Raw genomic sequence first — 144,179 nt, forward strand, 5'->3', positions numbered from 1 at the left:
TCATGGGAATGCCATCCAGTACCACAGGCAAGACTGGACGTCCTCCCACATATCTGTCGCACCAGTTCGATGGGCCTGGTGATCTTTTTCCTGGGGGTTGGCCCTCTACCCCAGGTTGTGCCCGTTTAAAGAACAGTACCTTGCCATATGTCCGGGTTGATTGCAGTGGCGGCAGATGGGTCGTCCGTCCTCGCTGTATCGGTCACTGGGTCTTCCTCTGGCCGGTGGGGTCCTCCTTGGTCGACGCCACGGGATGTCCTCCGGTCCGGATGCCAGCTGGATCTTCCCTAGAGTGGAAGCCTGTAAAGACTGCACAGTTCGGGTTAGCGCAGCAACGCTCTTAGCTAGCTCTTGGACCTGATGGTGTAGGTCTGGAGCCGGGTCATTGTCCAAAGCCTGTGCATCAGCTCCCACAGGCCCTGCCGACAAGGGCGCCGCCTCCTGGTGGTAAGTGATAGCAGGGCGCCTGTGGGTCACAACGCCACCCGGTGCCGGTTCTCGGAGCACCCGGATGGCTCTGTCCTTGAACTGTGCAAAGCCCAGATGGGGATCCTGTAAAGCCATTGCCCGCAACTGGGTTCGGTGGGTATTACAATATAGTCCCTCTATAAACTGTTCGGTCAACAGCCTGTCCTCATCTCCCACTCCATCAGGGTCGGTCTGCTTAATGGCCCTCAGGGCCTCTTGTAGGTTTAGTGCATAGTCCCTTATACTCTCATGCGCTCGCTGCTTGCACCCGTAGAATCTAAGCTTAATCTCGGCTGAGGTGCGGGTATCAAAGGTGTCGTTCAGCCGGGTTAGTATCCCTGCGACAGTCTTCCTCCCAGGTGGCCAGGATTTTACTTCCCTTTTGGCTGCCCCGGTTAGTTGGGCCACCAGGATGCTCACTTTTTGCTCTTCTGTGAGGGGGTACACCTGGAAGAGGCTATCCAGCTTCTCTCTAAAGTCATGCAGGGTATGCGACTCCCCTGAGTACTGGGGTAGCCAAGCTGCTCCCGGGATATAGGGCATGGTGAAGGGCATAACTGCAGCAGCGGTAGCGCTGGCGGGGGTTGAGGCAGTGAAGCTCTCCTCCGTATCCGACATCTTCCTCCCCCCTAGTGGACCGTGGCCTACCTTGCGATGATCCTCTTCCGTAGGCCGCGGCTCCGCAGTGGATCGTCAGGGTTGAGGACCTTCCGTCGCGCTCCTGTGACGTCGGCGTCTGCTGGGCTCCTTCCAGGACCTTACGCAACGTCCGGACGTGAGGCGGGGCTTCAGTTCTCGCGCGCTTTCGGAGTCCACGCCCCTCTTCTTCCCGCGCGGCGTCCTCAAGATGGCATCCAATGGCGGGAAAACTCCACGGATGGCGGGAAGAAGGCTGAAGATGGCGCCGGATGGCGGGAATCTTCACCGATGGCGGGAAGAAGGCTGAAGATGGCGCCGGATGGCGGGAAACTTCACCGATGGCGGGAAGAAGGCTGAAGATGGCGCCGGATGGCGGGAATCTTCACCACAGGTAAGTTTGAAAAGTCTCTTTTTCAGGCACGCAGTACCCGGTGGTTGCGGGCACGAAATCCTGCCGACTACGCCAAAAGTTGACGCGCCCCTGGGCCTGTGTCGCGCTGCGTTGCGCACGCGGGAGCTTACCCGGAGCCGGATCAGATGAGGGTAGTAGTCTTGTGGCGGTGACCCGGTCCGTGCCCAGGGAGTCAGACTAAGTGGCGGTAAATTAGCAGTGGATGTTGGATGACTACGCCACCCGTTGAATGCAGCTATGGAGCTGCCGCTGCAGGGCAGACCGCTGAGGCCGGTGGAAGGATGGTGCAGCGTGGATGGTATAACCCCCAACGGGAGGGGTATGGCCTCAGGGCAGCCGACGTGGATGATGGGGGTAGCAGGAACCACTCACAGACGATGCGGTGTAGTTCAGGGTCTTTACTGGTGACAAAGATAGACCCTCCCGGAGTACTTGCTAGCAATCGGGGCCTGGTCAGTCCTTGAGCAGATGGGATCTCCCCTGGCCAGGCGGAGTTGTAGGCCTTCCCAACTAACTGTACTCTTCTGGCTACCTTGCTAGAGGCGGGTAAAAGTAGCCCACGTCCCTGAGTGTACCGTGTGGTGCTCACCTGTATGGCCGGTGACTCGGGGCCTTCTAATGGCTTCCGCTCCACGATGGCGGTGCTGGTCCCACGCGTGAGACCGTGCCTTCGGGTTTCTGGGCCAGAGGACCTGCAATCCCCTGCCGGTCGGTTTCTGCTGCTGGGTAGGAGTTAGTCCCCACAGCCTCGGACTCCGGGTCCGGTAAGAAATCTTCTCAGTCAGGGCGAGCTCTGCAGCTGCCAGCCCCTGACTCGTAGTAGTATTGCTTCTGCTGTCTCTTCCTATGACTGTTTCTCGTCTCTACTCTCCTTGACTGCCTAACCCTGCCTCAGCCCCGGGTTTATATAGGGGAAGTCCTTCCCCTCCCAAGACTGGGCAGGAGGTGTGGCATGCACAGGATCCCTGACCAAAGGACCTCCCACCTGCTCTCAGACATAACATTACATTACTGTGGAAACCAGACCCCTGGGGTGCCACATATGCAGGGACGCGCGCACGCGGCGTTCATTACCTGAACCGCCGCGACACACGTCCCAGTGAAGCAGCTGAAGCTGCGCATCTCCCTTCCCCGGCCGGCGTATGACGTCACCGGAGAAGGAGGACACCGCACGGGAGAGCAGGAAGGTAAGAGGTGTCTGTGTGTGTGTCTGTGTGTATATGAGTGGATGCAGAATGGGATGGGCCCCTGGCTGGACACACAAGGGGGGGCCCGGCTAGACACACAAGGGGGGACCCTGGCTGGACACACAAGGGGGGGCCCGGATGGACACACAAAGGGGGCCTTGCTGGACACACAAGGGGGAGCCCTGGCTGGACACACAAGGGGGAGCCCTGGCTGGACACACAAGGGGAAGCCCTGGCTGGACACACAAGGGGGAGCCCTGACTGGACACACAAGGGGGAGCCCTGACTGGACACACAAGAGGGAACCCTGGCTGGACACACAAGGGGGAGCCCTGGCTGGACACACAAGTGGGAGCCCTGGCTGGACACACAAGGGGGGAGCTGGATGGACACACAAGGGGGAACCCTGGCTGGACCCACAAGGGGGAGCCCTGGCTGGACACACAAGGGGAAGCCCTGACTGGACACACAAGAGGGAACCCTGGCTGGACACACAAGGGGGAACCCTGGCTGGACACACAAGGGGGAACACTGGCTGGACACACAAGGGTGAGAGCCTGGCTGGACACACAAAGGGGAACCCTGGCTGGACACACAAGGGGGGGAGCCTGGCTGGACACATAAGGGGGAGCCTGGCTGGACACATGGGAAAGAGTGGGCAGGATGGCTATATGGTGGGGCAGGCTGGACACATGGAGGCCAGGATGGATATGTGAGGGGGATGGATATATGGGGGGGCCGGATATATGGGGGGCGGGGCAGGCTGGACACATGATGGCCAGGATGGATATGTGGGGGGCAGGCTGGACACATGGGGGGCTAGGATAGATATGTGGAGGGGCAGGCTCGATACACGTGGGCTAGGATAAATATATGGAGGGGCCACGCTGGACATATGGGGGCCAGTATGGATATATGGGGGGGTGTCAGGATGGATATATGCAGGGGGGAAGGGCAGGATGGATATATGAGGGGGCAGGCTGGACACATGGAGGTCAGGATGGATATATGGGGGGCAGGCTGGAAACATGGAGGCCAGGATGGATATATTGTGGGGGGCAGGCTGGACACATGGAGGCCAGGAAGGATATGTAGGGGGGGCATGCTGGACACATGGAGGCCAGGATGGATATATGGGGGGCAGGCTTGACACATGGGGCTTTAGGACAGATATATGGGAGGGGGCAGGCTGGACACATGGAGGCCAGGACAGATATATGGGGGGGCAGGCTGGAAACATGGAGGCCAGGATGGATATGTGGGGGGACAGGCTGGACACATGGAGGCCAGGATGGATATATGGGGGGAACAGGAGGGCCACATGGGGGACTAGGATGGGTATATGGGAGGGGGCAGGCTCGATACACGTGGGCTAGGATAAATATATGGAGGGGTCACACTGGACATATGGGGGCCAGAAGGGATATATGGGGGGTGTCAGGATGGATATATGCAGGGAAGGGGGGGCCAGGATGGATATATGGGGGTGCCAGGCTGAACAAGGGACTTAATTACTGTTCGGGGCCAGATTGAGGAACATACTTTATTAGTTTATGGTGGCCAGTGAGGAACATTATTATTTTAGAGTCCAATTAGAGACATTATTACTTCTGTAATATAATTTACTTTTTAGGAAATTGTTTTCCATGGGATAGGACAAAAGCGGGCTCCTGTTACTGTGCAGGGCGGCACTATATCGCTTTTTTTCTTCAACTGGTGTAGTGTAGAAGTCGGGGGGTGGAGTGGGAATATTCCCTAGAAGAGATCAGTTATTGATAACTGTGTGTTATTTTCTGCAGAGATGATTCCTGGCTGGAAGAAGTGATGGCCGTCTGTGCCAGATGAAGAAGAAAAGCAAAGATGAAGGACTTCACCTAGAGACGTCACTGGTGAGTCAGTGTATTACATGTGACTCGCCCCCTGGGCCGTGGGGCACTCGGATCCGTGCAATAGGGAGACGATGGGGGTAGTAGTGGCGACCCGGTTCCGTGGCTCAGGGTGGTCAGGCCAATGGTAGTCTGCTATGTTCTGCTGATAATGTCCGACTATGCCACCCGTGGATTGCGGTTATTAGGAACCGCCGCTGCATGCAGACCGCTGGGGCTGATGAGGTGTGCAGCTAGGGTAGTGTGACTCTCCACGGGAAGAGTGCGGCCCCAGGGCAGTATAATGGATGTTGGGAGTGATGGTAGTGGGAGTCCCAGTGCTGATAGTGCTGGAGGAGCAAGGAGCACACAGACAACAGGTTGCAGTCCAGGGTCTTTACTAAACAGGTAAACTGACCCACAAACAGTCCCGGCTAGGAGGGGACCTGGATGTCTGAGTGCAACGGGGAAATTGGCCCTGGTCAGGGTGAGGGTGTAGGCCTACCGTGCTTTCTGCGCTCCTTCTGGCTATCTCCTCCTGATAGGGTAACAGCCCACGTTTCCGAGCTTTCCGTGTTTTCTCGCCTGTATGGCCTGCGACGTGGGTTCCTTTCTGCTCCCAGCCTTGTATGGCTTTACTGGTCCCTTCTGTTGTGGCAGGGCCTCCAGGCTTCTTAGGCCAAGGAATATACAGTCCCTTGCGGACTGGTTCTCTGCTGGGAGATGTGGAATCCTTCCAGCCTCAGACACCAAAGTCTGGTAGATTAAGTCTGTTATCTGCCAAGACAGGCTTGCTTCGCCTCTTGTCTCTGGCTTGTGGCTCTCCTCCTGCCACACTTCCTCTTAGGTGCAGTGCAACTGTCTGTCCCTGCTCTGCTGAGACACGTCTCAGTCCTGAGACAGGTCATCTGGGTTCTCTCTAACCCTGCCCCCAGCACCAGCTTTTATAGGGGCAGCCTGCTCCCCCTACTGGCCTGAGACAGGAGGCATTGCATGCTAATGTTCCCCTGACTAGAGAACCTCCCCCCTGCTCTCAGACACAGCTTTAATTACACTTGTGGCATCCAGGCCAGGGTGACACATTCCCCCCTAGTGAAATTTAGTACTCCGGGACTAAACAGTAAACAAAGACAATATGCATAACAATAAAACATTAATAGACAGACGACGCACAAATTGAGTTCTTAAGGTCACAGTGTGGCCTGTGACCGGGTGTCCATATCACCAGCACAACGGGGAGCCTTAACCAGGTGGGGGTCTGTCCTACCCCAAGTCCTTCACAGTCTTAGTTCATTCCTGGGTTAGGCTCTGAACGCAGTCCATACAAGGTCCCGGTTATAAAAAGTCCATAACCTGTGAGTCCTTACGGTAGCTGCAAGAAACTGAAACAGAGTATTACCAAACATGCATGTAACTTTGCAAACAATTCAACATTTGGCAACAGGGTTATTTACAATTTTAGTACACTCTATATTCTCCAGCGAGCGGGTATCTGTCCCTTTGTGCTCCTGGTTGACCTACGTAGCCCACTGTCTGGTAGTGGACTGACTTGGCTTTCCCCACTAGCGTTAGGGGTGCAGCTACCAGCTGGGTGTACAGGTAGGGCAGGCAGCTGTCTGCGAGTCCTTTGGCTTACCGCAGGCATGGCAGGCTCACTGTCAGCAGAGGGTTGACTCTCCTGGGCTGCTGGTACAGGCTCTTCTGCCTCTGGAACTGCTTGCTCCTCTTCACCTTCCGGCTCTGGTGTTGGTTGTTGCTGTGCCGGTTGCAGGAAATGCAGGACAGGTACCACTATGGCATCATTTATGCGAGTCCAGGACTGAGGAAACTCTCCGAGAACGGTGCTGATCATTTCTTCCTTGTCCTCTGCGGGTTCAAGGTCACTCTGATCCTCTTCTGCACTACGGAGTTGCTCGGGGCACCTTTTGAGATGGTCTCTGGAGACGACACTAGTGGTTTCTCCTCCGTCCTTGGTGATTACGCACACCTTTGGGTTGTCGTGGTCAGACTGCAGTACGGTGTAGGGTTCCCTTTCCCACTGGTCGTCCAACTTATGTAGCCTTCTTTTTCGCTTTAGGACTTGCTCACCAGGTTCTAGGGGACTAGCAGGGGCGTGTTGATTGAAGAGTCTTTCTTGCTTCTCTCTCACCTGGGCCAGGCTCTTCTCCACACTCTCCTGTACCTTCTTGTACTGCAGTTGCCTTTCCGTATCCCAGTCCGCATCCGGGGAGGTGTCCTCAGGTATTAGGACTCCCATCTCCAGGTCTACGGGCAGCTTTCCTGGTCTAGCTTGCATCAGGTAAGCCGGGGTGCAGTTTGTAGCATTCACCGGGATATTGTTGTATAGGTCTATCAGGTCCGGCAGTTTTTCTGGCCACAGGCTGCGTTCCTCCAGGGGCAACGTCTTCAGGAGATCAATGACTATATTGTTCATCTTCTCACACATCCCGTTGGTTTGGGGGTGGTAAGGCGTTGTACGAATCTTCTTACAGCCATAGAGGTTGCAGAACTCCTGGAAGATTTCAGCCTCGAACGCTGGACCCTGGTCTGTCAGGACCTGTTCCGGATACCCGTGTGGACGGCAGAAATATTGCTGGAAGGCTCTGGCCGCTGTTTGGGCTGTCAAGTCCTTTACCGGGACCACCACTAGAAAACGGGAATAGTGGTCCACGATTGTCAGGGCATAGATGTATCCTGACCGGCTGGGAGCCAATTTGACATGGTCCAGAGCTACCAGCTCAAGAGGCTGCGTGGTGATGATGGGCCTCAAGGGTGTCTTCTGGCTGGCACGGTCCTTCCTCCTTAGGTGACAAGGGCCACAGTCTCTGCACCATTTTTCTACAGCTCCTCTCATGCCGACCCAAAAGAATCTTCCTCTTAGTAGGAACTCCAGTTTCTTCCAACCGAAGTGTCCCGCTCTGTCATGGTAAGCCCCCAGGACCATAGCTGCATCCCTCCTTGGGACCACGACTTGCCAGGTCAGCTCGTGCGTCCGGTGGTTGACAATCCTTCTGCACAACTTGCCTTCGTAGAGGAACAGCTTGCTCTTCTCCTTCCATAGCTGCTTGGCTTCCTCTGGGGCATCTGGATCTAAGCGGGCGTCTTCCCGGGTCAGCAGATCTTTCACCAGGCGGACTGCAGGGTCACTATCTTGGGTCTCGGCCCAGCTGTGGTGAGGTAGGGGATTCATCATCACAGTTGTTAGATCCTCCTCCTTCACGCGGTGAGAGTGTTGAGCGGCTCCATACCGGTGAAACGCGGGGAGTTCTACCTCCTCCAGCTCTTCTGGGTCTTCGTCACCTTCAGGTAAGTGAGGCATCCTTGATAGGGCGTCCGCGTTGGAGTTGGTTTTGCCTGCCCGGTACTTGATCACGAAGTCATAGTTGGAGAGACGGGCCATCCACCGCTGTTCCAGGGCACCCAGTCTTGCATTGTCCAGGTGTGTCAACGGGTTGTTGTCCGTGTACACGGTGAACTTTGCGGAGGCCAGGTAATGCTTGAAGCGTTCCGTCACGGCCCACACCACCGCCAAGAATTCTAGCTTGAAGGAGCTGTAATTCTCCGGGTTCCTCTCGGTGGGCCTCAGCTTCCGGCTGGCGTATGCGATCACCCGTTCTCTGCCCTGTTGGTTTTGGGACAATACGGCTCCCAGTCCCACATTACTGGCATCTGTGTGGAGAATGAAAGGCTGGCCATAATCAGGGTAGGCCAGGATCTCATCCCCTGTGAGGGCCATCTTTAGCTGGCGGAAGGACTCCTCTTCCGGTTTATCCCACTTGAAGGGCGGCTTTTGCCTCCTGGACTTAGACTGTCCGATCAGGAGGTCCTGCATAGGAGCTGCCATCTTGGTGAACCCGAGGATGAATCTTCGGTAGTAGCCTACCAACCCGAGAAACTGTCTCACCTCTTTGATGTTCGAGGGGCTTGGCCAGCTCTTGATTGCCGTGACCTTGTCAGGGTCGGGGGCCACTCCTTCCGCGCTTACCACGTGCCCTAGGTACTGGACCTTTGGTTTCAGCAGGTGACACTTCGATGGTTTCACCTTCAGGCCATAGCCTGCCAGGGCTTCGAACACCTCGGCCAGGTGCTTCAGATGGTCCTCGTAGGTCTTCGAATAGACGATCACGTCGTCCAGGTAAAGGAGGACCGTCTCGAAGTTTCGGTGCCCTAGACAGCATTCCATCAGCCGCTGGAAGGTCCCTGGTGCGTTGCAGAGCCCGAAAGGCATGCAGTTGAATTCGCTCAGTCCCATCGGGGTGGTGAAGGCGGTCTTCTCCTTGTCAGCCTCTGCCACAGGAACCTGCCAGTACCCGCTAGTAAGGTCCAAAGTAGAAAAGAAGTTAGCTGATTTTAGTGCGGCTAAAGACTCCTCTATTCTAGGCAGCGGATATGCGTCTTTGTGAGTGATACGGTTGATTTGTCTATAGTCGACGCACATTCTCATGGTGCCGTCTTTCTTTTTGACCAGAACCAAGGGGGCTGCCCAGGGGCTACAGCTGTCTCTAATAACCCCAGCTTCTTTCATCTCTCTTAGCATGCCCCTTGCGTTCTGATAATGTGCAGGGGGTACAGGTCTGTGCCTCTCTTTTATCGGTGGGTGGCTCCCTGTGGGGATGTGGTGTTCTATCCCCTTTACTCTGCCGAAGTCTAGCGGGTGCTTACTAAAGACTCTCTCGTACTCCTGTACCACCCGGTAGACTCCTTGTTTTTGGTGCAGGGGAGTGGAGTCAGCACCCACGTGGAGTTTCTGGCACCAGTACTCCTTTTGTTTCTGGGAGCCATTACCCTCCGCCTGAGGAGATGGAGGCAAGGGTTCCACGGCCCTGATAGCTTTGTGTTCGACCACAAACAGCTTGGCGAGTGTAGCGTACCTGGGTAAGTGTACCTCCCTCTCCCCAATGTTGAGGATGCGGACGGGCACCCTCCCATGACGGACATCAACCACCCCCCGGGCTGTCAAAATGGTGGGCCTGCTGTCTGAGTACACGGGTTCTACCATGGCTTGGTAGTCTCTACCTCTCAACCTGATTGCAGTCCGACACCAGATCATCATTTCACTTTTGGGAGGCATGGAAAAGGGGAATGGGTCACTCAGTCTTACGCTACCGATCTCACCACCAGACAGTTCTACCTGCTGCCGTCTCATCAGGGCCTTTATCTCCTTGTTGAGAACTCTCTGTTGGCTGGAACTAGCATTCACCGCCACCTGTTGTAAGATTACAATTACCTCTGAAAGACAATTTTCAATTACATTAATACCCACAGTTATTTTAGGGTGACTTTCACGACGGTCAATGTCCACAATAATCACTCCCTGTGCCGGTAGTTCAACTTTACCAATCTTAATGGTCATCTCCTTGAACCCCATCTGCGGCACGGGTAAGCCATTACTGGCGATGATGCTCAAGTTACCGTCTGGATACCGTGTGATATCAGCATCAGTCCAATACTGCTTAAAAAGTACATAAGGGATAGTGGTTACTTGTGACCCAGTATCCAGCAAGGCGCTCATGGGGATACCGTCCAGCACCACGGGTAAAACCGGGCGCCCCCCAACGTACTTATTACGCCAATTGTAAGGGCCTGGTGATCTTATGCCTGGGGGTTGGCCCTCTGCCCCAGGTTGGACCCGTTTAAATTACAGTACCTGGAAATGTGTCCGGGCTGGTTGCATCGACGGCAAATGGGCTGTCCATCCTCTGCGTAGCGGTCTGTGGGCCTCCCTCGGAACGACGGGATCCTCCTCTGTCGACGCCATGGGACATCCTCCGGACTTGAAGCCAGCTCGATGGGTCTTGACGGGTCCACTTGCAACGCCTGGACGGTCCTGGTCAACGCCGCGACGCTCCTGGTCAGCTCCTGGACTTGTTGATGCAGATCTTTCGACGGGGCTTGGTTCAGGGCCTGTGCATCAGTCTCCACAGAGTCCATAGAGGAGGGCGCTGCCTCCTGGTGGTAAGTGATAGCAGGGCGCCGGGGGTTTATAGCGCCACTGGTTGCAGATTCACGGAGCACCCTTATGGCCCTGTCCTTAAATTGGGCAAAGGTCAGGTCGAGGTTCTGAAAGAACATGAGGCGCAGTTGGGCCCTGTGGGCGCTAGACAGCAGACCTTCTATGAATTGTTCTGTTAGCAGCTTATCCGTTTCCTGCACACTGCCAGGGTCAGTTTGTTGAATAGCCCTCAAGGCTTCCTGCAGATTTAGGGCATAGTCTCTGATGCTGTCCTGTGCCCGCTGCTTACATCCATATAACCTCATTTTAATCTCAGCGGAGGTACGTGTGTCAAAGGTACCCCGCAGCCGGGCCAGAATACCCTTCACAGTCCTTTTCTCCTCAGTGGGCCATGATTTTACCTCCCGCTGGGCTGCGCCAGTTAACTGCCCTGTTAATATGCTGACCTTCTGTTCCACTGTCAGGGGGTAAACGTGGAACAAACTGTATAGCCTTTCCTTGAAGTCAGTTAGGGCATGGGGCTCCCCTGAGTATTTGGGCAGCCAGGCCGCTCCAGGGATGTAGGGCAAGGAAAAGGGCATCACCGCTGCTGCAGTTGCGTTGGTGGTAGTGGGCGCCTCTGTGTCCGTCATCTTCCTCCTCCCCTAGTTACGCGTGGCCTACCTTCCGACGATCCTCTTCTGTAGGCCGCGGCTCCGCTGCTGCTGCTATGGACGAGGACCTGGCGTCGCGTCCTGATGACGTCAGCGTCGCTCTCTCTCCCTTCCAGGACCTTGCGCAGCGTCGGTGCGTGGGGCGGAGCTTCGGATCTCGCGCGGTTTTGACGTCCACGCCCCTCTTCTTCCCGCGCGGCGTCCTGAAGATGGCGTCCGATGGCGGGAAGCAGCTGCGGATGGCGGGAAGGCGGCAGAAGATGGCGGGAAACGGTCCAAGATGGCGTCCGATGGCGGGAATCGGCTCCGGATGGCGGGAAAAGACTCCGGACGGCGGGAAACTTTGCCACAGGTAAGTTACAAAAGTCTTTTTCAGGCACGCAGTACCCGGTGGTTGCGGGCACGAAATCCTGCCGACTACGCCAAAGCTGACTCGCCCCCTGGGCCGTACGGCACTCGGATCCGGGCAATAGGGAGACGATGGGGGTAGTAGTGGCGACCCGGTTCCGTGGCTCAGGGTGGTCAGGCCAATGGTAGTCTGCTATGTTCTGCTGATAATGTCCGACTACGCCACCCATGGATTGCGGTTATTAGGAACCGCCGCTGCATGCAGACCGCTGGGGCTGATGAGGTGTGCAGCTAGGGTAGTGTGACTCTCCACGGGAAGAGTGCGGCCCCAGGGCAGTATAATGGATGTTGGGAGTGATGGTAGTGGGAGTCCCAGTGCTGATAGTGCTGGAGGAGCAAGGAGCACACAGACAACAGGTTGCAGTCTAGGGTCTTTACTAAACAGGTAAACTGACCCACAAACAGTCCCGGCTAGGAGGGGACCTGGATGTCTGAGAGCAACGGGGAAATTGGCCCTGGTCAGGGTGAGGGTGTAGGCCTACCGTGCTTTCTGCGCTCCTTCTGGCTATCTCCTCCTGATAGGGTAACAGCCCACGTTTCCGAGCTTTCCGTGTTTTCTCGCCTGTATGGCCTGCGACATGGGTTCCTTTCTGCTCCCAGCCTTGTATGGCTTTACTGGTCCCTTCTGTTGTGGCAGGGCCTCCAGGCTTCTTAGGCCAAGGAATATACAGTCCCTTGCGGACTGGTTCTCTGCTGGGGGATGTGGAATCCTTCCAGCCTCAGACACCAAACTCTGGTAGATTAAGTCTGTTATCTGCCAAGACAGGCTCTCTTCGCCTCTTGTCTCTGGCTTGTGGCTCTCCTCCTGCCACACTTCCTCTTAGGTGCAGTGCAACTGTCTGTCCCTGCTCTGCTGAGACACGTCTCAGTCCTGAGACAGGTCATCTGGGTTCTCTCTAACCCTGACCTCAGCACCAGCTTTTATAGGGGCAGCCTGCTCCCCCTACTGGCCTGAGACAGGAAGCATTGCATGCTAATGTTCCCCTGACTAGAGAACCTCCCCCCTGCTCTCAGACACAGCTTTAATTACACTTGTGGCATCCAGGCCAGGGTGACACACATGTACACTTACACTACACACGTGGTCAAAACTGTTGGTACCCCTCGTTTAATGAAAGAAAAACCCACAATGGTCACAGAAATAACTTGAGATCTGACAAAAGTAATAATAAATTAAAAATCTATGAAAATGAACAAATGAAAGTCAGACATTGCTTTTCTGCTTCCACAGAATAAAAATAAATAAATAAACTGATGAAACAGGCCTGGACAGAAATGATGGTTCTTCTTAACTTTATATTTTGCTGAACAACCTTTTGAGGCAATCACTGCAATCAAACGACTCCTGTAACTGTCAATGAGACTTCTGCACCTCTCCACAGGTATTTTGGCCACTCCTCATGAGCAAACTGCTCCAGTTGTCTCATGGTTGAAGGTTGCCTTTTCCAGACGGCATGTTTCAGCTCTTTCCAAAGATGCTCAATAGGATTTAGGTCAGGGCTCATAGAAGCCACTTCAGAATAGTCCAATGTTTTCCTCTTAGCCATTGTTGGGTGTTTTTAGCTGTGTGTTTTGGGTCATAATACTGTTGCAAGACCCATGACCTGCGACTGAGACCACGCTTTCTGACACTGGGCAGCACATTTCTCTCTAGAATCCCTTGATAGTCTTGAGATTTCATTGTACCCTGCACAGATTCAAGACACCCTGTGCCAGATGCGGCAGACCAGCCCCAAAACATAAAAGAGACTCCTCCATGTTTCACAGTAGGGACAGTGTTCTTATCTTGATATGCTTCATTTTTCCATCTGTGAACATAGATCTGATGTGCCTTGCCAAAAACTTCCATTTTTGTCTCATCTGTCCATAGGGCATTCTCCTAAAAGCTTTGTGACTTGTGAACATGTAGTTTGGCAAATTCCAGTCTGGCTTTTTTATGATTTTTTTTCAACAATGGTGTACTCCTTGGTCGTCTCCCATGAAGTCCACTTTAGATCAAACAACGACGGATGGTGCGATCTGACACTGATGTTCCTTGAGCTTGAAGTTCACCTTTAATCTCTTTAGAAGTTTTCCTGGGCTCTTTTGTTACCATTCATATTATTCGTCTCTTTGATTTGTTATCAATTTTCCTCCTGCGGCCACGTCCAGGGAGGTTGGCTACAGTCCCATGGATCTTAATTTCTGAATAATATGTGCAACTGTAGTTACAGGAACATCAAGCTGCTTGGAGATGGTCTTATAACCTTTACCTTTAACATGCTTGTCTATAATTTTCTTTCTAATCTCCTGAGACAACTCTTTCCTTTGCTTCCTTTGGTCCATGTTGAGTGTGGTACACACCATGTCACCAAACAGCACAGTGAGTATCTGTAGCCCTATATACAGGCCCACTGACTGATTACAAGATTGTAGACACCTGTGATGCTAATTAGTGGACACAACTTGATGTAACATGTCCCTTTTGTCACATTATTTTCAGGGGTACCATCATTTCTGTCCAGGCCTATTTCAAGAGTTTAATTTTTTTTTAAATTCTGTGGAAGCAGGGTTGAAAAGCAATGTCTGTCTTTCATTTGTTCATTTTCATCGATTTTTAATTTATTATTACTTTTGTCAGATTCAAGTTTTTTCTGTGACCATTGTGGGTTTTTCTTTCATTAAACGAGGGGTACCAACAATTTTGACCACGTGTGTATATAGTATATACAGAGCTCCTGTGTATGTCACTGGTGATCACTGTATTACCTATACACTATATACAGAGCTCCTGTCTATAATGTCACTGGTGATCACTGTGTTACCTGTACACTGACACTATATACAGAGCTCCTGTGTATAATGTTCCTGGTGGTAATAACAGTGTTGTTAGTATTGTGGTTTTGTATTCATGATCAGTATTGTAGTATTTGGTCACCTTGGGGTGGTAATATATGGTCTGGTCATAGTTTGGCCATATTTGTTCCTTGTATGTGGTATTATTCGGTCACTATGTAGTGGTAATATGTGATCTAGTCAAGGTGTGGCGATATTTGTCCCTTTTGTATGTGGTATTATTGGTGTTGATATAGTGGACTGTGTTGTGTATGGCGGTCATTTTATTCTCGCTGATCTTAACTAGGAAAAGATTTTTTTCCATTAGGCCACAGCCCCACCATCAGTATTTGGTCAGTATTTTTCTCAGGAGTGGCTGCCGAAACCAGGAATGGTTGATTAATGCAGAATTTGTGACTTGTTTCTATTATACCTTTTCTCTGATTGTTCATCACCTGTTTTGGCTCCCACTCCTGAGAAAAAATACTGACTGGACACTGACCGAATACTGATAGTAGGGCCGTGGCCTTAGCGATTAAATACTTGGACCAGAGCGGCAGAGATGCACTTACAGGGGTTCTCCGGTGAAAACAAGTAATCACCTCTCCACAGGATCATTGATAATATTGATTGGTGGGGGTCTGACTGCTTGCACACACCGGCAGAATGTGGAGCTTTTCTCCCCATTAGACTGGAGCGGCATGTGAGATGCGACCACTGATCCATTCATTCTCTCAGTGGCTGTGAGCGCTGCTCATTTTTGCAAGTCTCTAAGAGAATGAATAGAGCTGCGGTCAGACGTCCCACCTGCCGCAGCATTTTAAAATAGGGATAAGTGTTCTGTCAGGGATAAAACTTCCCCATTCTTCCGATAGGTGCGTTTTCCAATGTTCGGACACAAATGCTCAATAAGTGATCACCTATCCTGTAGAGCCCATGGATCGTTGATAACTTGTTTTAACTAGTGTTGAGCGAGTATGTTCTGTCCGAGTATGCTCGGGCCGAGCGCCGAGTATTTACAGCTGCTCGGTGATATGGTTGAATCGCTCCCGTGTGCATGATTTGCAACTGTTTGACAGCTTTAACCCCTTAACGACATGTCACGTATTAGTACGCGCATGTCGTTATCCTCCGGTTCAGTGAGGGCTCCGGCGCTGAGCCCGCACTGAACCAAGCACATGTCAGCTGATTATTACAGCTGACATGTGCCCGCAACAGGCGCGGGTGGAATCGCGATCCACCAGCGGCTGTTAACATATTAAATGCCGCTGTCAATCTCCGACAGCGGCATTTAATGCGCGCTTCCTGGAAGCGCGTCACTTACCCCGCCCATCGGCGACCCCGTCACATGATCGCGGGTCGGCGATGTGTGGTCATGACAACCCTGGGTCTGCAGCAGACACCAGTGGTTGTAATGATCCTGTCGCTATGAGCGCCATCTAGTGGTCGGCGCTCATAGGACAGGACCATTTCTGCTGCATACAGGGGAACTGCTGGTCCCCTGTATGTAGCAGAGGCGATCGGACAGTTGCTGCTTCAAGTCTCCTATGGAGACTACAGAAGCAAGCAAAAAGTGAAAAAAAAAAGTTTTAAAAAATATGAAAAAAAATAAAAAAATGTAAAAGTTTAAATCACCCCCTAAAATCATAAAATAAACCCCACATACACATATTTGGCATTGCCGCGTTCAGAATCGCCTGATCTATCAATATAAAAATAGAATTAATGCGATCGGTAAATGGCGTAATGAGCAAAAAATTCTAAACGCCAGAATTACGTTTTTTGGTCACCGTAAAATTGCAATAAAATGCAATAACGGGCGATCAAAACATCGGATCTACCCCAAAATAGCATCTATAAAAACTTCAGCTCGGTTCACAAAAAATAAGCCCTCACCCTGCCCCAGATCCCGAAAAATGGAGACGCTACGGGTCTCGGAAAATGGCACCATTTTTTTTTTTTTTACCAAACTTTGGAATTTTTTTTCATCACTTAAATAAAAAAGAACCTATACATGTTTGGTGTCTACGAACTCGTAATGACCTGGAGAATAATAATGGCAGGTCAGTTTTAGCATTCAGTGAACGTGGTAAAAAAAATAAAAAAAAACCTCAGTGGTATTGCACTTTTTTTGCAATTTCACGGCGCTTGGAATTTTTTTCCCGTTTTCCCGTACACGGCATGGTAAAACTAGTAATGGCGTTAAAAAGTACAACTCGTCCCGCAAAAAATAAGCCCTAACATGGCCATATTGACCAAAAAATAAAAACGCTATGGCTCTGGGAACAAGTGGAGCAAAAAGCGAAAATGCAAAAACGGAAAATGCTCCGCGGCTTAAGGGGTTAATACATGTGAGGAATGTCTATTTCTTACACATTCCTCACATGCAGGGTCGGACTGGGGTGTCTGGGGCCCACAGGGAGAACTGACTCTAGGGGCCCACCTACAGCCATATGCAAATATCTGTTTTCCGCTATCCCTGTTATAGTGGAGCATTGACTGGCGGCTCCTGCACATCTACTGTGCACCACTATAACTGGGATGTGCAATTACGGTAGTTTGCATTAAAGGGCTTCTTTGGTTAAAACAAGTTATCACCGATCCATGGGATCCACAGGATCGGTGATCACTTATTGATCGTTTGGGTCCGAACATTGGAAAAGGCGCCTATCAGAAGAATGGGGAAGTTTCATCCCTGACAGGACACTTATCCCCATTTTAAAATGCAGCTTCCAAAAAAGAGCAGCGCTCACAGTCACTGAGGGAATGACTGGATGAGTGGTCGCATCTCACATGCCGCTCCAGTCTAATGGGGAGAAAAGCTCCACATTCTGCCGATTGTGTCCCAGCAGTCAGACCACCACCAATCAATATCATCACTGATCCTGTGGAGAGGTGATTACTTGTTTTCACCAGAGAACCCCTGTAAGTGCATCTCTGCCGCTCTGGTCCAAGTATTTAATCTCTAAGGCTGCGGCCCTACTATCAGTATTTGGTCAGTATTCAGTCAGTATTTTTTCTCAGGAGTGGGAGCCAAAACCAGGTGAGGAACAATCAGAGAAAAGGTATAATAGAAACAAGTCACCAATTCTGTATTTATCACCCACTCCTGGTTTTGGCAGCTACTCCTGAGAAAAAATACTGACCGAATACTGATGGTGGGGCTGTGGCCTAATGGAAAAAAATCTTTTCCTAGTTAATATCAGCAAGAACAAAATGACTGCCATACACAACACAGTCCACTATATCAACACCAATAATACCACATACAAAAGAGACAAATATCGCCACACCATGACTAGATCACATATTACCACCACATAGTGACCGAATAATGCTACATACAAGGAACAAATACGGCCACACCATGACCAGACCACATATTACCACCCGAAAGTGACCAAATACTACAATACTGATCATGAATACAAACCACAATACTAACAACACTGTTATTACCACCAGTGACATTATACACAGGAGCTCTGTATATAGTGTCAGTGTACAGGTAATACAGGGATCACCAGTGACATTATACACAGGAGCTCTGTATATAGTGTCAGTGTACAGGTAATACAGGGATCACCAGTGACATTATACACAGGAGCTCTGTATATAGTGTACAGTGTACAGGCAATACAGTGACCACCAGTGACATTATACACTGGAGCTCAGTATATAGTGTCAGTGTACAGGTAATACAGGGTTCACCAGTGACATTATACACAGGAGCTCTGTATAGAGTGTCAGTGTACAGGTAATACAGTGATCACCAGTGACATTATACACTGGAGCTCTGTATTTAGTGTACAGGTATTACAGTGGTCACCAGTGACATTATACACAGGAGCTCTGTATATAGTGTACAGGTAATACAGTGGTCACCAGTGACATTATACACAGGAGCTCTGTATATATTGCACAGGTAATACAGTGGTCACAAGTGACATTATACACAGAAGCTCTGTATATAGTGTATACATAATATAGTGATCACCAGAGACATACACAGGAGTTCTGTATATACTATATACACACACGTGGTCAGAATTGTTGGTACCCCTCGTTTAATGAAAGAAAAACCCACAATGGTCACAGAAATAACTTGAATCTGACAAAAGTAATAATAAATTAAAAATCTATGAAAATGAACAAATGAAAGTCAGACATTGCTTTTCTGCTTCCACTGAATTAAAAAAAAAAATTAAACTCATGAAATCGGCCTGGACAGAAATGATGGTACCCCTGAAAATAATGTGACAAAAGGGACATGTTAAATAAAGTTGTGTCCACTAATTAGCATCACAGGTGTCTACAATCTTGTAATCAGTCAGTGGGCCTGTATATAGGGCTACAGATACTCACTGTGCTATATATAGGGCTGCAGATACTCACTGTGCCTGTATATAGGGCTACAGATACTCACTGTGCCTGTATATAGGGTTACAGATACTCACTGTGCCTGTATATAGGGTTACAGATACTCACTGTGCCTGTATATAGGGTTACAGATACTCACTGTGCCTGTATATAGGGTTACAGATATTCACTGTGCCTGTATATAGGGTTACAGATACTCACTGTGCTTGTATATAGGGTTACAGATACTCACTGTGCCTGTATATAGGGTTACAGATATTCACTGTGCCTGTATATAGGGTTACAGATACTCACTGTGCTTGTATATAGGGCTACAGATACTCACTGTGCTTGTATATAGGGCTACAGATACTCACTGTGTTGTTTGGTGACATGGTGTGTACCACACTCAACATGGACCAGAAGAAGCAAAGGAAAGAGCTGTCTCAGGAGATTAGAAAGAAAATTATAGAAAAGCATGTTAAAAGGTAAAGGTTATAAGACCATCTCCAAGCAGCTTGATGTTTCTGTGACTACAGGTGCACATATTATTCAGAAATTTAAGATCCATGGGACTGTAGCCAACCTCCCTGGACGTGGCTGCAGGAGGAAAATTGATGACAAATCAAAGAGACGGATAATATGAATGGTAACAAAAGAGCCCAGAATAACTTCTAAAGAGATTAAAGGTGAACTTCAAGCTCAAGGAACATCAGTGTCAGATCGTACTATCCACCGTTGTTTGATCCAAAGTGAACTTCATGTAAGACGACCAAGGAGAACACCATTGTAGAAAAAAAAAATAGTAAAAAGGCCAGACTGGAATTTGCCAAACTACATGTTGACAAGCCACAAATCTTCTGGGAGAATGTACTATGGACAGATGAGACAAAAATTGAAGTTTTTGGCAAGGCACATCAGCTCTATGTTCACAGATGGAAAAATATCAAGAAAAGAACACTGTCCCTACTGTGAAACATGGTGGAGGCTCTGTTATGTTCTGGGGCTGCTTTGCTGCACCTGGCACAGGGTGTCTTGAATCTGTGCAGGGTACAATGAAATCTCAAGACTATCAAGGGATTCTAGAGAGAAATGTGCTGCCCAGTGTCAGAAAGCTTGGTCTCAGTCGCAGGTCTAGCAACAGGATAATGACCCAAAACACACACAGCTAAAAACACCCAAGAATGGCTAAGAGGAAAACATTGGACTATTCTGAAGTGGCTTGTATGAGCCCTGAACTAAATCCTATGGAGCATCTTTGGAAAGAGCTGAAACATTCTGGAAAAGGCAACCTTCAAACACGAGACAACTGGAGCAGTTTGCTCATGAGGAGTCGGCCAAAATACCTGTCGAGAGGCGCAGAAGTCTCATTGACAGTTACAGGAATCGTTTGATTGCAGTGATTGCCTCAAAAGGTTCAACAAAATATTAAGTTAAGAAGAAGAACCATCATTTCTGTCCAGGCCGATTTCATGAGGTTAATTTTTTTTTAAATTCTGTGGAAGCAGAAAATCAATGTCTGACCTTCATCTCTTCATTTTCAAAAATTTGTAATTTATCAGATTGAAGTTATTTCTGTGACCATTGTGGGTTTTTCTTTCATTAAACGAGGAGTACCAACAATTTTGACCACGTGTGTAGTGTAAGTGTACATGTAATACACTGACTCACCAGTGATGTCTCTAGGTGAAGTCCTTCATCTTCGCTTTTCTTCTTCATCTGGCACAGACGGCCATCACTTCTTCCAGCCAGGAATCATCTCTGCAGAAAATAACACACAGTTATTAATAACTGATCTCTTCTAGAGAATATTCCCACTTTCCCTCCCCCGACCTCTACACTACACCAGTTGAAGAAAAAAAGCAACATAGTGCCGTCCTGCACAGTAACAGGACCCCTCTTTTGTCCCATCCCATGGAAAACAATTTCCTAAAAAGTAAATTATATTACAGAAGTAATAATGTAATAATAATTGGAATCTAAAGTAATAATGTTCCCCACTGGTCACCATAAACTAATAAAGTATGTTCCTCAATCTGGCTCCCAAACAGTAATTAAGTCCCTTGTCTAGCCAGGCACCCCCATATGTCCCTTCTGGCCACCATTTGTCTAGTGTGACCCCTCCATATATTTATCCTAGCACATGTGTATCGAGCCTGCCCCCTCCCATATACCCATCCTAGCCCCCCCATGTGCCAGTCTGCCCCCCCACATATCCATCCTTGCTTCCATGTTTCCAGCCTGCGCCCCCATATGTCCCCCCCATATATCCTCCATGTGTCCAGCCTGCCCTCTACATATTCATCCTGGCCTCCATGTGTCCAGCCTCTCCCCTCATATATCCATACTGCCCTTACCCCCTGCATATATCCATCCTGACACCCCCCATATATCCAGCGTGCCCCTCCATATATTTACGCTAGCCCATGTGTATCGAGCCCGCCCCCCCCACATATTCATCCTAGCACCCCATGTGTCCAGCCTGTCCCCCCCCATATATCCATCCTGGCCTCCATGTGTTCAGCCTGCCCCCCCTCCCCCATATATCCATCCTGGCCTCCATAAGTCCAGCTTGCCCCCCCCCATATATCCATCCTGGCCTCCATATATCCATCTTGCCCCCCCATATATCCATCCTGCCCCCCCATATATCCATCCTGCCCCCCATATATCCATTCTGGCCTCCATGTGTCCAGCCTGCCCCCCATATACCCATCCTGCCCACCCCCCTTTGCCTGGGTCCACCTTGGTTCCCCCTTGTGTGTCCTGCCAGGGCTCCCCCTTGTGTGTCCAGCCAGGGCTCCTCTCCCTTGCGTGTCCAGCCAGGGCTCCCCCCTTGCATGTCCAGCCAAGGCTCCCCCCCTTGCGTGTCCAGCCAGGGCCCCCCCCCTTGCGTATCCAGCCAGGGTTCCCCCCTCGTGTGTCCAGCTGGGCCCCCCCTCGTGTGTCCGTCCAGCTGGGCCCCCCCTCGTGTGTCCGTCCAGCTGGGCCCCCCCTCGTGTGTCCGTCCAGCTGGGCACCCCCTCGTGTGTCCGTCCAGCTGGGCCCCCCCTCGTGTGTCCGTCCAGCTGGGCCCCCCCTCGTGTGTCTGTCCAGCTGGGCCCCCCCTCGTGTGTCTGTCCAGCTGGGCCCCCCCTCGTGTGTCTGTCCAGCTGGGTCCCCCCTCGTGTGTCTGTCCAGCTGGGCCCCCCCTTGTGTGTCTGTCCAGCTGGGCCCCCCCCTTGTGTGTCTGTCCAACTTGGCCCCCCCTTGTGTGTCTGTCCAGCTTGGCCCCCCCTTGTGTGTCTGTCCAGCTGGGTCCCCCCTCGTGTGTCCGTCCAGCTGGGCCCCCCCTCGTGTGTCCGTCCAGCTGGGCCCCCCCTCGTGTGTCTGTCCAGCTGGGCCCCCCCTCGTGTGTCTGTCCAGCTGGGCCCCCCCTCGTGTGTCTGTCCAGCTGGGTCCCCCCTCGTGTGTCTGTCCAGCTGGGCCCCCCCTTGTGTGTCTGTCCAGCTGGGCCCCCCCCTTGTGTGTCTGTCCAACTTGGCCCCCCCTTGTGTGTCTGTCCAGCTTGGCCCCCCCTTGTGTGTCTGTCCAGCTGGGCCTCCCTTGTGTGTCTGTCCAGCTGGGCCCCCCTTGTGTGTCTGTCCAGCTGGGCCCCCCTTGTGTGTCTGTCCAGCTGGGCCCCCCCTTGTGTGTCTGTCCAGCTGGGCCCCCCCTTGTGTGTCTGTCCAGCTGGGCCCCCCCTTGTGTGTCTGTCCAGCTGGGCCCCCCCTTGTGTGTCTGTCCAGCTGGGCCCCCCCTTGTGTGTCTCTCCAGCTGGGCCCCCCCTTGTGTGTCTGTCCAGCTGGGCCCCCCCTTGTGTGTCTGTCCAGCTGGGCCCCCCCTTGTGTGTCTCTCCAGCTGGGCCCCCCCTTGTGTGTCTGTCCAGCTGGGCCCCCCCTTGTGTGTCTGTCCAGCTGGGCCCCCCCTTGTGTGTCTGTCCAGCTGGGCCCACCCCTTGTGTGTCTGTCCAGCTTGGCCCCCCCTTGTGTGTCTGTCCAGCTGGGCCCCCCCTTGTGTGTCTGTCCAGCTGGGCCCCCCCCTTGTGTGTCTGTCCAGCTGGGCCCCCCCTTGTGTGTCTGTCCAACTTGGCCCCCCCTTGTGTGTCTGTCCAGCTGGGCCCCCCCCTTGTGTGTCTGTCCAGCTGGGCCCCCCCTTGTGTGTCTGTCCAGCTGGGCCCCCCTTGTGTGTCTGTCCAGCTGGGCCCCCCCTTGTGTGTCTGTCCAGCTGGGCCCCCACTTGTGTGTCTGTCCAGCTGGGCCCCCCCTTGTGTGTCTGTCCAGCTGGGCCCCCCCTTGTGTGTCTGTCCAGCTGGGCCCCCCTTGTGTGTCTGTCCAGCTGGGCCCCCCCTTGTGTGTCTGTCCAGCTGGGCCCCCCCTTGTGTGTCTGTCCAGCTGGGCCCCCCCTTGTGTGTCTGTCCAGCTGGGCCCCCCCTTGTGTGTCTGTCCAGCTGGGCCCACCCCTTGTGTGTCTGTCCAGCTTGGCCCCCCCTTGTGTGTCTGTCCAGCTGGGCCCCCCCCTTGTGTGTCTGTCCAGCTGGGCCCCCCCCTTGTGTGTCTGTCCAGCTGGGCCCCCCCTTGTGTGTCTGTCCAACTTGGCCCCCCCTTGTGTGTCTGTCCAGCTGGGCCCCCCCCTTGTGTGTCTGTCCAGCTGGGCCCCCCCTTGTGTGTCTGTCCAACTTGGCCCCCCCTTGTGTGTCTGTCCAGCTGGGCCCCCCCCTTGTGTGTCTGTCCAACTTGGCCCCCCCCTTGTGTGTCTGTCCAACTTGGCCCCCCCCTTGTGTGTCTGTCCAACTTGGTCCCCCCTTGTGTGTCTGTCCAGCTGGGCCCCCCCTTGTGTGTCTGTCCAGCTGGGCCCCCCCCCTTGTGGGTCTGTCCAGCTGGGCCCCCCCTTGTGTGTCCTGCTGGCCCCCGCCTTGTGTGTCCAGACCATTACACACACACACACACACACACACACACACCTCTTACCTTCCTGCGATCCCGTGCGGTGTCCTCCTTCTCCTGAGTTGCGCGCCTCCTTCACAGCAGGCGCATGACGATGACGTCATACGCCGGCCGGCGAAGGGAGACACGCAGCTTCAGCTGCTTCACAGGGACGTGCGCCGCGGTGGTTCAGGTAATGAACGCTGCGTGCGCGCGTCCCTGCATACACTATGCCTGCGCTTTTAAAGGGCCCGTGCCCCTTAAAACCGCAGGATTTTTTTTTGTTCTCTTCTCCCCCCTCTACTCTGCAGCAGGGGGCGGGGCCCACCGGGAAATTTCCCGGTATCCCGCCAGCCCAGACCGACCCTGCTCACATGTATTAAAACCGTCAAACAGTCGCAAATCATGCACACGGGAGCGATTCAACCATATCACCGAGGAGCTATAAATACTCGGAGCTCGGCCCGAGCATACTCGCCGAAAGGGTTAACAGAACATACTCGCTCAACACTAGTTTTAACCAAAGAAGCCCTTTAATGCAAACATGTCCATCCCAGTTAGAGTGTCGCCCAGTAGATGTGCAGGAGCCGCCAGTCAATGCTCCACTATAACAGGGAGAGCGGATAACAGATATTTGCATCTTGCTGTAGGTGGGCCCCTAGAGTTAATTTCCCCTGTGGGCCCCAGACACCGCAGTCCGACCCTGGTCATCAATATCAGATCAGTGAGGTTCCAACACACGGCCCCCTCACCAATAAGACAGCAGCTGGAAATACTCAGCGTAGAGAGCCCAAACAGCACAGCGCTGTACACTGTGTAGTGGCCGATCTTGGTACTGCAGCTCCTATTGAAATGATTGTGATCTGAGCTGTAGTACCTGAAACCAGCCATTGCACAGTGTGCGGAGCTGTGCTATTCCAGCTCTTAACACTGTGTACATCATCTTGCAGAAGTAGCTGATGTCTGGGGATTTCAGGTGTCAGACCCCCACTAATCACTGTATGAGTTCTGCTCTACTCCTTTATTAAAGGGGTGGTCTTGTGTTCCTCTCATCAGAAGCTGAAGATTTACAGTTCTGGCCGGTGGCTTGGCTGAGCCGCTTGTCTGAATTGTGCCCTCTTGCATTCTGCGGGCAGAGGCGGCTTTGCCTCTGCAGAATGGGACAGGCACAGGGGCGCTGAAGTCCACCAGTCTGCAAGTGAGCGCTTCTTGCCAAGGAGACCAGCCACTTCTCAGGTGGTCAGTAACCATAGCAATGAGCTGTACACTGCAGAATTAAAAATCTTTTCCTTCTTGAGAACAGAGAAGATTTTGAATAAGAAGGAAATTGCAAAGTTTCTTGTTTTTACAAGCTCTTTGCAATCTTAGCCTTTTAATACATTCATTTTATTTAGTTATATATTTATTTTACTCTCTTATATAGCGCCGTTAGATTTTGTAGCACCTTACAGACATTATCATCACTGTCCCCATTGGGGCTCACAATATGAATTCCCTATCAGTATGTCTTTGGAGTGTGGGAGGAAACCGGAGAACCCGGAGGAAACCCACACAAACACGGGGAGAACATACAAACTCCTTGCAGATGTTGTCCTTGCTATTATATGAACCCAGCCCCACAGCGTTAATCATTGACCCACCATGTTGCCCACATTCCTCGGCTTTTTTAAGATTTTCTGCAATGAATAAGAACACTGAAGAAAATCTAGATTGATCAACATTTAATATCACAAATGCAGTTGCTGCAAAACTTGTCCATAGTCCTGTTCCCAGCTGAAAATTGGATAGAATTGTATCTTGTGTAGACAATGCTCTGTGAGCTAAATAGCCGGGATCCACTGCTACAAGGCAGGAAACAGACAGATTCTGCTGATGGGTTCTGCTCCCAGAGCATTATTCAGCCTGGACATCTCAGCTCAGAGCAAAACCAGCTATAAGGCTGTGTGCACACCTAGCAGATTTGATGCAGATTTACATGCGTTTTTTCTGCTAGAGAGAAGCGTTTTCACATGCATTTTTTCAAGCAATTTTCCAAGCGATTTTGAGCATCACTTGGAAAAGTGCTTGATAAGTTGATCACACAATATAAATCCATGCAACCGAAATGGATCTATAATGTGTGAACAACTTAGATGCTTTAAATGCAGCATCTATAGTAAAAAAAAGAATCAAAACGTTAATAAATAAAAAAAAACAACTGTATATTCACCTCTCCGGCGGCCCCCGGTCTGCTCTCCGGTCTCCTCCGGTCTGCTCCCGGCCGCGTCTTCTCTCTTCAGCGTCCCGCAGTGTACGGTCAGGACCTGCGGTGACGTCATTTAGTCAGCTGATGGCCACGCGACCATCACCTGATGCCGACGTCAGCGGTCATGCGACCATCACCTGACTAAATGACGTCAGCGCAGGTCCTGACAGTACAGACAGCAGACCGGAGGAGACCGGAGAGCAGACCGGGGGCCGCCGGAGAGGTGAATATACAGGTTTTGTTTGTTTTTAACTTTTTTATTTCTTTTTTTCACCGCGTGGTAGCCGGGATGAAGTGGAGTTGTAGTCTCGTCTTCCTCCCAGATACCACACGCATCGCGAATAAGCTTCAGCGTAATCGCAGTAGAAATGGTCATGCTGCGTTTTGCAAAGTAATGCGAATTCGGCGCGCAAATTAGCGCATCATGTGCACAGCACATCCGAATTCACATGGCTTTGCATGGCAGACTGTTTTACAAGCATTTTCGCGGCCGTAAAAACGCCGCAAAAACGCTACAAAAACGCTACGTGGGCACATAGCCTAAGGCTGTGTGCCCACGACGCGTATTTTAAGCGTTTCCGCATGGCAAAAACGCTGCAGAAACGCTTAAAGACGCATGGTAGAAGGTCTGCCATGTTCCCCAATGATAGTCCGCATGTGCTGTGCACATGCTGCGGAAATTTCCGCTGCGGATTATCATTGCGGAAAAAAACGCAGCACTACCAATTATTTTGCGGAAGCGCAGCGTTTTCCTGGCCATTGACTTGCATTGGAACGCATGGATTCCGCTTCACTAGATAAGCACATGCGGAATACATGCGTTCAATGTGCGGATGGTACCCGCGTGTGGAGGATGGGAGACTCTCCTCCGGACCCGGGTACCATAGAACCTGTCAAAATAAAGAATAAAATAAAAAATAAATGTTATATTTACCTTCTGACGGCCCCCGCTGCGCTCGTCCTCCCATGTCGGCAGCTCGCGATGGACTGAAGGACCAGCGCTGACGTCATAGTCATGTGACGGCAGGTCCTTCAGTGTACCGCGATCTGCCGGCAGCCAGGACGGAGCGAAGCGAGACTGCGGGGGCCATCGGAAGGTAAGTATAGATTTATTTTTTTATTTTTAACCAGTCGTTGGGGTCACACTATATAAATCCATGCCGTTTTCATGGATTTCTATAGTGTGACCAAGTTGACAAGCACTTTCCAAGTGATGCTAAAATCGCTTGTAAAGCGCTTGTCAACCCGCATGCGGAAATGCATGTGAAGAACGCTCCACTTCTGCATGTCCCTGGCAGGAAAAACGCATGTACAATCCGCATATACAATCCGCATGTACAATCCGCGTGTACAATCCGCATATACAATCCGCATGTACAATCCGCATGTACAATCCGCGTGTACAATCCGCGTGTACAATCCGCATATACAATCCGCATGTACAATCCGCATGTACAATCCGCATATACAATCCGCATGTACAATCCGCGTGTACAATCCGCATGTACAATCCGCATGTACAATCCGCGTGTACAATCCGCATGTATAATCCGCATGTACAATCCGCATGTACAATCCGCATGTACAATCCGCGTGTACAATCCGCATATACAATCCGCATGTACAATCCGCATGTACAATCCGCGTGTACAATCCGCGTGTACAATCCGCGTGTACAATCCGCATATACAATTCGCATGTACAATCCGCGTGTACAATCCGCATATACAATCCGCATGTACAATCCGCGTGTACAATCCGCATATACAATCCGCGTGTACAATCCGCGTGTACAATCCGCGTGTACAATCCGCGTGTACAATCCGCATGTACAATCCGCATGTACAATCCGCATATACAATCCGCGTGTACAATCCGCGTGTACAATCCGCATATACAATCCGCGTGTACAATCCGCGTGTACAATCCGCATATACAATCCGCATGTACAATCCGCGTGTACAATCCGCATATACAATCCGCGTGTACAATCCGCATGTACAATCCGCGTGTACAATCCGCGTGTACAATCCGCATGTACAATCCGCATGTACAATCCGCATGTACAATCCGCATGTACAATCCGCATGCGTTTTTTCTGCCAGCGAGATGCAGAAACGCTCAGGAAAAATCCGGAGCATTTCTGCATCGTGGGCACATAGCCTAAGTCTCTGCATTTGTCTGCTTACACATCAGTACATTTCTGAACACATTCAGCAAAAATTGCAGTACATTTGTTAAAATTGGGCATATAGCATACTATAGGTGCTTCTCACAAAATTAGAATATCATCAAAAAGTTAATTTATTTCAGTTCTTCAATACAAATAGTAAAACTCATATTATATAGAGTCATTACAGACAGAGTGATCTATTTCAAGTGTTTATTTCTGTTAATGCTATTATCTCAGTAAATTAGAATACTTTATAACACCAGCTTGAAAAATGTTTTTAAAATCTGAAATGTTGTCCTACTGAAATGTATGTTCAGTAAATGCCCTCAATACTTGGCCAGGCTCCTTTTGCATCAATTACTGCATCAATGCGGCAATGTGGCATGGAGGCGATCAGCCTGTGGCACTGCTGAGGTGTTATGGAAGCCCAGGTGGCTTTGATAGAAGCCTTCAGCTCGTCTGCATTGTTGGGTCTGGTGTCTCTCATCTTTCTCTTGACAATACCCCATAGATTCTCTATAATAGATTCTCTATGGGGTTAAGGTCAGGTGAGTTTGCTGCCAATCAAGCACAGTGATACTGTTGTGTAAACCAGGTATTGGTACTTTTGGCAGTGTGGACAGGGGCCAAGTCCTGCTGGAAAATGACATTTCCATCTCCAAAAAGCTTGTGGGCAGAGGGAAGCATGAAGGGCTCTACAATGTCCTGGTAGACGGGTGCGCTGACTTTGGTCTTGATAAAACACAGTGGACCTACACCAGCAGATGACACGGCTCCCCAAACCATCACCGATTGTGGAAACTTCACACGAGACCTCAAGCAGCTTGGATTGTGGCCTCTCCACTCTTCCTCCAGACTCTGGGACCTTGATTTCCAAATTAAATGCAACATTTACTTTCATCGGAAAACAACACCTTGGACCACTGAGCAACAGTCCAGGTGTTTTTCTCCTTGGCCCAGGTAAGATGCTTCTGGCGTTGTCTATTGGTGATGAGTGGCTCGACACAAGGAATGTGACACTTGTAGCCCATGTCTTGGATACGTCTGTGTGTGGTGGCTCTTGAAGCAATGACTCCAGCAGCAGTCCACTCCTTGTGAATCTTCCCCAAATGTTTGAATGTCCTTTTCTTAACAATCTTTTCAAGGCTGCGGTTATCCCGGTTGCTTGTGCACCTCTTCCTACCACACTTTTTCTTTCCACTCAACTTTCCATAAATATGCTTGGATACAGCACTCTGTTAACAGCCAGCTTCTTTAGCAATGACCTTTTGTGGTTTACACTCCTTGTGGAGTGTGTCAATGACTGCCTTCTGGACATCTGTCAAGTCAGCAGTCTTCCCCATGATTGTGGAGCCTACTGAAACAGACAAAGGGACCTTTTTAAATGCGTAAGAAGCCTTTGCAGGTGTTTTTTGTTAATTATTCTAATTTACTGAGATAATGACTTTTGTGTTTTCATTGGCTGTAAGCCATCATTATCAACATTAACAGAAATAAACACTTGAAATAGATCACTCTGTAATGACTCTGTATAATATATGAGTTTCACTTTTTGGATTGAAGAACTGAAATAAATAAACTTTTTGATGATATTCTAATTTTGTGAGAAGCACCTGTATGTTTGATGCATCTCATTAGCTAAGCTCAACCTCTTCCTTGCTTCACCTCAATTTGAGCCATAAATTGTGATATTTCATTTTGGTGCATTTTATGACTCCTTTTTGTCACACTTTTCTCATAACTATTTTTTTTATAACTGAGGGAAAATAACAAAATCTTATTTGTTGTACTCAAGTTTTCACAGAAACATCTGATAAAGTGTTGACTTATTTTTCTGAGTTAAACTCTTCCTTTTGGCCCTCTATATATTTGAGTTTGACAGCCCTGATGTAGATGGATGATGATGTGGCAAGAAGGGGCAGAGGGGCAGAGCCTCCTGGCTCTCAGCTTCGCTCTCCACTGCTCACAGGAGACAGCAGTTACTTCACAAATGTAACTGATAGAAAAGATGTCACGTAATAGGGGGTCAGGGGAGCGATGTGCTGCAGGAGGGGGAAGATTAGCCAGGGGAGTGGTGTGCTGCAGGAAGGGGAGGGGATTAGGCAGGGGTGCGATGTGCTGCAGGAAGGGGAGGGGATTAGGCAGGGGTGCAATGTGCTGCAGAAAGGTGAGGGGATTAGGCAGGGGTGCGATGTGCTGCAGGAAGGGGAAGGGATTAGGCAGGGGTGCAATGTGCTGCAGGAGGGGGAGGCTTAGGCAGGGGAGCGATGTGCTGCAAGAAAAGGAGGAGTAGGCAGGGGACTGATGAAATGCAGGAGAGAGAGGATTAGGCAGGAAGCGATGTACTACAGGAGAGGGAGAATTAGGCAGGGTAGCAATGTGATGCAGGAGGAGGATTAAGCAGTTAGAGATGTGCTGCAGAAATAACCAGTATATAGATGAGTGGAGCGATGTACTGCAGCACGGTGCTGAGAGGAGTGATATACTGCAGTCAGTGGCTGTATAGGCAGACAGCGAAATGTTGCTGGAGGGGATTAGACAGGAGAGCGATGTGCTGCATGAGGAGAAGGCTTAGGCAGGAGAGAGATGAGCTGCAGGAGGTGGAGGATTAGGCAGTGAGCGATGTGCTGCAGGAGGGGGAGGATTAGGCAGGTGAGCGATGTGCCGCAGGAGAGGGAGGATTAGGCAGGGAGCGATATGCTGCAGGAGGTGGAGGATTTGGCAGTTGCCGATGTGGTGCAAGAGGGAATTTGGCAGTGGGCGATGTGGTGCAGGAAGGGGGAGATTTAGAAAGGGCACAATGTGCTGCAAGGAGGGGAGGATTAGATGGGAGCAATGTGCTGCAGGAGTGGGAGAATTAAGCGGTGAGAAATATGCTGCAGGACGGGGAGGGTTAGGCAGGGGAGCAATGTGCTGCAGGTGGAAGGAGAATCTGTGACTACAGCCCAGTGTTTAAGGTTTATTGGAGCCTGTCTTTTATATATTTTATTGTTTTTTTTCTGACAAAACTGCATAACATCTGACATGAAGTCCGCTTAGCAGTCACTGTCCCTGTAGATTGTTACTGTCCAGGTTCACCGCTGTCTCTTTTTGTTTTTAGTGCCAATCTGACAGCAGTGAAGGTTCCGCTGATAATGGCGGTCGGGTTCCGAATAGAATGTTCATGTCTGTTCTCATTGTAGTAACATCACGGAATATGCTAATTTCTTCTGACCACACCCGATGACTGAATAAAGGCGCCTCACCCACTTGTCTATGTCATCACTTTGTGGTGTCACAATGATCTAAGGGGATAAAAAAAACGCTCCTGGCAGCTTTACAGTCGTCCCTTCGTGTTAAAGGAGCAGGATGATGGAGCCGCACCATGCCAGCCAGAAGAAAAGAAAGTGGAGCCCTTCAAGATGATGAAGCAAGAAAGCAGACTGTGGAAGGCCATCCAGGACCAAGAGCATCATGAGGGCCTGGTAACGTATACTACACAACTGTTCTGTATATGCTCATGCCATGTAAACCTATGGTGGCCGATTCATCAAGGCTGGTGGATTTCTATACCAGCATTCATGAAGCGCCTATTGGAGGAACGTGCACCAAATTCATTAAAAAGACTAAACCTCTTAATGAATTTGACTCATCCTTAAAGGGGTTGTTCCCTTTCAATAAATGAATGTCCCTAGCTGCAGGTCATTTAATTAAAAAAAAGAGGTTCCACCATCTCAGAGCTGCAGCAGCTCAGTGCGCTCAGCTGGGCAGTCCGTCTGATTACATTTGTTGGCTGCGGCAGTATTGAGGTGATGTCAGTGCCATACACAATCCCAGGAATGGGTCAGGACAGCACAGTTTGATTCTTTATACCTGCAGCCAGGGTCATTCATTTATTGAAATATCCCCTTAAAGCTGACGTACTACACCTCAAGAAATGTACTCCAGTCAAAAGATGGAGTCAATTTCAGTCCTAATTTACACCACTTTTCCAGCCTAATTTGTAATAAGTTTTCAGGTAAAGCTAAGCCACAAGCGGTCCAGATAAGCTCTGTTCACTATTTAAGAAGTTAAAAGAGTGGGTGTAAAAAGGTCAGAGTATTTAAATGTAAGTTGCGCAGGAATTTACTGAGATTCAAACAGTTGTGCAACACATTTCCGGTGAAAACTGCTTGATGAAAAATGTTCCTTGAATAATATAACATTTCAGGTTAGTGGTACTAGATTTTGTTATGGGATGTTGATCCAGGGAACTAGTCTGATTGCCATATGTGGAGTCGGGAAGGAATTTTTCCCCTAATATGGGGCAATTAGCATCTGCCTCATGGGGTTTTTGCCTTCCTCTGGATCAACACATTAGCTTTTAGGTTGAACTTGATGGACTTGTGTCTTTCAACCTTAAAACTATGAAACTGTCCCTGTATTGAGGTTCAAGGGTGAAGCCCAGGGTTCATTTGGAACCATCAGAAATGGTGTGTTTTGCGCCCAGTCTGTCCAAGAAAGCCTGTTTGAGCCAATGGCCTCAGAAATATCCTAACATTTAAGAAAGTAGCAATAGTTAGGGTGGGTGATCCATTCTAGCCTTAAGTTCGCCCCTCCAGTCAGCATCTACTATGTAGATGCAATCCAAGGCCCTGTAATAAGTCTTTATCACTGTACAGGGCTGTAAGAGTGAAGGCCAGAGTTCCTTTGGAACCTGTAGGATAGACTGGCTTTTGCCAAGTCTTTCCAAAGAAGCTTTTTTGAGCCATAGGTCTTAGACAGGTCCTAACAAGAAAGTGGCATTACATAGGTTTTTCTTTAGTTAGGATTGATTCAACTACTCAAGCCTGAAGCGCACTCCTCCGGCCAGCAGCTACTCTGTAGATGCAACCCTGGGCCTATGGTAACTATCTATCCCAGTGCAGGGGTGTAATGGTAAAAACCAGGGTTCCCTTGGGATCTGCACAATGGAGTAGCTTGCGCCAAGTCTGTCCGAGGAAGTCTGTTTGAGCGAACAGCCTTAAACAGATCCCAGTATTTAGGAAAAAAAAAAGCTTTAGTTAGAGTTGAATCAACCACTATAGCCTCAAGCTCGCTCCTCCGGCCAGCAGCTACTCTGTAGATGCAGCCCTGGGCCTATGGTAAGTATCTATCCCTGTACAGGGGTGTAATGGTAAAGGCCAGGGTTCCCTTGGGATCTGCAGAATGGAGTAGCTTGCGCCAAGTCTGTCCGAGAAAGCCTTTTTGAGCTGATGGATTTAAACTAATTTCAACATTTAGGAAAAAAGCATTAATCTATTTCAGTTAGAGTTAATTCAATTACTCTGGCATAAAGATCTTAATTCACTTTGTCTAAAGGAAGTTAGTTGGCAAATTTTTATTGTGTGAACAATGAGGTTATGAAACTGTCTACCACATGAACTTGAAATACTTAATTTTCTAAAAAAAATTCAAGGAGGGCATGTGTGTGCCTTTCTTGAATAATATAAAATTGCAGGTTATTCGTACTAGATTTTGATATGGGACATTGATCCAGGGAACTAGTCTGATTGCCATATGTGAAGTCGGGAAGGAATTTTTCCCCTAATATGGGGCAATTAGCATCTGCCTCATGGGTTTTTTCCTTCCTCTGGATCAACACATTAGCTTTTAGGTTGAACTTGATGGACTTGTGTCTTTCAACCTTAAAACTATGAAACTGTCCCTGTATTGAGGTTCAAGGGTGAAGCCCAGGGTTCATTTGGAACCATCAGAAATGGTGTGTTTTGCGCCCAGTCTGTCCGAGGAAGCCTGTTTGAGCCAACGGCCTCAGAAATATCCTAACATTTAAGAAAGTAGCAATAGTTAGGGTTGGCTGAACTATTCTAGCCTTAAGTTTGCCCCTCCAGTCAGCATCTACTATGTAGATGCAATCAAGGCCCTGTAATAAGTCTTTATCGCTGTACAGGGCTGTAAGAGTGAAGGCCAGAGTTCCTTTGGAACCTGTAGGATAGACTGGCTTTTGCCAAGCCTTTCCAAAGAAGCTTTTTTGAGCCATAGGCCTCAGACAGGTCCTAACAAGAAAGTGTTATTAGATAGGTTTTTCTTTAGTTAGGCTTGATTCACCTACTCAAGCCTCAAGCGCACTCCTCTGGCCAGCAGCTACTCTGTAGATGCAACCCTGGGCCTATGGTAAGTATCTATCCCTGTACAAGGGTGTAATGGTAAAAACCAGGGTTCCCTTGGGATCTGCAGAATGGAGTAGCTTGCGCCAAGTCTGTCTGAGGAAGTCTGTTTGAGCCAACAGCCTTAAACAGATCCCAGTATTTAGGAAAAAAAAAGCTTTAGTTAGAGTTGAATCAACCACTATAGCCTCAAGCTCGCTCCTCCGGCCAGCAGCTACTCTGTAGATGCAGCCCTGGGCCTATGGTAAGTATCTATCCCTGTACAGGGGTGTAATGGTAAAGGCCAGGGTTCCCTTGAGATCTGCAGAATGGAGTAGCTTGCGCCAAGTCTGTCCGAGAAAGCCTTTTTGAGCTGATGGATTTAAACAAATTTCAACATTTAGGAAAAAAGCATTCATTTATTTCAGTTAGAGTTAGTTCAATTACTGTAGCATAAAGATCCTCATTCACTTTGTCTACAGGAAGTTAGTTGGCAAATTTTTATTGTGTGAGCAATGAGGTTATGGAACTCTCTACCACATGAACTTGAAATACTTAATTTTCTAAAAAAAATTCAAGGAGGGCATGTGTGTGCCTTTCTTGAATAATATAGAATTGCAGGTTATTCGTACTAGATTTTGTTATGGGACATTGATCCAGGGAACTAGTCTGATTGCCATATGTGGAGTCGGGAAGGAATTTTTCCCCTAATATGGGGCAATTAGCATCTGCCTCATGGGATTTTTGCCTTCCTCTGGATCAACACATTAGCTTTTAGGTTGAACTTGATGGAATTGTGTTTTTCAACCTTAAAACTATGAAACTGTCCCTGTATTGAGGTTCAAGGGTGAAGCCCGGGGTTCATTTGGAACCATCAGAAATGGTGTGTTTTGCGCCCAGTCTGTCCGAGGAAGCCTGTTTGAGCCAACGGCCTCAGAAATATCTTAACATTTAAGAAAGTAGCCATAGTTAGGGTTGGCTGAACCATTCTAGCCTTAAGTTTGCCCCTCCAGTCAGCATCTACTATGTAGATGCAATCAAGGCCCTGTAATAAGTCTTTATCGCTGTACAGGGCTGTAAGAGTGAAGGCCAGAGTTCCTTTGGAACCTGTAGGATAGACTGGCTTTTGCCAAGCCTTTCCAAAGAAGCTTTTTTGAGCCATAGGCCTCAGACAGGTCCTAACAAGAAAGTGTCATTAGATAGGTTTTTCTTTAGTTAGGCTTGATTCAACTACTCAAGCCTGAAGCGCACTCCTCCGGCCAGCAGATACTCTGTAGATGCAACCCTGGGCCTATGGTAAGTATCTATCCCTGTACAGGGGTGTAATGGTAAAAACCAGGGTTCCCTTGGGATCTGCAGAATGCAGTAGCTTGCGCCAAGTCTGTCCGAGGAAGTCTGTTTGAGCCAACAGCCTTAAACAGATCCCAGTATTTAGGAAAAAAAAAGCTTTAGTTAGAGTTGAATCAACCACTATAGCCTCAAGCTCGCTCCTCCGGCCAGCAGCTACTCTTTAGATGCAGCCCTGGGCCTATGGTAAGTATCTATCCCTATACAGGGGTGTAATGGTAAAGGCCAGGGTTCCCTTGGGATCTGCAGAATGGAGTAGCTTGCGCCAAGTCTGTCCGAGAAAGCCTTTTTGAGCTGATGGATTTAAACAAATTTCAACATTTAGGAAAAAAGCATTAATCTATTTCAGTTAGAGTTAATTCAATTACTCTAGCATAAAGATTCTAATTCACTTTGTCTAAGGGTATGTGCACACGATGCAGAAATGAAGCAGAAAATTTCTGCATCATTTCTGCATCTCCCTGGCAGAAAAAACGCATGCAGATTGTGCATGCGTTTTTCCTGCAGAATACATGCGGATCCACATGCGGATTCACATGCATTTCCGCATGCAGATTGACAAGCGCTTTCCAGGCGATTTTAGCATCACCTGGAAAGTGCTTGACAACTAGGTCACACTATATAAATCCATGCAAACAGCATGGATTTATATAGCGTGACCCGAGAGAGTGTATATACTTACCTCCGATGGCCCGCGCTGTCCTGCTTTACACTCCGTTCTCCCGGCTGCCGGCAACTTTGAATTGAAAGACCTGCCGACGTCAGCGTCACGTGACCCGTCACATGACTCTGACGTCAGCGGAGGTCCTTCAACTCACTGCAAGTGCCGGGAACCAAGCAGGAGCGCTGCGCGGGCCGACAGATGGTAAGTATATATATATTTTTTATTTTATTCTTGTTTTACAGCTTTTTTAATGGTACCTGGGTGTGGAGGAGACTCTCCTCTTCTCCACACTCGGGTACCATCCGCACATTAGAACGCGCCAATTACGCAAGTACAGATGCTGTCTTGCGGAATTGGCGCGTTCTAATGCAAGTCAATGGCGGCGAAAACGCTGCGTTTATGCAAAATTAATTGACATGCTGCGGATTTTTGAGCGCAGCGTTTACGCTGCGGAAAAATCCGCATCATGGGCACAGCACATGCGGATTTCAATTGGGGAACATTGCTGCCCTTCTACCATGCGTTTTTCATGCGTTTCCGCGGCGTTTACGCAACTGCAAAAACGCCGCGGAAACGCATTAAATATGCATCGTGTGAACTCAGCCTAAAGGAAGTTAGTTGGCAAATTTTTATTGTGTGAGCAATGAGGTTATGAAACTGTCTACCACATGAACTTGAAATACTTAATTTTCTAAAACAAAATTCAAGGAGGGCATGTGTGTGCCTTTCTTGAATAATATAAAATTGCAGGTTATCCGTACTAGATTTTGTTATGGGATGTTGATCCAGGGAACTAGTCTGATTGCCATATGTGGAGTCGGGAAGGAATTTTTCCCCTAATATGGGGCAATTAGCATCTGCCTCATGGGGTTTTTGCCTTCCTCTGGATCAACACATTAGCTTTTAGGTTGAACTTGATGGACTTGTGTCTTTCAACCTTAAAACTATGAAACTGTCCATGTATTGAGGTTCAAGGGTGAAGCCCAGGGTTCATTTGGAACCATCAGAAATGGTGTGTTTTGCGCCCAGTCTGTCCAAGGAAACCTGTTTGAGCCAACGGCCTCAGAAATATCTTAACATTTAAGAAAGTAGCAATAGTTAGGGTTGGCTGAACCATTCTAGCCTTAAGTTTGCCCCTCCAGTCAGCATCTACTATGTAGATGCATTCAAGGCCATGTAATAAGTCTTTATCGCTGTACAGGGCTGTAAGAGTGAAGGCCAGAGTTCCTTTGGAACCTGTAGGATAGACTGGCTTTTGCCAAGTCTTTCCAAATAAGATTTTTTGAGCCATAGGCCTCAGACAGGTCCTAACAACAAAGTGTCATTAGATAGGATTATCTTTAGTTAGGATTGATTCAACTACTCAAGCCTCAAGCGCACTCCTCCGGCCAGCAGCTACTCTGTAGATGCAACCCTGGGCCTATGGTAAGTATCTATCCCTGTACAGGGGTGTAATGGTAAAAACCAGGGTTCCCTTGGGATCTGCAGAATGGAGTAGCTTGCGCCAAGTCTGTCCGAGGAAGTCTGTTTGAGCCAACAGCCTTAAACAGATCCCAGTATTTAAGGAAAAAAGAGCTTTAGTTAGAGTTGAATCAACCACTATAGCCTCAAGCTCGCTCCTCCGGCCAGCAGCTACTCTGTAGATGCAGCCCTGGGCCTATGGTAAGTATCTATCCCTATACAGGGGTGTAATGGTAAAGGCCAGGGTTCCCTTGGGATCTGCAGAATGGAGTAGCTTGCGCCAAGTCTGTCCGAGGAAGCCTTTTTGAGCCAATGGCCTTAGACAGAACCCATCATTTAGTAATAAAAAAGCTTTACTTAGAGTTATAGCCTCAAGCTCGCTCCTCTGGCAAGCAGCTAGATGCAACCATGAGCATGTGGTAAGTCTCCATTCCTGTACAGGGGTGTAATGGTAAAGGTCAGGGTTCCTTTTGACCTGCTTATGCCAAGTCTGTCCGAGGAAGCCGTTTTGAGCTGATGGCTCTACACAGATCCTAATGTTTAGGAAAAAAGCTTTTGTTTATTTCAGTTAGATTAAAAGTAAAGCCAACAAAAGAGAATTTAACTTTCCCCCAAAAATCAATTATTAATATAGCATTTACCTGCCCAGATCTCAGAACTAATGCACTATTAGGATGTAGCAATCCCATATAATTTTTGGGTAAAGTTTTAATACTATGTAATCACCCCCCTCCATTAATTGGTAATATGTGAGTGGTTGTCGCATCAGTATTTTGCACCTGTATTGCTGTCATCGTTATTATATGGTATGATTAGTACTGAGACCTAGGCAGGTAAACACTGTTGCCCTTTTTTTGCTGTGATAATTCTTGAATTTTGGTGGGAATTTAAATTTGTCTTTGCTTTTAATGTTAGTGTAGGGACTCGCAAGCATGAGGACCCTTGACGCGGGTTGCGAGCTTGTGTATTTTGGCCAAAATATTTACTAATACCTCATATATATCATATATATTTTTTGCACGTTATTTTTATTCAGGGTGCAGCCAGACCCATCAATGTTGGCCTTGTAAACTAGGGTGTCTGTCTTCATGGGGTGTACTTAAAAAGTGCTGGGCAGCCCGCCTAATCTAATAGTTTGGGCTTCACTAATAGGCTGTAAGCCAGACATTGTGCACTACCTGTGTGTGACCAGTGCCCTATACAAGGCTTATTTGTGTGCAGTTTTAATACTAAGCAATCACCCCCTCCATGAATTGGTAGGTTGTGAGTGGTTGTCTCATCAATATTTTGCACCTGTGTTGCTGACTTCTTCATTATATGGGTTTGCTGCATCCTTGTAATTATTGTTGCTGTATTTGCTGTGTTAATTCTTGAATTTTGGTGGGAACTTTAATTCCTTGTTTTTGTGACTTTGCTTTTAATGTTAGTGTAGGGACTCGCAACTATGAGGACCCTTGAGCAGGTTGCGAGCTTGTATATTTTGGCCAAAATATCGACCAATACCTCATATATATCATATATATTTTTTACATGCTATTTTTATTCAGGGTGCAGCCAAGCCCATCTACAGGTGCATCTCACAAAATTAGAATATCACCAGAAAAGTTAATTTAATTCAGTTCTTCAATACAAAAAGTGAAACTCATATATTATATAGAGCCATTACACACAGAGTGATCTATTTCACGTGTTTATTTCTGTTAATGTTGATGATTATGGCTTACAGCCAATGAAAACTCAAAAGTCATTATTTCAATTAATTAGAATACCTTATAACAACAGCTTGAAAAATGTTTTCAAAATCCAAAATGTTATCCTACTGAAATGTATGTTCAATAAATGCCCTCAATACTTGGTCGGGAATCCTTTTACATCAATTACTGCATCAATGCGGCAATGTGGCATGGAGGGATCAGCCTGTGGCACTGCTGAGGGGTTATGGAAGCCCAGGTGGCTTTGATAGAAGCCTTCAGCTCGTCTGCATTGTTGGGTCTGGTGTCTCTCATTTTCCTCTTGACAATACCCCATAGATTCTTTATGGGGTTAAGGTCAGGCGAGTTTGCTGCAAATCAAGCACAGTGATACTGTTGTGTGTAAACCAGGTTTTAGTACTTTTGTCAGTGTGGACAGGGGCCAAGTCCTGCTGGAAAATGACATTTCCATCTCCAAAAAGCTTGGCGTAGCTAAGGTTTTGGTTCAGGGGGCCGAAACTTCTGAGTGGGCCTCTAACCAGGTAACCCTGATTACAACTATAGCGGCGCACCCAGATAGTGGATGTAGGAAAACCTCAGCAGATGACCGCGCTGTTACTAAAAATAATCTCTATACAAAGACCAGCACTGATATTACCGCCATATGGTGACATATATTGATAGATGCCAGTCCTGCAGAACATATAAGAGATCACAGCTCAGTTATATATAGTACCTTACAGCTGACGTTCTTTCTGATTAAATTGTTCACTTTTCCCGTCTTTTCCATCTGGCCCAGACCGACACGACAACTTCTCCAGCCAGGGCTCAGAGTCTCAGGTATACAGAGATCACAACAAAGACACATTTGACTCCTTACATTTCAGGCACTGACCACATCTATCCCCAACCTGCACAAACTTCTCATCCTGCTGATACCCCAATACTGAGCCTCTGCTGCAAAATGTGTCCCTATTACTGCACCTACTGTGTGCCCTCTAGATGGTAAAACAAACCTCTAAAATAAAGTAATGCCGTGTGCAAGTGTCCTAGAAAACAGTGCCCACATTGTGCACCCTACAAAGTAATAGTGCCCCTTCGACAGTCACGATAACCTGAGTTCCCCTATAACAATAAGTGCCCACCTAAGATTTAATAATGTCCTGAGTCTCCCCCCCATGTAGAGCTCCGCTCTAACCAGTATGATGTTCTCCTATTCACTATATAATTCCCCCTCACTGTATAGTACCCCCACACAGTATACTGACCCCTTAGTAGCCCCCAAGCTGATGGCTCCAACACTGTATGATGGCCTCCACACCATACAAAGATCCCACATTATCTCCCACACTGTATGATGGCCCCCACACTGTTCAAAGAACCCACATTATCTCCCACACTGTATAAATAGCCTACATATAGTATAATGCACCAGATAGTCCTCAATATAGTATAATGCACTCCCCATAGTCCTTCATATAGTATAATGCACCCCCATAGGCAGAGTCTGTAGTATAATGCCCCCCATAGTATAATGCACCAGATAGTCCTCAATATAGTATAATGCACTCCCCATAGTCCTTCGTATAGTATAATGCGCCCCTATAGGCAGAGTCTGTAGTAAAATGCTCCCCCCATTGACAGAGTCTGTAGTATAAAGCTCCCCCCCATAGGCAGAGTCTGTAGTATAATGCTCCACCCATCATCATAGGCAGAGTCTGTGGTATAATGCCCCCCCATAGGCAGAGTCTGCAGTATAATGCCCCCCCCATAGGCAGAGTCTGTAGTATAATGCTCCCCCCTCCTCATAGACAGAGTCTGTAGTATAATGCCCCCCCCTTCCTCATAGGCAGAATCTGTAGTATAATGCCCCCCCATCTCATAGGCAGAGTCTGTGGTATAATGCCCCCCCATCTCATAGGCAGCGTCTGTAGTATAATGCCCCACCTATAGGCAGAGTCTGTAGTAAAATGCACCCCCCATAGGCAGAGTCTGTAGTATAATGCTCCCCCTCTTATAGGCAGAGTCTGTAGTACAATGTCCCCCCCATAGGCAGAGTCTGTAGTATAATGCCCTCCCCTGCTCATAAACAGAGTCTGTAGTATAATGCCCCCCATAGGCAGAGTCTGTAGTATAATGCACCTCCCCCTTCCCATAGGCAGAGTCTGTAATATAATGCCGCCCCCCACCCGGCAAAAAATAAATAAACGGTACTCACCTCTCCTCCTGGTTCCCTCGCTGCTCAGAGCACCCAGCCCGCACACATCTTCAGCACAGCGGGCCGGGCGCCAAGTGATGATGCCAGAGACGTCAGTCACAGAAGGGACTAATGGGAGAGAGATCCGCGCTCCCTCTCTCATCAGTAAACTTGCGGCGGTGACGGGCGGTGGGGCCCGATGCTGGCACCAGGGGCATGCCAGATACAGTTACACTGGCGTAGCCCTGGATGGGCCCCCTAAGAGCGAGGGGCCCGGGGCCACCGCCCCTTTGCCGCCCTGGTAGCTATGATACTGTGGCGGAGGGAAGCATGAAATGCTCTAAAATTTCCTGGTAGACGGCTGCGCTGACTTTGGTGTTGAAAAAACACAGTGGACCTACACCAGCACATGACATGGCTCCCCAAACCATCACTGATTGTGGAAACTTCACACTAGACCTCAAGCAGCTTGGATCGTGGCCTCTCCACTCTTCTTCCAGACTCTGGGACCTTGATTTCAAATGAAAATTGGAACTCTGGGACCTTGTGGAGTGTGTCAATGACTGCCTTCTGGACATCTGTCAAGTCAGCAGTCTTCACCATGATTGTGGAGCCTACTGAAACAGACTAAGGGACCTTTTTAAATGCTTAGGAAGTCTTTGCAGGTGTTTTTTGTTAATTATTTTAATTTACTGAGTTAATGACTTTTGTGTTTTCATTGGCTGTAAGCCATAATCATCGACATTAACAGAAATAAACACTTGAAATAGATCACTGTGTTTGCAATGACTCTATATAATATATGAGGTTCACTTTTTGCATTGAAGAACTGAAATAAATTAACTTTTTGATGATATTCTAATTTTGTGAGATGCACCTATATGTTATGGCCTTGTAAATTAGAGTGTCTATCTTCATGGGTTGCACTTAAATAGTGCTGGGCAGCCCATGTTCTGGCCTCAGCAGCGAATTTAGCTATCCAGGGAATCTAGTCACTTAATGTGTATATCAGTTCTGACATTATGTTGCTTGCATTTGAATCCTGTCTATTTTTTATTGTTTGATAACTGCACTGTCTGCTAGTGATTTAATGTATTTGCTCTCGGGCACTCGGAGCCGGGCAATAGGGAGAAGATGGGGGTAGTGGTGGCAACCCGGTCCGTGGCTCAGGGTGGTCAGGCCAGTGGCAGTCCTTTATAAGTTTTAAGTAATGTCCGACTACGCCACCCGTGGATTGCGGTCAGTGCTAACCGCCGCTGCAGTGCAGACCTCTGGGGCAGATGTAAATGTGCAGCTCCGAATAGTACAACTCCCCACGGGAAGAGTAGGGCCCCAGGGTAGTGTATGATGGATGATGGAGGAGATGATTCCAACCGCATTAGCCAGGAAACGGAGGCCTCTTAAACAGTTCAGGGTCTTTATTAGAACAGGTAAAACGACCCAGAAACAGGCCCGGCTAGGAGGGGGCCTGGATGTCTGAGAGCAAGTGGGAAGCTGGCCCTGGTCAGAGTGAGGGTGTCGGCCTACCGTGCTCTCTGTGCTCCTTCTGGCTATTTCCCTTCTGGTAATGTAACAGCCCACATTCCTGAGCTCACCGTGTCCTCTCGCCCTTATGGCTTGCAACTTGGGTCCCTTGCTACTCCCGGCCTGGTACGGCTCTGCTGGTCCCTTCTGCTGTGGCGGAGCCTCCGGGCTTCTTAGGCCAAGGAACATACAGTCCCCTGCGGACTGGTTATCTGCTGTAGGATGTGGAATCCTCACAGCCTCAGACACCAAAGTCTGGAAGATTAGTTTCTTTATCTGCCAGGACAGACTCACTTCGCCTTTTGTCGCTGGCTCATGGCTCTCCTACTGCCACACGTCCTCTTAGGCTGCAACACAACTGTCTGTCCCTGCTCTGGGACACCTCTCAATCCAGAGACAGGTTGTCCAGTTCTCTCTAACCCTGCCCCCAGTTCCAGCTTTTATAGGGGCAGCCTGCTCCCCCTACTGGCCTGTGACAGGAGGTATTGCATGCTAATGGCCCTTGACTAGAGGACCTCCCCCTTGCTCTCAGACACAGCTTTATTATACATTTGTGTTATCCAGGCCAGGGTGACACATTCCCCCCTAGTAAAATTTTGTACTCCGGGACTAAACAATAAACAAAGATCATATGCATGACCATAAAACATTATCAGGCAAGTGACGCACAGATTGAGTTCTTAAGGTCACAGTGTGGTCTGTGACCGGGTGTCCATTTTCACCAACACAACGGGGAGCCTTAACCAGGTGGGGGTCTGTCCTAGCCCCAAGTCCTTTACAGTCTTAGTTCATTCCTTGGTCAGGCTCCGAACGCAGTCCATACAAAGTCCCGGTTATTAAAAGTCCATAACCTTTGAGTCCGTACGGTAACTGTAAGAAACTGAAATACACAATTACTAATCATGCATGTAAATTTGCAAACATTTCAACACTTGGCAACAGGGTTATTTACCGTTTTAGTGCACCCTATATTCTCCAGCGAGCGGGTATCTGCCCCTTTGTGCTTCTGGTTGACGTGCGTAACCCACTGTCTGGTGGTGGACCAACCTGGTTTTCTTCACTAGCGTTAGGGGTAGAGCTACCAGCTTGGTGTACAGGTAGGGCAGGCAGCTGTCTACGGGTCCTTTGGCTCATCGCAGGCATGGCAGGCTCACTGTCAGCAGAGGGTTGATTCTCCTGGGCTGCTGGTACAGGCTCTTCTGCCTCTGGAACTGCTTGCTCTTCTTCACCTTCCGGCTCTGGTGTAGGTTGTTGCTGAGCCGGTTGCAGGAAATGCAGGACGGGTACCACTATGGCATCGTTTATTCGAGTCCAGGACTGAGGGAACTCTCAGAGAACGGTGCTGATCATTTCTTCCTTGTCCTCTGCGGGTTCAAGGTCACTTTGATCCTCTTCTGCACTACGGAGTTGTTCGGGGCACCTTTTTAGGTGGTCTCTGGAGACGGTACTAGTGGTTTCTCCTCCATCCTTGGTGATCACGCACACCTTCGAGTTGTCATGATCAGACTGCAGTACGGTGTAGGGTTCCCTTTCCCACTGGTCGTCCATCTTATGTAGCCTTCTCTTTCGCTTCAGGACCTGCTCACCAGGTTCTAGGGGACCAGCAGGGGCGTGTTGGTTGAAGAGTCTTTCTTGCCTTTCTCTCACCTGGGCCAGGCTCTTCTCCACACTCTCCTGTACATTCTTGTACTGCAGTCGCCTCTCCGAATCCCAGTCCGCATCCAGGGAGGTGTCCTCAGGTGTTAGGACTCCCATCTCCAGATCTAGGGGCAGCTTACCTGGTCTGGCTCGCATCAGGTAAGCCGGGGTGCAGTTTGTAGCGTTCACCGGGATATGGTTGTATAAGTCTATCAGGTCCGGCAGTTTTTCTGGCCACAGGCTGCATTCCTCCAGGGGCAACGTCTTCAGGAGATCAATGACTATATTGTTCATTTAATCACACATCCCATTGGTTTGTGGGCGGTAAGGCGTTGTCCGAATCTTCTTACAGCCATAGAGGTTGCAGAACTCTTGCAAGATTTCAGCTCCGAACGCTGGACCCTGGTCCGTCAGGACCTGTTCCGGATACCCGTGTGGACGGCAGAAGTATTGCTGGAAGGCTCTGGCCGCCGTTTGGGCTGTCAAGTCTTTTACCGGGACCACCACTAGAAAACGGGAATAGTGGTCCACGATTGTCAGGGCGTAGATGTATCCTGACCGGCTTGGAGCCAATTTGACGTGGTCCAGAGCTACCAGCTCAAGAGGCTGCTGGGTGACGATGGGCTTCAAGTGTGTCTTCTGGCTGGTGCGGTCTTTTCTCCTTAAGTTACAAGGGCCACAGTCCCTGCACCACTTCTCTACAGCCCCTCTCATGCCGACCCAAAAGAGCCGTCCTCTTAGCAGGAACTCCAGTTTCTTCCAACCGAAGTGCCCCGCTCTGTCATGGTAAGCCCGCAGGACCATAGCTGCATCCCGCCTTGGGACCACGACTTGCCAGGTCAGCTCTTGTGTCCGGTGGTTGACAAGTCTTCTGTACAGCTTGCCTTCATAGAGGAACAGCTTGCTCTTCTCTTTCCATAGCTGCTTGGCTTCCTCTGGAGCATCCGGATCTAAGCGGGCATCTTCCTGGGTCAGCAGATCTTTCACCAGGCGGATTGCAGGGTCACTATCTTGGGTCTCGGCCCAGCTGTGGTGAGGTAGGGGATTGATCATAACGGTTGTTAAATCTTCCTCCTTCACGCGGTGGGAGTATTGAGCGGCCCCATACCGGTGAAACGCGGGGAGTTCTACCTCCTCCAGCTCTTCTGGGTCTTCGTCACCTTCAGGTAAGTGAGGCATTCTCGATAGGGCATCAGCGTTGGCATTGGTTTTGCCTGCCCGGTACTTGATCACGAAGTCATAATTGGAGAGACGGGCCATCCACCGCTGTTCCAGGGCACCAAGTCTTGCACTGTCTAGGTGTGTTAACGGGTTGTTGTCCGTGTACACAGTGAACTTTGCGGAGGTCAGGTAATGCTTGAAGCGTTCCGTTAGGGCCCACACCACCGCCAAGAATTCTAGCTTGAAGGAGCTGTAATTCTCCGGGTTCCTCTCGGTGGGCCTCAGCTTCCGACTGGCGTACGCGATCACTCTTTCTCTGCCCTGTTGGTTTTGTGACAGTACGGCTCCCAGTCCCACATTACTGGCGTCTGTGTGGAGAATAAAAGGCTGGCCATAATCAGGGTAGGCCAGGATCTCATCCCCTGTGAGGGCCATCTTCAACTGACGGAAGGACTCCTCTTCCGGTTTATCCCACTTGAAGGGTGGCTTTTGGCTTCTGGACTTAGACTGTCCTATCAGGAAGTCCTGCATAGGAGCTGCCATCTTAGTGAACCCGGGGATGAACCTTCGGTAGTAGCCTACCAACCAGAGGAATTGCCTCACTTCCTTGATGTTCGAAGGGCTTGGCCAGCTCTTGATTGCCGTGACCTTCTCAGGGTCGGGGGCTACTCCTTCCGCACTTACCACGTGCCCTAGGTACTGGACCTTCGGTTTCAACAGGTGACACTTTGATGGTTTCACCTTCAGGCCATAGCCTGCCAGGGCTTCGAACACCTCGGCCAGGTGCTTTAGATGGTGCTCGTAAGTCTTCGAATAGACGATCACGTCGTCCAGGTAAAGGAGGACAGTCTCGAAGTTTCGGTGCCCTAGACAGCATTCCATCAGCCTCTGGAAGGTCCCTGGTGCGTTCCAGAGCCCGAAGGGCATACAGTTGAACTCGCTCAGTCCCATCGGGGTGGTGAAGGCGGTCTTCTCCTTGTCAGCCTCTGCCACAGGAACCTGCCAGTACCCGCTAGTAAGGTCCAAAGTAGAAAAGAAGTTAGCTGATTTTAGTGCGGCTAAAGACTCTTCTATTCTAGGCAGCGGATATGCGTCTTTGTGGGTGATACGGTTGATTTGTCTATAGTCCACGCACATTCTCATGGTGCCGTCTTTCTTTTTTACCAGAACCAGGGGGGCTGCCCAGGGGCTACAGCTATCTCTAATGTCCCCAGCTTCTTTCATTTCCCGCAGCATACCTTTGGCGTTCTGATAATGTGCAGGGGGTACAGGCCTGTGTCTCTCTTTTATTGGTGGGTGGCTCCCTGTGGGGATGTGGTGTTCTATCCCTTTTACTCTGCCGAAGTCTAGCGGGTGCTTACTAAAGACTCTCTCGTACTCCTGTACCACCCGGTAGACTCCTTGTTTTTGGTGCAGGGGAGTGGAGTCAGCACCCACATGGAGTTTCTGGCACCAGTCCTCCTTTTGTTTCTGGGAGCCATTACTCTCCGCCTGTGGAGAGGGAGGCAAAGGTTCCACGGCCCTGATAGCTTTGTGCTCAACAGCAAACAGTTTGGCAAGTGTAGCGTACCTGGGTAAGTGTACCTCCCTCTCCCCAATGTTGAGAATGTGAACGGGCACCCTCCCATGACGGACATCAACCACCCCCCAGGCTGTCAAAATGGTGGGCCTGCTGTCTGAGTACACGGGTTCTACCATGGCTTGGTAGTCTCTACCTCTCAACCCGATTGCAGTCCGACACCAGATCATCATTTCACTTTTGGGAGGCATGGAAATGGGGAATGGGTCACTCAGTCTTACGCTACCGATCTCACCACCAGACAGTTCTACCTGCTGCCGTCTCATCAGGGCTTTTATCTCCTTGTTGAGGACTCTCTGTTGGCTGGAACTAGCATTCACTGCCACCTGTTGTAGAATTACAATTACCTCTGAAAGACAATTTTCAATCACGTTAGTACCCACAGTTATTTTAGGGTGACTTTCACGACGGTCAATGTCCACAATAATCACTCCCTGTGCCGGTAGTTCAACTTTACCAATTTTAATGGTCATTTCCTTGAACCCCATCTGCGGCACGGGCAAGCCATTACTGGCGATGATGCTCAAGTCACTGTCTGGGTACCGTGTTATATCAGCATCAGTCCAATACTGCTTAAAAAGTACATAAGGGATAGTAGTTACTTGCGACCCGGTATCCAGCAAGGCGCTCATGGGGATACCGTTCAGCACCACGGGTAAAACCGGGCGCCCCCCCCAACGTACTTATCACGCCAATTATAAGGGCCTGGTGATCTTATGCCTGGGGGTTGGCTCTCTGCCCCAGGTTGGACCCGTTTAAATTACAGTACCTGGAAATGTGTCCGGGCTGGTTGCATCGACGGCAAATGGGCTGTCCATCCTCTGCGTAGCGATCTGTGGGCCTCCCTCGGAACGACGGGGTCCTCCTCTGTCGACGCCACGGGACATTCTCCGGACTTGAAGCCAACTCGATGGGTCTTGACGGGTCCACTTGTAACGCCTGGACGGTCCTGGTCAATGCCGCAACGCTCCTGGTCAGCTCCTGGACTTGGTGATGCAGATCTTTCGACGGGGCTTGGTTCAGGGCCTGTGCATCGTCCCCCACAGAGTCCACAGAGGAGGGCGCCGCCTTCTGGTGGTAGGTGAGAGCAGGGCGCCGGGGGTTTATAGCGCCACTTGTTGCGGGTTCACGGAGCACCCTTATGGCCCTGTCCTTGAATTGGGCAAAGGTCAGATCAGGGTTCTGAAAGAACATGAGGCGCAGCTGGGTCCTGTGGGCGCTAGACAGCAGACCTTCTATGAACTGTTCTGTTAGTAGCTTATCCGTATCCTGCACGCTGCCAGGGTCAGCTTGTTTGATCGCTCTCAAGGCTTCCTGCAAATTTAGGGCATAGTCTCTGATGCTGTCCTGTGCCCGCTGCTTACATCCGTAGAACCGCATTTTAATTTCAGCGGAGGTACGTGTATCAAAGGTACCCCGCAGCCGGGCCAGAATGTCCTTTACGGTCCTTTTCTCCTCAGCGGGCCATTACTTTACCTCCCGCTGGGCTGTGCCAGTTAACTGCCCTGTCAGTATGCTAATCTTCTGTTCCTCTGTCAGGGGGTAAACTTGGAACAAACTGTACAGCCTTTCCTTAAAGTCAGTTAGGGCATGGGGCTCCCCTGAATACTTAGGCAACCAGGCCCTCCATTGACGTAGGGCAGGGAAAATGGCATCACCGCTGCTGCAGCTGTGCTGGTGGTAGTGGGCGCCTCAGTGTCCGACATCTTCCTCCCCCCTAGTTAAGCGTGGTCTACCTTCTGACGATCCTCTTCTGTAGGCCGCGACTCCGCTGGTGCTGCTCTGGACGAGGACCTGCGTCGCGTCCTGATGACGTCAGCGTCGCTCTCTCTCCCTTCCAGGACCTTACGCAGCGTCGGTGCGTGGGGCGGAGATTCGGGTCTCGCGCGGTTTGGACGTCCACGCCCCTCCTCTTCCCGCGCAGCGTCCTGAAGATGGCATCCGTTGGCGGGAAAATGGCTGAAGATGGCGGGAACCGACGGAAGATGGCGGGAGACGGTTGAAAATGGCGGGAAACGGCTCCGGGTGGTGGAAAAACTCTTCTTCAGGTACGTGTACAGTCTTTTTCAGGCACGCAATACCCGTTTGTGGCGGGTTGGTTACAATCCTGCCGACTACGCCAAAGCTGACTCACCCCCTGGGCCGTGGGACACTCGGAGCCGGGCAATAGGGAGACGATGGGGGTAGTGGTGGCAACCCGGTCCGTGGCTTAGGGTGGTCAGGCCAGTGGCAGTCCTTTATAAGTTTTAAGTAATGTCCGACTACGCCACCCGTGGATTGTGGTCAGTGCTAACCGCCGCTGCAGTGCAGACCTCTGGGGCAGATGTAAATGTGCAGCTCCGAATAGTACAACTCCCCACGGGAAGAGTAGGGCCCCAGGGCAGTGTATGATGGATGATGGAGGGGATGATTCCAACCGCGTTAGCCAGGAAACGGAGGCCTCTTACACAGTTCAGGGTCTTTATTAGAACAGGTAAAACGACCCAGAAACAGGCCCGGCTAGGAGGGGGCCTGGATGTCTGAGAGCAAGTGGGAAGCTGGCCCTGGTCAAGATGAGGGTGTCGGCCTACCGTGCTCTCTGTGCTCCTTCTGGCTATTTCCCTTCTGGTAATGTAACAGCTCACGTTCCTGAGCTCACCGTGTCCTCTCGCCCGTATGGCTTGCAACTTGGGTCCCTTGCTACTCCCGGCCTGGTACGGCTCTGTTGGTCCCTTCTGCTATGGCGGAGCCTCCGGGCTTCTTAGGCCAAGGAACATACAGTCCCCTGCGGACTGGTTATCTGCTGTAGGATGTGGAATCCTCACAGCCTCAGACACCAAAGTCTGGAAGATTAGTTTCTTTATCTGCCAGGACAGACTCACTTCGCCTTTTGTCGCTGGCTCGTGGCTCTCCTACTGCCACACGTCCTCTTAGGCTGCAACACAACTGTCTGTCCCGGCTCTGGGACACCTCTCAATCCAGAGACAGGTTGTCCAGTTCTCTCTAACCCTGCCCCCAGTTCCAGCTTTTATAGGGGCAGCCTGCTCCCCCTACTGGCCTGTGACAGGAGGTATTGCATGCTAATGGCCCTTGACTAGAGGACCTCCCCTTTGCTCTCAGACACAGCTTTATTATACATTTGTGGCATCCAGGCCAGGGTGACACACATTGTGGTCCTGTTCTTGTCACAGTTTGGGCAGCGACCATTATTTCCTCTTCTCTTCTGATCGAGAAGTTCCCTTATCACTCATCTTGTAAAGTGGCACAGAGCGGTAGTCGTGACTGAACGTCTGTCTGATTTCGCTCTGGCACTTTACAGACAATGGGTGTCCCAGTCCCAGTGTGGTCTAGGGTGTGGGGTGCAGCACATTCTCTTGTAGGCCGCAGGCCTCCACTGCCTTCAGGCTTCTTTCCTCAGAAGCCGCCGCACACAATTTAGGGGACACAAAGTTCTTTGTAACAGTCAAACATATACTTGACAGTTCTAGTTCATCAGGTGGGTACAGACAGGATAAGGCACAGCAATTCACATTATCCTCCTTCTTAGCATAACTCCTCTTCAGCCCTGTTGCTAGCTCATCCTGTATTTCTCGTCCACCTCTGCAGTGCACCCGGGACTGGCCTTCAACTTCCATCTATGCAGGTCCCTGTCCATCTTCCTTTGTACTTCAGAGTACACAAAGTATCCGGCAGCTCCTATACCAGACCTTAGGCTCTGGACGTGACTGGAGCGATTGCTCTGGATCCCAGTAATGCCTCCCACTGCCTGGAACAAGTGACACATGCTGCCCCTAGCAGCCCACCGCACCTGAACTTCACCTTCACTATGCACTTCACTAACTCTCACTGAACTCACACTATTCTGACTCCATGACTAAGCTGCAAGCATAGGGCGCTGTGAGACACCGTTTCTAGGCTGTCTCTTTACCGTACTCAGACATAGTGATGTCTTCAGATAGTTTAACTCGACTGCAAGAAGCACATTGTTGAAGATTCAGAAGAAGATTTATTTTCTAGCAGAATACTCGATGATGTGCAAATGTACAGCAGGTAAAAAGACTTTTTTAGAAACGGGCTGGAAGCACATAAGCTTCTAACATGGCTGAAAATGGTGAATGAGGAAGAAGAATGGAGAAGAAGGGAGGGGTTACTGACATCACAGCTACATCTGAGAGAGACAGGGAGAGACAAAGGACAAACTTATAAGAAAGGAAAACCTAACTGCATAGCAACAAAACAGCAACTTAATGATAGTGCAACATGGTCTGTAAGATTCCCAAATCATGGGACATGGCGCACACTATCAGGAAATGCCCCTCTTTTTATTAACACTAGTGCCCATCCACTGCACTAGTTCTATCAATAACTATTTCCTATCTCATATACTAAACCTATTATCCTTATCCTATGTGTTATGCAATTCAAAAATTCTATAAACAAATTAGGAAATCCCAGAATTATAATAGAAACCCTAAAATACAAATGTTATTAAATCTCATTAAAAGCGGGACATATATCACCTTAAGTGAAAACAAATTAGTCACACCCCTAACGATAGACCCTTATTCAGACTGCCGGAAGAAGCACTTCTCAATCAGAGGCAGGCCACACCCATTGAGTACTATATACAGTGGGTACGGAAAGTATTCAGACCCCTTTACATTTTTCACTCCTTGTTTCATTGCAGCCATTTGGTAAATTCTAAAAAGTTCATTTTTTTTTCTCACTAAAGTACACTCTGCACCCCATCTTGACTGAAAAAAAACAGAAATGTAGAAATTTTTGCAAATTTATTAAAAAAGGAAAACTGAAATATCACATGGTCATAAATATTCAGACCCTTTGCTCATATTTAAGTCACATGCTGTCCATTTCCTTGTGATCCTCCTTGAGATGGTTCTACTCTTTCATTGGAGTCCAGCTGTGTTTAATTAAACTGATAGGACTTGATTTGGAAAGGCACACACCTGTCTATATAAGACCTCACAGCTCACAGTGCATGTCAGACCAAATGAGAATCATGAGCTCAAAGGAACTGCCTGTTACGATGTTAGTAGATACCCTGAAGTCCAATGGCGAAAAAAGCAGAGACTGAGACAAGAGTAGTGTGAAAGTCTATTTTAAACTCAAGTGCAAAAGATCACAGCAAACAGTTTATGAAGGTAAGTTCATTCCAAACAACACTTCTTAGAACCTAATCTGTAAGGCACGGCCTTCATTACTATTAGGGTATGTAAACGTTAACGATAGTCCAAGTTTACTTAGGTACAGTAATATGCAAACAGAAATAAGGATAGTAAGCAGACGTAGGCATTCCTCAGTTGATTGTGGACTCACGTAGTGCAGAAGAGAAGACAAACTGGAATATGGATCTGGATATTGAAGAATGCAGGAGGTGCAGCGGAGGAAACAGCGATGTCTTAAACCAGAATGAGGGAAATTATGCCAGAATAGGGACAATATGCCAGAGAGGAGCCCATGATGGGGGAAAATGTTATAGCATGAGGTCTGACCCAATTCCCAACTCCATTTGCTGAAATGCAGCCCCAAACTTACAGGACCCTTCACCGTGGTTATGCATCACTATTGACCACAGACACTCATTATTGTTCTGCTCTCCAGCCCTTCAGTGAACAAACTCCCTACAGTAACAACCACATTTTTCATATTTTGGCTCAACCGCGCACAACTTGCCAATCCCCCCCCCCTCCTTCCCCGTTTTCTCTGTTTTAATGCAGTGACTCAGCGTCACTTGGCCTTGTTTTGATGTGGAAGATATGGCTTTTTCACCATAATTCTGCTATGAAGACCACTTCTGGCCAGTCTTCTCTGAACAGTAGATGAGTGAAGCTGAGTCCCACTGGTTGCTGCCAGTTCTGAGCTGATGGCACTGCTGGACATCTTCCGCTTTTGAAGGAAAGTAACCATAATGTGTCATACATCTGCTGCACTAAGTTTCCTTGGCCGACCACTGCATCTATTGACCTCAACCTTGCACATTTTCTTGTGCTTCTTCACTAGTGCTTGAATGACACATCTTGAACCCTCAATCTGCTTTGAAATTTGTGCCTTAGAGACCTTGCTGATGTAGTATAACTTCCTTGTGTATTCTTGCTCAGTCTTGCCATGGTGTATGACCAGACACCTGACTGCATTATTACAAAATCCCTGACTTTGCGCAGGTGTACCTAGAAGAATTGACGCTGTTTTAAAGTGAAAAGTTGGTCACACCAAATATTGATTGGATCTAGATTTTTCGTTTGTTCATTCACTTGTATTTTGTTAATTGATTAAATAGATCATTAACATTTCTATTTTTGAAGCGTTCTTACTTTACAGCATTTTTTCTACACATTTCTAAAAATTATTTTTATGTGTCTTTTATTTGCTCATTAATAATCTGATATACCTTTTGGTATTTTGTGTATAGTTGTTTTTTTGCTGTTGGGGTAAATTGTAGGATATTGATTTCAGAGGGGTTTCCTGATCCTTTGATTGTAGGAATGAGTGGTATATATGTGCTAATAAATTAGGACAAACGTAGGAAATTTAGGAAAAAAATTGGACATATCGGCAGTAATAACATGCTGATTGTGATGTCATGAAGATGACTTGAATTTCCACCATTAAGAGAACAGCATTGCTGGTCATTTATATTAAGTAAATTGGATATTCATTCTTCTTGATTGTGATGTCATGAAGATGACTTGAATTTCAACCAATCAGAGATCAGCATGTTTCAGGTCACCCAGATAGAACAGTCCATGAAACATGAGTCACGGCCACTGTGAGGTCATAATGCTGATTAGAATTTCCACCAATCAGAAAACAGAATTGCCCAGAAGAACCACCCAGGAGGTATGAGTCATCGCCACTGTGAGGTCATAATGCTGACCAATCACAGAGCAGCCATGCCCAGATTTTCCACCAATCACAGAGCAGGCACCCCCAGATTTTCCACCAATCAGAGATAAGCAGTGGGTATAAATAGCAGCCACACCCAGATTTTCCACCAATCAGAGATCAGCAGTGGGTATAAATAGCTGCTGCCGCCTGCCCGGCTTAGCCTTGCACTGGTTGGGTCTCTCTCTTTTTCTCTCTCTTGGTATCTCCCGGTATCTATCCCTCCCCTCTCTCTCTCTTTGACCCAACGGCCCTCTTAAGGGCTACCCCAAATGTGTAAAAGATAGAACCAATATTTGTGTTGTTTGTCCGTTTTATGAGCCTGTGATTAACCCCTTCCCACTCTTTGCTATATATATATATATATATATATATATATATATATATATATATATATATATATATATATTTATTATGTGCAGGTGGGCCTTAAAGGGATTTTCCAGGACAAACATTTTGATGGCTTATCCCCTGGTTAGCTCATTAATATCAGATTTGTGGTGGTCCGGCACACGGCACCTCCACTAATCAGCTGTTTGCAGCTTCGGCCGAGGTCAGATGTAAACAGTGTTGAGGAGCTGAAAAATCACTGATCTGTTCACTCTGTAGTGGCCGCTCCCTGGTGCTGCAGATCAGCTCCTATTACATGAATATTAGCTGATCTGCAGGACCCACAGTACAGTGAATGGAGCTGTGATGTTCAATCTTCACACTATTTACACTTGAGCGCTGCAATCAGCTGATGGGTAGAGCCGGTGCCGCGTGTCGGAGCCCCACCGATCTGATATTGATAACCCATCCCCAGGATAAATCATCATTATTATACTACTCATACATGAAGAAAGCGAGGTGGCACACCGATTTAATAAAATCTTCTTTTATTCCATTTCCATTAAAAATACAGGGAAGCGGCGCCTTTTGCGGACGACGGCCGTTTCGCGTGTCTATCACGCTTCTACGGGTCGAGGCATATGGTCATGGGGGTGTGCAGGGGTTAAAATACTCCCGACCCCACCCCCTGCACCAAACAGCCATACAAAATGTTACAACAAAAAATACATTAAAAACAACCACCCAGGAGGTATGAGTCATCGCCACTGTGAGGTCATAATGCTGACCAATCACAGAGCAGCCACACCCAGTTTTTCCACCAATCAGAGCAGCCATACCCAGATTTTCCACCAATCAGAGATCAGCAGTGGGTATAAATAGCCGCTGCCGCCTGCCCGGCTTAGCCTTGCACTGGTTGGGTCTCTCTTTTTTCCCTCTCTTGGTATCTCCCGGTATCTCTCCCTTCCCTCTCTCTTCTCTCCCTCCCCTCTCTCTTCTCTCTCTCTCTTTGACCCAATGGCCCTCTTAAGGGCTACCCCAAATGTGTAAAAGATAGAACCAATATTTGTGTTGTTTGTCCGTTTTATGGATGGAGCGAGACATGATGTCCCAGATGTGTCCCGGATTCAGGTCTGGGGAACGGGCGGGCCAGTCCATAGCTTCAATGCCTTCATCTTGCAGGAACTGCTGACACACTCCAGCCACATGAGGTCTGGCATTGTCCGGCATTAGGAGGAACCCAGGGCCAACTGCACCAGCATATGGTCTCACAAGGGGTCTGAGGATCTCATCTCGGTACCTAATGGCAGTCAGGCTACCTCTGCCGAGCACAAGGAGGGCTGTGCGGCCATCCAAAGAAATGCCACAGAACACCAGGATTGGCAAAGTCGCCAGTCTGAGGATCTCATCTCGGTACCTAATGGCAGTCAGGCTACCTCTGCCGAGCACAAGGAGGGCTGTGCGGCCATCCAAAGAAATGCCACAGAACACCAGGATTGGCAAAGTCGCCACTGGCGCCCTGTGCTCTTCACAGATGAAAGCAGGTTCACACTGAGCACATGTAACAGACGTGACAGAGTCTGGAGACGCCGTGGAGAGCGATCTGCTGCCTGCAACATCCCTCAGCATGACCGGTTTGGTAGTGGGTCAGTAATGGTGTGGGGTGGCATTTGTTTGGAGGGCCGCACAGTTCCCTTTATTTTTTGAGCAGTGCATATACATATATAAAATGTTCCTCCCCCACCATGTGACATACTGCATACCTCATAGGGACAGCAGTCAGGAAGCACCAGTAGTACCAGCAGCTCCCACAGTACAATGCAAATGTAGCATTCTCAGCGTGTACTGACCAATGCTGTCCACCAGGTGGCATCAGCAGGAAATTACAGGGATGAGACAAGCACTGCATGACAGCCCCGCCCCAATCTGCCCTATACCAGACACGCCCCCTACCAACGCCCCACCCCCGCTGCCATGACAACCGAATTGTTTAATGGCAGAATGAGACCTTATATGAGCAAAGAAGTAGCGGCCGGAGAGCGGGGTCCGCACAGGTGAGCGCCCCCATAACACAGTGTATGTACTGCACGTCAGCTCTATGGCAGACTGTCACCTGTGCTGGATCCAGTACGTGTTACACTTATATCTGTACAGAGACACAGAGGACGCAGCGGGGCCCTGTTGCTATATATTTGTGTGTGTGTATATATACAGTATATATATATATGTGTGTGTATATACAGTATATATATATATATATATATATATGTGTGTGTCTATATACAATATATATATGTGTGTGTGTATATACAGTATATATGTGTGTGTGTCTATATACAGTATATATGTGTGTGTGTCTATATACAGTATATATATATATGTGTGTGTGTGTATATATACACAATATATATATGTGTTGTGTATATATACAATATATATATATATATATATATATATATGTGTGTGTGTGTATATATATATATATATATATATATGTGTGTGTATATATACAGTATATATATGTGTGTGTATATACAGTACAGAAAAAAGTTTGGACACACCTTCTCATTTAAAGATTTTTCTGGATTTTCATGACTTTGAAAATTGTACATTCACACTGAAAGCATCAAAACTATGAATTAACACATGTGGAATTATATACTTAACAAAAAAAGTGTGAAACAACTGAAAATATGTCTTATATTCTAGGTTCTTCAGAGTAGCCACCTTTTGGTTTGATGACTGCTTTGCACACTCTTGGCATTCTCTTGATGAGCTTCAAGAGGTAGTCACCGGAAATGGTCTTCCAACAATCTTGAAGGAGTTCCCAGAGATGCTTAGCACTTGTTGGCCCTTTTGACTTCACTCTGCGGTCCAGCTCACCCCAAACCATCTCGATTGGGTTCAGGTCTGGTGACTGTGGAGGCCAGGTCATCTGGCATAGCACCCCATGACTCTTCCTCTTAGTCCAATAGCCCTTACACAGCCTGGAGGTGTGTTTGGGGTCATTGTCCTGTTGAAAAATAAATGATGGTCCAACTAAACGCAAACCGGATGGAATAGCATGCCGCTGCAAGATGCTGTGGTAGCCATGCTGGATCAGTATGCCTTCAATTTTGAATAAATCCCCAACTGTGTCACCAGCAAAGCACCCCCACACCATCACACCTCCTCCTCCATGCTTCACAGTGGGAACCAGGCATGTAGAGTCCATCCGTTCACCTTTTCTGGGTCACACAAAGACACGGTGGTTGGAACCAAAGATCTCAAATTTGGACTCATCAGACCAAAGCACAGATTTCAACTGGTCTAATGTCCATTCCTTGTGTTCTTTAGCCCAAACAAGTCTCTTCTGCTTATTGCCTGTCCTTAGCAGTGGTTTCCTAGCAGCTATTTTACCATGAAGGCCTGCTGCACAAAGTCTCCTCTTAACAGTTGTTGTAGAGATGTGTCTGCTGCTAGAACTCTGTGTGTGTCATGGGTGTGTCGCCACGAAGATCGTCGCGACTACACAGCCTGACTTCTCGCAGCTGAGTTTTTGGTGCTTTGTTTTTTGTTGTTGTGAGGGAGTTAATTCTCTCTCTGTGTGCTTGACGAGGCTCAGCCTCGCCCAGCTGCAGTTAATGCTGCAGTATTGGGATTCCTTCAAATACCTGCTGGTCTGTTAGGGAAGTTGTCGGTGAAAGCATTTCTTGCAGACCTTCAGAGTGGATCGTTGTTTGGTGGAGTTCAGAGGAGTATGCGGTGTGGTTTGTTCCCTTCCTCCCTTTATCATTTATCTCCTAACCTGTTGTTGTTCCCTCTGTAATTGTGGTGTTAGTTTTTGTATGCAAGGTGGTTTTTGGTTTTCCCCTTGTACTGTCTCGTTTGTCTAGTACTGTGTTTTGGGCATTTTCTATCCTGTTTCCCATTGTTGTGATCGGGGTCCTTCTCAGGACTAGATTACTTAGGTTCAGGGATATTCAGAAGTTTATGGTTATGCTGGCGGCCTGGACCTCTGTACCATTAACAGTACCTCCAGGTTGAGGGATTAGTCAGGGCCCCCGTCTAGGGTCAGCTCAGGCCCCTGACCCCCCTGTACGCTCTGACAGCGTGACAGTGTGGCATTGACCTGGTCTCTAATCTGAGCTGCTGTTAACCTGCGATTTCTGAGGCTGGTGACTCGGATAAACTTATCCTCAGAAGCAGAGTTGACTCTTGGTCTTCCTTTCCTGGGGCAGTCCTCGTGAGCCAGTTTCTTTGTAGCGCTTGATGGTTTTTGCAACTGCACTTGGGGACACTTTCAAAGTTTGCCCAATCTTTCGCACTGACTGACCTTCATTTCTTAAAGTAATGATGGCCACTCGTTTTTCTTTACTTAGCTGCTTTTTTCTTGCCATAATACAAATTCTAACAGTCTATTCAGTAGGACTATCAGCTGTGTATCCACCAGACTTCTGCACAACACAACTGATGGTCCCAACCCCTTTTATAAGGCAAGAAATCCCACTTATTAAACCTGACAGGGCACACCTGTGAAGTGAAAACCATTTCCGGTGACTACCTCTTGAAGCTCATCAAGAGAATGCCAAGAGTGTGCAAAGCAGTCATCAAAGCAAAAGGTGGCTACTTTGAAGAACCTAGAATATAAGACATATTTTCAGTTGTTTCACACTTTTTTGCTAAGTATATAATTCCACATGTGTTAATTCATAGTTTTGATGCCTTCAGTGTGAATGTACAATTTTCATAGTCATGAAAATACAGAAAAATCTTTAAATGAGAAGGGGTGTCCAAACTTTTGGTCTGTACTGTATATATATATACATACATACACACGCTGCATATATACGTATAGTGGAAAAGATAAAAGAAAACTTACAAATAAAAAACTAATTTTTTTTGCGAATATTACCAATTCCCGTGGTCTAATAACTGCTGCAGGAGCTCGATAGGTGGCTGTGCTCCATATTTTTCTAATGCCGGCATGTTCATATCATCCACAAATATGACGCATTTCTTCCCCATCTGAGGTCGTACACGCCTTTCCGTCTTTTGTCCAGTCTGTCCATGATGATATTCTAGAATAAGATGCAAACTATGTGTCGGAAGATTCAATAGGTTGACCACTACTGCGGTGTCTCATTTTCAGGTAGAAAACATCACATGACCGCTGCAGCCAAATCAGCGGCTATTGATTGGCTTCAGAATTGATGTTTCATTCGACCTAGAAGAACTAGTCTTCTAGCTCTCTTTTCTGGCTCAGAAAGAAAGTCACCACTGCAGGCGATCATCTGACACTGGTTGGCTTCATTGACATCTCCTGGTCGAAAAGGAAGTGAAGAGACCGATGGGGACACAGGCGGCAGCGTGGAGAAGCGACAGGGTATTTTTTTTGTTTTAAGACACACATGGGTCCATCAACCCATTTAAATGTATGTCTGACCATCTAATACACAGATCTTCAGGGTCTGCGAGAGAGACCTCTGTTGTTTGTGGGTCTCCTCTCTGGCTCATAGCAGAGGGTCCTAAGTGGCGTATCCCCCCCAATGACATCTATATATCGTAATGAAGCAACCTCTTTCATTTGTCAGAAGGCAGGGTGATAAAAAGAAGACAAACCTGAATCTGATTGGCACTGGTGCGAGCAGAAAAGTTGATGAAGAAGGGAAAGAATTTTTTTTTGTCCAGATTGTTCATCAGTTTGTCTTTGACGTAAATAGATTTCTCTGTCCCCGTCAGTCCCACAAATAAGAGTGGTCTGCTAAAAAAGGAAAGTAGTTTGTAGGACAACCATAAAATCAAACATTTTACAGTGTTGAGAATAAAACTACTAATTTAGGCCCGAATTCAGACGTCCGATAAACACCATCCATGTACGGACCAAGATCTCCGGACCCAAACTCGCCAGCCTCATGGATGTCTATGAGGCTGTCAATTTCAGGTCAGGGGTCCCGCGGCCCGTCCGTCCATCGTGATATGTGTTTCCCGTCCTTAAGTAACTAGCAAACTATTTTCATTTATACAAACTGTATTTAGTACAGACATAAAACAGACAGGTGTGAATGGCGGCCAGTTTTCTGTGTATAGACCAATAGGGTTTCCTAATTCGACTCCACTATCCGAATGGTTTTCCCATACAATAAGTAATTGTGATGGCAAAATGGATAATTGTCAACAAGGTTTCCTAATAAGAGTCATTTTGTTACTCTTACTTGGTGTTTTTGATGCACATATCCATGAGGAAGGTGTATCTGACAGTATCCATAGTTGGCACAATGATATCTTGGATTTTGGTGCTTTTGTCCCACGTGGCTGTGCCTTTAATAAACTCATTCCAGTGAACCCAGCGCCCTCGGCCTTTTAACTTCAAAGAAAAAAAAAGTAGTTACAACTTTGATAAACCATATTCGGACACATTTGATGTAAGGATAAGAGAGCACTGACACATTACATAAGTTTGACATTTAGGTCCTGTTCACACTGCGTTTATGCAGCATGTCTATTACTTTGCCAGAGGATCTGACGGAATCCACTTAGGTCATTGGACTCCATGTCTCCTTCTGAATTCAGTTTTTCGGGGATTCAATCAGAACCTCTGGCAGAGTCATAGATATACGGCATAAACACAGTGTGAACATGTCCTAAGAGACCTAAGATAATAACCCAAAGGCCAAAGTTATAAGTTGCTGAGCATTAGGCTTGATTTCCATGAAGAAATCCCTTTACCTCGTACATGTAGTCATAGACCAGGCCTTTATCGTCCAAAGGACATTCCCATTTCCCCACGGAGGACAGGAAAGGGCTCTGATCGATCTTTCCTGTGACAATTTCTTTGAAAAAAAACATCAAACTTCACTCGGCTGTCGGTGTCACAACAGCCGCCAATGGACCAAACCAGGGAGAAAGCAAAACTGGCCTAAAAGAGAAGAAAAGGGATACAATATACAGCGGGCGAAATAAGTATTGAACACGTCACCAATTTTCTAAGTAAATATATTTCTAAAGGTGCTATTGACATGCAATTCTCAGCAGACGTCAGGAACCTGCCTCTAACAATCGCGGATGACGTGGTCGAGCTTCAAAGGAGACCGTGATTTTTGCTATATGCAGCAATGGTGTAGCATTGCTGTATATAGCACAAGCGATCAGACGATCGCAGCTTTAAGTTCCCTAAGGGGGCTAATAAATACAGAGAAAAGTTACAAAAAATGTTTTAAAAAGTATGAAAAAAAACAAAAAAAAACCCCATAAAACTTGAAATGGGTTTTTTCCCCCAGTAAAAACAGAGAAAATACGTTTTACAAAAAATACACATATGTGGTATCGCCGCATTCAGAAAAGTCCAATCTATCAAAATATAAAAATAATTAACCCGATCAGTAAACGGCGTAACGAGAAAAAAAATCAAGAACGACAAAATTATGTTTTTCTGGTTGATGCAGTATCACAAAAAATGCTGTAAGAAGCGATAAAAATGTAATATCTATCGCAATATGGTATCAACAAAAACATTGTCTCGTACCACAAAAAATAAGCTCTCAAACAGCTCCATCGACTAAAAAATGAAAACGTCACGGGTCTCGGAAAATGGTGACACAACCCAAAAAAATGTTTTTTCCCAAACCTCTAATTTTTTTTTTTCACTACCAATCTAATAAAAAAACTGGACATGTTTGGTATCGGTGTAATCGTACTGAGGAGTGAATCATATTGCTAAGTAATTTTACCACACAATGTACACCGTAAAAACAATTCCCAAAAAATAATGTCAGAATTGTGATATTTTCACAATTTCTCTCCACTTGGAATTATTTCCCCGTTTTCCAGGAGCATAGGAAAGCACTGTCTATACCTGCAGATGGATCAGCCACACTGTGTATGGGATCGGCAGATCTTCCACTTACCAGGATCCAGATACGAATGTTCTTATTATTCGGATCCTCTCTCACCACATCAAAAATCAGCATCTCCAATAATGGTGTGAGTGATATTACCACATTGCCATTGCTGGTTGTCACCAGATCCTATGAGGAAAGACATTAGGACACTGAGGGTAAATCTAGACTACAAACTTGCGCAATGCTCCTACAATTGAGAGGACACATGGCGCCCACCTTGCACTGCTTTCGGAGGAATCGAAGGGAAGGTTGGACGAGCCACTTAAAGAGTTCCTCTAGAAGAGCGAGGTGGTCCTTAGTCTTCAGTGCATCGGGAAGGGTGCTGAGCCAGGACCTCACCAGGGGCGCCCAGCCCAGTTGTTGGGGTTCCAGATAAATCATACCGCAGCGGCTAACAGTGGCGGGCTGGAGAGAGAGATATACTAAGTAGGGTTGCCCTAAGACACAAGCCCATCCAGTTATCTAATTATCTCGCTGGGTGGATGAAAAACAGTCTACAAAGTCGTTTCCAAATGTCCTGACGTTTCCATCATCCATAGATTACATAGACATCCATTTATTTGAGTAGAAGCTATGTAACATTACATTTTCCCTACATTCAGTGCTGGTGTCAGGAACTGGATCCTCACCATTTAGATGATTGTTGTAGTAGCACCAGAATGAAAGGGACTGACAATCCCTTTAATTATAGCGACTAAAGTGAATGTAGAGATGACTGTCAGTAGCGTAACTAGAGTCCGATGGGCCCCCATTGCAACATTTGGACCCCCTGCATGTTGGTCAGATGTATGGGCCCTTATAGTGTTCTAAATCCTATAAGGACATATGTGTTGCACCTCCTACCCCATTATGTAGTAATATCCCCCATATTGGGCTCCTTCCTGGTATATATGTCCCCTGTTCTGGCCCCATCCTGGTATATATATCCCCCATCCTAGTGTACATGTCCCTTATCCTGGGCCCCACCTTGATATATATATCCCCCATCCTGGTATATATGTCCCTTATCCTGGGCCCCACCTTGATACATATATCCCCCATCCTGGTATATTTTTCCCCCATTCTGGTATATATATCCCCCATCCTAGTATATATATCCCCCATCCTGGTATATATATCCCCCATCCTAGTATATATATTCCCCATCCTGGTATATATATATATCCCCATCCTAGTATATATATCCCCCATCCTGGTATATGTCCCCCATTCTGCCGTTGTACTTTAATGCATAGGAAAAAAATAAATGATTCTGCTCTCTTTTCCTCCGCTCCCCCGCTGTGCGCCATCCTCTTCTGAAGCCAGCATCTGACTTCAGAGTGCAAGCTTCGGGAGCATATGATGTCACTGTCATGCACCCTCAGTCACGTGCACGCCGACATCAGCTGCTGGCTTCTGATTAGCCGGCAGCGTGCATTGTCGTGCACAGACCCAACAGGTCTCTGCGCCTCAATACACTTCGTCTGAATGTGCGTTCGGGGGTGCACATGCAGTTGAAGTTTGCGCTGATGTCGGCGGGCCCCTCACCTGCACAGGCCCAGTCGCGACCTCTGCAACCGCGATCATTACACCCCTGATGACTGTGTATGTAGGACTTCCAAATCGGTGAATGGAAGAGTTGCTCGTGCTGCCAAACTCTCCTTTCACAGCGGCACAAGATGGGGCCTCATATTCGAGAAAAGTTAGGGTGGGTGCCAGAGGAGAGACCCTCATCTATCAGACAATTATGGCCATTTTGTGGATATGCTTTAAAAGATGAGAATACCTCTAAAAGTCAACCCTATAACTAAATCTGATTAGTTAGCATTAGATCCCCCGATGTACAAGTATATGGGAACTCCTCTCTTATAGGATGAGTGAAAACCTACCGACGCCTGGGAAAGGTCCATTGTTTCAAAAATCAGACTCATCTGAGGTGACATCTGAATGATCTCCCCACTCATCAAGCAACGCTAAAAATAACAGGACATATTTAAAACAATATTAAATGTTGAACAAATGAATAATAACTTAATCCACGGAGTCTGATCAGTAACCTCATAAAGGATCATTGTAAGCTTTAGTGGAGAAAGTACAATCATTATGTGCACAAATTAATATCTGAAAAAAGTGCAAAAATCTAGTAGCTGATTTATAATTGGAAGATGATCCTGCAATGAATATCTTTTAAAGCGTCTCTCTCCACATACAATACATAAGTCCTCTACTAAAGGCTTATTTCCATCTTCATGAATGGATATTGTCGGATAGTGTTAGGAAATACAAACAGTTTTTGCAATTTACTGCTAATTAAAGATATATAAAGATGCCATAAAATCTAATGTTTTCTATTCTCCATCATGGCTGTAGATATACATGGAGGATAACTTTTTGTATCACTTTTTGTTATGCTACATGGTGATGAAAACAGAAAAGGATATAAATAAAAAAAAAAAAGTTTTCACAAAGTAAAATAGAGAGTTACCTTTTTATTATCATCTAGGACGGTGTTCATACTTTCTATCCCTAGCGTATCAATAGGTCCATCAAAGATAACCCATTTTCTTTCCGGGGTCTCAGATAACGCAAACTCCCGGAAAGTATTAGCGACTATCCCATCGGTCCACTGCAAATGAAGAGAGGCATCAATAAAATTGCTCTTCCCATAAAATCCAATACAATCCCACAATTGAAAGGATTATTAAAGGGAATGCCTGGGATTATGATATTGATGATGCACATGTATTGACTACACGTGGCCCCTATTGAAGTGAACGTGGCGGCACCGGGAGAGACCGCAAGTAAGTGATTTGCATATACGCGGTCACATGCCAACTAGAAGTGCATGACCTCACTCAAAGCAAGTGTATTGAGTGAGGCCAGACACAGTCTATTCAGAATGTGGCTGGAAGTATGCAAATTTATGCTAATTTCTGGCATAAATAATACAATTTGTTGCTTCCATGTCTGATGGGGAAAATAAAACAGTTTCCAATTTTTGTGCAAACAGGGGGTAAGCAATAATAAAATGATTGCCCGGCAATGTATGGCTGGGATCTATGTCTCTGAAGGAACCCCATCTACCATGTCCATAAGCCATAAAAGGGGAGATTTTCCCATTTTCAGCAAAGATATTAGTATTATAAACAATAATTCCAATCATAGACGAACCTCATGTGACACTGGATCAAACTGCCCGAACAGCTGCCCCATGGTGATGGCTTTAGGGTTCACTGTCCGGTAAATCACTTTTTCTTCTTCGCACCCTCGCTCATTCATAAGAGACAGCGTATCAGCGAGGACGTGGAGGACCTTCGTTTTTCCAGAGAACGGCTCTCCAACCAACATAAAACTGCACGGGATAAACAAAACGCAGCATGGTCCATTGTATAAAATGGAAACCGCGAAGAATAAATCCCCCGTCCCATGGACTTCTGTAGTTCCAGCTTACCCGTGTCTGACAATCATCATCTCATACGTCTGGATCATGTCCTCCAGGAAGACCTTCTCGGGCTGGATGTTGTGTCCAGCACAGCTCTCCTGTGCGCATTCAAGGAAATCCTGAGCAAAAGGAAGGTAAAATATTCCATCAGTCTGTTTACAGTGGATCCAATTAGAGGTGGGAGAATACATTTTCAGGACCCAGATCAGTATTCTGTGGCCGCTGGACGGGACCCCTGAGAGCCGCCTCTTAGCTGCCGGCATCCCCGGCTCCTCTTCTGATTATATGGCCTGGTGTACATCATGCTGCAACCATAACTTCATGCCAGGCCGGCTAATCTGAAGAAGAGCCGGGGGGCAGGAAGAAATAAGGTGGCTCTCAGGGGTCTCATTCAGTGCCCACTACTGACCTGATGTCACACACAGTGTAGGAAAGACAAAGTGCGACACAAAGGGATGAGGGGAAGGGAGCCCCGACACTAGGGAAAGGGGGAAATGGAGACCTCCTAGGCTGATCTGCAATCACCCTGTCTCCCCTACCGACTCTATATTGGTTCCTCACCAATTGCCGTACAGGAACCTATCCCTGTATTTCCTTAGCGTTTGGCCCTGGATAGGGAAGGGGGGGGGGTGAGCACTAGTCGATCCCCACTGACAACTAAAGACAGCAAGGGGAGACAGACACGGGGGAAGTAGCTTAGCTTGAGTCGACTTCAGAGAGATGGCACACACATCCTCTTAGCACCAGAGAGGAAGTAAGAACTGTACTTGCTCCAAGCCTTCACAAGGGGTCATGTGAATATCACTGGCACCTCTGTGTAGCAACCAGGAAGTATTTAAACACCCAGGCCTGATTGTCAATTAGAGCAGGAGGGAGGTAGCCGCTGGGTCCTACAGTGAGACCGCTAAGAAGATGTCTGTAATGCCAAACGAAGGGATCTCCTGCAACCAACTGCAGGGCGACTGTCACATCTGACGCACCCATGACACCTGGCCATTGGATCAGTCTCCTGCAAATTGATTCATTCATCTAAAAAAAAATGTCTCCATAATCTACAACTAAACTAGCGATAAATCACTCACAGATGTTTCAACCATTTTTTTTCTACATCAGATCATCTTGCATTGGAGGTATAAGTGAGCCCCCTTACCGCTGGTGCCCCTGTGCAGCTGCCCAGGTTGCACTAATGGGACCGGACGATGAGTGACAAGGTCATGTAACCCAATTCCAAAGCAGTGGATCAGGATCGGGTGATTTCAATGGGATTGGTCTACCATCTACTGTGTATGGGGGCCTCATGACAGATTATGTTGGGGGACATAAAAATCGGCCGGTTGGAATTTAATCACCCGATCCTTACTTTCTGACCGTGAAATTAGCAGCTGCCATAAGATTCTGGCAGCGACTCTGTCATAGAGAAAACAGGAGCGAGCATTCCTGAATATGGGGGAGCCGGGAAAGACGGAAGGAAGGAAGGAAGGGAGACACAGATCCATTACTAGTGGGTTGGCGGAGCCCCACAGGGATAGTTCACCTCAGATTTATAAAAAAGTGACGACCGGCCCCTCCAACTTAAGCTCCTCCTACTCCCATGTTCTCCAGTCCGTACACAAGCTAAGGAAGAGCAGACAACACCAGCAGAACAGTACAACCCATTCTGAAAAATTCAGAAATGTGAGAAAACAGGTTATGCAAATAACAGCAAAAAAACACACAGTCCTAGGTACAACTCACTGGACCTGACAACTGCGATGAGCTGGCGATGCTGGAAAAGAGCCCTAGTGCGCCAACCCCAGACCAGATGACCGCCATCAGGAAAGGGTCGCGCCGCATCTAGAAACAAAAAAATACTTCTGCCATGGGAGGGTGCTGTGTCTCCCTTCCTTCCTTCGCTGAAAAGGATTTTACAGGTAAGTTCTTACCAAAATCCGTCTTTCAGCAGCAGAAGGGAAGGAAGGGAGACACAGATCCATTACTAGTGGGACGTCCCAAAGCAGTCCAAAATTCTAGGGTGGGAAATAGTGGCAGAATCTCCAACACCCCAACAACTTAGGTAAGTGCGCAACCAGCGCCGAATAAAAAATAAAATAAAATAAAGAGGTAACTTAAACCACCGCCGCCTGCAGGACCCTGCGTCCCAAGGCCGCATCGGCGGAAGCACTCACGTCCACTTTATAAAATTTAGTAAAGGTGTGAACGGAGCGCCAGGTAGCCGCCCGGCAGAGCTGCGCTGCCGAGGTCCCCTGACGAAAAGCCCATGATGAACCAACAGCCCTCGTGGAATGAGCTCGAACTTTAACCGGACAAGGCTCGCCCTTGAGCCGGTACGCTTCCAGGATAGCCGAACGTATCCACCGAGCTATAGTGTCCTTGGAAGCACGCTGACCACGTCGACGACCAGCAGGAATCACAAAAAGAGAGTCCAATTTCCGAAAACCTTGCATGATTGTAAGATAGAACTTCAATGCCCGCACCAAATCCAACGAGTGCAAGGCCCACTCCTTTGGACTCTTCGGCTTCAGACAGAGAGAAGGTAACACGATGTCCTGATTGACGTGGAAATGCGACACCACTTTAGGTAAAAAATCTCCACGGGTACGAAGCACCACACGATCCGGAAGAAATTCCAGAAAAGGTGGCGAGCAAGACAGTGCCGCCAACTCCGAAACCCTTCTCAAAGAGGTGACCGCTACCAGGAAGGCCACCTTCCAAGAAAGCAAGTAAAGCGTAGCTGAATCCATACGCTCAAAAGGCTCATGCTGAAGAGCTTCCAGGAATAGATTAAGCCGCCAAGGAGCCACAACCGCCTCCCGAGGCGGAAACTGACGAGCAACCCCATGAAAAAAAGAACGCACGTCCCTACGTGAAGCAATAGCCCTTCGAAAAAGCGCGGATAGTGCAGATACCTGACCTCGTAAGGTACCAACTGCTAGACCCTTGGCCAAACCATATTGCAGAAAAGCCAAGAAGTTGGGGATGGAAAAAACCCTCGGGTTCCTTGACGATCCAGAACACCAAGAATAAAAAGACTCCCAAGTTCTGTGATAAATCCTAGTCGTGGCTGGACCTCTGGCAGAAATAACCTCGGACGAAAAACCACGACGGTTCAAGATCTCGGTCTCAAGTGCCACGCCGTCAAACAAAGTGACTTCAGGTCCGGATGACGAATGGGCTCTTGGATTAACAGGTCCGGGCGAAGAGGCAGTGGAAACGGAGGCGCCGCCAGAAGAGACACCAGCGTCGAACACCACGTCCTCCGTGGCCAATCCGGCGCTACCAAAATTGCTGATACTCTTTCCAGTTTGATCCGCCAAATCACCAAAGGAAGTAAGGATACTGGCGGAAACACATAGATCAGCTCGAACTGGTCCCACGGGGCCACTAGAGCATCTACCGCCACAGCCTCCGGGTCCCTGTACCTGGACATGAATGTCGGAACCCTGGCGTTCAGCCTGGATGCCATCAAATCCACCTGAGGAGTCCCCCACCGGGAGCACAGCAGTGCAAACACTTCCGGATGAAGACTCCATTCTCCGGGATCCACCTGCTTGCGACTGAGGAAGTCCGCCGAGATATTCAGCACACCTGGGATATGAATCGCGGAGATGGCTGGAACCCTGGACTCGGCCCAAACCAGGATCCGAGAGACCTCCATCATGAGTCTGGAACTCCTCGTCCCGCCCTGATGGTTGATATACGCGACAGCCGTCGCATTGTCCGACTGAATCCGGACCGGCAGACCGCTCAAAAGGACCGTCCAATGTCGGAGGCAGAGAAAAATTGCTCTCAACTCATGTTGATCGGTAGAGACGACTCCTCTGACGACCAGACCCCCTGAACCCAGAGGTCGTTCCAAACCCCCCCCCAGCCAGTCAGGCTGGCATCGGTGGAAATCACCGACCACCTTGGGAGAAGAAAGGATTTCCCCAGGGATAGAGTTTCCGGACGTAACCACCATCCAAGAGACTCTCGCACCCTGCGGGAGATAAAGACCGAGCGATCCAGTGAAGTCGGCGATCGATCCCAACTGGTCAGAATAAGATTTTGGAGATCCCGGGAATGAAATTGTGCAAACGGTACGGCTTCCATTGTCGCCACCATCAGACCCAGAAGGCGCATGCATTCCCGAAGGGACATTGCCATCGCCGACCTCATAGCCTGGACATGGCGACGAAGGTTCGTTTGTTTGTCCGGAGGCAGGGACACCACTGCCCGTACTGTGTCGAAATGCATCCCCAAGAACAGGATTGACTGCGTCGGTTTTAATGACGACTTCTTCCAATTGACCAGCCACCCGAAGTCCTCCAGGTGCTGGAGAGAGAGATCGCGAGCAGTCATCGCCTCCTCCGCTGTGGGCGACACAATCAACAGGTCGTCCAGGTTGGGTAGAATCATAACTCCTTGTTTTCGAAGAAGCGCCATGAGTGGCGCCAGAATCTTTGTAAAAACCCTGGGTGCCGAGGCCAACCCGAATGGTAGGGCCACAAACTGGTAATGGGCCTGACCTATGGCGAAACGCAGGAAACGCTGGTGAGCTCTGCCGATAGGGACATGCAAATAGGTGTCGCGGATGTCGATCGACACCAAGAAATCGTACTGCGACAGGGCCGCTACGACAGAGCGGAGAGACTCCATGCGGAATTTCTGGGTCCGGACATGCAGATTCAAATCTTTGAGATCCAGAATGGGGCGAAACTTGTCCTCCTTTTTGGTGACCACAAAAAGGTTGGAGTAAAACCCCCTTCCCCGGTCCTCTGGCGGAACCGGGACCACCACACCCTGCTGCAGAAGAGTGTCTACCTCCCGCAGCAGTGCTGCAGCCAGCTTGGGCTCGGACGGGGTGCGTGACTGACGAAACCTGTCCGGGGGACGAGAGTGAAACTCTATGAAATAGCCTGCCAACATAACTCGCGTCACCCAGGCGTCCGAAATGTGGGACGCCCAAATCGACCCGAATTGTAGCAGACGACCTACCACCCGAGAGCCCTCGAGCGGAATCCTGGCGTCAGTCCGCCTTAGCGGGCTTCTTGTCAACCTCCCGTTTGTCCTGACGGAAATGTTGCTTCCAGGAAATACGGGATTTCTGGGTGGACTTCTTACCGGAAGCCGAGGGACGACCCGATCCCCAAGAAGGCTGACCGAACCGCCCCCTGGTCCGAAAGGACCGACGACCACCACTGGCACTTGACCTGCCAGACGTGGAAGCCGCCGCCTTCCGCTGAGGCAAGGCAGCATCCTTAGCCTTGGCCTTAGCAATCAGCTCCGTGAGGTCCGAACCAAAAAGATGACCGCCTTTGTACGCTAGACTAAGCAAACCTTGTTTGGATACTGCGTCTCCAGTCCACTGTTTATGCCACAGTGCTCTCCTGACTGTGACGGCCGAAGATTGAGACCTGGACAGAATGGAAGTAGTATCCAGTACTGCGTCCCTGCCATAATGTGTCGCCTCTTCCAACAGCTGGAAAAGCCTTTCCACTTCCGACAGCGGAGTTCCATCCTGCCATGCCGTCCGCAGCTGGTCCAACCACCGCAGAGAAGCCTCACCGGCCCACATGGCCCCCAAGACTACACGGAATCCATGACCCGCGGCCTCGTAGATGGACTTCGCCGCTAACTTCGTTCTTCTGTCCAGAGGCTCCTGAAGACTGGCCTTCCCTTTAACAGGAAGCAAGGAAGATTTGCTAAGCTGAGACAGAGGAAGGTCCACTTCAGGGGAGGGAACCCAATTAGCGATCGTCTCCGTGGCGCAGGGATACAAGGCATAAAAAAAACGCATCCCCTGGAAGCATTTATCCGGACACCGGCGTTCTTTCTCCACTGCCTCGTTAAGTTCATCATGCGCCGGTAATGTTGAACGAGCCCGACGCGACTCCTGATACAGCCGGGCCGACTTGCCAGGCTTTGTCAGCTCTTCAGACAGCTGTAACGCTTCCCGCATGGCTCCAATAAGAGCATCCACGCGGCCCGAAAGCGAAGCAGGACGACTCTGCCGATCCTCATCCTCAGAATCGGAGATTTCACCAACCGAGCTTGTTGGTGAATCTGGAGCCTCCGATGCACCGCACGGAGGAGACAGCGCCACCCTCTGGCGCTTCTTGCCTCGTGGTGTCGGTTGCGACTTAGCTGACACCCAATGACCCAGGAGGTTAGAAAGACTGTCAATGGAGCGGGTGAGAGCCTCCACTTTAACATCACTAAGGGTCGAACTTGACGCCGTCGAAGACCTGGGTGTATCAGAAATGCGAGACCGATCCTGAAACGGATCGGGAGAGAGGTCCGCGCCCCCTGGTCCCTGATCCGTCATGCCTCCCACATCAGATGCCAGCATGTTAGAATGAGTATGGTAACCTAGGGTGTGCGAAAATAGCTAACACAGCCTGCTTCCACAAAAAAAAAATTCCCCCCTTTTTTTTTTTTTTTAACTTTTAAGGCACTGAAGGGTTAAAACTCTCCTCTAGAGAGAGTTACCCCAGCCCTGCAGAGCAAAAGTTAACCTAACAAACTGGGGAGAAGCGCCCTCTGAAACAGAAGTGTGCACCCCCAGAAAGAGTTAACAGCCCTGTTGAGCAGACCCCTTCAGAAGGGGTTAATGCTGCTGACACGCTAAATACCTCACTGCCTTAAGAGGTCAGAGAAGTGAGAGTGTCCAGAAAAGCGGTAGCGGCAAATAGCACCTTGCCTGCCTTAGCAGGTCAGCCAAGGTGCTCTGCAATGGAAAGAACAAAAAGGGAGCCTCTGCCTACAGGCAGAAACGACTCACCAGTGCCGCGGTGACTGCTCCTTCTGAGCTGTGAGGGCGGTGAACGGGGAGCAGAGAGCCGGAGGTGCACGTGGAGGGAAGCCGGAAGGAGGGAGAGGGGCGGAGAGCTCAGCGCGCGCTAAGCCAGGAGCTTCCTGTCAGAACTACAATGACAGGAAGCCGAACGACGCGAAGCCCGGCCCCCCGAGCTCACTCACAGAGCCCGCGCTCAGAGAGAAAGCGCGCGCTCTCCTGAAGGCTTCCTGCCTAAAAGTGACGGCAGGAAGCCAAGATAATAAAGCCACGCCCCCCGTTCCAACGGAGCCGTGCTCCTCCGTCCCTGCTCCCCAGCCCCCAGGGTCAGAGAATGCAGCGGTGATCCTCATACACCGTCTGCAAATACAGAAAAGCAGAAAATCACCACATGAAATAACGGCGGCGGCCGCACTCATACACAGAGCACTTACCCCGCTGTGCGCCACAGGGACCCCCAGGGATGTGTGGTGCTGTGACCCCACAGGCGGTGTGCGTCTCTGCCAGGAAGCGCCCTATGTACCCCGGGGCCGGCAGGTTACTGCGGGGACCTCCTTAAGGGGTACGCAGGTCTGGCAGGGGAGGGCAGGGGTCCCGGCAGCGCCGAGACCCCCTGAGACCTCTAGACCACGGGGGGTCCAGGTCTCCTTTGGTAAAAATAAAAAATCTTCTGAGGAGCTGCAAAGGCAGCGACTATCCTCTGCGACCTCAAATTTCAGACTGGAGAACATGGGAGTAGGAGGAGCTTAAGTTGGAGGGGCCGGTCGTCACTTTTTATAAATCTGAGGTGATCTATCCCTGTGGGGCTCCGCCAACCCACTAGTAATGGATCTGTGTCTCCCTTCCTTCCCTTCTGCTGCTGAAAGATAACTATCATCCAAATGATAGCTGGCCAGCTATATAGGAGCTATCACTTGCCATTAATATGCAATTTTATTACCTGGTGTAAATGCCGCTGTTCTCCTGAATCCGGTGCGGTTTTTCTTTTGCTCCTGCGCCTCTCCATTCCTGAGATATAGCCTCTTTATAGAAATCTAGTTCATAATTTTTAATAGCCAAGTGGGCGTGGTCATCAAGTCCTCTCTGTGGGAGTCTTCAGGAAGGCCTTGCCCAGTTGGCTTAAAGGGCTAGAGGAGAGTGACAGATGTCAGGAACGGAGAGGAGCAGGAAGAAAAGAAAAACAATGCCGGAGTCAGGAGAACAGCGGCATTTACATATTTATGGCGAGGGACAAGTCCTCTTTAAGTCTTGGAAAACCCCTTTAAGACACTATTATATTTTAATACCTTATAGTCGGCTTCCGGAAGTTGAATGCCAGGGAACAGGTCACTGGTAATCCCATTGAACAGAGGAATATCATGAGACAAAAATTTGGGTTCGTTTACATCCTTAATTGACGGCAAGAGCTAAATAGAATGAAAAAGGATTAAATGATAAAATAATTCATATACAATATGACATGAAACAATATTAAAAGTGAAGAACCCCATTACAAAGGAGCAGTCAGCTCTTGTGGTATGTCTGTATTAGTAAAGAATAGTATTCTCCAAAAAATAAGTATGAAACCTCTTTTCCTAAAACTCTACATTGTATCGTCCCTCTGTTATACCTCCTGGAAATGTATGTGTAAATGACATATAATGTATATATAATCTATATAGGGGACAACCCTATACAATCTGACTGTGCCCAAACAATGGTGACATTGTCAGACTGTGTAGGGTACTCGTTATTGACAGATTTCAATTAATTCCTACATTTCCAGGAATGATAAAAGAGGAACGGAACGCTGCTGAGTTGCAGTAAATTATGCTGCAGAATTGTTTCTCCATAGGGAATAGATGTGGCCTCTGTGTTGCACTGTTAATTGCCGGCTGCAGAATGAGTTAAGTGAGATACTGTCAGTGAACTCGTTTTTGCTGGCTGACGGGGAGTTTGTAAATGTTTTATCTGTCTTTTTCTGAGCTCCTCTCAGTTTATTTATGACCACAGACCTTATCAAAATTGAATGTGCAGGGAATCAAAAAGCCGGTGAAAGCCAAGCGATGCAAAATTTTTAATAAAAAACAATTGTTAAGATGATTTTTAGCCTAAAATACATGCGTTTAAGTTAAAAATCAAACTGTCCCATAAGATGAACAAGCTACGTGTTTAACAACTATAGTTTTGACACTTTTGCACAGATGAGATCTAACAAGCCAGGAACAGTAATGTGCAGACATTATTTGCAAGTCTCTGTCTGCTATTATAAAATCAGACAGCTGTAATTTTTGTGATCCAAATGCTTCTCGGTAAGATGGTAATGCTATCCTATACGAGATGTAAAGCGACCAACAGTTCAGAACTTACAAGAATCTCTTCATTTTCATGGGGGAATTTCAGCTTCAGATTGCCAGCAGCGGTCAGCACAGCCTTTACTGCACGCATCCCATAATCATAATGGAACTGGGACGAGAGCGGCTCCGAGCACAGCCGGTAAGTCATTACCATCTTCACCGAGAGAGGTTTAGCGTGCAGAAAAGCGTAAGAATAAAGGCCGATCTCCGCAATCAGAGCATAGTTGGGGACCATCATTGCTACAGTCCGGAAAAGAACCAGAAATGCGCAAACCAGATGGGTCAGTCAACAAATTAAACTAAATTACTGTAAACTAGGCAGAGAGCCGGGGAACCCATTCTGTCCATTTACACTATCCTCCACCCCAGACCTAAAAGTGATGTGTCTATTCCACATCAGAGGAAAGTCAGTCAAAGTGTGGTTAAAGGGGTATTCCCATCTCCAAGATCCAGTCCCAATATGTAATAGGGGTAATAATAATAATGTTTGCAAATATCTCCAATTAGAAATGTAGTATAGTTCTTCTGATTAGCTATGTTGCTTACCCCCATGTGCAGGACATTGCAGTAGCTTAGGTTTCCATGGTTACGACCACTCATAGTAACAGTTAGTTACTTGCTAGTGGTCGTAACCATGGATACCTAAGCTACTGCTATGTCCTGCACATGGGGTAAGCGACATAGCTAATCAGAAGAACTATACTACATTTCCAATTGGAGGTATTTGCTATTAATATTATTATTACACCTATTACATATTGGGATAGAATCTTGGAGATGGGAATACTCCTTTAACACTTTCCAAATCTCTCTCCACACCTCTACTGTGTCCATTTTGGAAAATAGGAGAATGGGACATCAATATTAAGGAGCTTGCAGAAATGAGGGCATCAGGTGTGGTGATTATACATAGGAAATGTGCAATCTCATATAGGTTTGGGGGAGAATAATCCCTTTGATGAAATCTTATGTTTCTTTTGTAAACCTAGCATTTACTTGAAAGTTTGTGAACCCCTCAAAAATTTCTGTATTACTGCATAAATTTGACTTAAAGCTACATCAGTCTGTGAGGTCACAAAGTAACTCAAGGTAACCGCTAAGCAACTAAAGGCCTCTCCTCACATTAGCTAATGTAATTGTTCATGAGTCCACCATCAGAAAGACAATGAACAACAATGGCGAGCATGGCAGGATTGCAAGGAGAAAGGCAATGCGATTTAAAATGTCACTGCTAAAACTCACCTGGGCACATCAATAGCTAACTGGAATAATGCTTTGTGGAAGGATGAGGCCAAGATAGAGATTTTAAGTGAGAAGCTATATGTTTGCAGAAAGAAAATACTGCATTACAGCATAAGAACCTCCTATCATCTATGAAACACAAAGATGGTAATCGTAACATGCTTTGGGCCTGTTTTGCTGCACTTGGCCAAGGACGGCTGCCATCATTGATGGAACAATGAATTCTAAAATCTATCAGCAAATGCTAAAGGAAAATATCAGGATATCAGTTCATGTACTGAATCTCAAGAAAACGTGGGTCATGCAGCAAGACAATGGCCCAAAGACACAAGTCGCTCTACAAAAGAATGGTTGAATAAACATAAAGCTTTGGAATGGCCGAGTCATAGTCCTGAGCTTAATCCTATAGAAATGTTGTGGAAGGACCCGATGCAAGGCACTGGGACTCTTTACCTTGAGGTTATCCGGCAGCTCAGAACGTCCCGCGTAGCCAGGATTCATGGTAATGGCTAAGAAGCAATTTGGGTTAAGCTTCAGCTCTGTTCCTTCGAAGTTGAACATGTCCATCTTCGTCTGGATGGCTCTCTGGATGCGGAGAATCTGTTGGGCCACCACGGACAACACCTCCAGCTCAATATGGTTAAACTCATCAAAACACACCCATGTTCCCGATGATGCCAGCCCTTTGAAAAACTAAAAAAAAGTATATACAGTACAGACCAAAAGTTTGGACACACCTTCTCATTTAAAGATTTTCTGCATTTACATGACTATGAAAATTGTACATTCACACTGAAGGCATCAAAACTATGAATTAACACATGTGGAATTATATACTTAACAAAAAAGTGTGAAACAACTGAAAATATGTCTTATATTCTAGGTTCTTCAAAGTAGCCACCTTTTGCTTTGATGACTGCTTTGCACACTCTTGGCATTCTCTTGATGAGCTTCAAGAGGTAGTCACCGGAAATGGTCTTCCAACAATCTTGAAGGAGTTCCCAGAGATGCTTAGCACTTGTTGGCCCTTTTGCCTTCACTCTGCGGTTCAGCTCAACCCAAACCATCTCTATTGGGTTCAGGTCTGGTGACTGCAGTGCAGGTCATCTGGCGTAGCCCCCCATCACTCTCCCTCTTGGTCAAATAGCCCTTACACAGCCTGGAGGTGTGTTTGGGGTCATTGTCCCGTTGAAAAATAAATAGCATGCTGCTGCAAGATGCTGTGGTAGCCATGCTGGTTCAGTATGCCTTCAATTTTGAATAAATCCCAAACAGTGTCACCAGCAAAGCACCCCCACACCATCACACCTCCTCCTCCATGCTTCACGGTGGGAACCAGGCATGTAGAGTCCATCCGTTCACTTTTTCTGCGTCGCACAAAGACACGGTGGCTGGAACCAAAGATCTCAAATTTGGACTCATCAGACCAAAGCACAATTTTCCACTGGTCTAATGTCCATTCCTTGTGTTCTTTAGCCCAAACAACTCTCTTCTGCTTGTTTCCTAGCAGCTATTTTACCATGAAGGCCTGCTGCACAAAGTCGCCTCTTAACAGTCGTTTAAGAGATGTGTCTGCTGCTAGAACTCTGTGTGGCATTGACCTGGTCTCTAATCTGAGCTGCTGTTAACCTGCGATTTCTGAGGCTGGTGACTCGGATAAACTTATCCTCAGAAGCAGAGGTGACTCTTGGTCTTCCTTTCTTGGGGCTGTCCTCATGTGAGCCAGTTTCTTAGTAGCGCTTGATGGTTTTTGCAACTGCACTTGGGGACACTTTCAAAGTTTTCCCAATTTTTCGCACTGACTGACCTTCATTTCTTAAAGTAATGATGGCCACTCGTTTTTCTTTACTTAGCTGCTTATTTCTTGCCATAATACAAATTCTAACAGTCTATTCAATAGGACTATCAGCTGTGTATCCACCATACTTCTGCACAACGCAACTGATGGTCCCAACACCATTTATAAGGCAAGAAATCCCACTTATTAAACCTGACAGGGCACACCTGTGAAGTGAAAACCATTTCCGGTGACTACCTCTTGAAGCTCATCAAGAGAATGCCAAGAGTGTGCAAAGCAGTCATCAAAGCAAAAGGTAGCTACTTTGAAGAACCTAGAATATAAGACATATTTTCTGTTATTTCACACGTTTTTGTTAAGTATATAATTCCACATGTGTTAATTCATAGTTTTGATGCTTTCAGTGTGAATGTACAATTTTCATAGTCATGAAAATACAGGAAAATCTTTAAATGAGAATGTGTGTCCAAACTTTTGGTCTGTACTATATAATCAAAAGATGTCAGCAGAACATCGGATGGAGTCAGTTTATTATCTGCAATGGAGCAGCTTAACATTGTATGTACCTTTGACATTGCTATGTAGTCCAAACCATCAGAGCAGTTAAAGACCACACACTGCACGGCCAGCGCCTTGGCCAAATCTTTGGTGGTCTCAGTTTTTCCTGTGCCGGCCGGACCTTCTGGAGCTCCACCAAGATTTAGATAAAAAGCACCGATCTCCCAATGAAACATGAAAGAACTGGTATGAAATATCAATAATAATTGCTAATAAGTTTCATGCATCATACAAAAGTCAAAAACATTTCTGAGCATAACCCATCACATCATAGCAGAGTCCGCTAGCATCGGTCAGTGAGCGGAGTGATGACCAGGCGTGGGGAGCTGCCCAGGTACTCATAGGCGGACTTCACATTGCAGTTGATGATTCGCACTCTCGCATTCTCATTCTCCCAGTAATAGCGGAGTTGGGCAAGCCACCGGAAGTCTGTTCATGAGAAACTCCTGAGGAATGTAGGAAAAGATAGTCAACCTCTAAGACACTGCAGAATCACAAGGGAGAGTTTCTAAAGGGAAGGCAAATGCACATACATTATAGGACAAAACTCCTAGTCACCGAATTCTGCTTTTTTCATTTAGTCCCATTGCCCACGGTGTATAACATCCGGACTCTCAGCCCCCAGTTTATAAAATCCGGCCTCTCGCCTCCCCCGGTGTATAACATCCACCCCTCGCCCCTAGTTTAGTATAACATCTCTCCCCTCGCCCCCCCTCCAGTGTATAAAATCCATCCCCTCAACCCCACTGTATAACATCCAACCCCAAGCGCTCCATTGCATAACATCTGGCCCCCAGGGTATAACATCCGGCCCCCAGCCCCGGTGTATAACATCTGTCCCCTCGCTCCCTCCCCCTGGTGTATAACATCCGGCCTCTCGCCCCCCCGGTATATAATATCCGTCCCCTTGCTCCTCAGTGTATAACATCCAGCCCTCGGAATTGTATAACATCTAGCCCCTCGTACCCCTAGGGTATAACATCTGGCCCCTCGGCCTTGTATAACATTAAGACTCTCGCCCCCCACCAGTGTATAACATCAATCCCCACGCCCCCCGGTGTATAACATCCGCCCTCCCATGCGGTGTGCTGTTACTAACATATGACAGAATGGCTGGTGGTGCAGAGCCCTCTGATACCAGCGCGGTCCTGTAATAGGAGCCACCGGGGTAACAAGTCTGGATATTACATTTCTTCCCTCCTAAATCTTCCCCCATCACATGTGAGTGATATTATTAAGGAGTGGAAGGAACTGCAGCAACTCAGGAGACCCCAGAACATTACAGAGCGGGGTCACTGAGTGCTGAGGAGCAGAGGGCAGAACGCTCTCCTGACTCCATAACTGCAGAGTCCAGATCTACTTTGGTAACAACATCACCACAAACACTGCGCCCCCGCCTGGAGCTTTATGGCCGAGCAGCTGCATGCAGCCTTACATCACCAAGCACGATGCCGAGCGTCGGATGGAGTGGTGTGAAGCCGCCACCACAGGACTCTGGAGGAGACCTGTTCTGTGCAGTGACGGATCACACTTCTCTATCTGGCATCTGATGGACGAGTCTGGATTTGGTGAATGCCAGGAGAACGTTACCCTATTAACTGCATTGTGCCCGCTGGGCAGTTTGGTGGTGGAGGTATGGCCTTGTTTTTAGGGGGTGGTCTAGGCCCCTTAGTTCCAGTGAAAAGATATCTTAATGCTTCAGCACAAGACATTTTGTTATGCACACGCCCGGGCTGAGCGGCGTGTGCGTGTGATTGTAGTGATTCCACTGGACCATGAACCGGAGAGTGCCTGGAGGGGCGTGACTAAGTATCTGGCCGATCCGACCAAGATGGCACGACGGCATACGACGCCAGTGCACCAGGGAGAAACCGGGCAGAGGGACCAGGTGCTACTCCAGGTCAAACTCCGGACACGGGGGTTGACCCACACAGGGATTACTGGATCAGGCTGGTTAGGCTGGCGCACAGACTGGAGGGTATAGGCAGGCACGACTGGTATGCAGGCAGGCGGGTAAAGGCAAGTGCAGCTAGAGTGCAGACAGGGAGGCACTAGCAGGTAGGAACACAGGCGGGATAGGACCCAGTACACACTGGGACTCAGGAACAATACAGGTAGAGGGGTACAGGCAAGCACAGCTAGAGTGCAGACAGGGAGGCACTAGCAGGTAGGAACACAGGCGGGATAGGACCCAGTACACACTGGGACTCAGGAACAGGCAGGTTAGGCTGGCACAGACTGGTGGATATAAGCAAACACGGCAGGTATGCAGATGGGTGGATACAGGCGAGTATGCAGGCAGGGAGGTACTGGCCGAAAGGACGGGCTGGAGCACAGAAAGGTTAAGACCCAGTACAGACTGGGTCACAGAACCGCAGATGCGGTAGACAACCACAGCAGAGAGGGAACGCCCGAAGCGGTGGGCAAGAACAGAGCAGGACAGGGCTGCAGGAGGAGCGAGCACAAGCAGGGCAGGACAGGACTGCCGGAGCAGCGGGCACAAGCAGGGCAGGACAGGACTGCCGGAGCAGCGGGCAGAAGCAGGGCAGGACAGGACTGCCGGAGCAGCGGGCAGAAGCAGGGCAGGACAGGACTGCCGGAGCAGCGGGCAGAAGCAGGGCAGGACAGGACTGCCGGAGCAGCGGGCAGAAGCAGAGCAGGCTAGAACCGCCGGAGCGGTAAGCAAAGGGGTCAGAGCAGACTAGAACCGCCGGAGCGGTGAGCAAGGAGTCAGAGCAGGCTAGAACCGCCGGAGCAGTGAGCAAAGGAGTCAGAGCAGGCTAGAACCGCCGGAGCGGTGAGCAAAGGAGTCAGAGCAGGCTAGAACCGCCAGAGCGGTGAGCAAAGGAGTCAGAGCAGGCTAGGCTGAGTAGGGGGGACAGGGCTCTGTACACACGGAACAGACAGGAAGGGAAAGGCAGAGCCAGACACCCACAGGGTACTTGCAGTGAAGTAGCGAGTGGACCACAAACTCACAAACGGGAGTACAGAGACAACAAGCAGGAGTTAGGTACGAGTTCAGACTCTGCAGAAAAAGGAAGGGAACGGACATAGAGGCAAAACAGGTAAAGGATAGGAGAGAGTTCAGACTGGAACTGAGTGTACGGAGGAGACCGACACTGCAGCGGGATACAGGAGCGGGTCTGGGAATACGGCCCCCAGAGAGGCAGGACGAACAGGCAAGGAGCGTGTTCAGACAGGACAGACAAGATACAGGAACAGGTCTAGGTAATCGGCCCCTAGAAGGCAGGAGGAACAGGCTAGGAGCGTGTTCAGACAGGTCAGACAAGATACAGGAACAGGTCTAGGTAATCGGCCCCTAGAAGGCAGGAGGAACAGGCTAGGAGCGTGTTCAGACAGGCCTGGAAATACAGCCTCCAGGATAGGCAGACAAGAGAACACAGAACGGGACCTGGCACCTTCAGAGTGCAAGCACACACTGAAAGAAACACTATGCTCAGGCAGGGATAGATGGGCGCAGCTGAGCTATATACCAGGTGACAGACAGCAATAGGCTGAGGACGCACAAGAGGTGTGACCCACAGCAGGTACAAAAAGCAGGAAGTGATCGGGCGCCGCCCTTAAGCAGCAGAAACAGACACAAACAGACAGCATGGAGGGAAGCCAGAGAGACATTCTGGACAGGAGATCAAGTGCGCGCTCTTGCACAGTGGGAGATGGACCACCATGCAAGGACGCCGCCAGGTATGTTACACATTTTAAACAATTGTAGCTTCCAACCCTAAGGGAATAGAAGAGCAGAACTGTTTCCCACACGTTCTCAACCTCAACCCCACTAAACACCTTTAGGATGATTAATTAGAACAAATACTGGAGAATGGCAGCATAAATATGTCACCGCCACATAGGGAAGAACAATGTCAGGCACACATCAATTACATTGCCATATGTCTGCTCAGGCTTAGAATGGCTGACCACTCGGAGAATGACATAATACCTACAAAGAAACCGAACAAAAGGTCATTAAAGGAATTGACATAAAACCCCTTTATTAGTCCATCCATGGTTATAGAACAACACTGCACAGAGGAGGGCGCACACACCATTGATAGAAAATATTACAAACCGCACCTAGGCCATCCAAACCACTGACTATAAAGAAGATCAATTGTGGCAATGAGTCATATACAGGGGATGCCGACACATACAGATGCCAAAACATTCCTATATAGGGACCACCATCTCAATATGCAGAAATGACTACTGCCCCATAGACGTCATTGTAAGTACACCCCAAGATTGCTTTACTGTGACAAGATCAATTGTGTCCTATGAAAACTCAAAGAAAAGAGGGGGGAACATAACATAGATATGGAAAGAACATAGGAATATGGTGAAATGTATGAAGGTGCTCGGCATATTGAGCTGTGATATCTGTAGAGGGACGGACTCCATATTAACATCCTGGATATGGATTAGAATAGGAGGCCATAAAAGCCCCTGTAGGTGTAATGTGGAGGGGGCACAATACCTTTCTCCATGTAGTGTATAATAAATAGAACATGGTATTGGAAAGTTTGCTGCCAGCCATGATGTTTGCACAAACCTGTTTCGATCATTTCCCTGACCACGTCACGAGCGTGCCCCTCTATGGTGACGAGAGCCCCCAATGTGCTGCGAGTCTGCTGGGACAATTTGCCTCCTCGCAAATTGCTCCAAATACCCAGATGTACCTCTATAAAACCCTGCTACAAACAGCATGGAAAACTCAATGCAGATGGATTCATTTTATGCTGGTATTATGGGAAATCCCATACAATGTCTTCCCTTATTGGTAGATATGACGAGAGTAGAGATGAGTGAATGGATTTGCAGGACTCTGGTCCAACAGTCCGGTCAGTATTCCACGGCCGCAGGACCGGAGCCCCGTGAACCGGCATCTCCGGCTCCTCTTTTGATGTCGATGTCATAGTTGTGGTGTGAGGCACAAATGACATCACGCCTGGCCGGCTAATCAAAAGAGGAGCCAGGGATGCCGGCATGTAAGAGGCGGTTAGCAAGGCTCCCATCCAACAGCCACAGACTACTAACCTGCTCTCTTAGACCAAGGTCCTGCAAATTTAGTTGCGCATCTCTAGACAAGATGCATGAATCAATGCAAAATCCCAACAATACTATGGAGCCTTTTGGGTACCTTCAAGATATTGAGCCGCTGTACAACTGCAACCCCCAGGAGAAGACCCCTGGGCAAGAACACTACATGGGCTCTTTGCAGTCTAATAACGTACTGTGAAATAAGCTGCTTGCATCTTTGGATGTGAATGTGGGTCCCCTTACCTCTGTTGCACCAATGGTATATCCCCCCCTGGAAACTCCTATAAGCTGCGTCTCTGGGTATGACAGTCTATTAGCAGGAGAACTCATGAAGTCTGTCTATGAATGTATATATATGTATTTCTCCCAGAAAATTATTACAATTACACGTTTTGTTGTTCACATGTTTATTTCATTTGTGTATATTGGAACAACACAAAAAGAAGATATTAGTCAACAATTTTGGTTCTCAAGTCCTCAGACAGTTCTCTTCTCCTCTTTCTGTTCTCCCTGCTTAGTGTGGCACGTAACAACGCAAAGACTGAGTCAACTTTTCCCCTTTGTATCAGGTTTCAGGTGTGATTTTCATATTGCCCGCACCTTTTACTTGCCACAGGTGACTTTGAACGAGCATCACATGCTTGAAACAAAATTGTTTACCCACAATTTTGGAAAGATGCCAACAATTTTGTCCGACCCATTTATGGGGTTTTGTGTGAAATTATATCCAATTTGCCTTTTTTTGTGTTGTTCCAATACATACAAAGGAAATAAACATGTGTATAACAGAAAATACACATGCAATTTTTTATGGAAAAATACTTCATTTTCTGGAACAACTTCAAGGGTGCCAACACTTCCGGCCATGACTGTTTATAGTGAAGCAACCTTGATCAGTAAAGGAGCTTATGCCGTACCTCCGGGCCACTGCCGATAGCTTCATGCACTTCACTTGTCCAGAACATGAGACACACAGAGCACGACCTGTCCCGGCCATTCCCTCACCCAGTCTTTTCTTGCAGTCGCAGGGTATGCCTTTTAAAAAACAAAGTTAAATTACGTTGACAGAAGCATTTAAGAGAGGGACAACCTTACTAGTATTATCTAGCAAATTCATTTCTACCGATTGCAGGTAGAAGATCTGCTACCTGGCTCTATTGCAAGAGATACATCATCCACAAATCATTCACAGCCGCCAAATAATCTTATACAAATATAAAAGAACTAGATGGTGGCCCGATTCTAATGCATCGGGTATTCTAGAATAGGTATGCGGCCGACCGGGTGCAATCAGCAGAGCTGTGTTTAAATTTGGCGCCAAAATCGCTGATTGGTCGCGTTCGGCAACCGCGACCAATCAGCAAAGCGGTGTTTAAATTTGGCGGCTATATCGATGATTGGTCGCGGGCGGCGGCCGCGACCAATCAGCGAACCGTGTTAGTGAGGACTGGAGAGCGTGTTTAAATTTGGCACCAAAATCGCTGATTAGTCGCGACCAATCAGCCGAACGGTGTTTAAATTTGGCGCCAATACTGCTGACTGGTCATGGCCGCCGACCGCGACCAATCAGCAGAGCGATGCAGAGCGGGGTTTAAATTCGGCGCCAAAATCACAGATTGGTCGCCGGCCGCGACCAAACAGCAGAGCATTCTTTAAATTTGGCGCCAAAATCGCTGATTGGTCGAGGCCGGCGACAGCGAACAATCAGCAGAGCGTTGTTTAAATTTGGCGCCAATCTCGCTGATTGGTCGCGGATGGCGGCCGCGACCAATCAGCAGAGCGGCGTTTAAATTTGGCGCCAATCTCGCTGATTGGTCGCGGCTGGCGGCCGCGACTAATCAGCAGTGCGGTGTTTAAATTTGGCACCAAAATCGCTGATGAGTCTTTGCCGGCGACCGCGACCAATCAGCACAGCGGGGTTTACATTTGGCCCCAATGCTGCTGATTGGTCTCGGCCGGCGACCGTGACCAATCAGCAGAGCGTTGTTTAAATTTGGCACCAAAAACGCAGATTGGTCGCGGCCGGTGGTTGCGACCAATCAGCAGAGTGAGGTTTAAATTTGGCGCCAATACTGCTGACTGGTCATGGCCGATAACCGCGACCAATCAGCAGAGCGTTGTTTAAATTTTGCGCCAATACTGCTGATTGATCTCGGCCAGCGACCGCGATCAATCAGCAGAGCGTTGCTTAAATTTGGCGCCAATCTCGTTGATTGGACGCGTCCGGCATCCGCGTCCAATCAGCACAGCAGTGTTTAAATGTGGCGGCAAGATCGGTGAATGGTCGCGGCCGCTATTTAAATGTGGCGCCCAAATCGGTGATTGGTTGCGGGCAGCGGACGCGACCAATCAGCAGAGCGGTGTTTAACTTTAGCGCCAAGATCACTGATTGGTCGGGTGTGGAGAGCGCGACCAATCAGCGAATCGTATTGGTGAGGAGCGGGGAGCGGAATCGTATTAGAGAGGACAGGGGAGCGCCCCTGCCTGTGCGGCTACTTCCGCTGCGAGAACCCGGGACATGAGCGGGCGCTCGGAGCAGAAGTATCCTGACCCGCAGCGCCGCTCCCCGGTCCTCCCTTCACACCCTAGCCGCTGATGTCCCCACAGTATCCGCAGGGTGTTACAAAGGTCCGGACATTTGTGTTCAAAATCGCTGATTGGTCGCTGGCGCTGCCCGCGACCAATCACCGATTTGGGCGCCAATTTTAAATATCGGCCGCGACCAATCACCGATCTTGGCTCCACATTTAAACACCGCTGTGCTGATTGGTCGCCGACGCTGGGCGCAACCAATCACCGATTTTGGCGCCACATTTAAATTTAAATAGCGGCCGCGACCAATTGGATGTCAGCGCCGCTCCCCGGTCCTCCCTTCACACCCTAGCCGCATGGATGTCAGCGCCGCTGCCTGTGCGGATAGTTCCGCTGCAAGAACCCGGGACATGAGCGGGCGCTCGCAGCAGAAGTATCCGGACTCGCAGCGCCGCTCCCCGGTCCTCCCTTCACACCCTAGCCACTGATGTCCCCACAGTATCCGCATGGTGTTACAAAGGTCAGGACATCTGTGTTAAAAATCGCTGATTGGTCGCTGGCGCTGGCCGCGACCAATCACCGATCTTGGCGGCAAATTCAAACACCGCTGTGCTGATTGGTCGCCGACGCTGTGCGCGACCAATCACCAATTTTGGAGGCACATTTAAATAGCGTCCGCGACCAATCAGTACAGCGGTGTTTAAATGTTGAGCCAAGATCGGTGATTGGTCGCGGCCGATATTTAAATTTGGCGCCTAAATCGGTGATTGGTCGGCGGCAGCGTCAGCGACCAATCAGCGATTTTTAACACAAATGTCCGGACCTTTGTAACACCATGCGGATACTGTGGGGACATCAGCGGCTAGGGTGTGAAGGGAGGACCGGGGAGCGGCGCTGCGGGTCGGGATACTTCTGCTGCGAGCGCCCGCTCATGTCCCGGGTTCTCGGAGCGGAAGTATCCGCACAGGCAGCGGCGCTGACATCCATGCGGCTAGGGCGTGAAGGGAGCACCGGGGAGCGGCGCTGACATCCAATTGGTCGCGGCCGCTATTTAAATGTGCCGCACAAATCGGTGATTGGTCGCCGACTTGGCCCGCAACCAATCACTGATCTTGCGGCCAAAGTTAAACACTACGGTGCTAATTGGTCGCGGACGCTGACAGCGACCAATCACCGATTTGGGCGCCACATTCAAATATCGGCCGCGACCAATCACCGATCTTGGCTCCACATTTAAACACCGCTGTGCTGATTGGTCGCCGACGCTGGGCGCGACCAATCACCGATTTTGGTGCCACATTTAAATAGCGTCCGCGACCAATCCGCACAGCGGTGTTTAAATGTGGAGCCAAGATCGGTGATTGGTCGCGGCCGATATTTGAATGTGGCGCCCAAATCGGTGATTGGTCGCTGTCAGCGGCCGCGACCAATCAGCACCGTAGTGTTTAACTTTTGCGGCAAGATCCGTGATTGGTTGTGGGCCAAGACCGCGACCAATCACCGATTTGTGCGGCACTTTTAAATAGCGTCCGCGACCAATTGGATGTCAGCGCCGCTCCCCGTTCCTCCCTTCACACCCTAGCCGCATGGATGTCAGCGGCGCTGCCTGTGCGGATACTTCCGCTCCGAGAACCCGGGACATGAGCGGGCGCTCGGAGCAGAAGTATCCCGACCCGCAGCGCCGCTCCCCGGTCCTCCCTTCACACCCTAGCCGCTGATGTCCCCACAGTATCCGCATGGTGTTACAAAGGTCCGGACATTTGTGTTAAAAATCGCTGATTGGTCGCTGGCGCTGCCCGCGACCAATGACCGATTTGGGCGCCAAATTTAAATATCGGCCGCGACCAATCACCGATCTTGGCTCCACATTTAAACACCGCTGTGCTGATTGGTCGCGGCTGATATTTAAATTTGGCGCCCAAATCGGTGATTGGTCGCGGGCAGCGCCCGCGACCAATCAGCGATTTTTAACACAAATGTCCGGACCTTTGTAAGACCATGCGGATACTGTGGGGACATCAGCGGCTAGGGTGTGAAGGGAGGACCGGGGAGCGGCGCTGCGAGTCCAGATACTTCTGCTGCGAGCGCCCGCTCATGTCCCGGGTTTTCGGAGCGGAAGTATCCGCACAGGCAGCGCCGCTGACATCCATGCGGTTAGGGTGTGAAGGGAGGACCGGGGAGCGGCGCTGACATCCATGCGGCTAGGGTGTGAAGGGAGGACCGAGGAGTGGCGCTGACATCCAATTGGTCACGGACGCTATTTAAAAGTGCCGCACAAATCGGTGATTGGTCGCTGTCTTGGCCCGCGACCAATGACTGATCTTGGCGCCAAAGTTAAACACTATTGTGCTGATTGGTCGCGGACGCTGACCGCGACCAATCACCGATTTGGGCGCCAAATTGAAATATCGGCCGCGACCAATCACCGATTTTGGCGCCAAATTTAAATATCGGCCGCGACCAATCACCACAGCGGTGTTTAAATGTGGAGCCAAGATCGGTGATTGGTCGCGGGCAGCGTCGGCGACCAATCAGCACAGCGGTGTTTAAGTTTTGCGCTAAGATCAGTGATTGGTCGGGTCCGAAGACCGCGATCAATCATCGAATCGTCTTGGTGAGGACCGGGGAGCGGCGCTGCCTGTGCGGCTACTTCCGCTGCGAGAACCCGGGACATAGCGGGCGCTCACAGCAGAAGTATCCCGACCCGCAGCGCCGCTCCCCGGTCCTCCCTTCCGCATGGAGGTCAGCGACGCCGGCGGTCCTTCCGCTGCTACCGGCTGCATCTCCATCCCGCAGATGGGTCCGTCGGTCGGGTTCCTTCTGCTGTTGCCGGCCGGGAGATGAGCGCCTTGCGCCGGTCATCTCCCGGCTGCATCGCCGCTCAGCTCCGTCCCGCAGATGAGCCGCTAACGGCCGCCATCTTTTTTTTAGAAATCCCCCGGCGCTGATTGGCCGCTGCCGGACCAATGAGCGACGCGGGATTTCCTGGACAGACAGACACACAGACAGACAGACAGACGGGATAAGACGATTATATATATAGACTAGATTAGTTCCAATTAATGCTTTTGGTCTGTAGGTAGATCCGTACCATTCGTAACCGAGCAATAACATCATGCACGCTCCTTAACATGACATCTTCCCCTTGGATGAGCCACTTCTCCACGGCCCCCCGAGCCTCGGAGGTGGAGATGGTCTGGATGAGCTCTACGCGTTCCCCCTCGGTGCTGTACATGGCTTTGATGTCCAGGTTAGGAAGGAACTCCAGCTTTGCGATGCCTTCAAAGCCCTTCTTTAGATGTGGTTGGACCCGCAGAGGGTCTTTAGTCTCAGAGAGAATTTCTAGCATTTCATCGTTGGACAGGAAGAAAAAGCTAAAGCGAAAATGCACAATATGATAAAGATGTCATTAAAGTATTGGGTCAGGCGCCATTTGTATTAGTGTCTATGTGAGAAAATAGAAAAGCAAAGCTTTAAAGTAAAGATTCAGTCCCCATACACATTGGATTAAAATAGTTTAAACCTGACGATTGCAGCAGGACCGGCCTACCCACTGATGTGTATGGGGGTCTCCTGACTCTCCCCCGATAGAGGATGTCAGGGCCAGAAGGATCGGGCAGATGGGATTTCAATACCCGGTCTTTTGGTTCTCAGGGGAGATAACCCGCTGCCGGAGGTGTCCAGTACCGACTTTCTCCTCTCTCCCCATTAAATCAGCAGAATAGGTGGGAGTCAGGAGAAATAGCCAAATAACCATTCAGACCACGGGTATCTCATATGTCATGCGTATGGTTAGCTTAAAGGGGCTATCCAGCTTTGGGAACTTTTTTTTATTTAACTGAAATGTGTATTCCCATCTCCAGGATTCTACCCCAATATGTAGTATGCGTAATAATAATAATATTAGCAAATACCTCCAATTAGAAGTTTAGTATAGTTCTTCTGATTTGTTTTGTCGCTTACCCCATGTGCAGGGCATTGCAGTAGCTTAGGTTACGACCACTAGCAAATAACTGTCACTATATGAGTGGTCGTAACCATGGATACCGAAGCTACTGCAATGCCTTGCACATGGGGAAAGCGACATAGTGAATCAGAAGAACTATACTACACTTCTAATTGGAGGTATTTGCTAATATTATTATTATTACTACGCCTACTACATATTGGGATAGGATCTTGGAGATGGGAATACCCATTTAATTGCGAGTATTTGCGACAATTCAGTTTCATTAAAAATGTTGCACCGTTAGGCTTTTTGTTTCCTGCACATTCAGCTTTGATGTGATCTGTGGTCATAAATCGGCTAAGAGGAGCTGAAAAAAGACAGATTAAAAATAAGTCCAATAGCCAGCGCAACACAGAGCCAATAGAAGGCAAACAGTGCAAAATTATTAATGAAATCCAATTACAAAAATGATTTCAATGCGTTTAAATAAGAAAAAAAAATATTTAAGGAATATATACAATCATTGCAACAAGTGAAAGGACTATACCGTGGGAAAAAAGCCTCTTCTTCTCCAGCCCTTTCATGATTTTATCCAGAAGCACATTGCTGTCCTGAAGTTTCTCCAGAAGTCCGGTCAGAGAAGTGGCGCTTAAAACCTAAAACAAAGTAGATAGCCCATAAGTAAGATTCCATTATATAGTTATAGAGACTGAAAAAAGGTCACATTCATTGACTATTGTGCCAATAGTTTATATTAAAAGAAAAATTAGAACCTATTTGGATAGAAAATAGAAGATGCGGGAGGCTGGAGTCCAGGCAGTGCGGAGCCCCATAACCCGGGATCCTTGTGATGGAAGCATCAGGACACGGACTCTTGGAAAACATCAATCCTGGATGCAAGATGACCGTGCTTTCTTGTATCAGTCCACCATGAAGCATCCATTTACCTTCGGGTCTTTAACGCAATGTTTCATGATCTCTCTCCAGTTTCTGTCCACAGTCTGGAATAAGCGTCCTTCTTCAGGCATTTGCTGCATGATGTCCTCAGAAGAGAAGATTAAAGCCACTGGGTCGGCACCTTCAGCCATTCATCAATGGTTTCCTGGATCCTTATCAGTCGTTCCTCCCATTGCTTAAAGGAGGAGAGCAAAAAGTTAATTACACATAAAATGAAAAGGATAGAAAAAAAATGCTATCATTTTAGAAGATAAATTATCAATGGATATGATTTCTGAATTGTTGGACATTTGTAGGGAAAGTTTGGCGAGACTCCTTGATACCATCCCCTTTACATGTAAGCTGGAGCCGCATGTAACTTTAGCCTCGGAGATCCTAATGAAACCTTAGCTTCTGCTAATAAGCAAGTGAAGATTTTAAGCTGAGTGACAACATTTACTGTGGGTGGGAACTCCTTAATCCCTTCAGGACCGGATAATTTTTTGTTTTGCATTTTTTCCTTCCCTTCTTCAAAAAGCCATACATTTTTTAATTTTTCCATTGATATAGCTGCAAGAGGCTATGTAATGTGCTGTAGCTTAACCCCTTCCCAACATATGACATACTGTTAAGCCATATGCCATGTTCCTGCAGATGTGCAAAATTTGGACCTGGGCCCCCACCAGCATGTTGGTCAGATGTATGGGCCCTTGTAGCATTCTAGATCCGATAATGATGCGCGTGTTCGTCCCTGCCTTGGATGTTTCCCATTGTAGCCCCATCCTATAATAATGTCTCTCATTCTAGGCCCCTTCCTGGTATAATGTTCCCCATCCTGCGCTCCTTCCTGTTATAATATCCCCGATCCTGGGCCTCTTCCTGTTATAATATCCACCTTCTGTGTATAATACCCCCCATCCTGAGCCCCTTTCAGCAATAACGTCCCAATCCTGGGCTCCTTCCTGGTATAATGTCCTTGGTCCTGGGCCTCTTACTGTAATAATGTCCCCCATCCTGGCCCCTTCCTGTAACAATGTCCCCAATCCTGGTACAATGTCCCCCATCCTATAACAATGTCCTCCATCCTGGTATCCTGTCCCCCATCCTAGGCCCCATTCTGGTATAATGACCTCCATCCTTGTGCCCTTCCTGGTGTAATGTCCTTCATCCTGGCCCATGTCATGGTATAATGACCCCCATTCTGGTATAATGCTCCCTATCCTGGGCCCTTTCCTTGTATAATGTTCCCCATCCTGGGCCCCTTCTTTATATAATGCTCCCCATCCTGGGCCCCTTCCTTGTCTAATTCTCCCCACCCTGAGCCCCTTCCTTGTCTAATGCTCCCCATCCTTGGCCCTTTCCTGGTATAATGTTCTGTCGTTCTTTTCTAATACATTAAATAAACAAAAATAAATGATTCTTCTTACCTTCCTCCGCTCCCACGACATGCGGCGTCTTCTTCTGTAGCTGATTTCAGTGTGCCGGCAAGGGCAGCGCATGACGTCACTTCCATGCGTCGCTCGTGACTGGCACGCCGACATCAGCTACCGGCCTTTGATTGGCTGGCGGCATGCATTGCAGCTCAGGGACCCGGCATGTCCCTGCGCAGCAATATACTTCAGCCGAATGTGCGTCCTCAGACTGTGGAAGTGCCATAAATATATGAGATGGGAATACCACTCTGCCACTGTGCGTTCCTTTATGCACTTTACCCTCCTTTTTGGCACTCTTTGTGGTAAGAGACTACCTTAAAAAATGTTTTATGTGACATGTATCTGATTATTTGTGGGCAGGAGCATTATTTAGATGGATACCTGCTGCATATGGCAAGTGTAAATCCAATGACTATGGAATACTTCTGGATTACTTTTTGATATATTATTACACTCATTGGATTGTCTTGATATACTAACCTTATGCTATATTATCTATATTGCTCATGTCCCACTGTGACCATATGCGTGACATATCTTGTAACATATCTTGCTACATTGGTAATCTAATTAGTGTCTTTATACTATCCGTATTATGTCATTTCTCTTTTTACTATGTACGTTTTTTAACTTGATGGAATAAAAATTTATATTTTTTACGCCAATTAACTCTTTCTTCTCCTATGTACCCATGTGTTTCATGAGTTGGCTCAGTTTGGCAAATCTGGGATATATTTCCCCCCGGATATGCCAACTTTACCCCTATAGGGTCTATTTAGTTGTATCACTCTGAGTCTATGTCTGATCCAGAGATACAATAATGAACATGAATCCTTATATATCACGGATCTTGCAGCCGCCTTTACCTGCTTGGACATAAGTGTTACATAGTTACATAGTTTAAAAGGCCGAAAAAAGACAAGCGTCCATCCAGTTCAGCCTATTTCTTGTGCACTGCAGCTATTCCGCAGCGTTGATCCAGGGGAAGGCAAAAAAAAACCATGCGGTATAGGCCAATTTACATCATTGAGGAAAAATTCACTTCCCGACTCCAATCTGGCAGTCAGATTAAATCCCTGGATTAATTAACTATCACTAAGCATAAGATGTAATTTTATTGTTCTCAAGAAAGGCGTCCAGTCCTCTCTTGAACTCATTAAGTGAGTTGGACATCACCACTTCCTCTCCCAGAGAATTCCAGAGTCTCACGGCTCTGACCGTAAAGAATCCCCTTCTATGCTGGTGCAGGAACCTCCTTTCCTCCAGACGCATAGTGTGCCCCCTCGTCTTTGTCACCATCCTTGGTATAAACAGGTCATGGGAGAGATCTCTGTACAGCCCCCTGATGTATTTATACATGTTTATGAGGTCTCCCCTAAGCCTTCTCTTTTCCAACGTAAATAGGCCTAATTTGGACAACCTCTCTGGGTATTCTAGTCCCTCCATTCCCTTTATTACCTTAGTCGCCCTCCTTTGTACCCTCTCTAGCTCCAATATGTCTTTCCTGAGTACCGGAGCCCAGAACTGTGCACAATATTCTAAGTGCGGCCTTACCAGCGCTTTATACAGAGGAAGAACAATGTTCTCATCATATGCCCCTATTCCTCTTCTGATGCATGCCATGACTCTATTTGCCTTCGCAGCTGCTGCCTGACACTGGGCACTCCAATTTAATTTGCTGTTAACCAAGACGCCCAGGTCCTTCTCCATGTCAGATTTCCCCAACGGTTTCCCATTTAATATGTATGGGTGACTGCTGTTTTTCTTTCCCATGTGCATGACCTTACATTTATCGGCATTGAACCCCATTTGCCATTTTTTGGCCCAACTCCCCAATTTATCTAAATCCTCCTGTAGCTGTGCCCTATCCTCATCTGTATTAACTACGTTACAAAGTTTAGTATCATCTGCAAATATTGCTATTTTACTATGCAACCCTTCCACTAGATCATTAATAAGTATATTAAATAATATAGGGCCCAAGACAGACCCTTGAGGCACCCCGCTAGTCGAGACGCAGTTATAAAAGGAATCCAATTTGTCCGCATTAATCAACTGCAGGGCATCTTGATTGGCAAATAGATTGATCACGTTGGGGTACCAAGTGTTCAGCAACTTTTCTTCTGTCTTGGCACAAACCAAGGATCCGCTGTTCCTCAGGGATTCACATTCTACAGGACCCCTGGACCCGACAAAGAATAAAGCACTTTATCATATTAAACCTGACAGGGCACACCTGTGAGGTGAAGACCATTTCCGGTGACTACCTCTAGAAGCTCATCAAGAGAATGCCAAGAGTGTGCAAAGCAGTCATCAAAGCAAAAGGTGGCTACTTTGAAGAACCTAGGATATAAGACATATTTTCAGTTGTTTCACACATTTTTGTTAAGTATATAATTCCACATGTGTTAATTCATAGTTTTGATGCCTTCAGTGTGAATGTACAATTTTCATAGTCATGAAAATACAGAAAAATCTTTAAATGAGAAGGTGTGTCCAAACTTTTGGTCTGTACTGTATATATCCACCCATATACAGTATACATATACACACATATACAGTATACATATATACACACCCATATACAGTATACATATATATACACACATATACAGTATACATATATATACACACATATACAGTATACATATATACACACCCATATACAGTATACATATATATACACACCCATATACAGTATACATATATACACACATATACAGTATACATATATATACACACTTATACAGTATACATATATACACACCCATATACAGTATACATATATATACACACATATACAGTATACATATATACACACATATACAGTATACATATATACACACATATACAGTATGCATATATACACCCATATACAGTATACATATATACACACATATACCAGTATACATATATATACACCCATATACAGTATACATATATATACACACTTATACAGTATATATATATATATATACACACCCATATACTGTATATATATATATATATATACACACCCATATACTGTATATATATATATATATATATACACACCCATATACAGTATACATATATACACACATATACAGTATACATATATACACACATATACAGTATACATATATACACATATATACACACATATACACACACATACCAGTATACATATATATATACACACGCCCATATACAGTATACAGTGCTGGCCAAAAGTATTGGCACCCCTGCAATTCTGTCAGATAATGCTCAATTTCTTCCTGAAAATGATTGCAATCATAAATTCTTTGGTATTATTCTCTTCATTTAATTTGTCTTCAATGAAAAAAACACAAAAAGAATTGTCCTAAAGCCAGATTGGATATAATTCCACACCAAACCTAAAAAAGGGGGTGGACAAAAGTATTGGCACCCTTTGAAAAATCATGTGATGCTTCTCTAATTCGTGTAATTAACAGCACATGTAACTTACCTGTGGCACCTAACAGGTGTTGGCAATAGCTAAATCACACTTGCAGCCAGTTAACATGGATTAAAGTTGACTCAATCTCTGTCCTGTGTCCTTGTGTATACCACATTGAGCATGGAGAAAAGAAAGAAGACCAAAGAACTGTCTGAGGACTTGAGAAACCAAATTGTGAGGAAGCATGAGCAATCTCAAGGCTACAAGTCCATCTCCAAAGACCTGAATGTTCCTGTGTCTTCCGTGCGCAGTGTCATCAAGAAGTGTAAAGCCCATGGCACTGTGGCTAACCTCCCTAGATGTGGACGGAAAAAAAAATTGACAAGAGATTTCAACGCAAGATTGTGCGGATGGTGGATAAAGAACCTCGACTAACATCCAAACAAGTTCAAGCTGCCCTGCAGTCCGAGGGTACAGCAGTGTCAACCCATACTATCCGTTGGCGTCTGAATGAAAAGGGACTGTATGGTAGGATACCCAGGAAGACCCCACTTCTTACCCCGAGACATAAAAAAGCCAGGCTGGAGTTTGCCAAAACTTACCTGAGAAAGCCTAAAACGTTTTGGAAGAATGTTCTCTGGTCAGATGAGACAAAAGTAGAGCTTTTTGGGAAAAAGCATCAACATAGAGTGTACAGGAAAAAAAAAGAGGCATTCAAAGAAAAGAACACGGTCCCTACAGTCAAACATGGCGGAGGTTCCCTGATGTTTTGGGGTTGCTTTGCTGCCTCTGGCACTGGACTGCTTGACAGTGTGCATGGCATTATGAAGTCTGAAGACTACCAACAAATTTTGCAGCATAATGTAGGGCCCAGTGTGAGAAAGCTCTCTCCCTCAGAGGTCATGGGTCTTCCAGCAGGACAATGACCCAAAACACACTTCCAAAAGCACTATAAAATGGTTTTAGAGAAAGCACTGGAGACTTCTAAGGTGGCCAGCAATGAGTCCAGACCTGAATCCCATAGAACACCTGTGGAGAGATCGCAAAATGGCAGTTTGGAGAAGGCTCCCTTCAAATATCAGGGACCTGGAGCAGTTTGAAGTGACCGCGGGCAAGGCCGCGCATTGGTATCTATGATCTGGCCCAGCAAGATCCCCACACACAGACTCTATCTTGACAACCGTATCTTTACTCGCATACATTTTTAACACAGCAAAGAAAAAAAAACAATAAATGACAACCGTAAATATGCACAGTAATAACGTGTACTGATAAGCTGACCCTCACTGTCCCTACTCACACGTTACCAGTCCTTTACTCCAGAAGGATGTGTCCCCCGTCGCAGGCCTGTCTGTCTTTGCAGGAAGGCGTCCCAGCCGGAGAAAAAACAGGAACAGCAGAATTCGCGGAAACAAAGGAAGGGATACTTCGGCCTCTCGCCAGAGGTCCCGCTTACAGTCTCTCTGATCCGGATAGAAGCTCTGGTGGGTCCCCTTATGTAGTCCACACTCCAGTAGCAGGGAGTGTAACAGCTGAATCCTTCAGCAGTGCAGGAGCTGGGGAAGGCTCCGAGGATATGGTGTCAGATAGAAGAAATCACGTTGAGAGTCTCTCCTGCGCCACACACGAGGGCCTGCACACCGTCCTGGCTCTTTTCACAGACCACAGCAGACTCTGCGCGCGCTTTTTCCTGCTTCCCACTTTGGTCACGTGACTCTCTAGGGCGGGACACAGGAGGCTCAGTCTTTTTCTCTGTCATCACACCCTGCGCAGGTGCAACCTCTGGCCACAAGGTGGCAACATCATCCTGTGTAATCACTTCTGTAACAGGCTCTATATCAATTATCACAGAACAGCCAGAGACGGCCAGCTCACTACAAGTTTGCCAAAGAAGAATGGTCTACAATTCCAGCAGAGCATTGTAAGAAACTCATTGATGGTTACCGGAAGCGGTTGTTCGCAGTTATTTTGGCTAAAGGTTGTGCAACCAAGTATTAGGCTGAGGGTGCCAATACTTTTGTCCGGCCCATTTTTGGAGTTTTGTGTGAAATGATCAATGATTTTATTTTTGCTTCATTCTCTTTTGTGTTTTTCCTTGCAAGCAAATTAAATGAAGATAATAAGACCAAAGAATTTGTGATTGCAATCATTTTCAGGAAGAAACTGAGTATTATCTGACAGAATTGCAGGGGTGCCAATACTTTTGGCCACCACTGTACATATATATATACACACACATACAGCATACATATATACACCCATATACAGTATACATATACACACATCTACAGTATACATATATATACACCTATATACAGTATACATATATACACACCCATATACAGTATACATATATACACAGTATAGATATACACACACATATACAGTATACATATATATACACACACATACAGTATACATATATACACACCCATATACAGTATACATATACACACCCATATACAGTATACATATATACACACACATACAGTATACATATATACACACATATACAGTATACATATATATATACATACAGTATGCATATACACATATACAGTATACATATATATATATATATACATACATATAGAGTATCTATAATATAACGCTACAAGCGTCCCTCTGTCTGAAGCCTTTATAGTCTGCGCTAGTGCGACACGCCTGCACAGTCTGGCTCCAGACTGAAGAACGCATGGAGCCGTTACAGGTAAGAGGAGTGTATGGTGCTGGAGATCGAGGTATGCGTATACACTGAACACATACCGCGATCTCTGGCGCCATACTTACATACTTACCTGACCGGGATGAGCGCTACCGCGGCGCCTCTGTTCGGTCCAGAGTCCGGGGGAAGAGGGAGGCATTGAAATCGGCACATGCGCATAGCGCTATCCGGCGCCATTTTACTGAAGACACATTTGCAATGTGTCTTCAGCAAAATGGAGCCGGACAGCGTGGTATGAGCACACGCGTACTTCGGCGCCGCACTCCTCCCCCGGCCTCCAGCAGAACGGGAAACAGCGCTGGAGCACAGGGAAGAAAGGTGAGTATAAGTGTTTATTTTCTTGTATGTGTGTGTAGCATGATAGGGATGAGGGGTGCCATACATACCAGGATTGGGGGGTGAGGGGTGCCATACATACCAGGATTGGGGGGTGAGGGGTGCCATACATACCAGGATTGGGGGGTGAGAGGACCATACATACCAGGATTGGCGGGTGAGGGGACTATCCATACCAGGATTGGGGGGTGAGGGGTGCCATGCATACCAGGATTGGGGGGTAAGGGGACCATGCATAACAGGATTGGGGGTGAGGGGACCATGCATAACAGGATTGGGGGTGAGGGGTGCCATGCATAACAGGATTGGGGTGAGGGGTGCCATGCATATCAGGATAGGGATGAGGGGTACCATGCATACCAGGATTGGGGATGTGAGGGGGTACCATAGATACCAGAATAGGGATGAGGGGGTACCATGCATACCAGGATTGGGGGTGAGGGGTACCATGTATACCAGAATTGGGGGGTGAGGGGACCATGCATACCAGGATTGGGGCTGAGGGGTGCCATGTATACCAGAATTGGGGGGGGACCATGCATACCAGGATTGGGGATGAGGGGTGCCATGCATACCAGGATTGGGGAATGAGGGGTGCCATGCATACCAGGATTGGGGAATGAGGGGTGCCATGCATACCAGGATTGGGGGTGAGGGGTGCCATGCATACCAGGATTGGGGAATGAGGGGTGCCAAGTATACCAGGATTGGGGGTGAGGGGTGCCATGCATACCAGGATTGGGGGGTGAGGGATGCCATGTATACCAGAATTGGGGGGTGAGGGGACCATACATACCAGGATTGGGGGGTGAGGGGACCATGCATACCAGAATTAGGGGGTGAGGGGTGCCATGTATACCAGGATTGGGGAATGAGGGATGCCATGTATACCAGAATTGAGGGGTGAGGGGACCATGTATACCAGGATTGGGGGATGAGGGGTGCCATGTATACCAGGATTGGGGGTGAGGGGTGCCATGCATACCAGGATTGGAGAATGAGGGGTGCCATGTATACCAGGATTGGGGGGTGAGGGGACCATGCATACCAGGATTGGGGGGTGATGGGTGCCATGTATACCAGGATTGGGGAATGAGGGGTGCCATGCATACCAGGATTGGGGAATGAGGGGTGCCATGCATACCAGGATTGGGGAATGAGGGGTGCCATGCATACCAGGATTGGGGGTGAGGGGTGCCATGCATACCAGGATTGGGGGGTGAGGGGTGCCATGTATACCAGGATTGGGAGGTGAGGGGACCATGCATACCAGGATTGGGGAATGAGGTGTGCCATGCATACTAGGATTGGGGGGTGAGGGGACCATACATACCATGATTGGGGGGTGAGGTGTGTCATGCATACCAGGGTTGGGGGGTGAGGGGACCATACATACCATGATTGGGGAATGAGGTGTGCCATGTATACCAGGATTGGGGGGTGGAGGGACCATGCATACCACAATAGGATGGGGGCAGCACAAATACCAGGATGGGAGACCATATACCAATAAAAATGCTCGCCACCCGGGCGTAGAACGGGTTCAATAGCTAGTACATATATACACGCATATATACAGTAATACAGCATATACATACACATATATATACTGTATATCCCCACACACACACATATATACAGTAATACAGCATATACATACACATATATACTGTATATACACACACACACACATATATATATATATCTGGCGACAGGGCCCCGCTGCGTCCTCTGTGTCTCTGTACAGATATAAGTGTAACACATACTGGATCCAGCACAGGTGACAGTCTGCCATAGAGCTGACGTGCAGTACATACACTGTGTTATGGGGGCGCTCACCTGTGCGGACCCCGCGCTCCGGCCGCTACTTCTCTGCTCATATAAGGTCTCTCTTTTTGCCATTAAATAATTCGGTTGTCATGGCAGCGGAGGCGGGGCATTGGTAGGGGGCGTGTCTGATATAGGACAGATTGGGGCGGGGCTGTCATGCAGTGTTTGTCTCATCGCTGTAATTTCCTGCTGTTGCCACCTGGTGGACAGCATTGGTCAGTACGCGCTGAGAATGCTCACATGGTGGGGGAGGGGCAGCTTATATATGTATATACACAGTCACAATGCAGTTAGGGTTATGTTCACACAGTGTTTATTTAAACGATTTTTTCCACATTATAAAACTCAGTGTTGTCAGGAAAAGCATTGCATGTATTTTTGATGTATGCCTCACACTAAATACATTTTTGAAGATTTTTTTTAATCTTCCATCCTATACTCGGGCACTGGCTGTATATTGTTGTGGCCCCGGGACTTGCTTAGATCCGCTGGGTGGCATTGCCAGCTACATTGCAGTAAATGGGTGACCTGAAATCCCACATTCATCCTGTGACCAGTTAGGGACTGTTTTTTCTTAAAGAAGGGGCTCGAGTTATTAATCCCAGACAATCCATTAATGGAGTTTCCAGTAGTATAATAATGATGATTTATCCTGGGGATGGGTTATCAATATCAGATCGGTGGGCTCCGACACGCGGCACTGGCTCTACCCATCACTTGTTTGCAACGCTCAGATGTAAATAGTTTGAAGATCTGAACATCACAGCTCCATTCACTGTACTGTGGGTCCTGCAAGTCAGCTAATATTCATGTAATAGGAGCTGATCTGCAGCACCAGGGAGCGGCCACTACACAGTGACCAGAGCTGTGATGTTCAGCTCCTCAACAATGTTTACATCTGATCTCAACCGAAGCTGCAAACAGCTGATTAGTGGAGGTGACACGTGCCGGACCCCCACAAATCTGATATTAATGAGCTAACCAGGGGATAGGCCATCAATATGTTTGTCCTGGAAATTCCCTTTAAGGCCCACCTGCACATACTATGTATATATATATATATATATATATATATATATGGCAAAGAGTGGGAAGGGGTTAATCAAAGGCTCATAAAACGGACAAACAACACAAATATTGGTTTCTATCTTTTACACATTTGGGGTAGCCCTTAAGAGGGCCGGAGAGAGAGAGAGAGAGAAAGAGAGAGAGAGAGAGAGAGAAGAGAGAGAGAAGAGAGAGAGAGAGAAGAGAGAAGAGAGAGAGAAGAGAGAGAGAAAGAGAGAGAGAGAGAGAGAGAAGAGAGAGAGAAGAGAGAGAGAGAGAGAGAGAGAGAGAAGAGAGAGAGAGGAGAGAGAGAGAAGAGAGAGAGAGAGAAGAGAGAGAGAGAAGAGAGAGAGAGAGAGAGAGAGAGAGAGAGAGAGAGAGAGAGAGAGAGAGAGAAGAGAGAGAGAAGAGAGAGAGAGAGAGAGAGAGAGAGAGAGAGAGAGAGAGAGAGACCAAGAGAGAGGAAAAAAAAGAGAGACCCAACCAGTGCAAGGCTAAGTCGGGCATGTGGCAGCGGCTATTTATACCCACTGCTGATCTCTGATTGGTGGAAGATCTGGGTGTGGCTGCTCTCTGATTGGTGGAAAATCTGGGTGTGGCTGCTCTGTGATTGGTCAGCATTATGACCTCACAGTGGCGATGACTCATACCTCCTGGGTGGTTCTTCTGGGCGGGTCTGTTTTCTGACTGGTGGAAATTCTAATCAGCATTATGACCTCACAGTGGCCGTGACTCATGTTTCATGGACTGTTCTATCTGGGTGACCTGAAACATGCTGATCTCTGATTGGTGGAAATTCAAGTCATCTTCATGACATCACAATCAGCATGTTATTACTGCTGAGATGTTCAGTTTTTTCCTAAATTTCCTATGTTTTGTCCTAATTTATTAGCACATATATACCACTCATTCCTACAATCAAAGGATCAGGAAACCACTCTGAAATCAATATCCTACAATTTACCCCAACAGCAAAAAAACAACTATACACAAAATACCAAAAGATATATCAGATTATTAATGAGCAAATAAAAGACACTATCACATAAAAATAATCTTTAGAAAGGTGTAGAAAAAATGCTGTAAAGTAAGAACGCTTCAAAAATAGAAATGTTAATGATCTATTTAATCAATTAACAAAATACAAAGTGAATGAACAAACGAAAAATCTAGATCCAATCAATATTTGGTGTGACCAACTTTTCACTTTAAAACAGCATCAATTATTCCAGGTACACCTGCGCAAAGTCAGGGATTTTGTAATAATACAGTCAGGTGTCTGGTCATACACCATGGCAAGACTGAGCAAGAATACACAAGGAAGTTATACTACATCAGCAAGGTCTCTAAGGCACAAATTTCAAAGCAGATTGAGGGTTCAAGATTAGAGATGAGCGTTGTTCTACTCGAACTATTCGCCAATCTCAAATTCGAGCTGTTTTGGGCGGTGTTCGAGCCGGTCGGCGAACACGAACAATTTGAGAAAAATTCGGCTGTTCGAGGTTATGTTCGATAACTGTTCGTGCACCAAAATCATAACTGGATTTTTTCTCAGTAATGATGAAAATTAATGTTAATACGCAGTTTGAGTGTACAGCGGGGCGGGGGGAGGGGCAGGGGATGGATCTCTGCAGGAACAATGAAGATCTCCATTTTTTTTTCTCTTTCCCGCATTTGCAGTGGGGAGGTGCAATCTGTCAGCCTATCAGCAGCGCACACACGGAGCGAAGTGCTTTTTTTCACACAAGCAAGGGCATGTGTGATTGGCAGTGTATGTCACATGTCCTTGCCCTATAAGACCAAGCCATTTTCCCCGTCGCCACCATTTTCTCACTGCTGCAGCTGCGTGTTAGACGGCACCGCTGTTGCTGTGTGCGCTATACCTTGTTAATTTCAAGCCAATTTTCGCACAAATATACAGATAGCTTGGGAGTAGGGAATAGTTGTGATTGCAGTCCTTTTAAGGACTAGGTTACAGCATTTCCTACGACTTTTATCAGGCAGGTCTGTGCTCTTAAATAGATAGATTGTGGGAGTAAAGACTAATTGTAATTGGAGTCCTTTTCAGGACTAGGTTACATCAGTTCCTATCAGTTTTTGCCAGGCAGGTCTGTGCCAGTGCTGTGCAAGTTTTTTTCACAGCATTTGGCTGAATCTAGCAAAGCTAATCCTTTTTGGCCTATTGCAGAGTGTGTTAGTCAGTGGAGTAGCCTATCTGTGTTGCAAGATATACCACCTGTGTATAGAATACCAATTTTTTTACTGCACCTAGTGAAGTAAAATCTTTTGGGCATAGCATCATTCTATTAGTCCATCTATACTGACCTCCATCAGGTTGCAAACTGAATATAATTTTTTTCTGCATCTACCTCTGAAAAAATATTTGGGCTTCTAGCAGTGTGTGGGACTTGGTCTATTAGTCCATCTATACTGACCTCCATCAGGTTGCAAACTGAATATAATTTTTTTCTGCATCTACCTCTGAAAAAATATTTGGGCTTCTAGCGGTGTGTGGGACTTGTTCTATTAGTCCATCTATACTGACCTCCATCAGGTTGCAAATTAAAAATAATTTTTTTCTTCATTTAGCTCTGAAAAAATATTTGGGCTTCTAGCAGCGTGTGGGACTTGTTCTATTAGTCCATCTATACTGACCTCCAACAGGTTGCAAATTAAAAATATATTTTTTCTGCATCTAGCTCTGAAAAAATATTTGGGCTTCTAGCAGTGTGTGGGACTTGGTCTATTAGTCCATCTATACTGACCTCCATCAGGTTGCAAATTAAAAATAATTTTTTTCTGCATCTAGCTCTGAAAAAATATTTGGGCTTCTAGCAGTGTGTGGGACTTGGTCTATTAGTCCATCTATACTGACCTCCATCAGGTTGCAAATTGAATAAAAAAATTTTCTGCATCTAGCTCTGAAAAAATATTTGGGCTTCTAGCGGTGTGTGGGACTTGGTCTATTAGTCCATCTATACTGACCTCCATCAGGTTGCAAATTAAAATAATTTTTTTCTTCATTTAGCTCTGAAAAAATATTTGGGCTTCTAGCAGTGTGTGGGACTTGTTCTATTAGTCCTTCTATACTGACCTCCAGCAGGGTGCAAATTGAATATAATTTTTTTCTGCATCTAGCTCTGAAAAAATATTTGGGCTTCTAGCGGTGTGTGGGACTTGGTCTATTAGTCCATCTATACTGACCTCCATCAGGTTGCAAATTAAAAATAATTTTTTTCTGCATCTAGCTCTGAAAAAATATTTGGGCTTCTAGCAGTGTGTGGGACTTGGTCTATTAGTCCATCTATACTGACCTCCATCAGGTTGCAAATTAAAAATAATTTTTTTCTGCATCTAACCCAGCCAATAGTTTTGGCCTAATACCACAGTTTGGCCACTCAGCTCTGCTCGGTTACCATCCATTGTTTTTTTGTGCAAACAACTCCAGAGTTGTGAATTAGTTAACCACCAAAATGAGTGGAAAAAGGCCTGCTGCTGGTGGAAAGGGGAATAGGCGTGTTGGGAAGGGGAAAAAAGGTTGTGTCCGTGGGGTAGGTGCAGAAGAAAGACCATCTTCCAGCCAAACTAAAATGTCTACTTCTTTTAGCGGACAATGTGATAAGATCCCTTTCTTACGGCCACGCCAATCGCTACAAATTCCAGATGAGGCACAAAAACAGCAGGTGCTTCAACGGATATCAAGTGCTCCTTTAAGTGGGCTCTCCTCCACATCAACTTCAACATCACAAATACTCCAGTCCTCAAAGGTGTCACCCAAATCGCACTTGCTTCCTCACAGCTCCCAAATCTCCAGCTGCCCGTCTGAGTATGAGGTAGAACAGATGGTTGAGTCTGCAGAGCTGTTTACTCATACTATAGCCTGGGAATCAGAGGTCGACTCCAGCGCTTCTGTGAATCCAGACGAGGAAATGATCTGCACTGATGCCCAGAATCTTTATGAGTCGGATCCAGGACCAGACGCAGAAGGTTCTGACCATAATGTAGACCCTCATTCCCAAACTGTAACTCCTGTTGGTGGAGACAATGAGGAAGACGATGATAAGACTCAAATACCTGATTGGAGCGACAACTTTAGTTTTTTGTCAGGGCAGGAACAGGTTGGCTCTGAGGACGACGGGTGTGATAACGCACAGGGTGATGATGATGAGGTCGGAGATCCCACTTACTGTCAACCCACAGTCAGCCAAGAGATGAGGTCAGCAGAGGAGGTGGAGGAAGATGCTAGTGACGACGAGGTCAGGTTGCGCCTTCCTGGACAGAGACGTAGTACTGGAAGCACGTCAACAACTGCATCCTCAAACACAACTCTGCCTCTCACCACAAGTCGTGGTGGCTCTTCAGGTCGCATGGGTGCTAAGCCTTGCATAGCCTGGGCATTTTTTCAGATCGATAAAGATGACCCAACTCGTGTTATCTGTAACATTTGTCAGCAAAAGCTAAGTAGAGGCCAAAAAATACATAGTTTGAGTACTTCATGCATGAACCGGCACATGGACATGAAGCATAAGTTGCAGTGGGAAGCTCAGTGTGCTACAATGCGGTCTAGCCGGCCGGGCCAACCACCGTCTGCCATATCTTGTGCATCCGCGGCCTCTTCATCCTCTGTGACTGGGGGGACAGCAGTCACACCTGTTTTGGGGCGCAGACCTGCCACCTCTTTACCCGCAACAGCCAGCGTGATTGGCAGGTCATCATTTTCTTTGGAGGTGGTAACACCAGCTGGTCTTGAGCGCTGTCCGACATCGATAGCACCACCTTTGGATCAAGGCAACCTAACATGTCCGCCTGCATCTTCCTCACAGACCGGCAGTTTGCCGGGGACACCCTTATCAACCCCGTCTAAGCACAATAGCCAGCCCTCGGTCCCTCAGATGTGGACAAGTAAAAGACCATTTCCTCCTAGCCATGAGAAAGCTAAGAGGTTGAATTTCACCATCTGCAAGCTCTTGGCTACAGAAATGCTGCCTTTCCGCCTGGTGGACACAGAGGATTTTCGAGACCTTATGTCCGTCGCAGTGCCCCAGTACCAGATGCCCAGTCGGCACTACTTCTCAAAGAAAGGTGTGCCTGCGCTCCACCAGCATGTCGCACACAACATCACCGCTTCTTTGAGAAACTCTGTGTGTGACAGGGTGCATTTCACCACAGACACTTGGACGAGTAGGCATGGACAGGGGCGTTACATGTCGCTGACTGGGCACTGGGTAACTATGGTGACAGCAGGACAAGGGGCTGCTGTCCAAGTCTTGCCGTCCCCACGAGTTGTGCGTCAATCCTCTTTATGTCATTTTTCCTCCACTGCTTCTGCCTCCTCAACCTCCTCTCGGTCTTCCACCTGCACCCAAAGCCTGTCTGGTCATGCCACAAGCTTTCTAACTGCGCAGAAGGGATCCTGCACACCTCCTTACTATGCTGGCAGTAGGGCTCAACGTCATCAGGCGGTTTTTACATTGAAATGTCTGGGAAATGTGAGTCACACAGCTGAGGAGTTGTGGTCAGCTCTGGAGAACCAATTTCATGAATGGTTGTCTCCACTGGACCTGAAACCAGGGAAGGCCGTGTGCGACAATGCTGCAAACCTGGGTGCGGCCCTTCGCCGGGGCAATGTCACACACGTGCCTTGTATGGCTCACGTGTTGAACCTGGTTGTCCAGCAATTTTTAGCCCACTATCCCAGACTAGATGGCCTTCTGCAGAGGGCACGGTCGCTGTGTGCTCACTTCCGCCGTTCGCATCCCGCAGCTCAGCGACTTACATCTCTACAGAAGTCGTTGGGCCTGCCACTTCACCGGCTAAAATGCGATGTGCCTACCCGGTGGAATTCAACTCTGCACATGTTGCAGCGACTGTGGCAGCACCGACAAGCCCTGGTGCAATACGTTCTGACGTATAGCCTGGGCCAACGAGATTCAGAGGTGGGGCAAATCACGCTGGAGGAGTGGTCTCAGATCAGGGACCTATGCACCCTTCTGCACAGTTTTGAAATGGCGACGAAGATGTTTAGTGCTGACGATGCCATTATCAGCATGACTATTCCGGTGATTTACATGCTGGAGCACATGTTAAACAGAATTCGGAGTCAGGTGGTGGCACAAGAGGAGGTGGAGGAAGTAGAGGAGGAGGAGTTGTATGCGGAAGGGCTAACATCTGCAAGGTCCAGACGGTCGGCAGCACCAAGGCGGCAGGCATGTGAGGGTGGGGGAGATGATTTTACCAGGGCGCATGGTAGCAGCCAAACTAGTGAGGAAGGTGCAGGAGCCCAGGAAGAAGTGGAGGACGAACTGATGGAAGACTCATCAGATGAGGGAGACCTTGATCACATTTCTGTTGTGCGAGGTTGGGGGGAGAGGACAGAGGAAGGAAGCATGATTGCTACCTCGCCACCAACACAACAGGGACTTGGTGCTCCTGGATGCGCAACACACATGAGTGCCTTCTTGCTGCACTACCTGCAACATGACCCTCGAATTGTGAGAATTAGAAATAATCCTGACTACTGGGTTGCCACACTGTTAGATCCCCGGTACAAAAGTAAATTTGCAGAAATTATTCCTGCCATAGAAAGGGATGCACGCATGCAGGAGTATCAGCAGAGACTGTTGCAGAATCTTACATGTGCTTTTCCACAAAATACCAGTGGTGCACGTAGTGAATCTCACAGTTCCAACTTGCCAACCGTGGGACCGTCAAGTGTTCAGCACTCAAACCGTAACAGAACCACAGTATCTGCTGGTAACATCAATTTTGCGGAATCATTTCACCACTTTTTTAGCCCATCCTTTGCAAGGCCACAGGAGACAAGAAGTCTGACACATAGTCAACGCCTAGAGACGATGGTACAGGAGTATCTCCAAGTAAACATTGAAGCCACGACTGTGTCACTGGACCCTTGCTCTTTTTGGGCTTCCAATCTGGATAAATGGCCGGAGCTAGCCACTTACGCCTTGGAGATCTTGTCATGCCCCGCAGCCAGCGTTCTGTCTGAATGTGTGTTCAGCGCTGCTGGTGGTGTGCTGACAGATAAGCGCACGCGGCTCTCCACTGATAATGTAGACAGACTCACGTTCATAAAGATGAACAAATCATGGATCCGAAACGACTTTTCTACCCCTGTGTCATCCTGGGGAGAGTAAAAGCTTGATGATTGGTTAAAATCACCCTACCAACCGTTTTAAGCTTTCAAATTACTAATCATGTTTATCTGTATCTTGACTGGAAAATAATTTGGGCTTTGTAGCAGTGTGCAGCACTGATCCTATTAGGCCATCTATAATAAGCTTCACCAGATTTAAAATTAAAAATAATTTTTAGCTGCATCTAGCCCGGAAAATAATTTTGGGGCTCCGAGATGCGCAAGACACATAAGTGCCTTCTTGCTGCACTACCTGCAGCATGACCCTCATATTGTCAGAATTCGAAGTAATCATGACTACTGGGTTGCCACACTCTTAGATCCCCCAAACTTTTCGATCAACCTTTTCATTTTAATAAAGACCAAAAAAATGGTCATTTTTGAAATTATAAGCATTAGCAGGTTGTTAGAAACTGAAATCAAACAGTTTTCAACTCAAAACTTTATTCTAGGTGATGTTACATTTTCACATAGGACCCCTTGTTCGAAAGGAGCTTCTGAACTCTCTCGTCCATTGAATTTGTCAGGTTTTGGATGGTTTCTGCTTGAATTGTTTTGCATGAGGACAGAATACCCTCCCAGAGCTGTTGCTTAGATGTGAACTGCCTCCCGCCATCATAGACACTCCTTTTAATGATGCTCCAAAGGTTCTGAATGGGGTAGAGGTCAGGGGAGCATGGGGGTCACACCATAAGTTTGTCCCCTTTTATGCCCATATCAGCCAGAGATGCAGATGTTTTATGTGCAGCATGAGATGGTGCATTATCATGCAGAAAAATGATCTTGCTGTGAAATACACGGTTCTTCTTCTTGAACCATGGCAGGAAGTGCTGTTTGAGAAAATCCACATACATTATGGAGTTCATCTTTAGCGCCTTCAGGGATCCTAAAGGGGCCGACAATCTCTCTCCCCATGATTCCAGCCCAAAACATTACTCCACCTCCTCCTTGTTGGCGCTGTAGCCGTGTTTGCGTGGGGTGTCCATCAACCAGCCATCCTCCACTCCATTCATCTGGACCATCGAGCGCTGCACGGCACTCATCCGTGAACAAAACAGTTTTGAAATCAGTCTTCATGTAATGTTTGGCCCACTGGAGCCGTTTCTGCTTGTGTGAAGTGGATAGAGGAGGTCGACAGGATGGCATATGCACAGCTGCAAACCTCTGAAGGACCCTGCATCTTGTTGTTCGGGGGACGTTGGAGGCACAAGCAGCTTCAAAAACTTGTCTGCTGCTATGACAAGGCTTTTTTGCCGCTGCTGTTTCAACCTGACGTAATTGCCTGTAGGAAAGAGTCCTCAATTTGCCCTTATCAGCACGCACACGTGTGTACTGTGAATCAGCTACATACTTCTTGATTGCCAAGACACTTCATCCTGATCATCGCACAATGTTGATTGTAGTCATGCCTTGACCTAAACACTCCACAATTTGTTGCTTCTCAGCAGCCGACACATCCTTTTTCTTTCCCATTTTGGCAGAAAATGTAGGCTGCTTAATAATGTGAGAGAGCCTTCTTAAGTAGTCTTGCCTTTCATTGGACACACCTGCCAAACTAATTAGCACAGGTGTCTGCAATTGCTTACAGTGATATAAAGAGCCCTGACACACATCACCATCAATGAGTTTAACTGACAAACAAACAAATTCTTCCCTTATCACTCCTAAACACTTTTTGCATAATAATTTGGAACGCGGTGTACATGTGCTTTTCCACAAAACACCAGTGGTTCACGTAGTGAATCTTACAGTTCTAACTTGCCAACCGTGGTCTGTATGGAGTTGTTCAATAAAGGGCCCAAAATTAAGATAACATAGATGGGAGAGGTCTCTATGAATAGGAATTCCTAAGTATTTGATACCCTGTGAGGGCCAGGCAAAGGGAAAGTTGGACTGGATGGAATCCTATATGGATTTAGGGAGGGAGACATCGAGGGCCTCAGACTTCGCTGCATTGATTTTAAAATTTTACCATGTAACAAAGTGATCTATTTCAGCCATAACAGCAGGGATGGATATATGTGATTGAGTGATATATACTAGGACGTCATCAGCAAATAGAGAGCACTTGTACTCGGTGCCTCCCACCTCAATCCACCTAATATTGGGGTTATGGCGAATTGATGAGAGCAGGTGCTCCGTCACTAGGATGTATAAGAGAGGGGACAGAGGACATCCCTGCCTTGTCCCATTGGTGATTGTGAAAGGTGATGAAAATGTTCTGACGCACCCCCTGGGCCTTGGGACACCCGGAGCCGGACCCTTTTTGGTGGATGCTGGTGGTTGTAGTCTTCGTGGCGGCGATCCGGTTCCGTGGCTCAGGGCGGTCAAACCAGTGGCGGAACTATTTATGTGGTTTTGATGTTTAAATGTCCGACTACGCCACCCGTGGATTGCGGTCAGAGTGAACCGCCGCTACAGGGCAGACCGCTAAGGCTGGTGTTGTGGGTGCAGCAGAGCGTAGCATAACTCCCCACGGGAGGAGTATAGCCTCAGGGCAGTGTATGCGGAGGATGGGGGTGATGGTGCAGGGCAGCAGCAGTAACGACACGGAGTCAGTGATGCAGTTCAGGGCCTTTACTCACAGTTCTTATTATCCAGACCACGTCTGCAGGTAACGGCTGCCCACGTCGTACTGTGCTCACCAGGTGAGGGGCTCAGACAACTCCCAGATAACTTTGGAGCGCTTCACAGGACCCCCTTTGTGTGTCCTTTGTCTGGCCTTTCTTACCAACACTTCTGTCCGGCTGCCTCGGGCCTCCTCTTGGTAAACTTGGCGCCAGTTTCCCTGACCCTATGTGGTGCCTTCCTAGCGGGTGGAGCAAGGGGCTGCGCCACATAAAATGTCAGAGCCTCCGGTTTCTAGCTGAGGGTCGTTTCCTGCCTCCACTAGTTCGGGGACCGGTCTCCCCCTTTGGCCTGACCCCTCCACGCAGGTGGATTCGGGCGTGCGGTGGCGACTCGCCCGTCCGCACCCCTGGGATCCCTTCATTCCTCGTTCCTGGAGCCTTCTCCGCTCCTCTTCCTTCCTTCTCCCTCTTGCAGGCCTGGGCCTCTGTTACTAGGCCCGCCTCCGGAGCAGAGCTCATGCAGAGCCCCTGCTCCCTGCCACTTCTGCTCAGACTTCTCTGCACTGAACTAAGATGGTGCCCACCTTTTATACTCCCTTCTCAATGCACCCAGGAACTGCTTCCTCCCTGCTCCTGCACTGCAGGGTTCCCCTTCCTCAGTGTTCCCTCCCCCCACTCCAGCCAGGGACAGGGACTGTCGTGCCCATCTCAGGGGCATATTGGTCGCCCTGCCCCACGGCAATGTGGTGTAATGCATGCAGGTGTCGGGTCCTGATCCACACTCCATCCTTATCTGAGAGTGAGATATCACACCTCTGGGTGAGGTGCAATACCTCTGTAGCAACCGAGCCCTCGGTGCTACAGTTCCATTTATCTTCAGCCTAGGTGACGTATTGTGATACAGGGCCGTGATTTTGGCTATAAAAGGGTCCCCTAGACCCCTACCCCAAGCTTTTTAAGAGAATCATATATGGCGTGCCAGGAGACTCTATGGAATGCTTTCTCAGCATCCAACGAGAGTATCTACTTACAAATTTTTAACTGCATCTAGCCCAGGAAATACTTTGTGCCTAGTAGCAGTGTCTGCTAGTCAGCGGATTATCCCGGCTGTTAAGCAAGCTACACCACCTGTAGTTTGGACACTTAATTTTTTCAAAGGAAATGCTTCGGGACCACGGGATACTTAGTGAAGAGCATCAGGAGGCACCCCAAGGCATAGGGGCTGGGACTGGCACTAGGATGCCTTGCGGTGGACAGCCGAGCTCGATCCTTATAAAAGCTTTTTAACTGCAGCAGCTTTAGTGGACGCTACTGGAGCTGGAATTACGCGGCTGCTGGCATGAGACTTGCCCTCCAATAGATCCTTGTAAATGGATTTAAAGTGTATTCATTCAAATTAGAGGGACAATTTAAATTAAAAAGCTTAGAGCTGCCTCCACCACAGGGGGGCTCTCTCGACCCACCAGCGGACAGGCACCAGTATTGGGAGAGGGGGGCTGGCCGTCAGGGTTCACCGCGGCTCTGGCACAAACCCGGCGACACGGAGGTGGCACGGGCAGGAGCGGACTGGCCGTCTCGGCTTCTCACTTTTTGGATTTTAGAAGGGCATGACATGCCTATATCTGTGTCTCCCCCTCCTTTTACTCCTCCACCTCTTTTCTTTTCGCATGACTATATGTACTTGTCACTTTTCCATGTGTTAGTTGTGTCTTCTGAGCAGTTTGTCAGCTTTTGGACACCTTTGAAGGTGTTTTCTATGTGTTTCTATGTGTTTTTGTTTGCCTGCCATTGGTTTTAACGGTGTTCGAAGGTGTTCGATGAACAGTTCGACGAACAGTTCGGCGAACACACGGGTGTTCGACGACCCGAACCGAACTCGAACACTACGGGGGTGGCTCAACACTAATAAGGACGTCCTCTGTACGGTAACTTCAATTTAGATGTCTCAGTACAGAGGTGACTAGATCAGAGTTGCTGTAGTGAGATTCATAGTTTGTGTGCACCGTACTGTGTATAAGGACGTCCTCTGTACAGTAACTTCAGTATAGATGTCTCAGTACAGAGGTGACTAGATCAGAGTTGCTGTAGTGAGATTCATAGTTTGTGTGCACCGTACTGTGTATAAGGACGTCCTCTGTACGGTAACTTCAATTTAGATGTCTCAGTACAGAGGTGACTAGATCAGAGTTGCTGTAGTGAGATTCATAGTTTGTGTGCACCGTACTGTGTATAAGGACGTCCTCTGTACAGTAACTTCAGTATAGATGTCTCAGTACAGAGGTGACTAGATCAGAGTTGCTGTACTGAGATTCATAGTTTCTGTGCACTGTACTGTGTATAAGGACGTCCTCTGTACAGTAACTTCAGTCTAGATGTCTCAGTACAGAGGTGACTAGTTGGGAGTTGCTGTACTGAGATTCATAGTTTGTGTGCACCGTACTGTGTATAAGGACGTCCTCTGTACAGTAACCTCAATCTAGATGTCTCAGTACAGAGGTGACTAGATCAGAGTTGCTGCACTGAGGTCCATGATTTCTGTGCACTGTACTGTATATAAGGACGTCCTCTATACAGTAACTTCAGTCTAGTTGTCTCAGTACAGAGGTAACTAGATCAGAGTTGCTGCAGTAAGGTTCATGATCTCTGTGCATTGTACTGTGTATAAGAATGTCCTCTGTATGGTAACCTCAATCTAGATGTCTCAGTACAGAGGTGACTAGATCAGAGTTGCTGTACTGAGATTCATAGTTTCTGTGCACTGTACTGTGTATAAGGACGTCCTCTGTACAGTAACTTCAGTCTAGTTGTCTCAGTACAGAGGTGACTGGATCGGAGTTGCAGCACTGAGGTCCATGATTTCTGTGCACTGTACTATGTATAAGGACGTCCTCTATACAGTAACTCCATTCTAGATGTCTCAGTACAGAGGTAACTAGATCAGAGTTGCTGTACTGAGATACCTAGTTTGTGTGCACCGTACTGTGTATAAGGACGTCCTCTGTACGGTAACTTCAATTTAGATGTCTCAGTACAGAGGTGACTAGATCAGAGTTGCTGTAGTGAGATTCATAGTTTGTGTGCACCGTACTGTGTATAAGGACGTCCTCTGTACAGGTATTTCAGTATAGTTGTCTCAGTACAGAGGTAACTAGATCAGAGTTGCTGTACTGAGATTCATAGTTTGTGTGCACCGTACTGTGTATGAGGACGTCCTCTGTACATTAACCTCATTCTAGATGTCTCAGTACAGAGGTGACTAGATCGGAGTTGCTGTACTGAGGTCCATGATCTCTGTGTACTGTACTGTGTATAAGGACGTCCTCTGTACAGTAACTTCAATCTAGATGTCTCAGTACAAAGGTGATTAGATCAGAGTTGCTGCAGTAAGGTTCATGATCTCTGTGCACCGTACTGTGTATAAGGACGTCCTCTGTACGGTAACTTCAATTTAGATGTCTCAGTACAGAGGTGACTAGATCAGAGTTGCTGTACTGAGATTCATAGTTTGTGTGCACCGTACTGTGTATGAGGACGTCCTCTGTACATTAACCTCATTCTAGATGTCTCAGTACAGAGGTGACTAGATCGGAGTTGCTGTACTGAGGTCCATGATCTCTGTGTACTGTACTGTGTATAAGGACGTCCTCTGTACAGTAACTTCAATCTAGATGTCTCAGTACAAAGGTGATTAGATCAGAGTTGCTGCAGTAAGGTTCATGATCTCTGTGCACTGTACTGTGTATAAGGACGTCCTCTGTACAGTAACTTCAGTCTAGATGTCTCAGTACAGAGGTGACTAGATCAGAGTTGCTGTACTGAGATTCATAGTTTGTGTGCACCGTACTGTGTATAAGGACGTCCTCTGTACAGTAACTTCAGTCTAGTTGTCTTAGTAAAGAGGTGACTAGATCAGAGTTGCTGTACTGAGATTCATAGTTTGTGTGCACTGTACTGTGTATAAGGACATCCTCTGTACAGTAACCTCAATCTACATGTCTCAGTACAGAGGTGACTAGATCAGAGTTGCTGCAGTAAGTTTCATGATTTCTGTGCACTGTACTGTGTATAAGGACGTCCTCTGTGCAGTAACTTCAGTCTAGATGTCTCAGTACAGAGGTAACTAGATCAGAGTTGCTGTACTGAGATTCATAGTTTGTGTGCACCGTACTGTGTATAAGGACGTCCTCTATACAGTAACTTCAGTATAGATGTCTCAGTACAGAGGTGACTAGATCAGAGTTGCTGTAGTGAGATTCATAGTTTCTGTGCACCGTACTGTGTATAAGGACGTCCTCTGTACAGTAACCTTAGTCTAGATGTCTCAGTACAGAGGTGACTGGATCGGAGTTGCAGCACTGAGGTCCATGATCTCTGTGCACTGTACTGTGTATAAGGACGTCCACAGTAGAGTAACTTCAATTTAGATGTCTCAGTACAGAGGTGACTAGATCAGAGTTGCTGTAGTGAGATTCATAGTTTGTGTGCACCGTACTGTGTATAAGGACGTCATCTGTACAGTAACTTCAGTATAGATGTCTCAGTACAGAGGTGACTAGATCAGAGTTGCTGTACTGAGATTCATAGTTTCTGTGCACTGTACTGTGTATAAGGACGTCCTCTGTACAGTAACTTCAGTCTAGTTGTCTCAGTACAGAGGTTACTAGATCAGAGTTGCTGTACTGAGATTCATAGTTTGTGTGCACTGTACTGTGTATAAGGACGTCCTCTGTACAGTAACCTCAATCTAGATGTCTCAGTACAGAGGTGACTAGATCAGAGTTGCTGTACTGAGATTCATAGTTTGTGTGCACCGTACTGTGTATAAGGACGTCCTCTGTACAGTAACTTCAGTCTAGATGTCTCAGTACAGAGGTGACTAGTTGGGAGTTGCTGTACTGAGATTCATAGTTTGTGTGCACCGTACTGTGTATAAGGACGTCCTCTGTACAGTAACCTCAATCTAGATGTCTCAGTACAGAGGTGACTAGATCAGAGTTGCTGTACTGAGATTCATAGTTTGTGTGCACTGTACTGTGTATAAGGACGTCCTCTGTACAGTAACTTCAATCTAGATGTCTCAGTACAGAGGTGACTAGTTGGGAGTTGCTGTACTGAGATTCATAGTTTGTGTGCACCGTACTGTGTATAAGGACGTCCTCTGTACAGTAACCTCAATCTAGATGTCTCAGTACAGAGGTGACTAGATCAGAGTTGCTGCACTGAGGTCCATGATTTCTGTGCACTGTACTGTGTATAAGGACGTCCTCTATACAGTAACTTCAGTCTAGTTGTCTCAGTACAGAGGTAACTAGATCAGAGTTGCTGCAGTAAGGTTCATGATCTCTGTGCATTGTACTGTGTATAAGAATGTCCTCTGTATGGTAACCTCAATCTAGATGTCTCAGTACAGAGGTGACTAGATGGGAGTTGCTGTACTGAGATTCATAGTTTCTGTGCACTGTACTGTGTATAAGGACGTCCTCTGTACAGTAACTTCAGTCTAGTTGTCTTAGTACAGAGGTAACTAGATCAGAGTTGCTGTATTGAGGTCCATGATTTCTGTGCACTGTACTATGTATAAGGACGTCCTCTATACAGTAACTTCAGTCTAGATGTCTCAGTACAGAGGTGACTAGATCGGAGTTGCTGTACTGAGGTCCATGATTTCTGTGCACTGTACTGTGTATAAGAACGTCCTCTGTACAGTAACCTCAATCTAGATGTCTCAGTACAGAGGTGACTAGATCAGAGTTGCTGTACTGAGATTCAAAGTTTGTGTGCACCGTACTGTTTATAAGGACGTCCTCTGTACAGTAACTTCAGTATAGATGTCTCAGTACAGAGGTGACTAGATCGGAGTTGCAGCACTGAGGTCCATGATCTCTGTGCACTGTACTGTGTATAAGGACGTCCTCTGTACAGTAACTCCATTCTAGATGTCTCAGTACAGAGGTAACTAGATCAGAGTTGCTGTACTGAGATTCATAGTTTGTGTGCACCGTACTGTGTATAAGGACGTCCTCTGTACGGTAACTTCAATTTAGATGTCTCAGTACAGAGGTGACTAGATCAGAGTTGCTGCAGTAAGGTTCATGATCTCTGTGCACTGTACTGTGTATAAGGACGTCCTCTGTACAGTAACTTCAGTCTAGTTGTCTCAGTACAGAGGTAACTAGATCAGAGTTGCTGTACTGAGATTCCTAGTTTGTGTGCACCGCACTGTGTATAAGGACGTCCTCTGTACAGGTATTTCAGTATAGTTGTCTCAGTACAGAGGTAACTAGATCAGAGTTGCTGTACTGAGATTCATAGTTTGTGTGCACCGTCCTGTGTATGAGGACGTCCTCTGTACAGTAACCTCAATCTAGATGTCTCAGTACAGAGGTGACTAGATCAGAGTTGCTGCAGTAAGGTTCATGATTTCTGTGCACTGTACTGTGTATAAGGACTTCCTCTGTACAGTAACTTCAGTCTAGATGTCTCAGTACAGAGGTGACTAGATCAGAGTTGCTGCAGTAAGGTTCATGATTTCTGTGCACTGTACTGTGTATAAGGACGTCCTCTGTACAGTAACTTCAGTCTTGATGTCTCAGTACAGAGGTGACTAGATCGGAGTTGCTGTACTGAGGTCCATGATCTCTGTGTACTGTACTGTGTATAAGGACATCCTCTGTACAGTAACTTCAGTCTATTTGTCTCAGTACAGAGGTAACTAGATCAGAGTTGCTGTACTGAGATTCATAGTTTGTGTGCACTGTACTGTGTATAAGGACGTCCTCTGTACAGTAACTGCAGTCTAGATGTCTCAGTACAGAGGTGACCAGATCAGAGTTGCTGTACTGAGATTCATAGTTTGTGTGCACTGTACTGTTTATAAGGACGTCCTCTGTACAGTAACTTCAATTTAGATGTCTCAGTACAGAGGTGACTAGATCAGAGTTGCTGTAGTGAGATTCATAGTTTGTGTGCACCGTACTGTGTATAAGGACGTCCTCTGTACAGTAACTTCAGTATAGATGTCTCAGTACAGAGGTGACTAGATCAGAGTTGCTGTACTGAGATTCATAGTTTCTGTGCACTGTACTGTGTATAAGGACGTCCTCTGTACAGTAACTTCAGTCTAGTTGTCTCAGTAGACATGTGACTAGATCAGAGTTGCTGTACTGAGATTCATAGTTTGTGTGCACTGTACTGTGTATAAGGACGTCCTCTGTACAGTAACTTCAGTCTAGTTATCTCAGTACAGAGGTTACTAGATCAGAGTTGCTGTACTGAGATTCATAGTTTGTGTGCACTGTACTGTGTATAAGGACGTCCTCTGTACAGTAACTTCAGTCTAGATGTCTCAGTACAGAGGTGACTAGTTGGGAGTTGCTGTACTGAGATTCATAGTTTGTGTGCACCGTACTGTGTATAAGGACGTCCTCTGTACAGTAACCTCAATCTAGATGTCTCAGTACAGAGGTGACTAGATCAGAGTTGCTGCACTGAGGTCCATGATTTCTGTGCACTGTACTGTGTATAAGGACGTCCTCTATACAGTAACTTCAGTCTAGTTGTCTCAGTACAGAGGTAACTAGATCAGAGTTGCTGCAGTAAGGTTCATGATCTCTGTGCATTGTACTGTGTATAAGAACGTCCTCTGTATGGTAACCTCAATCTAGATGTCTCAGTACAGAGGTGACTAGATGGGAGTTGCTGTACTGAGATTCATAGTTTCTGTGCACTGTACTGTGTATAAGGACATCCTCTGTACAGTAACTTCAGTCTAGTTGTCTTAGTACAGAGGTAACTAGATCAGAGTTGCTGTACTGAGGTCCATGATTTCTGTGCACTGTACTATGTATAAGGACGTCCTCTATACAGTAACTTCAGTCTAGATGTCTCAGTACAGAGGTAACTAGTTCAGAGTTGCTGTACTGAGATTCATAGTTTGTGTGCACCGTACTGTGTATGAGGACGTCCTCTGTACAGTAACCTCAATCTAGATGTCTCAGTACAGAGGTGACTAGATCAGAGTTGCTGCAGTAAGGTTCATGATTTCTGTGCACTGTACTGTGTATAAGGACGTCCTCTGTACAGTAACTTCAGTCTAGATGTCTCAGTACAGAGGTGACTAGATCAGAGTTGCTGCAGTAAGGTTCATGATTTCTGTGCACTGTACTGTGTATAAGGACGTCCTCTGTACAGTAACTTCAGTCTAGATGTCTCAGTACAGAGGTGACTAGATCGGAGTTGCTGTACTGAGGTCCATGATCTCTGTGTACTGTACTGTGTATAAGGACATCCTCTGTACAGTAACTTCAGTCTATTTGTCTCAGTACATAGGTAAGTAGATCAGAGTTGCTGTACTGAGATTCATAGTTTGTGTGCACTGTACTGTGTATAAGGACGTCCTCTGTACAGTAACTTCAATCTAGATGTCTCAGTACAGAGGTGACTAGATCGGAGTTGCTGTACTGAGGTCTATGATATCTGTGCACTGTACTGTGTATAAGGACGTCCTCTGTACAGTAACTTCAGTATATTTGTCTCAGTACAGAGGTAACTAGATCAGAGTTGCTGTACTGAGATTCATAGTTTGTGTGCACCCTACTGTGTATAAGGACGTCCTCTGTACAGTAACTTCAGTCTAGATGTCTCAGTACAGAGGTGACTAGATCGGAGTTGCTGTACTGAGGTCCATGATCTCTGTGCACCGTACTGTGTATAAGGACGTCCTCTGTACAGTAACTTCAGTCTAGATGTCTCAGTACAGAGGTGACTAGATCAGAGTTGCTGTACTGAGATTCATAGTTTGTGTGCACCCTACTGTGTATAAGGACGTCCTCTGTACATTAACCTCATTCTAGATGTCTCAGTACAGAGGTGACTAGATCGGAGTTGCTGTACTGAGGTCCATGATCTCTGTGCACCGTACTGTGTATAAGGACGTCCTCTGTACAGTAACCTCAATTTAGATGTCTCAGTACAGAGGTGACTAGATCAGATTTGCTGCAGAAAGGTCCATGATCTCTGTGCACTGTACTGTGTATAAGGACGTCCTCTGTACAGTAACTTCAGTCTAGATGTCTCAGTACAGAGGTGACTAGATCAGAGTTGCTGTACTGAGATTCATAGTTTGTGTGCACTGTACTGTGTATAAGGACGTACTCTGTACAGTAACTTCAATTTAGATGTCTCAGTACAGAGGTGACTAGATCAGAGTTGCAGCACTGAGGTCCATGATCTCTGTGCACTGTACTGTGTATAAGGACGTCCTCTGTACGGTAACTTCAATTTAGATGTCTCAGTACAGAGGTGACTAGATCAGAGTTGCTGTAGTGAGATTCATAGTTTCTGTGCACCGTACTGTGTATAAGGACGTCCTCTGTACAGTAACCTTAGTCTAGATGTCTCAGTACAGAGGTGACTGGATCGGAGTTGCAGCACTGAGGTCCATGATCTCTGTGCACTGTACTGTGTATAAGGACGTCCTCTGTACAGTAACTTCAATTTAGATGTCTCAGTACAGAGGTGACTAGATCAGAGTTGCTGTAGTGAGATTCATAGTTTGTGTGCACCGTACTGTGTATAAGGACGTCATCTGTACAGTAACTTCAGTATAGATGTCTCAGTACAGAGGTGACTAGATCAGAGTTGCTGTACTGAGATTCATAGTTTCTGTGCACTGTACTGTGTATAAGGACGTCCTCTGTACAGTAACTTCAGTCTAGTTGTCTCAGTACAGAGGTTACTAGATCAGAGTTGCTGTACTGAGATTCATAGTTTGTGTGCACTGTACTGTGTATAAGGACGTCCTCTGTACAGTAACTTCAGTTTAGATGTCTCAGTACAGAGGTGACTAGTTGGGAGTTGCTGTACTGAGATTCATAGTTTGTGTGCACCGTACTGTGTATAAGGACGTCCTCTGTACAGTAACCTCAATCTAGATGTCTCAGTACAGAGGTGACTAGATCAGAGTTGCTGCACTGAGGTCCATGATTTCTGTGCACTGTACTGTGTATAAGGACGTCCTCTATACAGTAACTTCAGTCTAGTTGTCTCAGTACAGAGGTAACTAGATCAGAGTTGCTGCAGTAAGGTTCATGATCTCTGTGCATTGTACTGTGTATAAGAATGTCCTCTGTATGGTAACCTCAATCTAGATGTCTCAGTACAGAGGTGACTAGATGGGAGTTGCTGTACTGAGATTCATAGTTTCTGTGCACTGTACTGTGTATAAGGACGTCCTCTGTACAGTAACTTCAGTCTAGTTGTCTTAGTACAGAGGTAACTAGATCAGAGTTGCTGTATTGAGGTCCATGATTTCTGTGCACTGTACTATGTATAAGGACGTCCTCTATACAGTAACTTCAGTCTAGATGTCTCAGTACAGAGGTGACTAGATCGGAGTTGCTGTACTGAGGTCCATGATTTCTGTGCACTGTACTGTGTATAAGAACGTCCTCTGTACAGTAACCTCAATCTAGATGTCTCAGTACAGAGGTGACTAGATCAGAGTTGCTGTACTGAGATTCAAAGTTTGTGTGCACCGTACTGTTTATAAGGACGTCCTCTGTACAGTAACTTCAGTATAGATGTCTCAGTACAGAGGTGACTAGATCGGAGTTGCTGTACTGAGGTCCATGATCTCTGTGCACTGTACTGTGTATAAGGACGTCCTCTGTACAGTAACTCCATTCTAGATGTCTCAGTACAGAGGTAACTAGATCAGAGTTGCTGTACTGAGATTCATAGTTTGTGTGCACCGTACTGTGTATAAGGACGTCCTCTGTACGGTAAATTCAATTTAGATGTCTCAGTACAGAGGTGACTAGATCAGAGTTGCTGCAGTAAGGTTCATGATCTCTGTGCACTGTACTGTGTATAAGGACATCCTCTGTACAGTAACTTCAGTCTAGTTGTCTCAGTACAGAGGTAACTAGATCAGAGTTGCTGTACTGAGATTCCTAGTTTGTGTGCACCGCACTGTGTATAAGGACGTCCTCTGTACAGGTATTTCAGTATAGTTGTCTCAGTACAGAGGTAACTAGATCAGAGTTGCTGTACTGAGATTCATAGTTTGTGTGCACCGTCCTGTGTATGAGGACGTCCTCTGTACAGTAACCTCAATCTAGATGTCTCAGTACAGAGGTGACTAGATCAGAGTTGCTGCAGTAAGGTTCATGATTTCTGTGCACTGTACTGTGTATAAGGACTTCCTCTGTACAGTAACTTCAGTCTAGATGTCTCAGTACAGAGGTGACTAGATCAGAGTTGCTGCAGTAAGGTTCATGATTTCTGTGCACTGTACTGTGTATAAGGACGTCCTCTGTACAGTAACTTCAGTCTTGATGTCTCAGTACAGAGGTGACTAGATCGGAGTTGCTGTACTGAGGTCCATGATCTCTGTGTACTGTACTGTGTATAAGGACATCCTCTGTACAGTAACTTCAGTCTATTTGTCTCAGTACAGAGGTAACTAGATCAGAGTTGCTGTACTGAGATTCATAGTTTGTGTGCACTGTACTGTGTATAAGGACGTCCTCTGTACAGTAACTTCAGTCTAGATGTCTCAGTACAGAGGTGACCAGATCAGAGTTGCTGTACTGAGATTCATAGTTTGTGTGCACTGTACTGTTTATAAGGACGTCCTCTGTACAGTAACTTCAATGTAGATGTCTCAGTACAGAGGTGACTAGATCAGAGTTGCAGCACTGAGGTCCATGATCTCTGTGCACTGTACTGTGTATAAGGACGTCCTCTGTACGGTAACTTCAATTTAGATGTCTCAGTACAGAGGTGACTAGATCAGAGTTGCTGTAGTGAGATTCATAGTTTGTGTGCACCGTACTGTGTATAAGGACGTCCTCTGTACAGTAACTTCAGTATAGATGTCTCAGTACAGAGGTGACTAGATCAGAGTTGCTGTACTGAGATTCATAGTTTCTGTGCACTGTACTGTGTATAAGGACGTCCTCTGTACAGTAACTTCAGTCTAGTTGTCTCAGTAGACATGTGACTAGATCAGAGTTGCTGTACTGAGATTCATAGTTTGTGTGCACTGTACTGTGTATAAGGACGTCCTCTGTACAGTAACTTCAGTCTAGTTATCTCAGTACAGAGGTTACTAGATCAGAGTTGCTGCAGTAAGGTTCATGATCTCTGTGCATTGTACTGTGTATAAGAACGTCCTCTGTATGGTAACCTCAATCTAGATGTCTCAGTACAGAGGTGACTAGATGGGAGTTGCTGTACTGAGATTCATAGTTTCTGTGCACTGTACTGTGTATAAGGACGTCCTCTGTACAGTAACTTCAGTCTAGTTGTCTTAGTACAGAGGTAACTAGATCAGAGTTGCTGTACTGAGGTCCATGATTTCTGTGCACTGTACTATGTATAAGGACGTCCTCTATACAGTAACTTCAGTCTAGATGTCTCAGTACAGAGGTAACTAGTTCAGAGTTGCTGTACTGAGATTCATAGTTTGTGTGCACCGTACTGTGTATGAGGACGTCCTCTGTACAGTAACCTCAATCTAGATGTCTCAGTACAGAGGTGACTAGATCAGAGTTGCTGCAGTAAGGTTCATGATTTCTGTGCACTGTACTGTGTATAAGGACGTCCTCTGTACAGTAACTTCAGTCTAGATGTCTCAGTACAGAGGTGACTAGATCAGAGTTGCTGCAGTAAGGTTCATGATTTCTGTGCACTGTACTGTGTATAAGGACGTCCTCTGTACAGTAACTTCAGTCTAGATGTCTCAGTACAGAGGTGACTAGATCGGAGTTGCTGTACTGAGGTCCATGATCTCTGTGTACTGTACTGTGTATAAGGACATCCTCTGTACAGTAACTTCAGTCTATTTGTCTCAGTACATAGGTAAGTAGATCAGAGTTGCTGTACTGAGATTCATAGTTTGTGTGCACTGTACTGTGTATAAGGACGTCCTCTGTACAGTAACTTCAATCTAGATGTCTCAGTACAGAGGTGACTAGATCGGAGTTGCTGTACTGAGGTCTATGATATCTGTGCACTGTACTGTGTATAAGGACGTCCTCTGTACAGTAACTTCAGTATATTTGTCTCAGTACAGAGGTAACTAGATCAGAGTTGCTGTACTGAGATTCATAGTTTGTGTGCACCCTACTGTGTATAAGGACGTCCTCTGTACAGTAACTTCAGTCTAGATGTCTCAGTACAGAGGTGACTAGATCGGAGTTGCTGTACTGAGGTCCATGATCTCTGTGCACCGTACTGTGTATAAGGACGTCCTCTGTACAGTAACTTCAGTCTAGATGTCTAAGTACAGAGGTGACTAGATCAGAGTTGCTGTACTGAGATTCATAGTTTGTGTGCACCCTACTGTGTATAAGGACATCCTCTGTACATTAACCTCATTCTAGATGTCTCAGTACAGAGGTGACTAGATCGGAGTTGCTGTACTGAGGTCCATGATCTCTGTGCACCGTACTGTGTATAAGGACGTCCTCTGTACAGTAACCTCAATTTAGATGTCTCAGTACAGAGGTGACTAGATCAGATTTGCTGCAGAAAGGTCCATGATCTCTGTGCACTGTACTGTGTATAAGGACGTCCTCTGTACAGTAACTTCAGTCTAGATGTCTCAGTACAGAGGTGACTAGATCAGAGTTGCTGTACTGAGATTCATAGTTTGTGTGCACTGTACTGTGTATAAGGACGTCCTCTGTACAGTAACTTCAATTTAGATGTCTCAGTACAGAGGTGACTAGATCAGAGTTGCAGCACTGAGGTCCATGATCTCTGTGCACTGTACTGTGTATAAGGACGTCCTCTGTACGGTAACTTCAATTTAGATGTCTCAGTACAGAGGTGACTAGATCAGAGTTGCTGTAGTGAGATTCATAGTTTGTGGGCACCGTACTGTGTATAAGGACGTCCTCTGTACAGTAACTTTAGTATAGATGTCTCAGTACAGAGGTGACTAGATCAGAGTTGCTGTACTGAGATTCATAGTTTCTGTGCACTGTACTGTGTATAAGGACGTCCTCTGTACAGTAACTTCAGTCTAGTTGTCTCAGTACACATGTGACTAGATCAGAGTTGCTGTACTGAGATTCATAGTTTGTGTGCACTGTACTGTGTATAAGGACGTCCTCTGTACAGTAACTTCAGTATAGTTGTCTCAGTACAGAGGTTACTAGATCAGAGTTGCTGTACTGAGATTCATAGTTTGTGTGCACTGTACTGTGTATAAGGACGTCCTCTGTACAGTAACTTCAGTCTAGATGTCTCAGTACAGAGGTGACTAGATCAGAGTTGCTGCACTGAGGTCCATGATTTCTGTGCACCGTACTGTGTATAAGGACGTCCTCTATACAGTACCTTCAGTCTAGTTGTCTCAGTACAGAGGTAACTAGATCAGAGTTGCTGCAGTAGGGTTCATGATCTCTGTGCATTGTACTGTGTATAAGAACGTCCTCTGTATGGTAACCTCAATCTAGATGTCTCAGTACAGAGGTGACTAGATGGGAGTTGCTGTACTGAGATTCATAGTTTCTGTGCACTGTACTGTGTATAAGGACGTCCTCTGTACAGTAACTTCAGTCTAGTTGTCTTAGTACAGAGGTAACTAGATCAGAGTTGCTGTACTGAGGTCCATGATTTCTGTGCACTGTACTATGTATAAGGACGTCCTCTATACAGTAACTTCAGTCTAGATGTCTCAGTACAGAGGTGACTAGATTGGAGTTGCTATACTGAGGTCCATGATTTCTGTGCACTCTACTGTGTATAAGGACGTCCTCTGTACAGTAACCTCAATCTAGATGTCTCAGTACAGAGGTGACTAGATCAGAGTTGCTGTACTGAGATTCATAGTTTGTGTGCACCGTACTGTGTATAAGGACGTCCTCTGTACAGTAACTCCATTCTAGATGTCTCAGTACAGAGGTAACTAGATCAGAGTTGCTGTACTGAGATTCCTAGTTTGTGTGCACCGTACTGTGCATAAGGACGTCCTCTGTACGGTAACTTCAATTTAGATGTCTCAGTACAGAGGTGACTAGATCAGAGTTGCTGTAGTGAGATTCATAGTTTGTGTGCACCGTACTGTGTATAAGGACGTCCTCTGTACAGTAACTTCAGTCTAGTTGTCTCATTACAGAGGTGACTAGATCAGAGTTGCTGCAGTAAGGTTCATGATCTCTGTGCACTGTACTGTGTATAAGGACGTCCTCTGTACAGTAACTTCAGTCTAGATGTCTCAGTACAGAGGTGACTAGATCAGAGTTGCTGTACTGAGATTTATAGTTTGTGTGCACCGTACTGTGTATAAGGACGTCCTCTGTACAGTAACTTCAGTCTAGATGTCTCAGTACAGAGGTGACTAGATCAGAGTTGCTGTACTGAGATTCATAGTTTGTGTGCACCGTACTGTGTATAAGGACGTCCTTTGTACAGTAACTTCAGTCTAGTTGTCTCAGTACAGAAGTGACTAGATCAGAGTTGCTGTACTGAGATTCATAGTTTGTGTGCACTGTACTGTGTATAAGGACGTCCTCTGTACAGTAACTTCAGTCTAGATGTCTCAGTACAGAGGTGACTAGATGGGAGTTGCTGTACTGAGATTCATAGTTTGTGTGCACCGTACTGTGTATAAGGACGTCCTCTGTACAGTAACTTCAGTCTAGTTGTCTCAGTACAGAGGTGACTAGTTCGGAGTTGCTGTACTGATATTCATAGTTTGTGTGCACTGTACTGTGTATAAGGACGTCCTCTGTACAGTAACTTCAATCTAGATGTCTCAGTACAGAGGTGACTAGATCAGAGTTGCTGCAGTAAGGTCCATGATTTCTGTGCACTGTACTGTGTATAAGGATGTCCTCTGTACAGTAACTTCAGTCTAGTTGTCTCAGTACAGAGGTAAGTAGATCGGAGTTGCTGTACTGATATTCATAGTTTGTGTGCACTGTACTGTGTATAAGGACGTCCTCTGTACAGTAACCACAATCTAGATGTCTCAGTACAGAGGTGACTAGATCGGAGTTGCTGCAGTAAGGTTCATGATTTCTGTGCACTGTACTGTGTATAAGGACGTCCTCTGTGCAGTAACCTCAATCTAGATGTCTCAGTACAGAGGTGACTAGATCGGAGTTGCTGTACTGAGGTCCATGATCTCTGTGTACTGTACTGTGTATAAGGACGTCCTCTGTACAGTAACTTCAGTTTATTTGTCTCAGTACAGAGGTGACTAGATCAGAGTTGCTGTACTGAGATTCATAGTTTGTGTGCACTGCAGGATAGGATTAGATCCACAGCTCAGTAGACAGTATCACACAGGATAGGATTAGATACACAGCTCAGCAGACAGTATCACACAGTTGAGGATTAGATACATCGCTCAGCAGACATTATCACACAGGAGAGGATTAGATACACAGCATAGGATTAGATACACAGCTCAGCAGACAGTATCACACAGGAGAGGATTAGATACACAGCTCAGCAGACAGTATCACACAGGAGAGGATTAGATACACAGCTCAGCAGACGGTATCACACATGAGAGGATTAGATACACAGCTCAGCACACAGTATCTCACAGGAGAAGATTAGATACACGGCTCAGCAGACAGTATCTCACAGTAGAGAATTAGATACATGACTCAGCAGACAGTATCACACAGGAGAGGATTAGATACACGGCTCAGCAGACAGTATCACAGAGGAGAGGATTAGATACACAGCTCAGCAGACAGTATTGCAGAGGATAGGATTAGATACACAGCTCAGCAGACGGTATCACACAGGACAGGATTAGATACACTGCTCAGCAGACGGTATCACACAGAATAGGATTAGATACACAGCTCAGCGGACTGTATCACACAGGAGAGGATTAGATACACGGCTCAGCAGACAGTATCACACAGTAGAGGATTAGATACACAGCTCAGCGGACTGTATCACACAGGAGAGGATTAGATACACAGCTCAGCAGACAGTATCACACAGAATAGGATTAGATACACAGCTCAGCGGACTGTATCACACAGGAGAGGATTAGATACACTGCTCAGCAGACAGTATCACACAGAATAGGATTAGATACACAGCTCAGCGGACTGTATCACACAGGAGAGGATTAGATACACTGCTCAGCAGACAGTATCACACAGAATAGGATTAGATACACAGCTCAGCGGACTGTATCACACAGGAGAGGATTAGATACACAGCTCAGCAGACAGTATCACACAGGAGAGGATTAGATACACGGTTCAGCAGACAGTATCACACAGGGTAGGATTAGATACATTGCTCAGCAGACAGTATCACACAGTAAAGGATTAGATACACAGCTCAGCAGACAGTATCACACAGGACAGGATTAGATACACAGCTCAGCAGACAGTATCACACAGGATAGGTTTAGATACACAGCTCAGAAGACAGTATCACACAGGAGAGGATTAGATACACTGCTCAGCAGACGGTATCACACAGAATAGGATTAGATACACAGCTCAGCAGACAGTATCACACAGGAGAGGATTAGATACACGGCTCAGCAGACAGTATCACACAGGATAGGATTAGATACACAGCTCAGCAGACAGTATCACACAGGACAGCATTAGATACACAGCTCAGCAGACGGTATCACACAGGACAGGATTAGATACACAGCTCAGCAGACTATCACACAGGATAGGATTCTAAACACTATTCAGCAGACAGTATCACACAGAAGAGGATTAGATACACAGCTCAGCACACAGTATCTCACAGGATTGGATTAGATACACTGCTCAACAGACAGTATCACACAGGACAGGATTTGATGCATAGCTCAGCAGACAGTATCACACATGGGAGGATTAGATATACAGCTCAGCAGACAATATCACACAGGAGAGGATTAGATACACAGCTCAGCAGACAGTATCACACAGGAGAGGATTAGAAACACAGCTCAGCAGACAGTATCACACAGGATATTATTAGATACACAGCTCAGCAGATGGCATCACACAGGAGAAGATTAGATACACAGCTCAGCAGACAGTATCACACAGGGTAGGATTAGAGATACAGCTCAGCAGACAGTATCACACAGGAGAGGATTAGATACACAGCTCAGCAGACAGTATCACACAGGATAGGATTAGATACACAGCTCAGCAGACAGTATCACACAGGAGAAGATTAGATACACAGCTCAGCAGACAGTATCACACAGGATAGGATTAGATACACAGCTCAGCAGACAGTATCACACAGGAGAAGATTAGATACACAGCTCAGCTGACAGTATCTCAAAGGATAGGATTAGATACACAGCTCAGCAGACAGTATCACACAGGAGAGGATAAGATACACTGGTCAGCAGACAGTATCACACAGGAGAGGATTAGATACACAGCTCAGCAGACAGTATCACACAGCATAGGATTAGTTACACGGCTCAGCAGACAGTATCACACAGTAAAAGATTAGATACACTGCTCCGCAGACAGTATCACACAGCATAGGATTAGATACACAGTTCAGCAGACAGTATCGCACAGGAGACGATTAGATACACGGCTCTGCAGACAGTATCGCACAGGAGAGGATTAGATACACGGCTCTGCAGACAGTATCACACTGGGGAGGATTAGATACACAGCTCAGCAGACAGTATCACACAGGAGAGGATTAGATACACAGCTCAGCAGACAGCATCACACAGGAGAGGATTAGATACATGACTCAGCAGACGGTATCACACAGGAGAGGATTAGATACACAGCTCAGCAGACAGTATCACACAGGAGAGGATTAGATACATGACTCAGCAGACAGTATCACACAGGAGAGGATTAGATACACAGCTCAGCAGACAGTATCACACAGGAGAGGATTAGATACACAGCTCAGCAGACAGTATCACACAGGAGAGGATTAGATAAACAGCTCAGCAGACAGTATCACACAGGAGGGGATTAGATACACGGCTCAGCAGACAGTATCACACGGGAGTGGATTAGATACACGGCTCAGCAGACAGTATCACACGGGAGTGGATTAGATACACGACTCAGCAGACAGTATCACGCAAGATAGGATTAGATACACAGTTCATCAGACAGTATCACTCAGGAGATGATTAGATACACAGCTCAGCAGACAGTATCACACATTAGAGGATTAGATACACAGCTCAGCAGACAGTATCACACAGGAGAGGATTGGATACACAGCTCAGCAGACAGTATCACACAGGATGGGATTAGATAAACAGCTCAGCAGACAGTATCACACAGGATGGGATTAGATACACAGCTCAGCAGACAGTATCACACAGGAGAGAATTGGATACACAGCTCAGCAGACGGTATCACACAGGAGAGGATTAGATACACGGCTCAGCAGACAGTATCACACAGGAGAGGATTAGATACACAGCTCAGCAGACAGTATCACACAGGAGAGGATTGGATACACAGCTCAGCAGACAGTATCACACAGGAGAGGATTAGATACACAGCTCAGCAGACAGTATCACACAGGAGAGGATTAGATACACAGCTCAGCAGACAGTATCGCACAGGAGAGGATTAGATACACGGCTCAGCAGACAGTATCACACAGGAGAGGATTAGATACACAGCTCAGCAGACAGTACCACACAGGAGAAGATTAGATACACGGCTCAGCAGACAGTATCACACAGGAGAGGATTAGATACACAGCTCAGCAGACAGTACCACACAGGAGAAGATTAGATACACGGCTCAGCAGACGGTATCACACAGGAGATGATTAGATACACAGCTCAGCAGACAGTATCACACAGGAGAGGATTAGATACATAGCTCAGCAGACTGTATCACACAGGAGAGGATTAGATACACAGCTCAGCAGACAGTATTACACTGGAGAGGATTAGATAAACAGCATAGGATTAGATACACAGCTCAGCAGACAGTATCACACAGGAGAGGATTAGATACACAGCTCAGCAGACAGTATCACACAGGACAGGATTAGATACATAGCTCAGCAGACAGTATCACACAGGAGAGGATTAGATACACTGCTCAACAGACAGTATCACACAGGACAGGATTAGATACATAGCTCAGCAGACAGTATCACACAGAATTGGATTAGATACACTGCTCAACAGACAGTATCACACAGGACAGGATTAGATACATAGCTCAGCAGACGGTATCACACATGAGAGGATTAGATACACTGCTCTGCAGACAGTATCACACAGGAGAGGATTAGATACACAGCTCAGCAGACAGTGTCACACAGGAGAAGATTAGTTACACGGCTCAGCAGACAGTATCACACAGTAAAAGATTAGATACACGGCTCAGCAGACAGTATCACACAGTAAAAGATTAGATACACTGCTCAGCAGACAGTATCACACAGCATAGGATTAGATACACAGCTCAGCAGACAGTATCACACAGTATAAGATTAGATACACTGCTCAGCAGACAGTATCACACAGGAGAGGATTAGATACACGGCTCAGCAGACAGTATCACACAGTATAAGATTAGATACACAGCTCAGCAGACAGTATCACACAGTATAAGATTAGATACACAGCTCAGCAGACAGTATCGTACAGGAGAGGATTAGATACACGGCTCTGCAGACAGTATCACACAGGATAGGATTAGAAACACGGCTCAGCAGATAGTATCACACTGGGGAGGATTAGATACACAGCTCAGCAGACAGTATCACACAGGAGAGGATTAGATACTTGGCTCAGCAGACAGTATCACACAGTAGAGGATTAGATACACTGCTCTGCAGATAGTATCACACAGGAGGGGATTAGATACACAGCTCAGCAGACAGTATAACACCATATAAGATTAGATACACTGCTCAGCAGACAGTATCACACAGCATAGGATTAGATACACGGCTCAGCAGACAGTATCACACAGGACAGGATTAGATACACCGCTCAGCAGACAGTATCACACAGGATAGGATTAGATAAACCGCTCAGCAGACAGTATCACACAGGGGAGGATTAGATACACCACTCAGCAGACAGTATTACACAGGAGAGGATTAGATACACCTCTCAGCAGACAGTATCACACAGGATAGGATTAGATACACGGCTCAGCAGACAGTATCACACAGGAGAGGATTAGATACACCGCTCAGCAGACAGTATCACACAGGATAGGATTAGATACACATCTCAGCAGACAGTATCACACAGGATAGGATTAGATACACATCTCAGCAGACAGTATTACACAGGAGAGGATTAGATACACAGCATAGGATTAGATACACAGCTCAGCAGACAGTATCACACAGCATAGGATTAGATACACAGCTCAGCAGACAGTATCACACAGGAGAGGATTAGATACACAGCTCAGCAGACAGTATCACACAGGAGAGGATTAGATACATGGCTCAGCAGACATTATCACACAGGAGAGGATTAGATACACAGCATAGGATTAGATACACAGCTCAGCAGACAGTATCACACAGGAGAGGATTAGATACACAGCTCAGCAGACAGTGTCACACAGGAGAGGATTAGATACACAGCTCAGCAGACAGTATCACACAGGAGGGGATTAGATACACAGCTCAGCAGACAGTATCACACAGGAGGGGATTAGATACACAGCTCAGCAGACAGTATCACACAGGATAAGATTAGATACACTGCTCAGCAGACGGTATCACACAGCATAGGATTAGATACACAGCTCAGCACACAGTATCTCACAGGAGAAGATTAGATACACAGATCAGCAGATAGTATCACACAGGAGAAGATTAGATACACAGCTCAGCAGACAGTATCACACAGGAGAGGATTAGATACACAGCTCAGCAGACAGTATCACACAGGATAAGATTAGATACACTGCTCAGCAGACGGTATCACACAGCATAGGATTAGATACACAGCTCATCACACAGTATCTCACAGGAGAAGATTAGATACACGGCTCAGCAGACAGTATCACACAGGAGAAGATTAGATACACAGCTCAGCAGACAGTATCACACAGGAGAGGATTAGATACACAGCTCAGCAGACAGTATCACACAGGAGAGGATTAGATACACAGCTCAGCAGACAGTATCACACAGGAGAAGATTAGATACACAGCTCAGCAGACAGTATCACACAGGAGAGGATTAGATACACAGCTCAGCAGACAGTATCACACAGGAGGGGATTAGATACACAGCTCAGCAGACAGTATCACACAGGATAAGATTAGATACATAGCTCAGCAGACGGTATCACACATGAGAGGATTAGATACACAGCTCAGCACACAGTATCTCACAGGAGAAGATTAGATACACGGCTCAGCAGACAGTATCTCACAGGAGAGAATTAGATACATGACTCAGAAGACAGTATCACACAGGAGAGGATTAGATACACGGCTCAGCAGACAGTATCACACAGGAGAGGATTAGATACACAGCTCAGCAGACAGTATTGCAGAGGATAGGATTAGATACACAGCTCAGCAGACGGTATCACACAGGAGAGGATTAGATACACTGCTCAGCAGACGGTATCACACAGAATAGGATTAGATACACAGCTCAGCAGACAGTATCACACAGGATAGGATTAGATAAACTGCTCATCAGACAGTATCACACAGGAGAGGATTAGATACACAGCTCAGCAGACAGTATCACACAGGAGAGGATGAGATACACGGTTCAGCAGACAGTATCACACAGGGTAGGATTAGATACATTGCTCAGCAGACAGTATCACACAGTAGAGGATTAGATACACGGCTCAGCAGACAGTATCACACAGGATAGGATTAGATACACAGCTCAGCAGACAGTATCACACAGGACAGCATTAGATACACAGTTCAGCACACAGTATCACACAGGATAGGTTTAGATACACAGCTCAGAAGACAGTATCACACAGGAGAGGATTAGATACACTGCTCAGCAGACGGTATCACACAGAATAGGATTAGATACACAGCTCAGCAGACAGTATCACACAGGACAGGATTAGATACACAGCTCAGCAGACAGTATCACACAGGAGAGGATTCTATACACTACTCAGCAGACGGTATCACACAGAAGAGGATTAGATACACAGCTCAGCACACAGTATCTCACAGGATTGGATTAGATACACTGCTCAACAGACAGTATCACACAGGACAGGATTAGATGCATAGCTCAGCAGACGGTATCACACATGAGAGGATTAGATACACAGCTCAGAAGACAATATCACACAGGAGAGGATTAGATACACAGCTCAGCAGACAGTATCACCCAGGAGAGGATTAGAAACACAGCTCAGCAGACAGTATCACACAGGATAGGATTAGATACACAGCTCAGCAGATGGTATCACACAGGAGAAGATTAGATACACAGCTCAGCAGACAGTATCACACAGGGTAGGATTAGAGATACAGCTCAGCAGACACTATCACACAGGAGAGGATTAGATACACAGCTCAGCAGACAGTATCACACAGGAGAGGATTAGATACACAGCTCAGCAGACAGTATCACACAGGATAGGATTAGATACACAGCTCAGCAGACAGTATCACACAGGAGAAGATTAGATACACAGCTCAGCAGACAGTATCACACAGGGTAGGATTAGATGCACAGCTCAGCAGACAGTATCACACAGGAGTGGATTAGTTACACGGCTCAGCAAACAGTATCACACAGTAAAAGATTAGATACACTGCTCAGCAGACAGTATCACACAGGAGACGATAAGATACACGGCTCTGCAGACAGTATCGCACAGGAGAGGATTAGATACACGGCTCTGCAGACAGTATCGCACAGGAGACGATAAGATACACGGCTCTGCAGACAGTATCGCACAGGAGAGGATTAGATACACGGCTCTGCAGACAGTATCACACTGGGGAGGATTAGATACACAGCTCAGCAGACAGTATCACACAGGACAGGATTAGATAAATTGCTCAGCAGACAGTATCACACAGGAGAGGATTAGATACACAGCTCAGCAGACAGCATCACACAGGAGAGGATTAGATACATGACTCAGCAGACAGTATCACACAGGAGAGGATTAGATACACAGCTCAGCAGACAGTATCACACAGGAGAGGATTAGATACACAGCTCAGCAGACAGTATCACACAGGAGGGGATTAGATACACGGCTCAGCAGACAGTATCACACGGGAGTGGATTAGATACACGGCTCAGCAGACAGTATCGCACAGGGCGGGATTAGATACACGACTCAGCAGGCAGTATCACGCAAGATAGGATTAGATACACAGTTCATCAGACAGTATCACTCAGGAGATGATTAGATACACAGCTCAGCAGACAGTATCACACATTAGAGGATTAGATACACAGCTCAGCAGACAGTATCACACAGGAGAGGATTGGATACACAGCTCAGCAGACAGTATCACACAGGAGAGGATTAGATACACAGCTCAGCAGATGGTATCACACAGGAGAGAATTGGATACACAGCTCAGCAGACGGTATCACACAGGAGAGGATTAGATACACGGCTCAGCAGAGAGTATCACACAGGAGAGGATTAGATACACAGCTCAGCAGACAGTATCACACAGGAGAGGATTGGATACATAGCTCAGCAGACAGTATCACACAGGAGAGGATTAGATACACAGCTCAGCAGACAGTATCGCACAGGAGAGGATTAGATACACAGCTCAGCAGACAGTATCACACAGGAGAGGATTAGATACACAGCTCAGCAGACAGTACCACACAGGAGAAGATTAGATACACGGCTCAGCAGACGGTATCACACAGGAGAGGATTAGATACACAGCTCAGCAGACAGTATCACACAGGAGAGGATTAGATACATAGCTCAGCAGACGGTATCACACAGGAGAGGATTAGAGATACAGTTCAGCAGAGAGTATCACACAGGAGAGGATTAGATACACAGCTCAGCAGACAGTATTACACAGGATAGGATTAGATACACGGCTCAGCAGACAGTTTCACACAGGACAGGATTAGATACATAGCTCAGCAGACAGTATCACACAGGAGAGGATTAGATACACTGCTCAACAGACAGTATCACACAGGACAGGATTAGATACATAGCTCAGCAGACAGTATCACACAGGATTGGATTAGATACACTGCTCAACAGACAGTATCACACAGGACAGGATTAGATACATAGCTCAGCAGACGGTATCACACATGAGAGGATTAGATACACTGCTCTGCAGACAATATCACACAGCATAGGATTAGATACACAGCTCAGCAGACAGTATCACACAGTATAAGATTAGATACACTGCTCAGCAGACAGTATCACACAGGAGAGGATTAGATACACAGCTCAGCAGACAGTACCACACAGGAGAGAATTAGATACACAGCTCAGCAGACAGTATCACACAGGAGAGGATTAGATACACAGCTCAGCAGACAGTATCACACAGGAGAGGATTAGATACACAGCTCAGCACACAGTATCACACAGGAGAGGATTAGATACACAGCTCAGCAGACAGTATCACACAGGAGAGGATTAGATACACAGCTCAGCAGACAATATCACACAGGAGAGGATTAGATACACAGCTCAGCAGACAGTATCACACAGTAAAAGACTAGATACACTGCTCAGCAGACAGTATCACACAGCATAGGATTAGATACACAGCTCAGCAGACAGTATCACACAGTATAAGATTAGATACACTGCTCAGCAGACAGTATCACACAGGAGAGGATTAGATACACAGCTCAGCAGACAGTATCGCACAGAAGAGGATTAGATACACGGCTCTGCAGACAGTATCATACAGGATAGGATTAGATACACGGCTCAGCAGATAGTATCACACTGGGGAGGATTAGATACACAGCTCAGCAGACAGTATCACACAGTAGAGGATTAGATACTTGGCTCAGCAGACAGTATCACACAGGAGAGGATTAGATACACAGCTCAGCAGACAGTATCACACAGGAGAGGATTAGATACAAAGCTCAGTAGACAGTATCACACAGGAGAGGATTAGATACACAGCTCAGCAGACAGTATCACACAGGAGAGGATTAATTACACGGCTCAGCAGACAGTATCACACAGTAAAAGATTAGATACACGGCTCAGTAGACAGTATCACACAGGAGAGGATTAGATATACAGCTCAGCAGACAATATCACACAGGAGAGGATTAGATACACAGCTCAGCAGACAGTATCACACAGGAGAGGATTAGATACACGGCTCAGCAGACAGTATCATACAGGAGAGGATTAGATACACAGCTCAGCAGACAGTGTCACACAGGAGAAGATTAGTTACACGGCTCAGCAGACAGTATCACACAGTAAAAGATTAGATACACGGCTCAGCAGACAGTATCACACAGTAAAATATTAGATACACTGCTCAGCAGACAGTATCACACAGCATAGGATTAGATACACAGCTCAGCAGACAGTATCACACAGTATAAGATTAGATACACTGCTCAGCAGACAGTATCACACAGGAGAGGATTAGATACACAGCTCAGCAGACAGTATCACACAGGAGAGGATTAGATACACGGCTCTGCAGACAGTATCACCCAGGATAGGATTAGATACACAGCTCAGCAGACAGTATCACACAGTATAAGATTAGATACACAGCTCAGCAGATAGTATCACACTGGGGAGGATTAGATACACAGCTCAACAGACAGTATCACACAGGAGAGGATTAGATACACGGCTCTGCAGACAGTATCACACAGGATAGGATTAGATACACGGCTCAGCAGATAGTATCACACTGGGGAGGATTAGATACACGGCTCAGCAGATAGTATCACACTGGGGAGGATTAGATACACGGCTCAGCAGATAGTATCACACTGGGGAGGATTAGATACACGGCTCAGCAGATAGTATCACACTGGGGAGGATTAGATACACAGCTCAGCAGACAGTATCGCACAGGAGAGGATTAGATACACGGCTCTGCAGACAGTATCACACAGGATAGGATTAGATACACGGCTCAGCAGATAGTATCTCACTGGGGAGGATTAGATACACAGCTCAGCAGACAGTATCACACAGGAGAGGATTAGATACTCGGCTCTGCAGACAGTATCACACAGGATAGGATTAGATACACGGCTCAGCAGATAGTATCACACTGGGGAGGATTAGATACACAGCTCAGCAGACAGTATCACACAGTAGAGGATTAGATACTTGGCTCAGCAGACAGTATCACACAGGAGAGGATTAGATACACAGCTCAGCAGACAGTATCACACAGGAGAGGATTAGATACACAGCTCAGCAGACAGTGTCACACAGGAGAAGATTAGTTACACGGCTTAGCAGACAGTATCACACAGTAAAAGATTAGATACACGGCTTAGCAGACAGTATCACACAGGAGAAGATTAGATACACTTCTCAGCAGACAATATCACACAGGAGAGGCTTAGATACACAGCTCAGCAGACAGTATCACACGGGATAAGATTAGATACACTGCTCAGCAGACAGTATCACACAGGAGAGGATTAGATACATAGCTCAGCAGACAGTGTCACACAGTAAAAGATTAGATACACGGCTCAGCAGACAGTGTCACACAGTAAAAGATTAGATACACGGCTCAGCAGACAGTATCACACAGTAAAAGATTAGATACACTGCTCAGCAGACAGTATCACACAGCATAGGATTAGATACACAGCTCAGCAGACAGTATCACACAGTATAAGATTAGATACACTGCTCAGCAGACAGTATCACACAGGAGAGGATTAGATACACAGCTCTGCAGACAGTATCGCACAGGAGAGGATTAGATACACGGCTCTGCAGACAGTATCACACAGGAGGGGATTAGATACACAGCTCAGCAGACAGTATAACACCGTATAAGATTAGATACACTGCTCAGCAGACAGTATCACACAGCATAGGATTAGATACACGGCTCAGCAGACAGTATCACACAGGAGAGGATTAGATACACCGCTCAGCAGACAGTATCACACAGGATAGGATTAGATACACCGCTCAGCAGACATTATCACACAGGGGAGGATTAGATACACCACTCAGCAGACAGTATTACACAGGAGAGGATTAGATACACGGCTCAACAGTCAGTATCACACAGGATAGGATTAGATACACATCTCAGCAGACAGTATTACACAGGAGAGGATTAGAGATACAGCTCAGCAGAGAGTATCACACAGGGCTGGATTAGATACACAGCTCAGCAGACAGTATTACACAGGATAGGATTAGATACACATCTCAGCAGACAGTATTACACAGGAAAGGATTAGATACACAGCATAGGATTAGATACACAGTTCAGCAGACAGTATCGCACAGGAGAGGATTAGATACACAGCTCAGCAGACAGTATTACACAGGACAGCATTAGATACACAGTTCAGCACACAGTATCACACAGGATAGGTTTAGATACACAGCTCAGAAGACAGTATCACACAGGAGAGGATTAGATACACTGCTCAGCAGACGGTATCACACAGAATAGGATTAGATACACAGCTCAGCAGACAGTATCACACAGGAGAGGATTAGATACACGGCTCAGCAGACAGTATCACACAGGATAGGATTAGATACACAGCTCAGCAGACAGTATCACACAGGACAGCATTAGATACACAGCTCAGCAGACGGTATCACACAGGACAGGATTAGATACACAGCTCAGCAGACAGTATCACACAGGATAGGATTCTATACACTACTCAGCAGACGGTATCACACAGAAGAGGATTAGATACACAGCTCAGCACACAGTATCTCACAGGATTGGATTAGATACACTGCTCAACAGACAGTATCACACAGGACAGGATTAGATGCATAGCTCAGCAGACGGTATCACACATGAGAGGATTAGATACACAGCTCAGCAGACAATATCACACAGGAGAGGATTAGATACACAGCTCAGCAGACAGTATCACCCAGGAGAGGATTAGAAACACAGCTCAGCAGACAGTATCACACAGGATAGGATTAGATACACAGCTCAGCAGATGGTATCACACAGGAGAAGATTAGATACACAGCTCAGCAGACAGTATCACACAGGGTAGGATTAGAGATACAGCTCAGCAGACACTATCACACAGGAGAGGATTAGATACACAGCTCAGCAGACAGTATCACACAGGAGAGGATTAGATACACAGCTCAGCAGACAGTATCACACAGGATAGGATTAGATACACAGCTCAGCAGACAGTATCACACAGGAGAAGATTAGATACACAGCTCAGCAGACAGTATCACACAGGGTAGGATTAGATGCACAGCTCAGCAGACAGTATCACACAGGAGTGGATTAGTTACACGGCTCAGCAAACAGTATCACACAGTAAAAGATTAGATACACTGCTCAGCAGACAGTATCACACAGCATAGGATTAGATACACAGCTCAGCAGACAGTATCGCACAGGAGACGATAAGATACACGGCTCTGCAGACAGTATCGCACAGGAGAGGATTAGATACACGGCTCTGCAGACAGTATCACACAGGAGAGAATTAGATACACAGCTCAGCAGACAGCATCACACAGGAGAGGATTAGATACATGACTCAGCAGACAGTATCACACAGGAGAGGATTAGATACACAGCTCAGCAGACAGTATCACACAGGAGAGGATTAGATACACAGCTCAGCAGACAGTATCACACAGGAGGGGATTAGATACACGGCTCAGCAGACAGTATCACACGGGAGTGGATTAGATACACGGCTCAGCAGACAGTATCGCACAGGGCGGGATTAGATACACGACTCAGCAGGCAGTATCACGCAAGATAGGATTAGATACACAGTTCATCAGACAGTATCACTCAGGAGATGATTAGATACACAGCTCAGCAGACAGTATCACACATTAGAGGATTAGATACACAGCTCAGCAGACAGTATCACACAGGAGAGGATTGGATACACAGCTCAGCAGACAGTATCACACAGGAGAGGATTAGATACACAGCTCAGCAGATGGTATCACACAGGAGAGAATTGGATACACAGCTCAGCAGACGGTATCACACAGGAGAGGATTAGATACACGGCTCAGCAGAGAGTATCACACAGGAGAGGATTAGATACACAGCTCAGCAGACAGTATCACACAGGAGAGGATTGGATACACAGCTCAGCAGACAGTATCACACAGGAGAGGATTAGATACACAGCTCAGCAGACAGTATCGCACAGGAGAGGATTAGATACACAGCTCAGCAGACAGTATCACACAGGAGAGGATTAGATACACAGCTCAGCAGACAGTACCACACAGGAGAAGATTAGATACACGGCTCAGCAGACGGTATCACACAGGAGAGGATTAGATACACAGCTCAGCAGACAGTATCACACAGGAGAGGATTAGATACATAGCTCAGCAGACGGTATCACACAGGAGAGGATTAGAGATACAGTTCAGCAGAGAGTATCACACAGGAGAGGATTAGATACACAGCTCAGCAGACAGTATTACACAGGAGAGGATTAGATAAACAGCATAGGATTAGATACACAGCTCAGCAGACAGTTTCACACAGGAGAGGATTAGATACACTGCTCAACAGACAGTATCACACAGGACAGGATTAGATACATAGCTCAGCAGACAGTATCACACAGGAGAGGATTAGATACACTGCTCAACAGACAGTATCACACAGGACAGGATTAGATACATAGCTCAGCAGACAGTATCACACAGGATTGGATTAGATACACTGCTCAACAGACAGTATCACACAGGACAGGATTAGATACATAGCTCAGCAGACGGTATCACACATGAGAGGATTAGATACACTGCTCTGCAGACAATATCACACAGCATAGGATTAGATACACAGCTCAGCAGACAGTATCACACAGTATAAGATTAGATACACTGCTCAGCAGACAGTATCACACAGGAGAGGATTAGATACACAGCTCAGCAGACAGTATCACACAGGAGAGAATTAGATACACAGCTCAGCAGACAGTATCACACAGGAGAGGATTAGATACACAGCTCAGCAGACAGTATCACACAGGAGAGGATTAGATACACAGCTCAGCACACAGTATCACACAGGAGAGGATTAGATACACAGCTCAGCAGACAGTATCACACAGGAGAGGATTAGATACACAGCTCAGCAGACAATATCACACAGGAGAGGATTAGATACACAGCTCAGCAGACAGTATCACACAGTAAAAGACTAGATACACTGCTCAGCAGACAGTATCACACAGCATAGGATTAGATACACAGCTCAGCAGACAGTATCACACAGTATAAGATTAGATACACTGCTCAGCAGACAGTATCACACAGGAGAGGATTAGATACACAGCTCAGCAGACAGTATCGCACAGGAGAGGATTAGATACACGGCTCTGCAGACAGTATCATACAGGATAGGATTAGATACACGGCTCAGCAGATAGTATCACACTGGGGAGGATTAGATACACAGCTCAGCAGACAGTATCACACAGTAGAGGATTAGATACTTGGCTCAGCAGACAGTATCACACAGGAGAGGATTAGATACACAGCTCAGCAGACAGTATCACACAGGAGAGGATTAGATACAAAGCTCAGTAGACAGTATCACACAGGAGAGGATTAGATACACAGCTCAGCAGACAGTATCACACAGGAGAGGATTAATTACACGGCTCAGCAGACAGTATCACACAGTAAAAGATTAGATACACGGCTCAGTAGACAGTATCACACAGGAGAGGATTAGATATACAGCTCAGCAGACAATATCACACAGGAGAGGATTAGATACACAGCTCAGCAGACAGTATCACACAGGAGAGGATTAGATACACGGCTCAGCAGACAGTATCACACAGGATAGGATTAGATACATGGCTCAGCAGACAGTATCACACAGGAGAGGATTAGATACACAGCTCAGCAGACAGTGTCACACAGGAGAAGATTAGTTACACGGCTCAGCAGACAGTATCACACAGTAAAAGATTAGATACACGGCTCAGCAGACAGTATCACACAGTAAAATATTAGATACACTGCTCAGCAGACAGTATCACACAGCATAGGATTAGATACACAGCTCAGCAGACAGTATCACACAGTATAAGATTAGATACACTGCTCAGCAGACAGTATCACACAGGAGAGGATTAGATACACAGCTCAGCAGACAGTATCACACAGGAGAGGATTAGATACACGGCTCTGCAGACAGTATCACCCAGGATAGGATTAGATACACGGCTCAGCAGATAGTATCACACTGGGGAGGATTAGATACACAGCTCAACAGACAGTATCACACAGGAGAGGATTAGATACACGGCTCTGCAGACAGTATCACACAGGATAGGATTAGATACACGGCTCAGCAGATAGTATCACACTGGGGAGGATTAGATACACGGC

At 47.2% G+C, this 144,179-nt stretch overlaps 1 protein-coding gene and 1 long non-coding RNA gene across 3 annotated transcripts; both read right to left on the minus strand.

Annotated features, from left to right (window-relative positions):
* Positions 1-43,405: 43,405 nt before the first annotated feature.
* LOC141206947 (dynein axonemal heavy chain 12-like) lies at positions 43,406-77,027 on the minus strand. The gene is made up of 13 exons (XM_073664316.1): positions 76,802-77,027; positions 74,057-74,176; positions 66,008-66,117; positions 65,728-65,908; positions 65,042-65,182; positions 64,446-64,529; positions 62,794-62,982; positions 62,584-62,703; positions 61,406-61,595; positions 60,892-61,043; positions 60,299-60,440; positions 59,592-59,757; positions 43,406-43,987 (listed from the first exon to the last, which is right to left on the minus strand). Exons 1-9 carry the CDS (start codon positions 76,913-76,915, stop codon positions 61,434-61,436), a joined length of 1,221 nt encoding a protein of 406 aa, XP_073520417.1. The 5' UTR covers positions 76,916-77,027; the 3' UTR covers positions 43,406-43,987; positions 59,592-59,757; positions 60,299-60,440; positions 60,892-61,043; positions 61,406-61,433.
* A 13,760-nt stretch (positions 77,028-90,787) lies between these two features.
* LOC141206948 (uncharacterized) lies at positions 90,788-100,994 on the minus strand. Of its 2 annotated transcripts, none has more exons than XR_012277433.1 (3): positions 100,910-100,994; positions 91,188-91,372; positions 90,788-90,896 (listed from the first exon to the last, which is right to left on the minus strand). It is a non-coding gene; the product is annotated as an uncharacterized lncRNA (long non-coding RNA). The 2 variants fall into 2 exon arrangements; XR_012277432.1 differs by lacking the exon at positions 100,910-100,994 and adding an exon at positions 94,846-94,954.
* Between the last annotated feature and the right edge of the window lie 43,185 nt (positions 100,995-144,179).

The sequence above is a fragment of the Phyllobates terribilis genome, unplaced genomic scaffold (genome assembly GCF_046119375.1).
Source record: "Phyllobates terribilis strain yellow unplaced genomic scaffold, ASM4611937v1 Scaffold_152__1_contigs__length_4461920, whole genome shotgun sequence".
Lineage (NCBI taxonomy): Eukaryota > Metazoa > Chordata > Amphibia > Anura > Dendrobatidae > Phyllobates > Phyllobates terribilis.

Coding starts and splice junctions, on each gene's coding strand:
- LOC141206947 (XM_073664316.1), bottom strand. CDS start 76,915: ATGGACATGTTCAACTTCGAAGGAACAGAGCTGAAGCTTAACCCAAAT. Junction 74,177..76,801: donor AGCTGCCGGATAACCTCAAG/GTAAAGAGTCCC, acceptor CATTCTATTTAG/CTCTTGCCGTCAATTAAGGA. Junction 62,983..64,445: donor TGGACCTTTCCCAGGCGTCG/GTAGGTTTTCAC, acceptor CTCTCTCTCCAG/CCCGCCACTGTTAGCCGCTG.